The sequence below is a fragment of the Amphiura filiformis genome, chromosome 2 (assembly GCF_039555335.1).
Source record: "Amphiura filiformis chromosome 2, Afil_fr2py, whole genome shotgun sequence".
In the NCBI taxonomy this organism is placed as follows: domain Eukaryota; kingdom Metazoa; phylum Echinodermata; class Ophiuroidea; order Amphilepidida; family Amphiuridae; genus Amphiura; species Amphiura filiformis.
Genome location: NC_092629.1, coordinates 8,427,014 through 8,571,192, shown reverse-complemented (window position 1 = coordinate 8,571,192; position 144,179 = coordinate 8,427,014). Strand labels below are relative to the sequence as shown.

Sequence of the window (144,179 nt, the reverse complement as noted above, 5' to 3'; positions counted from 1 at the left end):
TATGGCATTTGGCCACATTTTTATTGAAAACATTATGGGGCATTTATTAGAGCGGGCATTTATTAAAAGCAGTACAGCATGTACGAAAACTATGTACCTGTACCTAAAGAAAAACAATTAAAACCACTTTTGCAGCCACTCAAGCAAACAAAATTATATAAATGAAGCAACTTGAACATGAAAGTCTATTTCTTTATCATTATTTTCACAGGTTTCAGCTACTTTTGCAGCTAGTTTAATAACCAGTCCTGCACTAGGCATCGCATCAGGCGCCATATACTGGCGATAATTTTGTCATATTTCTAGCCACGGGCGGTTGCCTTATGTGACGTCTTGTTTATATTAGTAGCGGTGCCTGAGTCTCTACCGGAGAAAGTACGGAAGGCGTCATGGGGTGCTTCAATATCATGGGAACAAGCTGATCCTTTTGCAGTGAGTATAGCAGCCAATGGGCTATTCCAGTTGAAATCCATACACCCCCTATGGAAGACATGACCATAAGCTTCCACACAGGGAGTGTGGATATCAAATGGGGTTACCTGAATGGCCGAGTTCATTTAAAATCAACACCAACTGTGTGGGAGATTAAGTTTATGTCTTCCATGGAGGGTGTATGGATGTCAAATGGACAAGTCCAATTCGGGCTGTTTCGTGGGTATATACAGTCCGAGTCGTAATGATCAAATTCATGTTGTTTTGATACTGATACATGCACACAAGCTAGCCCAAGTTGAGTGCCGGGTAATTGCACTATCCAATTAAAGCATTGGCTCAGGGCGCAACAATATTTTTAGTGATCGGGAATTAAGCCCCTAAAAAAAATAAATTGTGCTCTTTTATGATGAAAAAATTCATTTGTCTATTTGTTTTTGTGCCGGGCGGCCAGCGTCATTCCCAGACAGACCGTCCGGTGCCACCCACCATAGCTACAACCCTGTTGCACGATGCACAAAGTGATCAACATTGATGGCAGGATCATATGGGGTATTAAGGTGGTTTTAGATCACTCGCATTGTAAATAAGTAGTATGAACATATCCATCAAAAGAGTGAATACTGAATTGCAATATCGATGCTGCGAACTTAGACAAAAGGGAGGGAGTGAATATACCCTCTGAATGTTATGCCAACCTTTTTGCTAATTTTTAACAACTTACTTAGACATCGGTTGTCCAGATTAACAAATCATTTGCGGGGGAGGGCATACTCAAGTTTGGTTTGGGTAGGGATGTTCTGCTGAGAATTTGAAAGTGGATCCATCAATATATCAATTTTCCAAGAAATTAGGACCCATCACTGTACCAAAAATCAAAATTTTTGGCCACATTTAATGCAAACTTAGGAAAAGGAATCATTGACGCCCTTGGTTGGTGGGTGTCTACAGGTTATCAGGGTGCATATTTAGGTGTGTCCTTGTTTTCCAATTTTTACAACCACACACGCTACTCCAACATGCACATTCTGTTTTGAATATGATATTACCTTTGTTTATATTTTTATTCTTTGCAGGCATTAAGAAAGGTGGGACAAGACTACACAGTATTACTACTATGTATAGCTGTGTTCTTGTCATATTTACCAGAGGCTGGGCAATATTCATGTATGTTCCTTTATTTAAGAATGGTAAGTCAATAAAATTCTGTATAGTGTGAAATTCTCGCTAGGTTTCTATGTTCACGTTTTATGCGGTTAACTTCAGTCTCTTCCAATATTTCAAAATTAATAGCTCAACCAATAAATGTGGGCTCAATTAATCCAAATTCACATAAAACATGGTCGTAGTTGAATTATGGGAACCTTCATATATAGACAAATCCAACGAGCTAAGTGATGTTCAGAATTCAAAAATGCCAATAGCTGCATCTTTTAGCTCAGATTTAAGACCTCATTCGTTGACATTGTAAAAGAAATAAAGACACGACGATCCAAAAACCCAAGGAAGATGCAAATATAAAAGTTGTAGTTTGCCACATTACATGTCCTATTGATTTGTACACAAAGCGTTCGTGAACAAGAGAACTAGCGCCGTGCTTTCATTGATTAGCACGAAAAACTAGCATCATGCTTTCATTGATTAGAACACAAAAGTGCTACTTTTTATTTCGTATCTTCATTAGGTTTTGGCTCACCGTTTCTTTATTTTCTCAACCAATTTCAACATATAAGGTCTTAAATCAGACCTAAAGAGTACAGGCATCGGCTGCATGTTTTAATTTTGACACATTTGTCTTTATTTAGGATATACAGGGGTGAACACAACTGCTACCTTCATTCTTTTGCTTACTGTATACAAAAGGAATATATTCATGCGTTGTTATTTTCGAGGTAGCAGCTTGGAGCATAAAAAAAAGCCCAAAAATAAATGTAGCACAAACATTTCCTCTTTTACAGTATCTTGAGCTGCCCTCGATTATGAGTCAAAACCTTGTTAAGCCCTAATTATCAGTAAAATTAATATTTTTGCTTGTTTATATTTTTTTTTTTTTTCAGGTGGGAGGTTTTAAAGCAAATCAAATACCTGCATATATAGCATTAGTAGGAGTACTATCAGTTTTTGCACAGGTAAGTCTGAAGCTTTGTAAACATGGTAGCATTTTCTGTATGACAAAGCATTAATCATGCAGGGATTGTCACAATGAACCATAAATGTCCAATAATCATAAGTATGGTGATCAGTTGCATGTGTTGCAAAATGATACACATACTTGCAGTGGCATAGTCAGGGGGGCAGTGCCCCCTGCTCATCATGGACGTCAGTACAATTACAAGTTGTGCCCTCAGCTTGCCTACGCCATCTGCGGACTTAGTGATCTAATTTGGCTCTGATAAGAGCCAAATAATAATAACAATAATAACTGCGCACCATCTATTTTGAGGTATTGTGGGAAATTGGAGGGTTTTGTTTTGGGCTGAGGTATTTTTCCAAGGGCGCATATCCGATATTTTGAACAAATCAAAATGGGATTTTATGTTATTTTATACCATAAAACGCTATTAAATATAAACAGTTTTAATTATTATAACCTGCCCTGCTAAAAAAAATCAACCGGTGAACTTGACATTAACGCCGACAACAAGAGCTACAAATCACAGAAGCGCAACGGGATCGTGTGTGCATTGGTGTAACGCTTAGCGTATACATGCACGTGTGTGCAGAAGTCTTTGTAGTGCGTATCTGTGACAAACACCGTGTTCCAGGAGTCATTTTGAGTTATTAATGACCTCACAATAAGTGCACGGTCAGGCAATCAATCTCTTTTGATTGGATAGCATATTAATGAGGTTATGAATATTCATGATAAAAAGGATGTTCTTTTGACTTTGAACAGTTTATAAATGGTTTGCAAATATAACTGGTCAGATACTAAAAAAAATAAGAATATGTGTGCTACTTTCAAAAATTTACTGTAGAATTTTTAAAGTACTTTGGTGGCTGTAATGCAAAAAGTTTGAAAATGGCATTCATATGTTTTTACGTCAGAACACTTCATTCGTAGTTGCGAATAAAAATGTTTTGTTTTGATATTATTTCCTGTGCAGACATTACTACTAGGTACTTTAACAAGAAATATAGGGGCTAAACATACAATCATGGTAGGGTTAACATGCGAGATGCTGGAACTCATGTGGTATGGGTTTGGTTCCGAGCACTGGATGATGTGGGCAGCTGGGGTAATAGCATCGGTGTGTAGTATCAACTATCCTGCTATGAGTGCTCTGGTTTCATCAAGTGCCAATGCTGATAACCAAGGTGAGATATTATAGGCTTTTTAAAGCCCACCTTAAAAGGTGTGGGTTCGAATCTTTGCAGTGGAACTTTATGTGGTATGACACACCAACATCGCCCGGTTAATAATTACACTATACAGCAAGAGACACTGAAATGAATACATGGGATCGATACACGTGGATGTGCTATGCACGATTGATAAATCTTTGGATACTGGGTTTGAAAATGATGAATATCTCCGTAAATGATTTCAGTATAAAGAAACCAGATGTGGTTCCTTGCACTTGAATATATATTTTAACAGATATGATAGTTGTTAGCTTGCGCTTTGAGATACTAGCTTGCATCTTGAGTCAAAAACTGACAATAATTTTGATTTATATGTGCCGAATTATATAGCGCAGTGTATAGGCCAATCGTGAAGGTAGTCTAAAACCATATGACCTATGGTGTACCATGCTTGACTAACACACAGCGAGGACAGTAACCGGGCTAATCGGGCTATTGTCAGTAGCCTTAGTCAGATGTCCTTCGGCTCTTATGCGACACAAAACTATTAAACAGGTCGATATAAAAAATGGCTGTGCGTGGCGGTAGATTCAACCTACCATGGCGATTTCTGCCATGAAGATATCGGGGCGATGACACTGTGTATGGGTTCAGTACCGAGCACAGGATGATATGAGCAGCCGAGGAAACAGTATGCATGTGTTACGGTGTGTAGCATTATCTACTCTGCCATGGGCAGTGTTGGCAATCTTGTATCATCATGATACTGATACATGATGCTGATAACCAAGCAAGAGATTATGGGCTTTTAGGTGTTGGAACCACAGAATTAGAGAGGGAGCACAGGACTCGACCGCCATCTTGATACAAGCATGGAGCAAAATTAGGGGTATTCGGTTTCCCTCGGAATGCTCTCAATGCATTTGTTGTCATGCAAGCGCGACATAGATGATGGGGCACATTTGAGAGACACACTTGATGCGACCTCCATGGGAGTACCAAGACGCTTCAGATAAAATGCAGAATTGTTTTTGTTCGTCTCCGCGCACCATCGGCAAGGACCCGAACACCCTCAATTTTCTCCCCATAGCTGATATTTTTGTACGTGGCGGTATAGGGAGTCTCTGTTCTCCTTCTCTAATTCTGTGGCTGAAACTCTTGTCTGGAAAGGCTAGAATAGATTGGGATGAGGCTAAGAGAAGTTTGGATCGTCTGGTGATCTGGTCTCATGTGCGAGATTGTTTGGGAAAAGTCGGATTGGGTTGGTATTTTTCGGGGAATGCCAGGGTCGGGGTGGAAAAATTCATGCCCCACAGGGCACTATTACCATATTCCATGGTTATCAGTATTCCATGTTATCATTAAGCCCACTGAGTTAATAATGGATTGAATTTATTTTCCTTGGCAGGTGTCGTGCAAGGTATGGTTACCGGTATCCGTGGTTTGTGCAATGGTTTAGGACCAGCTCTCTTTGGTTTCATCTTCTATTTCTTTGATGTCAACCTAGATTTGCCAGACTCGGAAGATGTCGATGAAGGTGGTGCCGCTGAAATGCCTAATCCTATGGGAGCGGTAAGATATAATATTGTGTGATGGCAAGAAAGTTGTATGTGTAAAATCTGCCTTTTGTCGTTTGAAATGTGTAGCAGTGTTAGGGATCAAATAGCAATGTTTCATAGTATTTTTGTGGGACCTTAGAGCACATCAGACACCAAATTGCATTCTGAATATGTGACACGATCTGGTCCATGGGGGCCAAAGGCGGCAAATTTGAAACTGAGATAAAGGTAAAAATGTGGAGTAAAAAACAATAAAATACATAAGAAAATAGACATCAAAAAACTTCATAACTTTAGAACCAAGTATGCTAGACCTTTGTATTGGTGTTTTCAGTAAATGATAGCCTATTGTATGTATAATGTAATAATTACAGTAACTCAATTTTCAAAAATGCCTTCTTAGGCCCCCATGTACCAGATCGTGTCACATACGAGGAATGTCCTTATGATATCAAACAATTTTGATTTTTTGAAATTTGTGATATGATATAAATTATATGGCAAATTATTAAAAATGTATATTTTTTACATTTTTGATATTTAACAGTTCTCAAAGTAAATTTGATAAATCTAATGATATGTGCTTTAAGTGTATAATCAGGTAACCCCATTTGAAATTCACACTCCCTTTGTAGAACATCATATCAGTTACTGTATTTACTCTATTAAAGGAGTATTTCGTGATCCTAGCATCCTCTTTTTATGACATTTTTCAGTACATATCCACGAAAAAAGCCTATTCCCAAAATTTCAGTTGATTCCGATTTTGCGTTTGCGAGTTATGCATGATTATGTGTATTACACTGCTCCATAGACAATGCGTTGTAATTTCGTTCTGGTGCACCAGAACGAAATTCAAATTTCACGATATCTTTGCTAAACGAATTAATCTGCAAGAAATATTTTGTACATAAACATTATGTAACTAGAGGTTTCCAGTGATATAAAAATCTCTACTTTTTTTTGAGAAAAGTGGGGGGATGAGGCTGTGGATCACGAAATGTCCCTTTAAACACTCTCCTTCTATTACATGACCCCATCAATTTTCCAGCAAAAATAGATAAATTTCGGCCATACGATGCCGAAATTTCCATGCTATCTGGTGCAAGTAAGCTAACTATGGTCTATGTACACATGGTTATTGCCATAATATGCCGTTAATGACATCGCATAAAACCTGGACGTGAACCAGATGTCGTTGATCCTAAGTTCATAGTTTGTCATACGGCATCATTTTTAAGCTTGCCTAACATTTTGTTTCGGGAATTATTGTTGTAAAAAAGACCTGTAATAAATGCCCCATTTTCGAAAATGTCACGCCCGGGGCATTTAATATATTAACATGGTATTCAAAGACTTACTCTTGTTTGTTTTGTCATTGCAGAGGATAATAGCGGGACCACCGTTTGTGTTCGGTTCATTCCTAATCATCATCGCCCAGTTAGTCACCTACTTCATTCCAAACTCACACTCGGAAACCAGTAAATCAACGAGCAGTACAACGGTTGCCAAAACGCATCTGTCGCCGCAGATGTCTCCGCGATCGTCAGAAGACTTTACTCCATTATTATTGGATATGGACGATATGAGTAAAGATGTAGTGGTAGTGGATTTACAAAATCCCTGACAACGGTGAAAAAGAGCAAAGTTTTTAAGGGGAGTTTCACGGGTATTGAGACAGATACAATTTGTTTGTTTCTTTTCGAGCTGTGATGACAGCTACTGTGAAAGGAACTTTGATGTTAAGTAATCTGAAAAGAGAAGCATTTTAAAGGTGCAATGTTCTGTTGTTGTTTTAAAATTTAAATTGTGTCTACATTTTTTAGGCGGAATACCCGTCAAGTGGTCGCCTTGTGGAGATGTGTGTCTACATAATTTTCACCCTCCTGCAGTGTTGTCGTATGCGGAAAATGGTGCAAGTTGTGTTTTGCAAGAGAAAGGAACTGCCAAACTGTATATAGCAAAGAAATGTTTGAGCTGTTCTTCTTCTCGTAGCGAGAGATCCCTGTAATGTCACCTTAAAACAACGCTTGGCCATTGTTGTGGTTTTGCTGCAAGCGAAAAGAGCGGTAAAACATGTTATGTTGAAGAAATTTTTTTGTCTGTGGCGACAAATAATATTACAACTCGATGATGTCAGCTTGCAGCAAATGTCATTGTAAGTGAGAGGACCGGCAGTGTTGTGTGCAAAGGGGGCCTGATATGAGGCCATGCCCCCCCAACTTTTGTCAGGGAAAACCACCCAGTTGGGGGGAAAATATGGGGCTACCAATTATGGTGAGAGAAGCGAGCCAAAAAAGTTTTGAATAGTCGAGGGAATTGAGAACGGTGGCACCTCCATCTATGAAAACCGGTGGCCGCCACTGAGGACCGGTAAAATATTTTTGTGGCCATATTAATCCGTAAATGTCCCAAGAGCTTGGATTCATTTGTGGTGGAACATTATCGTCACAGTTTGGAGATGTTATTGTACAACAAAATTGGCCCAAATTGTGGTTTATTGTTTTTGCTTCAAGCAAAAGGGCAAGTACAATATCAAGTCGGGCCAGGGCATTTCTAATTGGAATTAAAACACTGTTCAGACTGGCAAGTAGAATTTTAAAATTCTGCAAGGCCGTCTTAGATCAGAATGTTTATAGTACCAAAGTGAAAAGTAATGTTGATGATATTCTATAGAGGGCTTGATCTATACCCGAATCCGACTTGACACATTCCTACACCTCACTGATGGCCATAGCTGGGGGCCTTCCATCCATTTTACATGATACCAGTATCACAGGCTTGCAGTGTTTACCGTTCCCATGACGCGGCGCAAGTGCTACCGATGCGCTCGCGATAGTGGGCGTCTTGGATGGCAATCAAAACGAACTATGCTAGATTGGCGCGGATAGTCCCCAGCTATGTCTGACTTAAGCCTGACCATGACTTAGCTCGGCGGATTCGTCTATAGAGAACCCATTGAGGTCACAATTTGGAATTCACACTCCCTGTGTGGAAGATTAAGATCATGTCTTCCATAGGGGGTGAGGATTTCAACTGGAATAGCCCAGTACCACTCTAAGGAAACAAATTTGTCTGAAATCAATATTTTGTTTAATTTTTTTCGTGATTATTCCTTTTTGGGTGTGGTACTGTACAATGTGTATATGCAAAGCGATATAAATGACAGTATTTTGATACTTTACATTGTAATCTTAAACAAGGTATTTTGTGATAACAAGGACAGTTTATGAACTTTGACCCTGTTTACACTGTGCAAAGGTCAAATGTGAAAATGTCAATTCTTTTATTTTGAAGATGTAAGTAGAAATATTCATCAGTAATAAAAAGTGTATTAAAAATTGAAATTTTAATGCTGAAGAATTGGTGCAGAATATTTTCAAAAAGTGTGCCTAAACCAAAGAGAATAGACCCTAAAGGTCCGTTCATACTACCACCGCATTGCGATATCGCAATCAAGTTAAATACATTTTAACTTGGAAATGCGACGAGTTGCGTTAAGTTGCGGCAAAAAGTAATCGATATATCGTCATCGCAAAGCAATGCATCGCAAATGCGATGGTAGTATGAACGGACCTTAAGAGTACCGACTCGGCTATGTTTGTGTGTTGCTCATGAAGCGCAAACAAGTGTACCTCAGGATTATTTTGTGGAACATCCTTCAATTTTGAATTTATTTGTGTGGTTGTTTGCATTCTGCATGTAATGCATTGTTCAGATAGCATGAACAAATCGCTGCATACACAATGCTTTGCAATGCTCTCGCAAATTGTTCTTTTTGGCAGATTTGCATAGCGATACATAAGGGTAGTTCTGAGTTGTGTCTCTTTGGGTTCAATATCTTTGGCCTAAACACCCATAGTGCCTAAAGCATTCTCAGATGCATGCACTTGAATAAACAGTTTTCAATTTATACAATATTGACTGTATAGTACCCACATTTTGAACTGAAATATGATTAGAATCAATTCAGAAAATTTGGGCCAAAACATTGGGAGATGGAAATTTGATTGGAACTTTGAAAAGGGTTATACAAGCAAAGCTATGGAACATTGATCTTCAGTCAGGTATTATTTAAATCTGCAGTTTTAATAGAAAAAAGTAGTCAGGATTTATTTGAAATTGACATGTGTGCAGTGTAAACATGGTCTGGAAAAGGGGAAATCTAAAAATATTGATGAAGTCCTAAGACTGTAACTAGCTTAGTTTCATAGCTGATCTACTCCATCTCGGTATGTAACGAAAATGGAAGTGGGTCAAACTGACATCGATATTTTTTTAAGAGCATAAGATAAAGGTAATCGACATTTGTAACCCTCACCCGTCCTGAAATGAAACTAGTTTTATGTATCGACTTCATCAATTGATTGGTTTGGCCCCTAATTGGGCTATTCTAGTTGAAATGCATACACCCCATATTGGAGACATGATCTTGATCTTCCACACAGGGAGTGTGAATGTCAAATTGGGCTACCAGAATGGGTGAAATCAACTCCCACCTATATGGGAGATTAAGGTTATGTCTTCATTGGGGTTGTATGGATTTTAACTGGACTAGCACATTGGTAGCACATAGAGAATCAAATAAATAAGTATTGTAAGAAAGATCAAATTTCAGGGTTCCCAGCATTTCACAAGAACAAAATTCCCTGAGTTTTCCCCTGATATTTCCACAAATTACCAAATTCCACAACATATATTCCCACTTTACCAAGGTTGTATCAGGGTGTGGGATGTTTTAAACAAATACCTAATTACCTAGAGACAGAGAAGGGAAAATTCTTTCCAAAGTATGAAATATGAATTCAGTTTTGGTTGTTGTGAAGTCATATGTTGCATGCAAGACATGTGTATACCAAAAATAATTGTCCTCTAATTGGGTCACTCAAATTCCCAGAGTTTTCCCTGAAAATGGATTTTAATTTTCTGTGATTTCATCCTGAGTGGCTGGGAACCCTGAATTATATTTTAATATGTAGATTTGGATTTTAATTTACATAGGAACTTGGTTAATGATGGGTTCGCCCTTTGCACGGATCCACCATCTTGCTACCAAAACGAGGTTCTCCTTGCAAACGCATACGCAAAAAGTGCATGGCTTTTATCAAGCGGACACAGTAATTGAAGTACGCGTTTGATAGGCATACGTACAGTCGCGCACTTTGCGGGTAGAACCTCATTTTGAGATGACAGTGCAAAGGGTCAATCCCATCTGAAGAAAGCTCTTATTTTTCTCATAACCCATGTTTCCTTTAGATGGTAGCCTCATCTCCATGGTGGTATACCACTCAATACTATTCTATGGGCATTGTGATGGGGCAAATCAACTCAAAAAGTGGAATCAGATTTTTTAGGTTAAAGGCTACATGTTAGGTAGAAAACACAGGCCCGTCGGAACCAGTGCGCCCATGGCCACATCACTTTTCAGCCTAAAAAAAAGTAGAAGAAAAAAGAGGTTAATCATTCGATTTTTAATCATAGTTTTGCAGTTTCGTTCTGTTATAACTTACCGTTAAAATTGTACATTCATATTCAAAAGTGCTCATCAGGCTGCAAGGGGGGGGGGGGTTGAAACCCCTTCAATACCTATGAGGGGCTATCCACAGACCTGACAGGCCTGAAAAACACCACATGTTCCAGTTTCAATTGATTAGCAAGCTATCAATTGATTAGCAAGCTATCAATTTATTAGCAAAATATCAAGTCGGCCTGCTTGTAGGTTGCCTATGTTTTTTGTTAACCAAACGATATCATACACAGTACCTTCCGACTATATGCTAAACATACACAATTTCGTGTGTTGGGAAAATGTTCATTCTGTATTAATTTATTTTTCCTGTTTGACACAGCCGTCATCTGATCAATGTTTGTTTGTGACAGCTATATAGGCGAAACGATCAATACTAATAAATTGCCTCAATTTGTATGATAATTGTGACACAATCTGCTCTATGGGGTCCAAAGAAAGTTTTTTCTTTTAATTTGAGTTCAGGGAAAAAATAACCATGTATTCTTTAGCATGTGATTGCCTTGCCCTAGCAGGCCTTAGCAGAATTGCCTGGCTGCCCTCACAAATGCCAAAATGAACTTTTTCCCCCTGTGAGTTACTATAAATATTACCTTATACAAACATTAGGTTATCATATACGGAAAATACTCAAGGTCTAGAATACTTGGTTCTAAAGTTTTGTGATGTGTATATATATTTTATTGGGTTTTTTTTTACTCCATATATTTTTACCTTTGTCTGAATTTCAAATTTGACCCCTTTGGCCCCTATGGACCAGGTTGTGTCGCAATTGACAAAAACATGAGGTATTTTATAAGGGGTCTGTCACCTACCTCTGCACAGTAGTTTTTGTGGCACCTGAGAGCACAGCAGACACACCAAAATGCGTTCTGAATTCAAAGAATGTCCTTCCGATATCAAATAATTTTGATTTTTGGTGTGTGCAATTTGGGATGTCTGATGTGCTCTCAGGTCCCCCCCCCCCCAAAAAAAAAATGTGAAAACGTCACTATCCGAGCCCTTAATCTAGGGATATGATGTGAAATAGAAAATTTGCAGTATCTATTCGTAATTAATACTTCCTGTACACAACCCATGGGATTATTCAATTCCCTGCACATCCCAAGATGGCTGCCATGGCATGTGCAGCCATCTTGGATGTGCAATAAGGTAAATTTGATGAGAAATGATGACTGCCATGGGCTTGTGACATGCTGTGAGCAAAGTTTGGGATTTTTCTGAGCGCTGTGAAGGAAGTGTTTATACATTTTGTACTATGAAAAAATTAAAAATCTATTTTGACCTGGAATTTAATTTGAGTCACTGGGTGTTAACATGTATAATTGATGTTGTTCTCATGGTAATTTTATTAAAGCCATATTGTAACATTTGATGAGGACACCTCAATATTTTTCAAAATTCTGTGTTCTCTAGGTACTGCAGTTTGGTCAAAATCCGAGATTTTATATAAAATGTAGGAACTGTTGTTTAATTATTACGAAGGAAATTCGAAAGCGTAAGACAGTACGTACATGGCGTGTTGGACTTTTGTACACACATCAAAGGAACGTACCATAGCATGACCGACGGAGTGACACTCATTGGCCACATCGGCGCTGGTAGTTAATTTCAATTTTCTTTGCTTTACCTCAGTTGTTTAGCTCAAAATTAAAAGGGGACATAATCTGATAATAAAAGCTAACATTTTGTGGCAAAGAAATAACTGATCTATGTTGTATGGAAATGTTTAACAATATGGTTTTAATGAATAGGATATCAACATTTGCACAGTATTTATTGTGGGACCTGAAAGCACATCAGACATATCGAATTGCAGTCTGAATACGTGGAATGTCCTGATATGAAATAATTTAGATTTTTTGAAATTCGCGATATAATACAAATTTTATGGCAAATTGTTAAAATTTGATATATATTTTTTTTAAATATATTTAACAGTCCTCGAAGTTAACTTTATAAATCTAATTATATGTACATAAAGTATATGTACCTGGGATGAAATGCTGACCATCAATTGAAAATTTTGACCTTTCATATTGAAGATATACATTTTTCCCAAAAAAAACCTAAATCTTCTCAAAGTTTTTGAGGAAAAAATCTATATCTTCAATACAAAAGGTCAAAATCCATATGATGGACGGCTTTTCATCCCAGCTACATACACTTAAAGTACAAATCATTAGATTTATACAATTTACTTTGCAGACTGTTAAATTTAAATATCAAAATCATTTGCCATAAAATTAATTTGCATTATATTGCAAATTTCAAAAAATCAAAATTATCTGATATCATCAGGACATAAATGCAATTCCATGTGACCAATGTCTGATAGGTCCCACCAAAAACGAAAGATCACTAAATGAAACTATACTGTGTCTTGTCTAAAATTGAGAGTAATGCCATGTTGGATTTCATAGTGGAAGATTCAAATCGCACACGCTAACCTAATCCTGCGTGGGGCGTATACACACGCATAGAAGGGCGATTTGTCTGTATGCTGGCGACACAACCGCGTAAACACGCACTGCTGCTACAACATCCAACATGGCGTTGCTCTCAACTTGAGACAAGACACAGTATATTTCTCGGTGTAAACGTATTCCAAGATACTGCTTTTTAACTGGGGAAGGCAAAAGTGCCAGAATGATGCAGGCCCGTATGCAGGGGGGTGGAGGGGTGCGACCCCCCAAATTTGTAAGTCTAAAAAAAGTCCCAAAATATTACGAATCATATTTTCTACGCTATTTTGGTCAAAAAAGGTCAACATTTTGGGAAGAAAATCCATTTTTCACAAAATTGCCCCCCCCCTGGAAAAAGGGTCCACTTTTTCAAAATCAGCACCCCTCCCTCCAAAAAAATCCTGTGTACGGGCCTGGATGGATGTTTTGTTTGTGTCAATTTTGTCATTTAAAAATGAAATGAATGTCCTAATTATGGTGCCACATAATTGCCTTGTTTGTAATTTGTAACTTGTTCTATGGTTTAATAATTATAAGCAGTTTCATGATGAAAATTCTACTGGTGTTTTGCAAATAAAACAATTGTATTGTTCTTTTGTCTAACAAGGCGGTTCTCGAACCACGAGTCTCGCCTGCTTTTGCAATTACTTTTGGTAGCGGTAAATGAATTTGGCGGTTATCGGCTGGGCACGATTATCTGGCTGATGGTGACTGTACCCACCAAGTGTCAGGCCCATGCAACAGTTTTTACTAATTTGACCTTAGATGACCCCTGGTGACCCTGAAATGACCTTCCAAAAATTTGGCTCTAAATGTTGACTGGACCCACCAAGTTTCATGCCTATCGACAGTTTTTACTAAGTTGACCGCAGATGACCCCTGGTGACCCTGAAATGACCTTCCAAAATTTGGCTTCAAATGTTGACTGTACCCACCAAGTTTCATGCCCAGGCGACAGTTTTACTAATTTGACCTCAGATGACCTCGAAATGACCTTCCAAAATGTGGCTTTAAATGTTGACGGTACCCACCAAGTTTCATGCCCATCCGACAGTTGTTACTAATTTGACCTCAGATGGACCCTGGTGACCTCGAAATGACCTTCCAAAAATTTGGCTTAAAATGTTGACTGTACCCACCAAGTTTCATGCCCATACGACTGTTTTTACTAATTCGACCTCAAATGACCCCTGGTGACCTCGAAATGACCTTCCAAAAATTTGGCTTTAAATGTTGACTGGACCCACCAAGTTTCATGCCCAGCCGACAGTTTTTACTAATTTGACCTCAGATGACCCCTGGTGACCTCGAAATGACCTTCCAAAAATTTGGCTTTAAATGTTGACTGTACCCACCAAGTTTCATGCCCATACGACAGTTTTTACTAATTTGACCTCAGATGACCTCTGGTGACCTTGAAATGACCTTCCAAAAATTTGGCTTTAAATGTTGACTGGACCCACCAAGTTTCATGCCCATACGACAGTTTTTACTAATTTGACCTCAGATGACCTCTGGTGACCTTGAAATGACCTTCCAAAAATTTGGCTTTAAATGTTGACTAGACCCACCAAGTTTCATGGCCATACGACAGTTTTTACTAATTTGACCTCAGATGACCCCTAGATGACCTCAGTGACCTTGACCCACTAACCAATACGAACCGGTTCTGTCTCGGGTCAAGATGCACCCACCCACCAAGTTTGAGGAACGTGCGACTCATAGTCTCCGAGAAAATAGGCGGAAAGCAAACTTTAACCAAAACTTAACCAAATTTGTCACATACACACACACATACCCTCTTACATACGGAAAAGTGATTATATAGTCTCCTGCCTTATCAGGCGAGACAATAAAATGGACCATTTTAACATGTGATTTTCGTTGTTTAAATTGCGGCAAGAACCATAGGCGTAAATCCTGGAGGATAGGTACCCCCAAGATTTTATGTTGGAGGGATAGTCCAGGCAATCACACCTCCATATTATGCAAAAGCATGGTTGACACATACAGTACTTGTTCAGTTTAATGTAATGTTTGACCATGTTAGCTTGAAAATGGCAAATTTGTTCAAAGGAAGATATACCAACCTTCGTAGACGGGGAATTGGCTCCTGGGACAGATCATAAACCTTATATAGGGTCTATGCAGAGATTGAGATACTACATTACAGTAGACCAGATTTGCAAAACAGGGCCCCAGCAATACATTTGAATGCTTTGAACTGCCAATGGGCTGTAGAAGCTCTGGTAAATGTTTTTTAAGGTCTATTTAGGCAATTTTATTCAAATCTTTAATTTCTAACCAAGACACTGTATTAACCTCCATTCCGATGTCATAAATATCACACAATCATAAAGCAATTATCATTTTTCATTATATCATTTTATTTTAAGAAATAAACCACCAATGTTGACACAAACCTTAATATAATAGCACACAAAATGCTTGCACTTAACAAAATATTGCAAAAACACAGAAAAGTAATAAAATATTACAAAACACCAAAAAAAAACCCCTAAGTCAAACATACACATTATGCACCATTGCTGTTGTTCGGACATGCATATAAAAATCTCAAAAAAGGCAAATCATTTTGCTTTCCCACATTTACAACAAATTATGTGAGGCAATCAAAAGGTAACCATACTAACCATGGTAACAAATAAGTACTAAAATTAATTATTTCTATTGAAAGGTATTCTGATTTCTTTCCAAGTCTCCCGACTTTGCAACTTCTTTTGTATTCTTTGAATTAACAAGGGCAACCCATTGATTTTGCTTCCTGCAACCAATTATCATGCAATTAAAGCTGTTTGCAATCATTTGTTTTACCACCTGTGACATCATCAAGTGAAATTGACCCCCTAGCTTATTGAATAAAACAACTGTTTCCATTGCAAACCAGTTGTGAACAGCTTTGTTTAAACAGTTGCTCCATGCAAAGACACGCTTGTTTCCTGATGGGACCAGGCTCAAACAAAATGATCAAGCCAGGCTAAAAAGACTTAGTATGTTAGCCTATGTATGTGTAAAGAAAAGAGAGAGAAATATTTGGAGACAAAAATATTTGAAGATAAAGATCAAAGGAAAGAAGGCCACTCCCAACAATTAAGTAAACAAGTTTTACTCTTTGACATGTCACAGGTGGTATAAGTAAGATTGCCAAGGGTAAAATAAACAGGCTATGGGCGGGCCTTGTTTCAAGCCCATTACATGTACCTGCTTACTGTAGCCTGTTGAGAATAAAAATCATGACACCAGACTTGACTTTTTTGCCCTGAACCGTAGCCTGTCACAATAGTGTCTCTACATACATTTTGTACCCAGAAAATAGTGAACCAAAATGGGGTTCTCTGCAGTTTGAGATCAGAATTTGAGCCATTTAAACTGTGCCATTGGATATTAGACCATTTGGGCTTAAATTCTGACTGTTATTAAAACAAAAGTGAGTTCTGGTTGCAACTAAATTCAGGTGAACCAGGACTTATTTTTTTTTTAACAAACTGAGTCTGGTAGAAATGCTCTTATTTTACCCTTGGAAGTTTACAAAGTACAAGAACTTCATGGAATGGCCCATAATAAGGGGTTGTTCAATTTTTGGCAAACAATGTAAACAAACATACATAATTTAAAATTTTGTATTTTTATAAAATCATCATAAATTAAAACAGTACATCATCATAAATTACTCGGCTTTTAAGCACAGTATATAATTTTTTTTACTCATTAACATGCATTGTAACACAATAAATAAAAGCAAAATAAATAAATAAAGCTATGACACAGATCTAGTACACTTGAACAATAAGTGAAATCATAATAATTAAAAAATAAAATAGCACACATAATGCTACTATTAAAGGGATTGTCACAGTGACAAAATATATTTCATAAATTGTTTTCCTCTGTCACAGACTAATACTATCATCATATTTGACTAAGTCTAATACAACTTCATTTATTATGTGTTTAGGGATTGTGATAATACTTTATGTATTATCCAAATGTCACAACTGGTATTACTTTACTAATTCAAGTACAAGTTTTCACATAGCTTTGGGGAACAACCCAAAAGATTGATGACGTCCACAGAATTAGAGAAGAACGGACTCGACTCCCTATACCGCGCCATCAGACATGGGGAGAAAATGGGGGTATTCAGGTCCTTGCCGACTGGGTGCAGAGAGACAAACGAAAACAATTCTGTGTCTCATCTAAAGCATCTTGATATCACATGCAGGTCGCATCAAGTGCATCTCTCAAATGCGCCCATCATCCATCGATTACCTCGAGCACATTCCGAGGGAAACCGAATACCCCCAATTTTGGCTCCGTCCATGCCTGCATCAAGATGGCGGTCAAGTTCTGGTTCTTATCTAATTCTGTGATGACGTCCTATCTTGGGAGGTAACTAGTTTTGTTTCATAACTGGCTCTCTCCCTCCTCGTCAGTAACAAAACCAGAAGTTGGTAAAAATAACACCAATGAAAAAAATGCGTACACATGCAATCAACATTCGTAACACCCTCCTCCCTAATTAAACAAGTTTTGTTCAGAGGACGTCATCTATCTTTCGGGTTGTTCCCTTTTATAAGGGGATTTTGAACATACATGTAATGTATGTCAAAATATGACATGTATTATTCTAAAATATTGTGGTCTTCCATCTCCACAAACTATATACGAAGGATGCTCCTTCAACTAAAGTCTACAATGTCATGCATGTAGATGTAGAATCCAGTTCACCAATGATGTAGAACCAAAGAGTACTGACTCCGCCATCTTTGCATGTTACTCATGGAGGAAATACATGTATAAACTATCTCTGGATTATTTCACCATGCTCTCAGTAAACTTCTATTGCTTGCATTCTCCGTCTTATGTATTGTGACTACGTATGCAGACCTTTGTAATGCTAAAACACAATTTTATTGTTCCATTTCAGGCTCGTGCTGACAAATGCCAGACATAATATTTGCCCTCCATGTATGACAAATTAAGATGACAGATTCACCTTATAGTGTTTTGCGCTGTGCAATTTTGAGTTGGCACTCTTTTTAATCTCTTGGAGTTCATCCCATTTACAAACGATTGTAAATACATTGCAAACTTCCCCATTAGCTATATTAATATACACAATTAACAAATGTACATTTTACATGCTAAAATAGACAATACAATTAATGTATGTAGATGCCTCTGCACAAAAATAATTCTGGCAAAATACAAAACATTCGATTCTACATGCATCAATCAAGTTAACTTCCAACTAGGATACAAACAATTTCAGACCCTGCCTCTCGATCCCCCTGAAAAAAGCATATGGTGATGCCACTGATGAGTTGTATTGGAATTCCACGATTACCCTAAGGGGTTTTTCATTATGGCTGGGCTTACTCCATACATTTTTTGTGTTGCCCAGGGCCCACCCACACCCATAAATCGCCAAAGATCTGCTTTGTAAAATTTTAAAGCAAAATTGGGTCAAAAATGTCAACAATTTAGATAAATAATCCAAAGCCCAAATCATGAACTTTCAGTAAAAATTTGTCAGAAATTTTTATAGGCTCCAAACTGTAGAGAGGCTAAAGATCTGCTTTTGGCAAGAATGCAAATTTCTATTGAAAATAGGCCATTCCAAGTGCATTATTCCGCAATGCGAAGTTTGCATATAATGGTCATTTTCACGGTAAAGGGTGTAACTTTTGATTTTTAGGGTCAAAATTTCAAACCACTTAAATATGTTTCTGTTTACTGTAATCATGCATAGAAGCAACTTAAATTCAAGTAAAATAATGTTTCAAGGCTTAAACCTTTTGATTTCTAATAAAAAATTTGACATTTGCATAACATTTTGGTTAAAATCTAAGAAAAAATGTATTTTACATAACCTCAGAAAATTTTGACATGAAAGCTGGAATACATGTGAAATTCCATTCCAAAGTAAGTCAACAGATATAAGTTAAATTTTATACCATGGTTTGCTATGTTTGTAATTGCAGTTTTTAAAATTTTTAACATCAAGTGTCATTTACAATGGAAATTTCCAAACCTTAAACATATTTTTTAAGTTTTAATTGGGTTCCTAAAATAATTTGAATGTCTAACTTCATGTACAAATACTACTTGATGAAAGGAACCTCCCAGCCAAGTTTCACAGAAATTAGAGTTACTTTTTAGAATTGGCAATTCAAGCGATTTGTGTTTCGGAGGCTTCAGTTAACAACACAGGTGATCATAAAAGTAAAATATTTAGCTAACTACTACAAGTTGACATAAAAAATAGGTAAAAATATCACAATTACCAATTTTCATGCTTTGCTTCTAAGTATTGAATTTCAGTTGTGACAAAATTAAATTATCACAGCAAGTCATTTTTTTTTTGTTTCGGAGGCTTCATGTTCACAATTGTTAAACATTGCAGAAGTAGTTTTTTTTGAAAACAACAGTGTTGGGATCATCTAAGCTGTTATTTTCTTGTGTGTATTGAATCAATGATTCTATGCGGCAGATATTGTAGATTTATCACACATTAATTTTTTCACCCATTTGTTAAGTATGGTGTTTTTTGCATGTGAAGCCTCCGAAACAGGCTTTTTAAGTTATCAGTATATTTTCAAACATTAACCATAATGTCAATTTTTTTTAAAATTTATGACATTCTGCACATATCAAGTAATAATTACAATGCAGATATCAGTATGAAACACACCAATTTAGATATGCATAGATGATAATTAAGTTTACTGTTGTTTCGGAGGCTTCATTTGTTTTGGAGGCTTCAATTGTTAACGGAAGGTTTGTATTGGGTCCCATTTTCAAACGGTGATATATATCTCCACGATTTAAAACATGTGACTTGAGGATCTACTTTGCTACATTTTGATAAATAGATTGGATGAGCTCTTTTATTTATATTTGCACAAGCTTGCTGAACAGTTTGTTTTGGAGGCTTCAAAAAAGTTAACGGAAAAACGGCTATTTGAAGTCAAGATTTTATAAAAATTTTAAAAGCTTGCAAATCGGCTAATTTTTGTTACCCATTTCAAGTTAAGATAACAACTCGTCGTCCGTATTCCATAGTGGCGTATAGTGGGCGCCTTGAATAAACAACTTTTCGAGAAAATCGGGTTTGAAGAAATGCCAATTTAAAATCGAGTTGTGTAAATCAGACATTCATTATATTTTGTAAATGATGTGAAATTTCTGTAGTAAACTAAATAGATTTTATTGTTATATATTTTCAAAAGAAATAAATACATACTATTGCTGGCAAACTGACAATAAAACTATCGTCACTATGGAAAACGAACAAAACGCAATACCCTAACCTTACGTTAACCGTGACGCCACCTCGGTCGCCGTGTAATCCCTATGGCGTTACTTTTAGTCATTCAGTATTCCATAGTGGCGTATAGGTCCGATCTGCGTCACGCCACTATGACATCGATGTTTTTCATTTTGCCGATATTTCATAATTATAAAATGTGTATAAAAAAGTGGCGTATGGTCGATACGCCACTATGGAATACAAAAAATCTCACTTTGTAACTATACGCCACATTTAATTAATTAGCTAATTATGACTGATGAGACTTAGAAAAAATGAAAGAGAACATCATTAAAAACATATGTGCCAATTTTCAAAAAAAATGACCAAAAATCACTATACGCCACTATGGAATACAGCTGACGAACTGTTATAAATCAAGAAGAAGTGAAGAAATAACCAAGAATTATGAACCAAAGCTACACCCACAAAGTTTGTTAACAATTGTTAACGGAAAATGAAGCCTCGAAGCGACAAATATCGAAGTCCGGTTCTCAAAAATACAGGGCCGTTCACAATTAAATCTAATGTGGCAGTGTTTACTGAACATATGACTGTACTTTCAGGATAAGAAAAATTATCCATGAACTAACTGAAGAAAACACAGGGTTTTACAAAATGTTACTGTTTTTTATAGTTTTTCAAAATGGCAATATTAAGTACATTTAAGCCTGCTAAAACTGAGCAGTAACTCCCAAAGCTGATTATGCTACCCAAGGTAGCTGCTAACTAGATGACTTATGTGGCCAAAAATTATGGAATTCTGTGGCTTTATTAGAACACTACGGATTAAAATGTTAAAAATCCAAAGTTACACCCTTTACCGTGAAAATGACCATATATGTGATGCGATCAAGCAAAATGAATCGGATGTCCGAAATATTGATTTTGAGATATAGCCAATAATAGTATTCAACTTTCTTTATATTTTATTGTTCTGAACAATACACTAAAATGGCCAAACCTCTGGAACCATAAGTCTAACTATGATGGGGTTTTCAGCAAAATAAAGCTCTAGGAATGGCTTATACAGGGTGAGTCAAAAAAAGTGCAATAGAGCAAAGAATCGATATTTATGCAAGAACCAAGTCAAACTTTCCAATTATTGAACATTTTTATAAATACCACACTCAAAAGTCACCTTCTGTGAAAATATGAAGTGAATCGCGACTCTCGTTTAATTCTTATAAGTCCTTTTGCTGCGATACCCAATTTCGTTATCTGTCCACGAGATACCATGTATTTTGAATGAGAGCACACAATGCACGGTAAAGGCATAAGCTCTGAAACTGACATCAACTTAAAAAAGGTTGATTTTTGCGTTATTTTAATTTCTTTTTTCTGTTCAAACAAACTTTCTAACATTACTTTAAGTCCTTCATACCTCACTCGACTCTAACTCCAGTTTTTTAATCCCAATATGTCCAACTTACTGGATGCACTCCACTTCAATTTGCGCGCATTTTATTTTGACATTTGAGAAAATCCGCCTACAAATTTTTAAAGTTTTTGATTGAGAATAAACATCTTTAAAGTAAAGGTAAAATGAAAATAACAACAAATAATGTTTCTTTTACTTAAAAAAGACCAAGGGCAATAACACTCCATTTAATTTCAATGCCATTGAGGTTAAGAAAATGGCAATCTACCTTACACAGAGTGAGCTGACATTCAAATTTTAGATGTCTCTTGGACAAACATTAAAATTGGGTATCGCTATAAAATTCGTAATAAAAACAAAACGGTAAACGCTAATTCCTTTATTTCTTCACACAAGGTTGCTGATGAATATATCATATATATAAAATGTTTTCAAACCTAAAAGGTTCAACATGGTTCTTTAGTAAAAATGGATTCTTTTCTCTATTGCACTTTTTTTGACTCGCCCTGTATAATAAAATTGAAAACTGAATTTTGATTTTGATTGACATCAGACTCATTTTGCTTGATCGCATCACATATGCAAATTAGGTTGGTATGAATGAAAGGTTTTTCTCCTACCTTATCATTCACTTACCAATTATGCTATTTAGCTACATGTTTGGCTGCTGCATAAAAAAGAAATTCATATGCAAACTTCACCTTGCGGAATGATGCGCTGTCACAGGCATTAATTTTGCCTGTCCCAAATGACAGGTGTATGGGTGGTTAGCTAACAACCTGTATACTGAATTGTAATTCCAACAACATAAATGGATATGTATTATAACATTTCAAAATGAATGAATGAATGAAAAATAGCACACATTTTGCAGCAGAAAGTTTCAATAGTTTCAGAAATAAATTAAATACTGTACAATTTTTATAGCAAACAGCTCACCTACATTAAGTCAAAAGCCATTTGAATGCCCACCTCAACCCAAATTACAATAGTATAGCCTACACATCATTGTTTTACATCAGATAATTAAACATAAAAGGCTGTTTTCCTTTTTCCTGATTTGAGTTGCATTGACAAACATGTAAAAGATTTAAATAAAATTTCAAGCACATAAAAAAAAAATTCTGATCCCCATATTCTAAATTTCATGTTCAATCAAATTATTACATGTAGTCTCCATCCACTATTCTCCACCCACTATTACTTTGGGGGTGAAAGAGGTCTTGTTTGGACAGTGGCATATGTGGGTCATCACATAGGGGGCACCGACCATGATTGGGGGGAGAACAAGCCATTTTTGGCAATTTTCAAAGTGTAAAGAGCCCTTAAAATGACTAAAAATGGGACTTTGCCCCCTCATACTAAAATTCTGGTTGCGCCACTGGACCATCCTCCTTCAATTACACCAATATCAGTACAAAGTCCAGCAAAAGCTATCAAAACTGGTAGCCCCGGGCGCTACCAACCCTAGTTACGCCACTGTATCAAAAGAGCTGCATCTGTCATCAGTGCATGGGACCTGGGAAGCAAGCATCTCTCACCTTTTTTATTTGCAAATTTTAAGCTTTTATACCATGGACAAAAACCATAAATGCATCATTTATAAAGGCACAACTACATACAAACAAACAGACTAAAAATATATTTAATTGCATATTAATGACTAAAACAAGAATCTGGCTAAATAGTTGAAATGTGCACACAGGCGCATCACCAACAATATTGCAACATTGCAATTCTAGGGATCCATATGGTAAGTTATTTTGACACATAGACTGTTTTTATGGGTTAGAGTCGGGGTTTTAGGTAAACTTGATTGTTACCTATGCTTTATGGGTGTCATCAATCTTTTGGATTGTTCCAATAACCTCCAATAAACAGTACACTACTGATTTTTAAACGCATGGGCACTACTGCTTTTCTTACGAGCCTCTGATTGGCCAATTTGCAGGATCAGTACAATCATCTGAGTATAACCCAACAAAAACTTTTAAGCATTGAGTTCAGCCCTACTGACTATCCAATGTACTCATCTATATGATTGGCACGATCTATATTATAACCCCTCTTTTGCAACTTATCAAAAAAATTTCTGGAGCGATTGCCGAATAGGGTGCGACTCTACAAGTCTTATTACAAGACTCCCCTACCCCAACCCTTAACCCTAACCCTAAACTCCGTAAACGAGGACTGGACTCAGGTCTAGCAAGTTGCATCCTATTCAGTAGTTGTACCAAATTTCCTAGAGGCTGATAATTGAGCAGGTAGTGCCCATGGGACTAAACATTTAAAGCTACTCTTCTTACAACTTTGGAGGTCATATAGATACTAAATTAACACTTACACAACTTTAAAGTGTACAATACTAGGCCTTAATAAATTACACAATTCCAGTGTACATATTTGCACAAATTGTACTTATATTTATATACTATTTGTTTTTATCATTGATTCATTGCACATTTTATCATGGTATTTTGTATACCAATATGGGAGCACACATGAAAGGGGCTACATGTAACTACGCATCATAGATACAATTGTCGTAATTTTTGGCCCGGAGAGGTGCACTATCATTGTTATATGGTATGGGTACAAATATATGTGCTGTACGTGACAACCCGCTTTTGCAGGCTCCAGCCAATGCCCCCCCCCCTCCTTCAGCTAGCTTTATTTAAAAAATGTGTTTCAGACTCTTTCTACACTAAACTTGGCCAAGTTTTTTGTAAAAACCAATTCTCAAGGTACATTCATGTTCCCAATTGACTACTTCTTGGATGGAAATTAGTTCTGAAGACCCTACTTTTTAAAACCTGTGGTTGCCACATACTGTACCTACCCAAACAATGTGAGTGCCCCCCCCCACACCTCCCCAGATTTCTTAGTCATAATACTGAATGGGTAAAGCTGTAGTTAACAACTGGGGTCAGGAAAGGAGGTTCAGTTGGTCAGGTAACACAAATAACGTGTTGGAAATCCAAGCACATTGTGTTAACTCTGATATGCCACATAAATCTACATTCATGAAGAGCGGGATGAAGAGTCTTCCGAAAGATCATCCTAAAAAGCCCTGAGGATTAACCGCATACAAAACCTACCTTGTAGGATCTAGGACTACCTAATTTGACCCACAAAAAAACACTCTACCTGGTTGGACTACATAGTATAAAACTTTTCAGCTTCGGCGGTAGAGGTAACTTGTGAACTTTATTCGCCTTAACACACTGTAATATCTTAAGGCGACATAGACTCTGTAAGCTCAGGAACACGGGAAGCTTCCATATTCGAACGAGTCCGTCTGTCGATGCCATGGCCATATGAGAGGAATCGTGGGTAAAAGACATTCTGAGAATCGTTGGATACATTCCTGTAGACGGTTGTATATTCATAGCATAGTGTATACATTGCACTGTACAGTCAAGTACTGAAAGGTAATCACCGTTACTGCCCGACAAAAGCGCCACCTTTGCTTCAGATCCAGCGATAGATATCATCGTACCATTCTGGTTGTATTTTAAACATTGCGGATTTCCGAAACCTTCTGGCAATGCCTCTTCCCATAGTAGAGTCCCTGTGTCGAGATTGAATGCTTGTAAAACCCAATCCGACGTGCAAAAGGCGATAACTTCGTGTTTGAAACGTGGATCAAAATCATAACTTCGTGGACTTGCGAGTTCCAAATCTTTGCTGACGATACCGGGTATAACACCACGATATAGCGTGAGCCCTTGTCGCTTCACAACAAAAAGCTGACCCATGGAAGTACTGACTGCTATATATTGGCTATCGGGTGAAAGCGCACTCAAGCGTGTTCGGTTCGCGTAGCTGTTTGATGTCGACGGAAAAGGTGGGAAGACATCCGTGCAACTGACCTCTTTGTACGAATAAAAGTATAAAGTGGAAAAAACGTAGAGGTGAAACACGTTCTTAATTTGCATAATTACGGATATATGTAGCTCATCGGGGGACATCGAACAGAATCGATAGATGCCGTATTTGAAGAACGCTTCCCTGCGATAGTATTCTCGTGTGTCGGTGATGTTGCGCATAATAACACCGCTGGATTCGAGGTAGCACACATATTTTCCATCAGGCAGCATTTGGCAATGGGGTTGTCGCAGACTCGTCTTGCGTTGAATTGCTGTGCAACCTGTCAATAAAATCAAAAAGTTTTATAATACATCCCCGGGAATACATCGTTGTTGGGCAGTTAAAACCTCCTATGTGTTATTAACCCCTGAACATGTTTACAGCAAACCTCCTTTGTAACCTCTTGGCAGTTTTGTTTTAAACATGTTCAAGGGCCACAAGCACAGGAGGTTTTTCCTGCCCAACGACGAATGTACATTCAAACTGTACGAAAGTAAATAGTACTGAAAATGTGTAGCTTCAATGTCGACAAATGAGTGATAAACATTAAAACAACCCTAATCATTTTAGGATTTTTTTAAAAAAAGCTAATTTTTACTTTTAGTTTCTAAAAATGTTATTTGATGGTATTCCACAACTGAGCCCATTGGGGTCCAAATTTTTGATCAACTATTGACTTGTTACCTAATGATTTCATGCTCCCCCCCCCATGGTTCCATGTTGGAGGGTCTCATGAACCCATTGACAACAATTTGGGGAGCAAGGGAGGGTAGGCGATTCACCAAAAGACCCGTCAAAATATGGCAACATTTTTTCCCCATGATTGAAATTTTAAAAGCAATAAATGCAATTTCAAAGTGGACAAATAAAGTTGACATTGTTCTCATTTTTATTGATTCGATCTCCAAATATGGGGTGAGGTGGAATGATGGTGTAGACAGTACCGGCATCATGGGGGGAAGTATGGGGAAAATGCCCCCAGTCAGAGCTCTTGCCCCCCCCATGTTGGCTCAAGTAAAAACCCAAAATTGCCAAAATACCACTTTTTGCAGCAATTTTGCGCAAAATTTGTTGATTTTACCCCCCAATCCCCCCAGAAAACAATTCCTGGCGCTGCGGCCGCCGCCACTTGGGGTAGATGGTCATGGTGGGTACAAACTCAGATGTGTGCTTCAGAAGGATAGAGCTTTCATGGTCTCAGGTATTTTCCCTTTTTTCTTCTCTTAAAATTCAATAAACTCAAAATCTGGAATGGAGCATAATTTCATTGTTATTTTGTTGTCATCATGCCAACAGTTTTTGCCTATTTCAATGTCCATCCATATTTTTTCATCAAATTTTGTATAATTTTAGGGCAAGTTTTCAGAATTGCAGCCACATCCCCAATCTTTGTTCAAACCCAAACCACAACCCCCCTTTAGTTTGATCTAATTTCAGCACTTTTACTATCATTAAAAGGCAAACATATGATTTGCAATTTAGGGGGATCCGGGAGTGGGTGGAAAAGCAAAAATTTAGAAGTCAACTAATTAAAAATGGGCTAATTCTGCAAGGGGAGGGCACTTAACACAAATGACCATAATGGCTATGCCCCCCCTGAAAATACCCGTTTTTGGACCGTGCTGCTCAGAAAGACCCATGAATTATACCAAAACAAGTCAGAGAGCTGAAAGACCCCTAATTTTGATAATTTCAGCTTTAAAAGACTCATAAATTACTCACTCTTCACATACCCGGTATGGTGTTTTCCAAACAATTAGAACTTCAACCAGAAAGCCAAGATAGACCCTTGATTTTGACAGTTCGCAGCTCCGAAAGACCCCCTTTTACCGGTATACTGTTAGCTCACAATGAGCCACCATCTACTAATTCACAATTGATAATGTTCCCCCCGGTGCACACTCCCATTTCACCCAGTCCCGGGTTCATCACTCACTAGGATCCAAAACATGTTCATCTATGAGGGCACAGTTCTTTAACCCCAATCCATTTGTACATGATTGAATGACCTTAGAAAATTTGCGTACAAAAACTCATACTCTGCAACTTGAGGTCAAATTTTGCACTATGATTGTTTAATTGAGGTTATTGAACTATGCCATTGGGATGTTTGTGGTTGTTTACCCACCTCTTTTATGTTTGTCCAGACACCACACATTGATGACTCCATTGGTAGAACAAGCTGGTAAATTGAGAGGAAATCTCTGGCCGTGTCCCATATGCAGTCCTATACACGTCAATAACTTGGAATCGTCAAAGGGAACAAACTGACAATCGGTCCACCATGTTATGGTGGGCGAATGACCCATGCTGGAGCATGCTCTCAAAGTGCTGGTTAAGTCGATGGCTTTCACAACTTGGCCTGCACTGACTGGTGGTACATAGCTACACTGGCTTCTGCAGTCGCGTGGGAATCGTTGCCAGAAGTAGCCAGGGACAGATACGTTTGACTTGTGGTTGGTCTAAATGTGTGTTGGTGTTACCCATTTTAGTAGGGCACCCTCTATCGGGGTGGTGGAGGGAGTTATAGCGATGATGTTGATCGAGTTGCTGGCATTGGAGTTGTTTGTCATTAATGCTGTGCTTACATGATGCTTGGCAGGTATTCTGAAAAAAAAAGTGAAAAAAAGACAAAATCAGAACAAGCAGACCTAAATGCTGTTAATTATCAAAACTTATCAGCAGCATACCAGGCAAAATTTCCAAGTTGTCTCACTGACCAGCTCCCACAATGACTTGACCGGGACAAATGAGAATGAAAAGTTGCAATTTTAATACTAAATGGTGCCAAAAACACTCATTCTCATTGGACATTTTTGTGTCAGTTCCTGCAGAACTGACACCTTTTGTACAGGTTTGACGATCACGTGACAATTTGAATCATCATATCGAAATATCACGTGGGTAAAAATATCAATATCGATATCAATACTATTAGTCAATTCAGCCCCAAACCAATTCGCCCACATGCTAATTCGAACCCTGTATATTGATGTAACTATTTCGTGATTTTCTCCATAACCGTTGTTCTTACACCAAATCTGTTTAGATGCCTTGATGTCTTGCATTCGGTCACAAACCAATTCGTTGTACTTTGTGCACTTAACCCTCTATCCTTTAAACCAAATATCCTAAAGAGTCGTGTGATATGTCGAACTTTTCCTCAGGTCATAAAGAACAAAAAAAGTCAGCGTTCACGTATCTATGCGTGGCGAGTGCGTAGCGCAGATTATTGTGGCCCTCACAACACGGGCTTCCGGTGAGCTGCGGTCCTAGGAAATGGAATATTACTGATAAATATATAAAGATGGCAAAATCAGTAAACCAGTTTAAGTTACAAATAAAGAAAAGTCTAATAAAAAATTACATCTAATATTTAGGCATTATTTAATGACCTCACCCATCCATCCCCACCCATCTCCACCCCAACTATCAATTTCTTCTGTGAACTGTGGAATGTCTAGATATGAAATGTTATAAATATTTATATTGCTTCTTTCTTTGCATGTTCTTCTCCTCTTTCTTTTTGTTAGCTTTGTGTAATTGTATGTTGTAACTTAAGGCAGTGTAAGGGGTGCTCGCTTCAGGCCTTTTGAGCATCTCCTCATTCAAATGTTGTGTCTTTTATATGTATTTTGTATGTCGATTTCGGGGTCGATTTGTATGAAAATAAAATGATGATGTATGATGATGATGATGTACATCATTTCCTACAGAGTCGTGAGATATGTCAAACTTTTCCCTTAGTCATAAGGAAAAAAAAAAAAAGTCAGTGGTCGCATATCTGTAGGATCATTGGTCAATAAGATATATAGTCACTTTTTTAAATTTTTAACCAAATATCTTAGAGAGTCGTGCCATATGTCAAAAAGGAACAGAAAAGTCAGTGGTCGCATATGTAGGATCATCGGTTAATGAGATAAAGTCACTTTTTTGTACGTTGTGCACTTAACCCCCTTGTTTTTTACTTCTGGGTATCGTTTGGAGTCAAATGATTTTTCATTTTAAAGCTTATGATATATTTTCTAAACACGAAATAAAACAAAATTGACCGCCAGCCGACTTTACAGCTGTTTACGTGATGGACGGTCACATATATTCATTAACATATTAAATCGTTTATCCCTTTTGGTCAATATCGAATTGGTTTGTGGCTGACTTAGCTTGGGGCCAATGCATGAATTGGCATATGGCCAAGTTAACTGTGGACGAATTGGTTTGGGCCGAGTCGACCTGATACCAGGAATTATGCCGAAAAATTACGTACTTTTACAAGGCAAAAAGCAACTTTTCTAGGCATTGTTGACATGGTGCCCCCGCTAAAGAAAGTTTCCTACTATAAAGACCTAACTTTTGAGATGGTTTGTGCGGTTTGAAGGTGCAAAATTAACAATAAGCTTAAAATAGGCGCCCGTTACCGGGTCATCATCAACAACTTTGACAGATGGCGTCATCAGGCGCAATCTCTGTCTTGATAATATCGACATGGACTAATATAGAGCACGTAGTGTGATGGACTGGAAACTTCACGCATCGATCTGAGGACAGCTTTCAAACATAAGTCTTGATAGTGTACGCTGTTTTAATTAGCCTATATCTGGTGGCAGCAGCATTTTTCTACAGTCACGTGATAATGGCACCGGCGAATAATAGGCCTACACGGGGGAAGCCGACGGTGTCCACATCTTTTTCAGCTTTTTGTATTTTATCTGTACTTGGAGCTGGTGGGGGAGAGAAAGCATAAAATACATTCAAATACAACTCGAACCAAAGATCAAGGCTCCATTTCAAATTTAACCCTAAAAAATCACTCATTTTTGAAACCGGACGTTGTTCAAATTTGCGCCAAAACTTCACCTCTGAAATAAAATATTGGGATTTTTTCTCAGATTCCTTCATGTAGACACCTGCCAGAAGCAAATGAGCTGAAAAGCAGGTAATTTTGACAATTATCTTAGAAAATAAAGCGCAACAAGCTCAAATAAGCGGTGGACTATTTTAACCGAATTTCACTGGTACATAAATCGTGGAGTGATTTGGTGGTGCGCCCTCTGAAAAGATTTGAAGAATAGAAGGCTGACGTTGCGCCAAAACATGTGGGCCTATTTAATGATATATGAACTACCACTCATGTTCTTGTCAGCGCTACAGTGCAAAACTTCTCTTTAACATTACATTCAATTTCAAATAATAATTACATTGTAAATTGGAACTGACACCAATTTTTTTCAGGAATACTTGTTTGATCACACCCCACCCCACGACCCCTGGTCCAAAACACTCTCAGTCTTCTTCACTGCAATTTCCACTGGCATCTCCGATATGAAGTCAAGAGCCAGGAGCTAAAACAACCAAAGTGCACACAGAAAAAAAAAATTACAATAGCATATAATTACCAAATTCTCATGTGATGACAAAACTTACAAAAGAAATTCTATTTGGTGCTTAAAATTTTGAGCACATTTAAAGGTGTAAAATGATCAGAATTGTGACTGTAACGATTGCCATTCATTTTGTTTATCATGCAATCGATGAACATGGTAGTCTCATTCCTAGCATGATGGCACACACACATGAAAGTAACAACAATGACATACATGCATGATTCGTAATATCCCTAACCACAAAATAACATAAGGATAACCGCTGCGCATGCATGAATCCAGGGTGATATGCAAATGACGCAATCACCTTAAAGTGCTATAATGCTCGGCATGTGCTTGGAATGCGAGGGGTCCAAGGTTCGAATCCCGGGGGTATCAAATGACTTATTTATTCATCTCCTCTCTTTTTTGTTTCTTCTTTATACTTCCTATCGCAAAAAGCAGCGCCCGGTGTTAAGGTATTTTCCTGGATTGAGGCTGATGTTAACCCCAACATCCAAAAATGGCACAAGGATAACCACTGCGCATGCATGAATCCCAGGTGATGCGATGATGCAATCACCATAAGTGCTATAATGCTCAGGGAATCATTTGCGGGCCAGTGGACCCCTGTGGCTTTCTGTAGGTGATCGTGTGCTTGGCATGCGAGTGTAGTACTGTAACAGGGAACTTATATATGTTGTCCTCTGTCCAATACATGTAAGGCCGTTACCATACAGTGAATTGTTTTTAAGGAATATTACACAATTACAGAATAGGACCCATCATCCATGGGTTGGGGATCCCTCGCAGTCACCCAAACATCAAGAAACCAAAAGCATGCACACATATACTTACTTTAGACTGCATGTCCTTTATCATATTACGCACACAAAGTTTGGTTAACTAGCCTAGAAAGGTCAAATTTAGCGAAATTAAATCTCTGTACAATCCTATAAGTCCGACATCACATCGCAATTCTGCGATTTTTATTTTATTTTGAAGTTTGGCTGGTTCCCACAAGTGTCACACACGTGACACAGCTAAAATAATTGACCGGAAATCAGGGATCATTAAAACAGACAACAGATTTCAAAATAAAAAAGACAGTAAACTGAAATGGTGAGCGGTCTGAATTTTGAGTTTACGTGGTGACCTTAAAGCCATATTATAACATTTGCTGAGGAAGGCGCCCTCACTGATTTTTTTAATTCCTTTTTTACACAATTAAATTGTACTTTATTAAATCAATATATCCTGCAAAAATCAAGACTCTAGGTGCTGTAGTTTTGTCAAAATCCGAGATTTTGAATAAAGCGCTGGAATCAGCGCTTTATTATTACGATGGAATTATTAGTCGAACGCATACACGATGTTCATAACACACAGTGCATTACACGGCGTGCGGGGACGGTGATATACACAACAAAGGGTCGTACCACAACATGACCGAAGGAGTGAGTGCGTATTGGCATTTATGTGCGCTGGTAGTAAATTCAATTTTCTTTGCTTTGCCGTAGTTGTTCGGCTCAAAAATAAAGGGATATCATATATATCTGACAGTAAAGCTAACATTTTATGGCAAAAAAATGCTAATCTATTTTGTTTGAAAATGTTATATATAAATATGGCTTTAATGTGAGGGGTCTAAGGATCGAATCCTGGGATACCAAGTGATTTCTTTGTTCATCTTCTCTTCTTTTTTATGTTTCTTCCGATTGATAGCAAAAAGCAGTGTCCGGAGTTAGGGTTCAATACACTCAGCTGCGCGATTGCTGTTTTCTGTAAACAGATAGGCCTACTGCATTTTCACCGAAACGTTTTTAAATCGTACAATAATGTGATAGCCCATGTTTGAGAATATAATCATTATGAAAAGAACAAGCATAGCCCATTCAGCTCAGACCACAGTGCTGTACAGCACTTTAATTTCTCTAGAGCTCTATAGAATATTAAATCACAATACAATGCAGCATAGTGAAACACTATACAACTTTCTTTATCTGCGTCAATAATATTTAGAATACCGGGTATTGATTTAAATGGAATTGAATACATCTTTACATCTGAGTTTGTACTTCATCACTGAGCGATCTAGCGATCAGTTTCTAGCCAATCAGATAGGACTCCTTTTCTTGCGTTTCAGAAAAGCGAGCTACCAATCAGTCCTGCCAGCAAGACTTCAGTCTTTATCATAAACATAATGACATCTACGGACCTGACGAGTTACAGTTACTGGAACTAGCTACCAATCGCCCGTTGCTCACCAACAGAGTGTTAGGATGCGATTCATTGCAGGGAAAAAATACAGACTGACTGACTGCCGGGGTATGAAAATAAAATTAATATTAAAGGCTCAACCCGTCTGAACAATGGCTCAGCCTGAGACGAATTCCCGGATACTATACGGTAGTAAGAATTCCAATTGAATGAACGCAGTTTTCAATCGAGTGATGATTTTTTGTGTACACTGCGCGATGTACGCTAGCGTGTGCGACTGTGCGTGAGTAATGCGGAAGTGAATGCAAACGCACTTGTGATTGGTTAGCATTGTATCCAAGGTCGTGCTTTCGCGTTGTAGTTTGAAATACGCGATATACGATCGCGGTTGTATCGAGTACAGGTGTTGAAAGCTGCGTTCATTCAATTGGAATTCTTACTATAGGTAGCTACCACAACTGAGACGAAAATACCTAGGTATTTTCGTCTCAGTACCACAATTTATACATAAATATCAGTTTATAAACAACAAGGTCAGCTTGCATGCCTGTGTGTGTTAAGCGTTCAGCATGATCAGTCAAAGGCTTTTGGATTTATAATTATTAAATTAAAAGAAAATGCAATTTTAATTTAAGCTTAACAATTTACAATTCACACAAAGAAATAAGCTTACCAAGAAACTCACTTACTTGTTTATTACGGCGACTGCATTTCTCTTACAATTCCGGTTGCATTCGCCGGCTTTATGATTATCAAAAGAGCCTATTTTAATGAACAAAGCCGCAACAGCCTTTATTTAACATCCGGCTCGCGACACTCGCGTGTCATTCGCACGACCCAGCTCATCAACATGATAAATTTCACTCTCTTTAATTTGTTTACGTTTTATGATGATACATCCTCATCTCCAAAGGCGATGCTACTGTTTACGCGTATGATTACGTGACTGATTACGAACTTTGGTGTAAAAGAGTGGCTAAATTGTGGGTTGCCGTTCTATTTATTTTTAAATGGGCTATAGGAAAATGTATAGGGTGTTACAAAAATTATTTCAAAAAGAAAGGGAAAGTATGCACAGGCATCAGCACAACAGGTAAATCTTCGAAACTGAGTATGCCCTTTGGTATTGGGTATAAAATTTCAGTTTAAGATTGAGTTTCACAAAAAACATGTTTGGTGCAAATATAACTTGAAAATACAAACGTTTTTGGAAAGGTCTGCAAGGGAAAATGAACTTGAGAAATAAAAGAAAGGAAGAGCGCATTCAAGAAATTATTTGTTGGGTTACATAAGTTTGAGGTGACCTGTTGCCTTAACTTTTTTGAGTATGGTAACGAATTATATAAAAATTTTTAAGTAATGCTATTAAACTCAAGATCATGGGGTAGTACCCCGGGGTTAAAATGATATCTGACAGATTTTCCCGTGTAATCTACTGCACTTACTGTCCGTTTTCCTATACACAATACACAGTGCTCTTACCATTGACGCGTGACCTCTACAAATAGCGTACGTTAGAAGTATGGGGATTTGCCTAGTTAACGTCGCTGTGTGAAAAATAACCGGCCGATATTAAAAGTACTCTTCTAAAATTCTAGAAAATATAGTTTTGTAACATGTCCTAAATTTTTAGCTAATTTAGATGTTTGGAAATATGCGTACTTTGGTGTTTTAGTGTATGTTATAGGTAATAGGTCATTGCCTAGTTAACGTCGCTGTGTGAAAAATAACCGGCCAATATTAAAAGTACTCTTCTAAAATTCTAGAAAATATAGTTTTGTAACATGTCCTAAATTTTTAGCTAAATTAGATGTTTGGAAATATTCGTACTTTGGTGTTTTAGGAAGGATATGTAAACGACAGATAACACCAAAAATATGAAGAAATTATTTCCAAACCGTGTTAAGTCAACAATCATTATGTTGCTCATTTTCAAGAATGCTGGTTAACAAAAAGCAGGCCATTGTCTCATTTCGTGAACAAAGGTCCACATACCATTGTTTCCTTGCGTTTCCTTTATAATCGGTTACCCAACTGAAGCTATAAATACCAGCTCATTGCGATACCGCACATATAAAACAGACACATGTGCACAACCAGAGAAGATCTGATTTAATCAGTTGAGCTGTTTTCAATGAGTGTTATCTTGGTTTAATAGCTTTTAATGGGGTTTAAGTCCTGCAAAGGTCGCGAAATTCTACTGTAGACATGACTGCATCATGACAAACATAGAGCCTACTAATTTTATTTGAATTGTTGACTAAAATCGCCATAAAACGGCTGATATTACATGATTTTTTAACAAAGTGCGGGGCTTCAGCCCCCCTAACGCCACGGATAGTGCAGTAGCCTTCATTATTTTATGCAGGCCCCTGGTCAATCATCAAGGTTCAGAATTAAAATTCCTGAAACGGGTGGATCATGCATCCATGGATGGCATAAAGTAGTGCATTGCTTTATATCTCATCAAAGCTGCATTGGGCGCCCCAACGAAATTTTTATTGAATACAAAATCAGTCTCAAATTTGAGAAGGTAAACTATTCCGATGGGCATGATCGAACAGGTTTTTATTCCAAATTACTTATTAAAGGAAGGTGACCTGATATTTGGAAAATCAAATTCTTTAAAACTTACGTAGGCCTATATAACATGTATAACATAAAATGTCATCCCTTTCAAGCACTCATGCAAAAAGAAAATGTATTTGTTTTTTTGTAAACTAGTGCACCTGCGGCTGTGAGAGCCCAGATGCTGTGAGAGCACTGGCATGATAGCGATACTGTTTGACCCCAGATGACCTTTGAACTCGGATGACCTTGATGCAATTTTTGTCATGCTCCCCTCAGTCATACAAAGGATTCCACCTATCAAGTTTAAGGCCAATAGGGCAAAGTTGAAATTTAGCCCCTACATGACCTTTGACCTCGGTTTACCTCAATTTTATTTTGCGCATATATTCCCCTCGTATCAATGATTGCACCCACCAAGTTTGAACCCGATAGGACAAAGTTTGAAATCCATGACCTTTGACCTCGGATGACCTCCATATAATGTTTTTCATGCTCCCCTCATACGAAGGTTTCGACCCACCAAGTTTGAGCCCGATCGGACAAAGTTTGAAATTTGACCCCTCCGTAATGACCTTTGACCTCGGTTGACCTCGATTTTATTTCGCGCATTATATTCCCCTCCTATCAAGGATTCCACCCACCAAGTTTGGGCCCGATCGGACAAAGTTTGAAATTTTGACCTTTGACCTTGACCTCCGATGACCTTCAAAACCACATGGCCAACATGCTTTTCCCGATACCTATCTATATGCGAAATTTCAGCGCGATGCGTCGAAGCACGGCGAAACGTATAGCCGGACAGACAGATAGATAGACAGACAGATAGATAGACAGACAGATAGAGACCGCTTATTATTTTATTAGTATAGATGTGACTAATTCCTAATGGATTACCGACATTTATACAGTGTGATATGGTAGTCTACAGTGTTTTTATTAATGATAATCATCATGATCATTATATTGATTTAAAGTGAAAGACCATATTTTTCTCATAAACATATTGAAATTAGAAGTTCCAACTCGGTCATTTCCCAAGATATCATAAAAATACTGCCTAATTAGTCTCAACTATATGGTATACCATATTTGAGACTAATTCGGCATTTTTTTGATGATTTCTTCGGAAATATACCGATTTGGAACGCCAAATTTCAATATGTTTATGAGAAAAATATGAGCTTTCATCTGATACCAATGATCAGCATTTTGATGAGGTAAAATGGGGGATGAGATTTTCAATCAGGTTACCCATGATAAGTTAGGTTATCCAACATTTTTCGAGCATACGTTGTGACCCTTCAACTTGTGGCAACGTAAACCATGTAAACAGGCAACAATTAAGGGAAGAGTCACATCTAAGATTTAAGTGATTTTGAGCCGCAACAATGTTATGTTACGTCTACTGTAGATATGTGTATTGATGAAGTAGTGCATTGCTTTCGTCTACTGTAGATCTGTGTCTTGATGAAGTAGTACATTGCTTTCGTCTACTGTAGATATGTGTATTGATGAAGTAGTGCATTGCTTTCGTCTACTGTAGATCTGTGTCTTGATGAAGTAGTACATTGCTTTCGTCTACTGTAGATATGTGTATTGATGAAGTAGTGCATTGCTTTCGTCTACTGTAGATCTGTGTCTTGATGAAGTAGTACATTGCTTTCGTCTACTGTAGATATGGTCTCTTGATGAAATAGTGCACTGATTTCGTCTACTGATATATATGTGTATTGATGAAGTAGTGCATTGATTTTGTCTACCGTAGATATGTGTGTTGATGAAGTAGTGCATTGCTTTCGTCTACTGTAGATATGTGTATTGATGAAGTAGTACATTGCTCAATTTCGTCTACTGTATAGATGTGTATTGATGAAATAGTGCATTTCTTTCGTCTACTGTAGATATGTGTATTGATGAAATAGTGCACTGATTTCGTCGACTGTAGATATGTGTGTTGATGAAGTAGTGCATTGCTTTCGTCTACTGTAGATATGTGTATTGATGAAGTAGTACATTGCTCAATTTCGTCTACTGTATAGATGTGTATTGATGAAATAGTGCATTTCTTTCGTCTACTGTAGATATGTGTATTGATGAAATAGTGCATTGCGTTTGTCTACTGTATATATGTGTATTGATACAGTAGTGCATTGCTTTCGTCTTCTGTATAAGTATATAGTGCATTGCTTTCGTCTACCGTATAGTGCATTGCTTTCGTCTACTGTAGATATGTGACATGTGTATTGATGAAGTAGTGCATTGCTTTCGTCTACTGTGTATATGTGTATTGATGAAGTAGTACATTGCTTAATTTCGTCTAGATGTGTATTGATGAAATAGTGCATTGCTTTCTTCTACTGTAGATATGTGTATTGATGAAATAGTGCATTGCGTTTGTCTATATATGTGTATTGATAAAGTAGTGCATTGCTTTCGTCTACTGTAGATGTGTGTATTGATGAAGTAGTACATTGCTTAATTTCGTCTACTGTATAGATGTGTATTGATGAAATAGTGCATTGCTTTCGTCTACTGTAGATATGTGTATTGATGAAATAGTGCATTGCGTTTGTCTATAAATGTGTATTGATAAAGTAGTGCATTGCTTTAATTTCCTCTTCTGTATAAGTCATAGTGCATTGCTTTCGTCTACCGTAGATGTGTGTATTGATGAAATAGTGCATTGCTTTTGTCTATACTGTATGTGTGTTGATGAAGTAGTGCATTGCTTTCGTCTACTGTAGATGTGTGTATTGATGAAGTAGGCTAGTACATCTATCGTAGATATGTGTATTGATGAAAAAGAGTACTTTCGTATAAGCTCGTCTACTGCAGATAATGTGTAGGCCTATTGATGAGGTAGGGCATTGCTTTTGTTTATCGTATATGTGTATATGAAGTAGCGCATCTATCGTAGATATTGTGTATTGATGAAGTAGTGAATTGCTTACATTTGCCATATCTGTGTATTGATGAAGTATAGTGCATTGATTTTGTCTACCGTAGATATGTGTATTGATGAAGTATATAGTGCATTGCTCTACCATATGTATTTTGTTCATTGATTAAATCTACCATATGTATTGATGAAGTACCGTATAGTGTATTGCTTACATCTATATACAAGTATATAGTCTACTGTAGATAGGCCTATGTGTATTGATGAAGTAGTGCATTGCTTTCGTCTACTGTGTATATGTGTATTGATGAAGTAGTACATTGCTTTCGTCTACTGTAGATATGTCTATTGATGAAGTAGTGCATTGCATGCTTTCGTCTACTGTAGATAGGCCTATGTGTATTGATGAAGTAGTACATTGCTTTCGTCTACTGTAGCCTAGATATGTGTATTGATGAAATAGTGCATTACTTTCGTCTACTGTGTAGATATGTGTATATTGATGAGGTAGTACATTGCTTTCGTCTACTGTGTATATGTGTATTGATGAAGTAGTACATTGCTTTCGTCTACTGTAGATATGTCTATTGATGAAGTAGTGCATTGCATGCTTTCGTCTACTGTAGATAGGCCTATGTGTATTGATGAAGTAGTACATTGCTTTCGTCTACTGTAGCCTAGATATGTGTATTGATGAAATAGTGCATTGCTTTCGTCTACTGTGTAGATATGTGTATATTGATGAGGTAGTACATTGCTTTCGTCTACTGTATATGTGTATTGATGAGGTAGTAGGCCTACATTGCTTTCGTCTACTGTAGATTTGTGTATACATAATGTGCCTATAGGCCTATTGATGAAGTGAATACATTTATATATTTCATATAATGTGAAGCGATCAAGCAAAATCAGTCGGAACTCGACAATCCTTATTAGTTTTGAGATATGGGCCAAATAATGTGTGCATGTGTGCAGGGGTGGGCAAATCAAAATTGACTTTGTTGCACAAATGAAAGGGAAAAACATTCTAGTCTTTCACATGAAAATATTTTTTGATGAAATTCCGAAGGGAAATGTTTAAAATGTGATCATGCCCCCATCCAACTTCGATAATTATCAAAAATCGTGAAATTGTAAAGAAGCTCAGATTTAGCGTTTTTTATGTTTAGGCCTAGATGTGCTAACATGACATAGAGTAGGCCTACTATTTTTCTCCGTTTTATTCTTTTTAATGTACGATGGGGTTTTCGCTATAAATATAGGCTAATGTGGAGCTTTGAATTCGCTAAAAATGAAAATGTAAGAAATCTAAGGATTTTTTTTCGGGGGGGGGGGAAGTGAATTTCTGGGAGGGGGATCAACAAAATTGCAGCAAAAAGTGGATTTTCGTAATTTTGGGTTCATTTCGATCTGGGTGGGGGCAAGTTTTTATGGGGGGGGGGGGGGGTCCCATATCCCACGTGGCGCCGCCAGTGGGTTTTGTCAACATGCAAGAAAATCTAAGGGAAAATAACTCCAACTCCCGGGAAATAACTGAACAAATAGCAAAACAAAACAACTCAATGGACCAAACCAGCAAAAATTACGATAGAACAAGTAGAACAAGTTACGTTGTCCTGGACAACGCAAACTTGTGCAAATTTCCACAAATTGACCTAAGGTTAAAACCCAACTTTGTCAAATTTTGTACAACTTTATCCGAACTTTCTTCAACACTTGACAAGTTTCGCAAGTTGGCTCAGGGACGCCGTACTAATTTTAGACGGGGTAACGTTTCAAGCACCCTATATACGGAAACCGAGCCTGTGGCGCTCCCCTTTTTAATCTGGCAACTGGTATTGGCATTGTAGATAGGAACGTGAGATTTCTTGAAAAATTTCAAACATTTGACGCCTCTAAAAGGCTCAGAATTGTAGTCCACTATCGATATAAATTAGGGATTAATAAGTCCATTTGTTATCAAAATATTACAACCAATAAAATCGAAGAAACATGATAAAATCAGTCTTGCAATTTGTAAACAAAATAGTAATTTTAGAAAATCCCTAAAAATACCAGGGGTGTTGACCTTGGGAAATCACATGACATTGCCAAGCCTCGTTTTCAAATCATAAACAACATGGCGATTTTCCCATGTAGGAAATGCTAAACGTGCTGATGTTTTGCCATCATTTTCTAGCCAAATGCAGCCTTCTTTCTGTTGCAAACCGCACCTAACCGAGCGGAAATACGATGGTAGATGCGGACATGCTGGAGAGGTGCATGGAATTGGATGACTCCCCCCATATCCCCCCTCATTGGTCTATGTTAGGTGATGATGATGAGGGCGAATCTCCGTTTATCATTCATCGGGTGGACTCTGCTGATATTGTCTATGAGCCCCGCAAAAAGAAGGCGAAAATGGTGGGCAAATATTTGATGGGTGACACTTTGGGTGAAGGTTCATATGGAAAAGTGAAAGAAGTTCTTGATTCAGAGACACTTTGCCGACGTGCAGTGAAAATTCTGAAGAAAAAGAAGCTGCGGAGAATTCCAAATGGAGAGCAAAATGTCCAAATGTGAGTACATTCCATTGATTCCATTTCATGCGATTATTTGCACGTTTCACTCACTAGACTAGCATAGCATGACTAGTGTAGTCAAAGTTCAACTAAATATTTATATTTCAGCTTTACATACATTTAGCTTGGTTAGAAATTTGTTCAGATTAGCTTTAATACAAACAAGTCCTGCAGTGTTTACAACAAGTTATTATAATTAATCAATTGCATGATTCCCCCCCCTGCTGAGGTATACTATGAGTATGATGAGGTGAGTCAAAATAAAAAGTAAAAATTGGCTTGCCTCCCTTATTATGAAACAGAAAACAAGAAAATGGATATAAAAAAAGCGCAGTGATTAATAGTGATATAACAGTATTAGCATGAAGGTATTCTTATACTATTTTTTATATAGTTTTTTTTTTTATAACAAGCAAAAGTGGACATGACTCAAAAAAATAAAATTGCCTCTATGTATTTCTTTTAACTTTCATATTATTCCAAACAGATGTAATGTTCAAGTTCTAAACTTTTTTCTGCATTTTTCTAACATTTTGTTTAAAAAAAAAAATTCTTCGGAGAGTGTATTTTTAGTGGAAAAAAATCCTGTTCAACTTAGATATTTTCTAAGTGGGCCTATTTTATTAAACAGGGCACTTTTCTTTTTAATTTGATACATTTTATATCTATGAAATATGGTCTTCAAGAAATATCCATCACATTTTAAATAACCCCCTGCTAGTTTTTTCCTTTCATTGTGTTTTCATAACACTAAATATGGTGTAGCACGAGTTACCAAGAGATGCATTTTTTAATTTATTTACAAAATGTTGGCAATTTAATTGATGCCACGTATTATTTTCCTTCTACTAGTAGTACCTTGAATAAAAATAAGAAATTGAAATACAAAACACTATGCACCACATAATAATGACCCCTTAAAAACTGTAGCACGAGTTACCAGTAGCACGAGTTACCGATGTAGCACGAGTTACCATAGCCCACTTCCCCCTGTACCAGTAAAGGTAATGCAAAATACCACTTGGCAGCAATAGAGGTATCTCCCAACTGCATGAATATGCATTTATGTAACAATGGTAACAACTTTCTAGCAGTAGTGTAGCCAGTGGAGGGGGGGGGGGAAGTTGGGGCAGACTTCCCCCGGCAAACTAGAATTACGCGGTTCGTAATTAAGGTGGCACTCACTCAAAAGTGTGTAAATAACAATGTTTTGTAAATACAAATGATATGCAATATGCAAATAAGCTCATTAACATTCATAAATATATGCAAATAACATGTGACAAACATCAGGTCACAATATCCAATCACCAAACCAAGTTTAAAGTTGATTGGTTATTTTATGCATTTAAGCTGCAGAGTGGATTAATGAAAATGTAGGCAAAATATGCAAATAAGCTCATTAATATTCATAAATATGCAAATAACATAACACAAAACTATACAGCACATCAAGCCACCATATCCTATCACCATACCTATCTATCTATCTGGCATAGGCCTATACCAAGTATGTAGTTAATCGATTATTGTGTTGAAGCTGCACAGTGGATTAATCAATTTGCTTCCGCCCGAGCAGCCGAACAAAGAAAGAAAGAAAGAAACAACCAGGCAAACACACATGTGTGGGGGCCCAAAATTAAAGATAAAAGTGCCCTTCTGACAGAAAAATGAAAGTAAAAATATGGAAGGCAAAGATAGAGAACAGGTTCAAGGAGCCAGTTCCACCCTGATCATGCGCCAAAATAGTGCAAAAAAACCCAATTTTTTACCAAAATAAAGTCCCTTTTTTTAAGCTCGAAGACTTAAACTTGTACAGTCTCTCTAAAAGAAATGCTCTATATCCCATTACTAATACCTGGTCAAAATGATGCAACCAAAATTTTTAGTTCCCCCCCCCCCCAAATCTAGCCCAAGAAATATAGATAACTGGAAATCCTGAGACTAGCTAACAGCCACAGTAACATTTCAAGTTGATACTGAGATTTGTATGACTGATACAAAATTTGTTCATGTTGTTGAGTATGATGGGTCTCATTTTCCAGGTGAAGTGATTGAAATTGTGCAAACTGTATTCAGTAATGCACCAAGCAGAAAATCACAGGAAATGATCTCAACCAAAAGATGACCAAACATTCTATACCGGTACCTCAGAAAGCAATTTTTAAATTTAAAGAAACTTACAGAGCCGATCATTGTAAAGAACCACGAACATTACAAGTTTTGTGAACTAATTTAGGGTGAAATAACCTATCAATCTATCAATTGTTGACTTCAATTTAACTGTTGAAATTTAAGCCCTACAATGTATGAAATATCCAAACAGGATGGAGCAAGGGATTTTAATCCCTTGCTCCATCCTGTTTTTACTTAAAAGTACAAATGCTGGGATGTAATGTGTGTGGTACATTGTATGCTGATACATGCACTGTATTGGTGTTATTTGTACATAAATTGGGTTATTTTGGGGGTTATCATGGTTATATCAAAGTATACTTTGGTTATATGTACATAGATTGGGTTATTTGATCATATACCAGTCATTGAGGAATTTTTATCAAGAAACTTTGACATTTAAAAGAACATAACCATTTTGTATATGGCGGACAAACTGTAGCACGAGTTACCGTAGTACGAGTTACCATGTTTTTGCCAGTCAATGTAAAACTATGAGGGACAAAACTTTTTAAGTTATACCAAGATAAACCTTAGCATAGCAGTTACTTATCATATAATTAATTAGGCTTTAATGTTTTTTGTTTTAGGACACGATCAAAATAAAAATGAGTGATTTTTTAGCATGTCCTCTGCTCGTAGCACGAGTTACCGTTTTTCGCAGCTGTCCCATACGTACAAAAGTTGGTATATTCATTTAGCAATACTATGAGGATCTAGCCTCGAATGTTGGGTATTAAAATACAAAAATACAGATTCCAATCAAATGAGTTTAAAAGCTGGAGCACAAAGTATGTAAAAGGACGCCATAAAGTGTAGCACGAGTTACCGTGGAATTGCCCCATATATATTTATATATCTTATTTTATAAGTTATAGCTTTGGATTTACATTGCTGTCATCAGTTGCAGTCCCTGTCCCCTGGGGCCGGGGATAGTGGGGACTAAGTCGCGGCAGCGTGGGGCATTTTTTTGTACATCCTCAGCCAAGTCCCTGCCCCCAACAGCCGGGAAGATCACAAAAAATGCATGAATTCTGAGACTCAAAACATATGACATAATATCAAAGACAAAGTCAAAGAACCTGGATTGTAAATGGATCAGTGTTTACCCTAGTGCCGTACTATTACACTGACTTTCGTATTCGGCGAGGAGGACAATTACGACCTCCTTGTTTGTTTACAACCAGAGAGGTAGACAAAAGGCCTGTTAAAACTCAAAACTGTTCCGCAAAATACTGAAGTATCAAAAGGATGGTGCACAATAATAACTAGAGTGATTCACACAACATGAATAGGGGATCGATCAAAAAACTGTGAAGTCAGGTAGGACCATGTGCTTCTTTTGTCCAATTTGCCATCAATATTTCAAATGGAAACAGTTCAGACCCAGAACACGATCATGTCAGGGTTCTGGGTCTGATTATTCGACTAGGCAAAAAAAAAAAATTGTTTGCTTGCCCTCGAATGGATTTTAAAAATTGGGTCGGTCGGTCGGGAAAAGTTTTTTTTTTCCGTTTCCCAGAAACAGACATGGCGAATACCGAATCGGCGAATGCAATTAATGGTTCAAGCATTTCCGTAGCAGCAACATCACGCCATGGTCCAGCATCTGTGCTCGCCACTTGCACCTTAAACAATTGTAGCTCTTCTACATGTACATGTAGGCCTACGTTTAATGAAGTGTACAATTCTCCTACATGTAGTGTTTTCTGCTTTTCAAAACTATCATATGTGACCGTACACCACGAATGAGCCGTAAATGTCCTCAATTGTATTCTGAGTTACAGTGTAAAATGGGCATGAAGGTCGTATTCATATGTACCTCAATTTGGTGCTACGTGTACCTCATTTAATGAGATACACGTAGCACCAAATTGAAATACCTATGAAAATGACCTTCATGCCCATTTTACACTGTAACTCAGAATACAATTGAGGACATTTACGGCTCATTCGTGGTGTACGGTCACATATTATTATTAATCAGCGTGTTAGGTCCCTTGCTTCACCTGTACAGCTAAGCGCTACTTGTGTTGTGTCCGCCATGTTTAAAGTGAAATCATATTTATACCAAGCGATTTGTGCTCTTAATAAAAGTAGCCTCAACAAACATGTTGAAAAAAATAGTGCAATGTTACTTCCTAGTCGATACGAACAAATATCATGAATCTAAATATTTATAAACAAGAAATGAATATCTGGTACAACTGTTTTCAAATTTGATCTACTTTTACCATATTTTAACATCTGCTATATTGTAACCATTCTTGCACGATATGCGCGGTTATATTTTGCCTGTAAATAAACTCATCCCTAGATGCGCAGTCCGAAATGTGCAGGGGGATAGCAAATTGTATTAGAGCTTAGACACTGAGGTGGTATACGAAATTGCGGAACCCGGCAGTCAGGTACAGCCGGACACGTAAACATGCAGGATATGGTATTTTACAACTTTTCTTTTAAATCATCGGATTTTCAGACAAAAATACATGCCATTTTTGGGAAAATCGCAAAAAAAAAAACTTTTTTCAAAAAAAAAAGTTCTACGGTCGGGACTGCCGAGATGGTCGGTCGAGGGCAAGCAAACAACTTTTTTTTTTTGGCCCTATGTTTACCCCACTTACGACCCTTCACAGTTGAGACTTGAGTTGGGAGTACTCTTTTAAATATAAATAACATCCTGGGTAGATCCCCGGCCCTTTCAAGATGAATTACATCCCAGTATTAGTCCCGGCTATGTTCCAGCAGTGCAGGGACCCAATAATGAGTTTAATTAATTTCAGGTAGATTGTTTTTATGGTCGTATTTTGGCATAAAGGCTATTTTCTATGTCATGAGATGTAAAGACCATTTTGTATACAAATACTGACTGAATGTAGTACCGGTACCGTAAAAAGTGTTTAAGTCCTGTCCTTGTTGTAGAAACAGACTTTGTGTCCAGTGTCCAAGTTCTGCAAGGGAGGTATCAAGGCAACTCGTTTGGATGAAAATAGCCAAAAATATAGCCCTATCAAGTACATGTAGGCCTATATACATAAAAAATGGCCTAAAAGCCATCATCCAGGGAGGTGAGGGGGCATGGGCAAGACTTCTCACAAGGGGAACTGCTTACAGCTCAGGGGGTATCTGCCCCCTGGCTATGCCACTGGGTAGAAAAGCACATCACTCAAATGATAAATCACAGTGGTCACACATGATCGTAAGTGCCATGTCTTCCAGGTGGAGACCACAACTACCCATGTTTTTGTCCATATTTAGATTTAATAGTACGGGCTGAGAGGTTAGATCTTGGCTGAAATCATTAGGCCTGTTGGGGGGGTACTCAAGTTTGGTTTGGGTAGGGGTGTGTTGTTGTGAATTTGAAAATGAGCCAAATTTAACACAAATTGTTCATTAGTTCCTTTCCCCCAGAGTCCGGGGTAATTTAAAAATTTTGACTACAATGAGTTAAATTGGGCTATTTTTGTGAAAAATTTAGAACATTTTGAAAAAAGGACCAAAATTGGGCTAGAAAAGAGGTTATAGATACCCGGGCGCATCCCTGTATGGTCATTTGCACTGATGAGTACCCCTTCCTCCCATCACGATTTGCCTCAAAACACTCATTTTACTGGAAGAAGGGTTTTTTTTAGTGATGATCTTTGCTTTTAGGTACTGGTAGTGTTTTTAAATGACCCAATTACCGGCCATTAGCTAATAAGTGGTGACATATTTATCAAGTTATTTGGCACAAAAGAGTGGTTTCGGAGTGATTTGTCAAACCAGATTTAAATTTTTGAATGACACACAGGCAATGTCTCTCTGTCTGGGCAAATTTCAAACCAATTCTTTGCTTCTAAGGGTGTTTTTGTGTATCCTTGTTTTAGGGTAACTTTCAAACCAATTCCTTGCTAGGGTGTTTTTATTTGAGTATGAAATCTTCGCTTAGGGTTAGTTTGACAATTTAACAAAAAGGTATTACTGGTACCATTATTATAAGCAGTACATACTAACATTGAGCAGGGCAGTGGAAAATAATTTCCTTTCTGGGAACTTGAATATTTTCTGCGAGGGCAGAGCCTTTCAGGTGGGGTGCTGGTTCCTGGGGCAAAACCACGGTGGGGGATACTGGGGGAAGCAGGCCTGAAAGCTTCTGGGTTTGATGCAGTATTGCAGTGATGCTTTCTCATTCATGTACTAGACAACAATGAGAATGCAGACTTTGCCCTTATTTGCATTTTTAGCTCCTATATAATTAGTGTATTATGACAGCCATATTGAGAGTGATGATGTCCCAGAAAATTTGCAGAGCCACAGACAAATGGTAAGATTTTTATGCCTCGCGGTGGAGGCATACTGTTTTTGCACTGTCCGTCCTTCCGTGCTTCCGTCCGTCCGGATGCTGTATCTCGAGCATGGATGGGCGGATTGACTTCAGATTTTCAGGATAGGTGGGTCATGGTCAAAAACTCTGGATACTTTTTTTTGGGTGAGGTTCAAGGTCATATACTGAGGTCAAAGGTCATTTGAGGTCAAACAAGGTAAACTTGTAAATTGTGTCTCATATGAACAGTTCAAATCCTATTGCAACCAAACTTGAGTCATAGCTGCACTTTGTGAACCCTCATATATTGGGGGTGATATAAGGTCATATACTGAGGTCAAAGGTCATTTGAGGTCAACATGTAAAATACCATTTATATGTTGAGACTTTTGGTTAAAATTTGGTCTCATATGAACAGTTTAAATCCTAATGCAACCAATCTTGGGTCATAGCTACACTATGGAAACCCTCATTTATTTATCGGGGGACCTTTTTTATACTTTGTTGCATGTAGTCCTACAGGGGGCCATTTTCCTTATTTACCTCTTCTCAGAGACTAGGTGTTGCATGTTTCTCAAACTTGGTGGGTGGGTGCATCTTGACCCCAGGCAGAACAAGTTTGTATTGGATAGTGGGTCAAGGTCACATGAGGTCATCCAGGGGTCATCTGAGGTCAAATTAGCAAAAACTGTCATATGGGCATGAAACTTGGTAGGTACAGTCAACATTTAGAGACAAATTTTTGGAAGGTCATTTTGGGGTCATCTGGGGTCACCCAGGGGTCAACTGAGGTCAAATTAGTAATAACTGTGGTATGGGCATAAAACTTAGTGGGTACAGTCACCATCAGCCAGGTAATCGTGACAGCCGAGTCATCCAGGTGTCATCTGATGTAAATTCAGTCTGCCCTTGAGGCTTGAAACTTGTGGAGGCATCACGGTCGACGCTGTGCTTCGAAAACCGCGACATCCGAGAACCGCGGTCCATCTAGTTTGATTAGTTTTGATTATTTTTTCTGCGACTCTGAATTTTTTGTGGGAATCCGCGAAACCAGGATACTGGGGATTTTGTAGCCCTGACATTGAGTACCGGCAATTTACTAGATCGATTCTCACAATGGGCAGTCATGATGCTCATTTCAATTATCTGGTTTATGAAATGACCTTTTCATTCTTCAGTGATTCCAGGGGACAATGATGTATAGAACATGGGACGATCAAGTGCTCATCTAGGTGTGCTCGTCCACCCGAGAAAACCAGTGGGTCTAAATCGCATTTCTCCCTTACAAGTATGCATGTACATGTACATGTATGCCTCAGTTGTCTATGTTTAAACTTGGACTTATTCCAGATCATGGTTGGCTCTATACCAATTTTGAGTTGACATATTCATACACCATGAAAATGTAAGGCTAGGAGCCAAAAATGATCTCATAGTCAAGGACATCTTTAATAACACCTATTTTAAAAACAACCATAACTCATAATTTGACCTCAAGTTGCAGAGTATGAGTTTTTGTAATATTTTGTACCCACACATTCAAAGGTCATTGAATTGAATTAACAATATGTTGATGTGAGAGAACTGTGGCCTGAGGTATGAGTGTGTTTGCGATCCTGGACAAAAGTGCCATATACCTGGGGAGCTCATACAATGTACCTGGATTCCCAGGGGCCGAGGATGTTTTATTATTTATAACTGGTCTATAAATAGCATGCCCTCGAGTGGACTTTTAACAAAAACATTTAAGTTTCTTTTTATTTTGTTTTGATTTTATTATGATTTTATGTTGGAGGCCTGAGTACAGTATTTGTTTCATTAAGCACCCATGCCCCAATAAGCACCCACGTGACCCACCCAGCAATTTTTCATCTTGTAGAATGTGCCATACACAGGACTGATGCAAAACCTCATGTAAAAAGTGAGCCCCAATTATAAATCCTCATGTGCAAGTTTGCTTAAATTCTATTTTTGTGTGTCAACGTGAAGAAAATGTCCCAACACACCTTCTGGTGTTTCCCTTTTAAACTGATAAATGCGTAAGTGTCTGTAAATAACCAAAAGAGCAACACTATAGGCCTATATGTTAGAACTACGGTATGTAAATCATGTTAATTTTTAATTGTTTTTTGCGCTCACACAAAATGGCAAAATCGTCATGAGGTTTTGTAATTGGGGCCCACTTTTTACTAATGAGGTTTTGCTTTTGACCTTTGGAATTACATGAGGTTTTTCACGCCCAGCGAATCACGCCATGCTCTTCCTTCACTTCAGAATTGTTACAGTAACCATTTTGAGAAGAGTGAGAGTATACAAATGGTATATAGGACAGGTTTAGGATAGTGGTACATGTAGATTGTACACATGCAAATGAACCATTCTGATGTCACAGTGGAAATTGGAATACCTGAGTGGAAGAAGGGCCAAACTCAAATGCGTTAGACCCAGCATTTTATTGCTTTGTGTGTGAAAGATGAAACCAAAAACCACTCTCTAAATAGTCTTCCTCATGGTTTTCATGGAGGAAAGGAATTTTGTTGATCCATAAAATCTGTTTTTCACTACAATAAACTTTCTTGCTAACATAGCACTTCTGCTTGTGCAATTAATGGATAATTGTCAAATTTTTGTAGCTATTTGTTCACATCTGCTTACGGCAGGGCCGGATTAACCATTTTGGGGGCCCTGGGCCAGGCCAAAATTTGGAGGCCCCAAACGCACCGTGAGGAAGACATGTGCACTCAAGTGGCCAAATTTTTAGATTTGACCAGGACAGGACATTTGTGCGCGAAGCCCAAATTGAAGCTGATTTTGCTATATAATAGGCCAGAGCGCCCAAAGCGCGAACAATTTTGCAATTTTCGTACCCAATTTTGGCCCAAAACATGGTGTTTTTTTTCCAAATATTAATTTTTTTCTTAATATCTCAAAAACAGTTTCGATTGAGTTGGGCCCTTCTTCCACTCAGGTATTCAATTCTATACACATACCTCATTACCTCTAAGGGCCCCAAAATGAAAATGAACGAAAGTATTGAAGCAGGAGATGTGTATCAAACTATAGGTGTGTGATCAGATTTCTACCTCACATTGAGGCATGTCAATTATCCCAAATTTTGAGATATATATCAGTTTGGATTCTAAAAGCAAAACTATGCATACAGTGATTCAGTGGCTTATTCCGAAGTTCCAGTCAGGGGTGTTGTACATGTACTCCAAACTACCATGTTTTTATTCATATACTGCCTATTAGGCAGGCAGTGCCTTAGAAACTAACCCTATTTCACTCAAAGCTTTAGCTAGAGACCCTTCATTTAGACGGCCTGTCACGAGATAATAGACGATAGGTCTACAAAATGCTTAAGCCATCCGCAAGGCCATCCAAAAAAAATTGCGATATCATGTTGAATGTTACAAACCACTGTTTGGAGCCTCTAAATCATGTCTACAAAAAGGTTACAAACCACTGTCAGGAGCCTCTAATGTCTATAAAAAGGCACTTTATGATGAGTTTTCGCAAACTTGTATGACCTTCGATGGTCGCCATTTTATTTTTAAAGCTTGTTTACTTCCTGGTTTGGTGAATAGCTGGATCTCGGCCGTTGGTGGCGCTCTTCCAGAATCCCAGGCTGGGTTGGACGCCCTACTTTCAAATCCCGGCTAATGCCCTGACCGTCACCTAATTATGTACCAAATCTGCATTTCATTTTTAATGGGGTTAAGTGGGGTGGGAGGGACTATCAATCAGATTCAGATCACACACCTTTAAAAGGAAAGTGGAAAGAAGAAAAGATGAAGATAATTATGGAAAGCGGATAAAAATGACAGAAGAGCTAGGAATAGGAGCTGCATAGCAAATTACAAAGGAATGGCATCCACACATCAATTTACATGAAACCTCTCCAAAAAGCTGCCAAAACTTGGTTAATTTTTCACCATTGTTGATTATACACTTGGTTGCCATTTAACGGTATCATTAATTAGCCTCTTCTCAGACAACGTAAGTGTTTTTAAAAGATAGACTTTGATCTTTTCTAATCTACCTTGGACATCCGGATGGTTTTGTTTGTTTGAACTTGACATATCCATTCCGCCCACGCTTCATTCTAGGTTCATGTATATGAGGCATATTGACAATTTCAGTATTGATATACACTATGCATGTAGTAACATGTTAAAATACAGTTCCATACTAGTTAAAACAGTTTGTAATGTATCTACATTGTAGGCCTATCCAGGTGCATGTCTGTGACAGGCTTAGCTGCTTTAGCGTCCCAATGACTTTCTATGCAAAATCAGCCTAATTTGAGCTTATTTCAGTTCACAATTCCTGCAGGTGGTCCTACAATGTAGGCTACCAGGTTTGAAGTTTTCTGGGCACACCTCTGATATCAATTTTTATTTGTATCTTCTGCTGTTAAAAGAACTACTGTACTTGAAGTTCTATAAAATTTGATTATCACAAAAATATTTTATGCGACCATTCTCAACTAGTTGTTCTGACAGAGAATGAGGCTCTGGAGAACAACATGACATCAAAGGCTCAGAAAAAGTAGTGAAGTGTTAAGTGTCATGGGGGGAAGGTGGGGTCTCGATTTGAAAAGTTAGAAAATCCCATAAGAAAATTGCCATAAAATGGCCTGTGCCCCGGCCCCCCGATCAGGCCCAGTACCCCCAATCATGGTTGGTTCCCCTCCATTAGGATGAGGCACACTACGTCACTGGGGCCCAGAGCAAGCATGTACGTGATTGGTCCTCCCGAGTCGTGACACAGCAACAAGCCACATCATAGGTTTAGCCAATGAAAATTTCACATGACCTCATTTCAGCTGCAGGGATAATATCATGTTTTATTTAACTGTATTCAGTGGCGTAAGAGGGGGGCAACGTGCCCCGGGCGCTGCCCTTAGGGGCGCCAAATTTACCAATTCAACATCGATTCTGCACCCCTCCGTGCGCAAATTTTTGTTTAAAGAATTGCCCGCGTCTAAGATATTCTCGGGGGGGGGGGAGGTAGGGGGAGGGGCGCCAATTTTGTTTCTTGCCCCGGGCGCTACCAACCCTAGTTACGCAACTGACTGTATTCTCTATTCAATGTTGAACAAAGCTATGTTGTCAACATTGACAGATGGTGGGGAGAGGGGATGGTTCATGGCGGAGTCCGTATGTCATACATGTATGACAGACTTGTGACACCTGCCTAAATACTATATTGGTATGGCATGCATTGGACTTGTTTTGAACAAGTGTGCCAACTTTTTTTTTTTTCGCTGAATAGTTTAATTTATGATAGGATGTGACATGTCACGTGTGTGGAAGATTAATTAGGTAAATGTCTTCCATAGGAGGTACATTTCAACTGGAACCGTCCCGATGTGCCAGAAATAGCTTGATATTGATTATGTTGTTATTTTTGAGTCAGTAGATATTTGTTACCAAAATCACAGGCACACAGAGTTCTTCACCTGATTCCAGATAGTATAGCACTAATTTTGGGCTTGTCGTTTTATATGAAGTCAACCTACATGTATACACAATTACTGGGACTTAGCCAAGTTGTAATTTAAGACTAGTAGTAAAAGTGATGTTTTATAAATTTTTAAGGTGGACCACATCGACTTTGGGCCCCCTGAAAATGTTGAATTTGCAATAAATTTCATCTTCATGAGGGCGCTGTTGTAAAAATTACAATTTTTTTTGTACTTTTTGACAAATTGGGCATGCAGTTAGTGTGTATACAAGGTTTCAGACCTCAAATTGGCAGGTTTTTAATATTTTTACAAGTACAACATATGACTAAAATATAAAGCAAATCTGAGGGGGTCATGTGGGGGCCTTCTTGATATGATATGGAGTACTCCATTAGTCAATTAACCTATGTTTTGTTATGATTTTGTGTTGTTGCAGGGAAATCAAGCTGTTGAAGCGTTTAAGGCACACCAATGTGATCCAACTTGTGGATGTTCTACACAACGAAGAGAAACAAAAAATATATCCTTTTTATTCATCATGTATATGCATTATCACAATATTGTCCCACAGTGTGTAGAAAAATTAATAAAAACCAAAACCCTCATTCCGCATTAGGTTTTCAACATGGTGTGGTAAGGGCTTTTGACAAACACTGGAATAATTCTGGTATACCCTGCGCACAAGTATAAATTTAACGCTAATCCTAACCCTAACCCCAACCCTAACCCTAAAACACAGGGTGCGCAGGGTAAACCAGAATTGTACCCTAACTATTAAATCCAGATAGCCTTAAATTAAAGCCAAGAATTCGCCACGTTGCGGAAATTCCGCGAAAATCACAGAATTCTGAGGTAAAGCGGAAAAGGCATTCCTGAGAAAAAAATAAGCAAAAATGACCTAGAAAAAGAAAAAAAAATACAATTGAAAATAAATAAATAAAATACTAAATGAAATGGGTCTTCAAAATTCATCCAAATAAAGTAAAATCTGTCATAGATTTACCGTACAACGCCTGTCCTACCTCCCATTGCGGGCTTTTTAATCAGTTTATTCTTGATGTTGAAATACAATGGGGACGTTGAAGGGCGACTACAGTAAAGGTATTATTCTTGTGAAATTTTATTATGTCAGAAATGTGCTAAAATTACAAAGCGGAGAAAAGCGGAATTTAGCATTTGTAAAGCAGAAAATTCTTGGCTTTACCTTAAATGTCCAAGATAGCCAGTGTTTTTTCTTTAATTTTCAGCTTAAAATGGACAGCAAGCCTAAGCTTCCTGACAGTTATTACTATAGTATAATGATTTCATCATTTTTGGAACAGAATAACAAAAATTATAGTTGCCGGAAATGGTACATAATATGTGGCTTCATTATTGACTAAGCTGGCGCATCGTATATTATTAGCATGTACATGATCTGATGAACACGTAGGGTTTCATTAACGAAGACATAAAATAGATCTACGTGTATGAAGATCTATGAATATCAAGTTTGCATCCCTCTTCTTGCTATACAAGTATCTTCATAAATACTCCCAAGATATATTGACCTGTGTCCATGTAGACATGATAATACAAATATTATAATTTCAGAATCTAAAAATAAGTGTTTGATATGGCCAACATACATATACCATTTCACTGGTGAACAGTGTTGCCACACATAATAAATAATAAAATAAATTTTGGATTTATATAGCGCCTTGTTCCAGATACCTAGAGGATTCAAAAAGCTGAAATTTCGCTGCCATGGTACATGTAAATCATCACAATCAGGTTGCATTAACTATAGGCCGGTTGCAGCAAACCTATCCACACTTAGATTACATTGGGCGAAGAAGTTTTTTTTTGATAATTAAACAACTAATCACCGATTTTGAAAGCAAGAGGAAACTGGCGATCCTGGAGAAAACCTGCAGGAGTGAGAATGGATTGGGATAAACCAAGTGCATACAGTCTTTGGGTACGGCTGGGCTTGAACGCTGCACCAACTCGCCCTCCCAACACACACCACATTTTCAGATTAATGGAGCAGTGAGCAGCGCATCACGGCAGCAGCGGTCAGCAGCCCAGTTTGCAATTAAAGTGTAAAGGGCTCTAAATTTGGGTGCTGTGTTGATGCAAAAACATGATAAATATGTGACAAAATACAAGGAAATTATTCAAACCACCATAGTATATGGACTTGGCAGAGTGCGGTGACCTTTTCTAAGGTGCAGCAGGCCATTTGAAAAGTAGCCCAATTGTTCATCACTTTCATTATGAGACATGGTCTTAATCTCATGTCCATGTTCACAGTTCATAAACCGCCATTAGCCTAAAAGTTGACCTCAAGTCATAGAGTATCAATTTTTGTGTCCAATACATTCAAAGGTCATTTAGTGAATATTCAAATATTGGGATTAAAGAATTGTGTACTGACAGATGAGCATGTTTATGATAACCCTACTGATGAATAATTACTAGTCAACAACAATATCAATGTTGTCATATGAATGTCACATTGATCAGTGAATAAATCAATCACCCAACCTTAGAGGTAGAAGTGTATGGCCTTTTAAAGAGAAACTGGATGGGAATTTGTTAGCAACGGACTTAAGGTGGCTGTGTACTCTCAGTCATGCATGTAGTATAAGTGCAATAACTTTGTAATTATTCATGCAAGACATATAAAAGTATACATTTTTATAAAGGCAAGACATCTATAAATCTTAATATAAATACGGATTTGGGGTAAAAACAACAATTATGAAGAAAATCACAAAAAGTGAGTTTTTGGCAATATTTGTTAGGTACATCATAACAAAAAACACTCTTTCCAAAATATTTTATTTTGTTTTTAGCTCAATCTTGAGGCTCCATTCCAAAACGTTTTTTTATTTTTTGATATTGGCCTTAGTTTTTGAGATATTGACCATATAAGGCATCAAATTGAACTTTTTAAAATTCACAAACGCCTATTTGCACAAAATGATGCCTAAAATCGGAAATAGACCAAAATATAAAAAAATTAGAAAACCGTTTCTTGAGTCGATCATGCTTTTTACGATGATCATATTTGCTTACCTATAGATGCTGTATTTATTGAGTTATCGTGTACCTAAATCGTCATTTTACCGAGAAAATGAACATTGAAATAATGGCCGTTAAAGTTTAAAGTGGTCACATTTTGCCCTTTCATCGAATCTCACAGGAGAATGTGGCAGTTTTCGTTTTCTACCTTATATTATGTGAACATCGGGTAAATCCGCAGCCCGTTGAGAAGTTTGAGCGAAATCCATTCATAACTTGATATTCAAATCGAGGAAAAGAACTTGAAAAACCCACATTTTATCAGCTAAAAGCGGAGCCATTTGACCACTTGAAATTAGTGTTTCCAAAGGATGCGCCACGCATGCAGATAAGCGTCGGCGTATGCGTAAGCGTATCTGTGCGTTAACAAATTGCGCGATCACATGGTAGCGATGCGTTGTTGCACGCGTGTCACCCGCTGATACAACAAAGGTTTCTCTCTTTTAAAATTGCAAACACGAATGAAATAGTGAAATAAAATCCATAAAATAGCGCAGTTGGAGTTTATAAATCCGGATTTTCTTTCCTTGTATTTATAAAAAACATAACAAAGTAACAAATATCAAAAAAGCTCAATTTTGCGAAAGAAACAACGTCTTGAGTACACAGCCGCGTTAAAATGGGACCAATTGATACATGTATACTATATTATTTTTACTAATTTTTCCACAGAGTGGCCATGTTCACGTTAGCTTAAGGGTGGGCTTATCACTGGAATTATGGAAACTTTTCGGCCTCATAAGTGCTAAATTATTGATCTTTAAAAGTAACAAATTCAAAGTATAGACCTCTGGAAAAGGCAACCGTTACTACTAGTTTCACAGCATACCCTCACTTACGATCATTGGGTATACGGTTGCCTTTTCCAGAGGTCTATACTTTGAATTTGTTTCTACGCTCACCTGTAATGGGTTTGAGCACTTTTAATTCCAAAGTTAGTCACCTGAAAAATAATACTTAGATCTTTAAAAGTATATAATAAAAGTTTTCAATTTGCTAATTTTTGCAGAAAATCCAAAAAAACTCGTTTTGGCCCAAATTTTTTGAATAATTTTTTTTTATGAATTTTTGAAAATTTTGTATGAACTTTTATATCATGACCCAAAATGTTCCCAGTCTCGCTGAATGACCCCTTTTTTGGTCTGATTTTCTCCAGTCTCATGAAAAGACCTCCTATTTTGGGCCCTTCTCACTGAAAGACCTCCCCCCTTTTCAGTGTCTGTCTAGGCTCTCACCAAAAGACCCCTAGCTTCGAACTGCTGTCCGCACATCCCCGTCACTTCCAAAGTCGAGTGCCCCCCCTCCCCCGATGCAACTTTCAAGATTTTAAGGGGCACAATTTGATGAAAATGGTCAAGAAAATGCCTACAGCAGCCAGCATCACACGGCCAGGGCTATTCTGTGAAAGATGTCCTACGTGTTCCAGGTGTGTGGGAAGCATATTGCAGCGCTGCCCTCCTTCCCACGGCTATGCATCATTGTACATGGCTGGTGTGGTAAAAAAAGTCCAGGTAAACTCCTGATGAACAAATCACTTTCAATAAATTCTTCTGTGTTTTTGGAATTTTCCTTAACTGCTACTTACGTATATCGTAATGGAATATTGTGTGACAGGTTTGCAAGAAATGCTTGATAGTGCACCGGAGAAGAAGTTCCCAACATGGCAAGCTCATAGGTATGTATTATGTACAATAATGTTTTTGATTTGGGAGCCCGGCATGGTCATGATAATAAAAGATTGTAATTTTTTTGTGTGTAATTTTTTTTTGTGCTTTGCCAATTTTACGCTTCTTTGCTTGTTTTTAAATTTGTGATTTTGAAGTTTCATAAGTAGACCTATGAATAAAATAAACATATTTGCAAATTTTTATGCATCCCATGTTTCCTGTTTGTCCGTCTGTCATTCCGCCCATCTGTCTGAGGTTGCAAGTGTAATTACTGGTAAGACGACTCGTGGCGATGCGATTTGGTGGAGGGATGGCAATTGGCGGTCTTCAAATTCCAGTAGGTTTTTGTCGCAAAGTATGGTAATTAAGTTGCTAATTTGCATAATCTATGCATATCAAGCAAGATAACCTTGTGCACAGATTATCTGGAGATCCATATGGGTTACTGTGATGAGTTCTTGAATTGATTTGTATTTCAGCGCAAAATATGCTAAATCGCAAGGTTATTATGGTGTCATTTGGGGTCATCTGGGGTCAAATCGCCATAGATTGTTGCAGGTTCATGAAATGTGGTGGGAACGACCAGCCTAGCAAGATGAAAAATGTCAAGGTCATTTTGGCAGGTTCATGAAATTTTGTGGAAATTACCACCGAAATGAGACAAAAATGTTAGGTCGTTTTGGGGTTATTCGGAGTCAAATCGCCAAAGACTGAATTACAAGTTCTTGAAATTTGGTGGAAACGACCACCTTAGTGAGGTAAATAATGTGAAGGTATTTTGGTGTCAAGTGAAATTGCAATGGTTAAAATGATGCGCGTCAAGGTGGAGGCATCGAGAACCACACAAGTCGAGAACCACAAAGTTCTAGTTGAGCATGAAAAGGACACAAATTTTGCAGTATGTGCGTATGTATGTTTCCTATAGGAATATGAGAACAGGTTTGGCAATGCAAACTTTATGGGATCTGAGGGCCATGTGGTGTATCATGTATGTCAAATGTTTTGGCGGGCTTCCTGGGTATATGGCTCTTGAACCGGGAAGAATTTCAGTCGCGCATGCTCTGAATGTTGTCATTGGGTGCAATAACGAGAGAAAAACCGACGGTTTATCTAAACGATTTACGGCCATGTGACAGCCATGTGAATGAACTTTGACTTTTTGGGAAGTTTACATTTCATGATTAACAACTGGCTCAACTAATGTTAAACAATATGCAAAGTTGTACAAAGTTCACTGTCTGTTTTTTTTCTATCTCTTGTTGATCATTTGGTGTCACATAAAGTTGAAGTTCTGAGCATGAGCAATCGAAATTACGAATCAGCTTATTGGGAGTCAATTTCAGGCGTGTGTGTGGTGGCGTACTGACCTCGTGAGGCATGGTGATCAAGTTGCCCCCGGCTCGAAATGCCAGGACAAAATTGACCAAAATGTGTGATGGGCGTCATCATCAACATTCCCATTCAGCCTCACATCTAGCATTAAAACTGCAAATTTTCATTTTCATGCATGCATTTGTTGCTATGAAGGCATACTGGGAATGTTATGGGTTGTACATGTCCCATACACCTCATGGGGATTCTTAGATGTGTTGGGGTGTGGGGGATGTGCTTTGCCACCAAACAGGGACACAGATTTGTGTCGACCACAGTTTCTGTCATTGGCAATGGACTAAAACACAGTAAAATGTCGGTCTGGCAATAAAAAAGAATACACTCTGTCCGCATTTGCATAGCAATGTACAATGTACATGGTCCGTGTTTAAAAACAAACTCTATTTGTGTGTTTACATGTATTTGTTTGTATTGCATGATTGTAGTATCAATAGTAAATACCCCCAAAGCCCTTAGGGTCAATAATTTGTGTCGTTGATCTGTGCGAGGTTCATTGAAAGCATAGAGCACGTTCTATATATAGGAAAAACCAATAATGTATTTGTGGTGCATGATCCCACCAAGCGAAGAAAATCTCTCCTCTGGCAATATTAATTTCTCAGTTTTTCGATATCATAAACAAGCCCATATTGGCATTACTATGCACACAGAAATTCCTCAACAAACTTGGACTTCCAATGTAAATACCAAAATTGTGAAATTTTGTGTATGAACTAACAACAACAGAAATGAAATCTGCATCATTTTGAAATGTAATTTTTTTTCAACATACATCACATTTGGCTGTTCAAGTTAAATTCCATACACCCCCTATGGAAGACATGACCTTAATCGTCCACACAGGGAGTGTGAATTATTTCAAATGTGGTTACCTGAGCCATTTGAAATCTACACCCCCTCTGTGGGAGAAAGATCATGTCTTCCATAGGGGTGCATGGATTTCAACTGGAATATCCCATTTTGTCTGCATCACATCACTTATATGTAGTAGTTTACCTTAGGGTTATCATGGTTATGGTGTAATGCAGATGTTCAATCTTTCATTTCAATGGAGAAACTGTGCAAGAAAGACATTTCTGCAATAGCTGCCCTTTAGACATACAACAATTTCTGCATTCTATATTGTACAGATCTAAAGAATGTGACACCTAGCAGCTATTGCATAAAGTGCCTTCTTGCACTTACCCCTTGATTTCATGCATACAGGCAAGGCTGACATTTCAATTTTATTCAAGGAGATTAGACCCAAAGAGTACCAACTCCACCATGGTTGTGTGTGTCATTCATGGGGGGCAATATAGTGTCCCTCTGGATTATTGCGCCTTGCGTTGGTAAACTTTTAAGCAAAGTGTGTGCTTTCATATGACTATTGCATTGAGCCAGTAATGTATGCTAAGTGTTACATAATATGATTGTAGGGGGAAACAGGGTTGCCAAACCAGTGATTTGGTAGCCCAACTGGGCGACTTTTGAAGAGTGTCCCTGCGACTTTTGAAAATTTCCTGTAACTAAACCTATGGGTAAGAAAAAAATTGGGCAAATTTTCAACATTGGCTCCCGCGACTTCCGGTAGTTTCCTGTCCCATAGAAACAAATGGTAAAGAGAAAAATTGGTGACTTTGCGATTATTTGACCTGCAATTCGGGCTGAAATCGTTTGGCCAAATTATACGGAAACCTCTTGTGTGACACTGGTCTTATTCACTTCAAGTCCAGACTGGCGAAGCTTAATTAAAATTTTGACCAATGACCTGCACTTATTTCTGCAGGCCTTCATCGTGCACTGGTTCTTTTCCTGCTAATAGCCTACATGTAGTAGTGGATTTAGTGTTGGGGCAAGTAGTTACTAGTGATGATTGATGTCTTACCATTAGATCTTCTATACATTGGACCATGCTCAAGATAATTCAACTCACTAGCTAGCATTCTCAGCATGCTATACAGGATGACTGTGCGACACAGTTAATCACTATTTGACACATCGATACTGCATTAGCCAGCGACTTGCAATTAAGTTGTGCTACTGAAGTCTTCGGTCAGTGGGAGCTGGTCGTGGTGATGACTGATGGTGAGAGGTCGGAAGTCGCTGGGAAGTAGCAAAGGATTAAATATCAGTTTGGCATTTTTTAAAATCTGGAATTATGCATGTGATTGCGCCATTACCATAGATAAATGACTAAATCATTCATTCTAAATGTTAAAATCAAAGTGCCACTTGAGAAGTATCAAATTCAATGTCCATTTCTAATACAGACAAAAAATTTACACACAAACTGACCATTGATTTGAAGTGCTTAAATCTGCATTCTACATGTAATGAATGTGCTAATAAGCGGACGCTAAGCGCGGCATGTGCAAAACATCAGATTACAAATTATCTTTGATTTCAGGCTTTTTTGCTAATAAATTGAAATGGTACACTATTTTGGTTTACAATATGACGGATTTACCATGCAGAGCATTACCCACTGGGCAATTGTGAGGCAGGATTTGAGGTCTATTCTCATAGCAGAGTTTCTACATCGATATTGGTCTCAGATTGAGCACAGTTGTAGTGTTTGAGGCAGTTGAACAGAAAGAGAGATAATAACTTGCTGTATTTAGCTCCTGCACTCTTATTTAGATTTTTCATTTACCATCCAGCTCCAGATCAATATGCCCTGATTTCAATATACTGACAACGTATATGGGGAACTGTGTAAGGTGGTTTTCATGTTTTTCTATTGCAATTTGTACAAATGTAGATGTGACCAAGGGGTTGTTTGTGTCACTATAAAGGCTTACACTATTAACCCCATTGGGCACTACTGTCTTTCTTACAGTGCCCCTGATTGGTTAATTACATTTTATAATCATCTCACTAACCAATCAAAATAAAGCTTGTAGAAATCTTAAAGCAATTTTAAGCTTAATCCCCTGCAGCCCTATATTATATCTTGTTGGCAGGCATTTTTTACAAAATTATATTTTCTAAAGCAAAGTACCTTTGGAATATTAGGATTGCAAAAAAGGTGATGAAACCAGTTTCAAGTTTTGTTAAATTTATTTTCTTTACATTATAAAATAGAAATTTATCTTGCCCTGGAGCCTGTGTATACCGCGACATGTAACTATTTACCGCCATTGACTTTAATCTCCTTACATGAACCTGAGGCCACTTTTTTCATTGTACACATCCAGGCTTGGCATAATGGTGTTGGTCTAATGAGTTTGTGAAATCTTTTGTGTTTGGTGATATATCACCGTAGGATGCTATTAGTGCTTTTGTGCCTTGACAGTTTCAGAGCATATTAAAGGGATGGTTTGGTTATTTTGTATTGGTCATAAATGTCAAGGGAAACATGTTGGAGTTAATTCAGTGATGCAAAGAATATATGTGAGTCAAGGGAGAGGGAATGTAGTTGCCGCTTCTTCCCCACCCTCCCTCTAGGTTGAGGAGGGCAGAGTGCAGTTGTCATATCCTGCACACATGAGCAAGTAAGTGATCATGAAGGGGGAGTGTAGCTAACTCTCTTTGCATTTTTACTTCTTCTTTTTAAACCTGGGACACCCAATCAGTTGAAAACACAATTATCTGTTCTTCCTTGAGGCCCAATTGGTGGTTAAGGAGGGGACAGTGGTGGTTGTACACAGGGCGCAGCGCAGTTGTTAAGCATTGAGCAAGTGAGTGTGGGAGAGATGAGCTATCACTCCTCTCTAGTCTCCCACCTTCCTAATAGGTGGTTGAGGAGGGCTGGTTGTTGTGCACAGAGCTTAGTTGTGATATTCAGCATACATGAGCAAGTGTATGAGCAAGTGAATGAGGTAGAGATGAGGGGGGGGGGATGTAGCTAGCACTCCTCTCTTCCCCCACCTTCCCAATAGGTGGTTGAGGAGGGCTGGTTGTTGTGCACAGAGTGCAGTTGTCATATTCAGCACACATAAGCAAGTGTATGAGGTAGAGATGAGGGGGGAGTGTTAGCTATCACAGATGAGGGGGAATGTAGCTCCCGGATGTAGCTATCACTCCTCTCTCTGCCACCTCCTCCCTAAACGGTGGTTAGGGAAGGGAGAGTGACTGTTGTGTACTGCAGAGTGCAGTCATATTCAGCGCACATGAGCAAGGGAGTAATGGGAGTGTGGGGAGATAGGTGAAGGAGAGGAGAAAAAGCTAGAGTGAGGGATGGGGAGAGGGTTTTACATGATTCGCATAGTTTCCAAATTCATGTCATTTTGGTTCGCATTTTGCGACATTTCTGTATGGCATCTAACATTGTTCTTTATAGTAGTATGGGGCAGTTTACAATGTTTTGCCTGCTTTTGATATGGTCATCAATATGTCAAATGCTCAGTGAGGCTACACAATTTGTTAGCACACATTCATATTTAGTCAGCACTCTCATAATCAAACTTTTGAAAAGGTCTAGCATTAAAAAATACCTTTCCATAGAAACCAAAACAAATTTATCTGCTCTCTCCCGTCCCGTCTCTCATCTGGTAATAGCGGGCAGATGACCCATGATGAAAGACATTGTTACAGTTGGTCCGATCAGGGTAATAAGCGTGATTGTTGGCTACACTTGCCTGTCCTGTAAAATACCCGACCAGCTATCTACGGCGACCTCCTTCACCAGGTCACTTGTGCCTGGCCAAAAATTTTGTCAGCATTATCTGCTAGATTTCAGCTGTTAATGCCTAGATATGCTTGACATATCCAGTTCTTTGACAAATTAATTATGTATAGTCGACTTTTCATTTAAATCAAATTTTTGCATGAAAATGCACTTCATGCAAATTATGTAATTTTGTAGTCCATTGATTATGTTCCAATTATTGCCATGTTTACATAGTCCACCATTTTGAACCAGGATGTGATTATATTGTATTTTGTGCTGGGGTTTCCCTTCAAGAGCACCACTCTGCAGCGACCAACACTTTGACGCGTAATATGGCTAATCGGCCAATCGGATTGGTTTGTTGTTACGATTGTCAGACAATTGATTCAGCCAATCAGAACCACACTTCTGTGTTTATGCTGTGCACGCTCTCAAAATATGAACAAGTGCCGTTGTTCTCTGCCAGAGACTGTAATAAAACTTAAGTGTGAGATATTTTTTATAGTACCAAGCTAACTCCCACTCACCTGTTTTTCTTTTGTTTGTCTCTTTGTCTGTCTGCCTACAGGTATTTTTGTCAGTTATTAGATGGTTTGGAATATCTGCATAGCCAGGGTATCATACACAAGGATATTAAGCCTAGTAATCTATTGCTAACCACGGCTGGCATGCTGAAGATATCTGATTTTGGAGTAGCTGAGGTAAGTGGCTAAATAAGGTTACCATGGTTACGGACAATTGTAAAAGCGTTTTTCATATGTATCATTTGTCTTATAGTGATACGCGTTATGAGGGGTTTTTTTAAAGACCAAAGCATACAACACCAGGCCTTATATTAAGTATGCCTGGACCAGGAGCTAAAATGAGCTCCAGGAGCCAAAATTGGGCAACCATGGGGTAAAAAAAAAAGCCTGGGTGCCTGCTTAATATAAGCCTAATATTATTATAATATACAACACATCAAACAGGTTATGTGAAGGTGTTGTACAACTTACAAATAGTTCCTAGAGCTCACTTTGCGATTGGTGCCAACATCAAAAGCGTCTCTTGAGTGTGCAACAGCATTTTAATTTTGCTGTCTTTGGACGCAAGCATATTATTGTGTGATTTCATTGATTTTAAAGTTGTAAATTATAAGTCGAACAAACTTAAGTACAAAAAAAAGTGGTAGCAGGTTATTATACCACCACAAGAGCTTGAACCACTGCTATAGGTATAGGCCTACATAGCTGTTGCTTCAAATATCCAAATGACTTAACCCTAACAGGACCAATTACTACAAAATACTACTTGATATATGCGATGTTAGTGCGTGCATCCCACGTGGTGTGATGACGCAATCGCCCCAAGTGATATATAGGCACGGTTTCGCTGGCCAGCGAAGCCCAAGACCAGTGGCAAGGTGTTGCCGACCCAGTGCTTGGCATGCGAGGATCTCGGGTTCGAATCCCACCCAGAGCAAACAACTTCTTTCTTTGTTTTCTCTCTTTATTCCTTCCTGCTTTCCCTTCCCGTCGCAAAAAAGCCCTGAGGGGGTTAGGGTTAAGGATTAAACTCAAATCTTGAAATGAGAATCTGTAGGTCAGGTCATGTGCTCCCTGTGTACAAAACATCATGTGATCAAAATCAGACCACCCTCCTTTAAAGGAGAATGATCAAATTTCATCACATGCTATTTCTACCTTGGTTGAATAACCTTTGTATGCATTAGAAAGCCCCATACTGCGTGAATAAATATGGTATGACTGGATTAAGGGATCCGATCAGGGTATATAAAGTGTATAAAAACATTTTAATAACATTCGTAAAACATTTTTGAAAATGTGATGCAAAACATTCTAACAGAATGTTATTTAACTATTGACAAATTTTTTGCAAAAATGTTTGCCCAAAATATTTTACATTTATAACATATTAAAAACATATTCATGATCTTTAAATAACTTAACATTAAAAAAAATGGATTGATTTATAGTATGCTATGCACAGACACAACACCTAGACATTCCACAAGCCTCAGCACACTTTACAGGTTGTCACTGACCACTATGGCCCACACATTTCATAAACCATTAAGCAATAACACAGGCACCTGCAGCTAAGAAGCGCTCACCCTAGACATTCCACAATAGACCATTACAGCCAGGATCAGCTTCCGGAGTTTCGTACAGGTTACAACAAGACAATTAGCAGTAAATTCCTTGTCCAGGGGAATTTCAAGCCAACTCATTTTTTCTACACAAGATCATACTAACCACCACTGAGGTTCGAATCCGCAACCTCTCACAAATTGAAAAATGTTTTGAATAAATGTTTTAAGAACATTTTTGTGTTTGCTGGGTATCTATCAATCTGCCTGCGTAAGCTTGTATCCAATGTGGTCCCAAACCGTCCCATACAACTAAGTGAATGGTTGTGAAAGAAGGGGAAAAGGATTTATCTGCGAATTGTCTTTGACAGATGGTTTAAAAACTTGACTGCGGGGATGAGGTGTTTAATGGGGCCATCCTCCTTTAACTTGTTTATGTGTTTGTTTGTTTTTCAGCTACTAAGTCAATTTGCCAAAGAGGATTTATGCAGGACAAGCCAGGGGTCGCCGGCATTTCAACCACCAGAGATAGCTAACGGCTTAGAAATTTTCTCAGGGTTCAAAGTGGATGTTTGGTCATCAGGTATTACACTGTGAGTATGAATAATATGAGCTGGTATGAATACTCAAAATCAATAGAAGCCTTGCATGCTTTTCATGATTGACTTCAAACAAAGGATTATGACAGTAATGCAGTCTAGTCAATAAACTGTTGAGATCAACTTAAGTTGCACATTTTATATTTATCCCAGGGGCCACTTGTATTTCAAGTTGTATATCACCTGCGTACAAAAAAGCAATTAAAAAGGGTCTTTTTCATCGCTTAGGGTATCAAAAACAGCAAAAAAATGGGGATAGGGTACCTTCATTGCACAGATGTTGCTCCAAAAGGGTAGCTAAACTCGGCAAAGATGCCGACACAAATCAGGTGAAATGAAAGAAAAATTGTTGGAGAATACAGGTGGTTTTACTTGCATGTATTCATCATGACTCATAACACTAAAATACTTGCTTAGGGTAGGAAAACAACTGTGTTGTTCTTGCTTTGGGTTCATTCTACATTAATAAAAATACTTGGTTTGGGTACTTTTTGCAGATGATATACAACTTAATTAACAGAATTAACAGAATGTTCTTCTTGTCAAAACCAATTAATTTTACTGACCTGACAGTTTCGGCCTTCTTGGTCGAAGGCCATCATCGGAGTGATGGTACTTGATCCTTCCTTCTGGTTGATTGGTCACCAACTTGGTCACCAACTTCTTTCTGGTTGATTGGTCACCAACCTTCTGGTTGATTGGTCATACAACTTGAAATACAAGTGGCCCCCATGGATATTTATTTATTTTTTGTTAATTTCAGGCATATTTAATGAGGGTAGATAGCCTTGATCAGTGAACCACCACTGTTTCCAAAGGGCTCCCTCTGGAATTTTCTGTGGAATAAGCTGACTTGTATGGTAGAAATACCGGTATGTTCTTTAGAACAAAGTTTAACATTTCGGCCATGATTGCGTCTAACTATGGCACAGCCAAATTTGTTCATTCCATCTCAAATTCATACTCCCCCTGTTGAAGAATTTGCAGAATCTTGCACAAGGGTGGTGTGGATTTTGAATAGAATAGCCCATTAAATAGTGTTTTAGAATACCATAGCATTACACGAGGAGCAAATTCTGAGTTGGGTCTCGCTGGGTCTAACCCAGGCCTTCTCAACTAGTTTATTTGAAGTGCCAACTGGAAAATTTTAGTGATCATGAAGTGCCAACATGTCAAGGGAGGACTCTGCAGAGGTAGCGCAGTATGCATAGCGGTTAAGGTGCAGTGGTGCTTTATTGGGTGTCCAGGGGGCAGCGACCCCGGAAGCTCATGGATTTTAAGGTTTTTTAAAGGCCCAGATGGGTATTTTCACCTCTTTTTTGTTCAAGATTTATGTGAAAAAATGATTAAAATTACTGTGTGCCAATTTATGCGGCACGCCGACTGACTCAAGCGCCATAAGTGGTGCGCTGGCCGCCAGTTGAGAAGACCTGGTCTAACCTGTTTGATTTTGGTCTAAACGTGACTATAACATCTGGTAGCAAGTTTTTAGCTGGTTCACCGTCGGACAAGTTTAGAACTGTGAAGCTTTCCTGAAGAGTAGCTCTGACTTCTTCAGGATAAAGTACCTAAGTATGAGACAAATAGGCTGTTCCGTTCTGATGGCTCTGAAAAGAGCCGTTCACTCGAGACTGCCAACTTCAGAGCCACCACTTATTTACTTTCTCTGTTGACAGGGGGGCGTGTCTTCGGTGAATGACTCTTTTCAGAGCCACCAAACACTTTACATAGCAGATAGGCAAGGTCTGCTTATTCACTGTTTACAAGGTGCCAATCTTCAGTGAACAGCTCTTTTTATAGCCATCAGTAGGCAAGGGGTGGCCTACATGTCTCTTGCTTAAGTACTTTGTCCTGAAGAAGTGAGAGTTAACTCCTGGCGAAAACTTGACAGTTTTAAACTTGTCTGATGGCGAACCTGCTAAAAACATATTGATTGTTATGAACTCCTGTCGTAAAAGCATATCCCACAATTTGGTAATATTTTACAAGTGAATACTTTGCTGATGGTTCATCAGGACTTCATTCAAGTATCTTCTCATCTTGTTCCAGATTCAACATTACTACTGGCACATTTCCATTTGAAGGTGATAATATATACAGATTGTTTGAGAATATTGGCAAGGGACATTTCAACATGCCCTCTGATGTACCAGCACCGCTGGCAGATCTACTAAGTGGTAAGCAGCCGACTTTGTATTCCACTAAACCTTATAGTAGATTTCGAGACATAAAGCTGAACTTATACTCAAAAGCGATTCACACACATGCTCAGTGTTTACCTCTGTTTTCAGGGCATCGAGCCGATCAATTGATACATCTGAGGCAAAAACGATGTCGCTTTGAGAGTTGAAGAAATCTCAACTCCCAAGCAATGTTGCTTGACACGTAAATGCATCAACCAATCATTTCCTGGATCTATTATTTTGCTAATTAATTGACATTTCTTGATCATAAACTTCTGGAGATGAGTTACATAAAAACAATTATTATTGACAGCAATGGATCAATGTTCCAAAAATGCATTTTGAGGCCTTTAGAATATTTTAATTGTCGTCTGCAATCTTGATCACTATGATAAGTATATGCAAAAGTGACGAGCGAGTCATCAAAAAATTCAGCGATTGCCTATTGCTTTCCAAAGCTGTGCATCGCAATCACTCAGCGATCGAGTATAAATTCAGCTTAAGGTTACCTGCTCTTCAAGTCAGTCCTAATTTAATTACCAGCAGTTGCAGCTAAGAAGGAAGTATAATTAAGGGATTCAATCATGTTTCACCATTGTTCATCACCGTTTAACAATGATGCGTCCGCTCCGCCTGCGTGGTTTACTTCGCGAGGGCAGCTTTAGCCTGAGCTTTAGCTGCCCGAGCGAAGTAAACCATGCAGATGCACCGGACGCGAGTTGTTAAACGGTGATGAACAACTGTGAAACATGATTGAATCCCTTTCAACAAAGAAAACAAGCTAAAGATTGTCTAATTCACATGATTATACTAATCATTGCTACTCAACCTTACAAGAATATCATTGATTTCTCTGTTGATATCAACAATAATACTACAAAATAACACAGCAATGTTTAGCCACTTTCTCCAAGTGAATTCAATATGTAAACCAATTCCAGGCATGACGAATTTTACGCACTTAAAGCATACCGCGTTTGCGTGCTTCCGTTGTGGATTCATCTTGGATTAACGTTTGGCTCCTGTACAAAGGTATAGGAAGAGTTGTTGAAAACACATTCAAACATACTATAACACTAGCATGACACCTGTTACCAACTGTCAACATTTAACAACCGATTGCAGGCGAAGTTCACTTTCTTTAAAGCTGGAGAAAAATGGCTGAAAATTGTATGTGGGAGACCTGTAGCACAATGGAAAAAGTGGTTTGTACTGTGGTTTATCATCCCATATACATATATAAGGCTATTCTTGTTGAAATTCACATACTTTATATGGAAGACATGAACTTAATCTCCCATCTCTCTTTAGGCTATTGTGATCTGAATCAATGTAAACTAATATAGCAATGTGTTGGGAATCCACACACAGTGCAATTTCCATGCTATAACAGCATGATTATATATAAATGACAGAAGCGTGAAAATGTACTTCACACAACTGCGTCTCAAGCATTACATTAAGACATAAATGGGCTATTCCACTTGAAATCCATACTCCCTATGGAAGATGACCTTAATTTCCCACACAGGGGGTGTAGAGTTCAAATGGAGTCATCCATTCAGGAAACCCCATTTGAAATTACTGTGTGGAAGATTAAGGTCATGTCTTACATGGGGAGTATGGATTTCAAAAATAGCCCAGTTGCACTGTTAGACCCTCTGACCTGATGACACATCCTCAAGTTGTTTTTCTTTTTTTTGTTCTTTTCATCAACAAGGTATGCTGAAGACAGATCCAGATGAAAGGTCAGCTATCAAACACATCAGGAATCATGCGTAAGTAGGACATTTCGACTGCACAGTGCCAGAAGTGGTTAAGCGCATTTAGCTGCCCTGTGAACATTTGACAATTGACGCAGATATTGTACTCATCTAACACATGGCAGCTACACATGGCAGCTATTGCACATACCCACTTCTGGCACTGAGCAGTCGATTTATCAAGATTCCCTTTCTGCAAGGGTGAACTAATTGCTCCAAATCCATTTATTTATGCTACTTTTTTCTTGTGGTTATAATGAGTCAACAGACATACTGTGGCTTTGTGCACTGTATGACGTCAGACATGTGATGCGCATTCAATGGGTTTATGGTAATCCGATATATTAAAGGTGGGTAGTCCTATTTGATCATATGTGACCATCCATGATGTACCATGTGTAAAGTTGTAATTTTCAATTTTTTGATTTTGAAATGTTTATTTATTTATTTATAACATTCGCCCAAAGCCAGGCAAAGCACAATAGTGCTCAGAGCATACTAAATTAAAGGGATGCCACGGAATATGATGGGATATGGATAATTAAGGGAAGAGGTCCGATTTTAGAAGCAGGAGGAAAAACAGAGCACCGGAGAAAAAGCTGCGAGGCTACCAAGCGCACATGTGGCAAGCAGCTGGGAAATCTTCAGAAGTCGCCCAGTTGGGTTACCAAATCGCAGGTTTAGCAACCTTGGGTGGTGCATGATGCCTAACCACAAATTCCTATAAGCAGCTTCCTCGAGGCACTTGCCAATAAACAGTCTTCTTGACATACAAAGCAACAGTTAATTGAACATTAATTTAATCACATGTGTCTGAGATTACTAAAGCAAGGTGCAGAACTATCAGTTAGTGAGCTATCTGTGGTTTCTGTTAAGATAGCCCAGCCAGACTATAGTGCACATCATATCATCTATTAAAATGCAACATATCTCTGGTATTAAATGGTTGGTCATCCACCTGTCTTGCTGTCTGGGAGTAAGCAAAAGTATCAATCCACTCTATAGCTTACACACAATACGCGATGAACTTCTAGCTTGGTAGGGTTATCAAGTGTGACGACTCTTGTGCTGTATATTTTGTGTCATGTTATTTGCATATTCATGAATATTAATGAACACATTTGCATGTTTTGCTTGAATTTTCATGAATATTTAAAATGAGCATATTTGCTTATTTTGCCTGAAATTTCATTAATCCACTTTCCAGCTTACACATAATAACCGATGAACTTCTAATTTGGTAGAATGATAGCATTTTGCATATTTATGAGGGACATGCTACCCCTGCTCTACAATTTGAGATCAACTTTTGAGCTGCAATTATTGAATGGAGGTCCTTGAATGTATGCATTTTGATATGAAAGTAATTTGACTTGTTTTCTTCCAATCAGATGGGTTCGTCAGAAACATCCTATAATAGGAGAACCAGTCCATCTACCGCCCCTTCCTGATAGCAACGATGAGCTACGTTGCATGACTGTGGTCCCCTATCTGGATGATCTCTACAATCCCACTGAGTCGGATGATGATGGCAGCTTTGTGGACAGGAGTTATGAGGACAGAGGGAGCTTTGGTGATGGATTTGCGGACCAAGTTGTTGACCAACAATCACAAGGTATGATTTACATAATAATGGGTATGTAGGGTGTAACATGTTTGTCTTCTTAGCAAGGTCTTAGATTAGGAGTAGTAAGATTTAACTAGTGCCTACCTCTGCTTCTTCTAGAATAGCTATTGCTATAGCCTTGATTTACTTGTCTGGTCTTGTTAATTATTCAAGTATTATTTTAAGAATTTAGCATTATCACAAGCATTAATTTTTGCCTGTCTCAGAAGTAAACTGCATGTCCAAAATGATGGGTGGACGGGTGGCTAGCTGACACCCTGATTTATAGGGCTAGTAAATATCATCAAATTCAAACAGTTCTGTGGACTGGAGCTATGTGGACAGAGGAGGCTTTTCCTATTGTTTTTTTTTCTCCTTTGTTTTTGCCTTGATTTCAAATTCATATTTTCCAACACTTGTCCCAGTTAATCAGATTGTATTACATTTTATTTATTTCTTTTCCCTTTAATATTTTATGCTCCTTTCTTTTTGCCTTGATTTCAAATTTAAATTTTCCATCAATTTATTTCTTCCATTGCTCTTATTTTTGCAGAAAGTTTACCTCGGCCGCAGGACGGAGAAGTAGCAGATGGCAACGAAGACGACCCAGTTAGCGAGATAGGGGAGAGGAAGCAGAAGAAACCACCAAAGTCACGCAAACTAAGTGCCACATGCAAACAGCAGTAGTTGAGGATTATTATAGGGCTAATTATTAATATTGTTATTATTATTTTATTGTTGAAATATTTTATGGGAAGTGTGAGATAGATTTCAAATGGTTAAGATGCCTATAGGCCATGCAGTATCAAAGAGGTAAGATTCAAAGAGAAACAACTCTGCCATCTGTGAGGGCAAAATAGTGTACCTCTGGGATATTTTGCCGTGCACTCAAACTTTGATTTTAAGTGCGTGCGTTGTGCTTATAAGATGCACTAAGTACTACTCGCACAAACCTTTGTAACGCTAAAGCTTGAAGACACAGAATATCAATCGATATCTAGTTTTTTTTTGCAGATAAATGCCGTTATGTGCACGATATCAGTCTCCATGCCTGGCACACCAGTATGGCGTATTTACCATAGCTTAAATATGCGCCGTGCAATTCTGAGTTGGTATTCTTTTGAGCTTAATTTCTTTTATCTGTATATAGCTCAACATGTGGTGTAAATTTTGCCACTGGCATGTGTAAAATACATAAGTACTGCATTCTACTGGACTGTACTATGTAGAATGAAGAACGTAGGGTGCATCCATGCATTATGCACGTACCAGTGGCAAAACACACACACAACGTTGAACTATATTGGCTTAATATGTGGGTAGTATTTGACATTTGGCGTGCATTTTGGTGATGGTGCATGTAAAATGTGTACTGCATTGTACTGGGTTGTACAATGTAGAATGTAGGATGCAATCATGCATTGTACACTGTAGAACAGCCTCATCCCATCATCAAACTTGTCATTAAGTGTTATGTTATTACATTTTTGTGCCATTCATAAGGCCACAGTTGTCAATAAAGAACTGCCATGCTAGTATGATTCTCATATCGGGGATCAATTTTGTCGCACAAAGTTGGAATAAATTCCTGTAAACTCATTTGCCAAGACTAGGGTGACTCGACTGTCGCAACTTACTGCGAACAAAACGGGCTTAATTTAAGGAGAATCTTATTCGATCGTTGTGCGAATGAGGTATCTTATTCTGGCTAAATTTGGAATTTGAATCCCTGTATTAACAAGTTGTGGGTATTCTTGTATGGTTTCCACATGACATGTTTCACTGGGGTAGGCTTTTTTGACAATTCGTCGTCTGTATCACATACACTTGTATCTCAAAAGGCTGCCTTGTGTGATTTTTTTTATTAATTATTGTCATCTATTTTATGATGTGATATATAAAATTTATTATATTAATTTTGAGGTATTATCGCAATATTATTAGTCTCATGTTCATTCACAACAGAAAGATCCACACCGAAATATAAAATTACAAAATACAAAAATAATAATTAAATTCACTCAAGGCAGCCATTTGAGGTACGGCAGATGACAAACTATTATAATAGGCAACTTTTATCATGAACTTCTTCTTACACTTCCCATACATTATGCTCTAGTTTGCTTCCATTGTTCCCATTGTACTTTTTTTGTATATTATATTATAGAGTTTCTAGTGTTTGGGATATTTTATTGCTCACCAAACGCAGTTTATATATAAATATATTTTTCCCTTGTTTGTTTTATTTAAGAATCAGTATTATCTGCTGAAGATGTTAAGTGTGAATCCAAGACGTTTTTTTCTTGACGTCACTAATATAGTTTACAGTACATAGTGCACAGTGATGTTGTATACAGAAATTCTAATGCACAATGCTGTGGTTTCACTTCATAGAAATAGATACAGGAGAATGTGGATTGTATATCGTCTTTTGTTAGGCATAGTGGAAAATTTGGGGTATTCTTGATAGCTATTTACCTCCTGCTTGAATCTCTGTAAATTATGGCTGGCTTGAAGTACCGTAACTATTTGTTCCATTAACCGCCCATGCCCCTATTAGCGCCACCCAGTGACTGTACTACACATGATCCTCTATCATTATGTGCAGGATCCATGCATCATGTGCATCCATGTGTATCAAACACAGAACCATCTACATGTAAAATCCATATTCTGGGCCATTTTTTACAGGCAATTATGTAAACTAAGCGCCCTGGGTGGATAATGGAATGAATATGGTATTATTATGGCTGGCTTGAAGTATGTGTGCTGAGTATTGAAGAAATGAGGACTGGAATTGCAGGGACTGTCTTTTGGAATTTGCAGGAGAGCATAAAATAGCTCTTCTGGAACCTTCAAATAGAGCTGTTTAGAGCATTTACATTAGAATGTAGGGAGCTAAAAATCACTCTCCTATATCAGATTTAAGGAGAACAGTAATAGCTCTTGCTTTGCTCAAAAGGCAGTCCCCGGAATTTTCGCCGCAAGGTCATGCGCCACACTTGCACAATAGGTGCGATTTTCAAATACTTGGTGTAACGCAATACATCCTGGGTTTCTTTACCGGAAATCAACTTGCACCGAAACTTCACAAACGAGCTGGGATTGACCTCCGAACTGTATCTATATATTGTTATGCAATATGCCTATTGTGAGAAGGAATTTCGGTACAATCTGACTTTCAGTGGAGAAACCAAGGGCCCACATATGGGACTACATTGAAGGAGCATCACAGGCATATATTGGTCATAAGATTTGACACAAAATTGTTTATTTTATTTGGTTTCTGCATACTGTCGGCAAGGAATACCTTTAAAAAATTTCTTCATGGATGACATTGTCATTACATAGAATGGCATAAAGACTCTGTATTCTCCTCTATTTATTTCTGTGTTTACCTTGGAACTTGAATCTGACAAAAAGAATTGAAGCAGTGATTAATTGGGCTATTCCACTTAAAATCCATACACCTACTGTAGAAGATTTTATTGCCATCTCGGTTCCATGCAGTTATGTTCAATCTAGCTGGAAATATTTGCTACTTTTTTGTTCCATTTCAGTTTAAAAAGTTTTTCAAAAATATATAAAATCTACTTGAATTGTGCACAATTTGACTAGAAATGAAGAAATTTTGTTTGGATTTCCAAATATCAAAATTTTCCACATACTTTATATGGATGAAAACTTTTTAATTGATGAAAATGGTTTGATCTGGAATGATTTAAATTATTTGGAATTCCAAAATCTTCTTTAGTGGGGTGTAGTTTTCAGATGGAATAGTCCAATGTCCAATGATGGTTGATGCAAGGAGGGGAAACTGTATTATGTCATCGTTGTGCAGGAAAAACCTATGTGATTGTGGCCCCGAATATGTTTAAAACGAAACTGCCAAAAGTTCACATAGGAGGTTTTGCTTTAAACATGTTCAGGGGCCGATGATATATAGGTATTTACTGCCCAGCGATATGGTGATGAATTTTTTTAAAGCTTTGATGGATAATGGTATTGGTATGATAAAAAAAAGTGCACTTGTATGAGAGTTTGAAAATCATGCTTTTCAGGAAAATGCTTTTTGATGACCGTATAGCAATGTATAGAGTTTACATAGGAGGTTTAGCTTTAAACATGTTCAAGGTCCAAAGACACATACTAGGTTTTTTCCTGGCCAACAAGTTAATGTTTATAAATAACCCACCCAATCAATGCCCATGCAGTGTGCATATTATTTATAAAAAGAAATTATCAAAAACATACAATTGTATCAAATTAGTATAAATAGTATGCATTTGATTACCCATGAAATTTGTTACCTTGTACTATATATATATAAATATATATATAAAATGTAAAAAAAAATATTTTTGTGCTATAAATATGATTTGATATATATTCATTTGAACTGCCAGCTCCAAAGATATATAGAAAGAAGTATATGCTAACTGTGTTCTTATGTAGACTGACACTCTCAGTCAAAAAAATTACTGAGAAAATGAGGCGTTAATTTTGTGTCTGATATTAATGTTCCCCAGAATCTGGGAACAAATTCTGCGTAATTGCTAATTTTTTGACTGTGTCTGAAATTTTGATACAATTTTTTTTAACATTCAGCCTGCAATCCTGTCACAAGGGTGCGCATAGATGTGAGCGAATTGCAAATCACACTACGGACGTATCGTGACCAAAGTCGCATGCAAATAGTTTCTCAAGTCGGGCACGTTTTGAAAGTTATGGTATCATTCATCACTAACAAGCATAATGCACAGTTAGTAGGCGATCTACCCAGTAAACACTAACATGTTTTATTGTCAGGTTATGGTGTAAAACGCTGTAATAATGTTCCAAAACATTTTGAGAACTTCTGCAAAACATTCTACCATAAAGAGTTGACAAAATATTTTGTAAAAATGTTTGACTAAAATTATTTTGCAGTAACAGTTTGTCAACATTTGAAAAATGTAGTGCTTTTGCATAATAAAACATTTTAAAAACGTTTTCATGACCTTTATTTGTTATTAAATTGAACAATTTTAAAAACATGTTTTGAAAAAAACAACATTTTTGTGTTTGCTGGGTAGTTCATGTAACGATATTGTTATTTGTGTCTCGACGGCCAAAGGCAATGTGTACTTAAATTCAAGGAGATGACCGATAAGTTTCAACTTGGTAAAAGTGTACGTATATTACAATGCGAGACAAAATAATTATGTGAGAGGATATAAAGTAAAGGATGCAGCGTGGTGCAAGTATATATGCAGCTTTCTCTGTGCAATTCCGAGTTGGTAATCTTTGGGCCCAATTTCTTTGACATAGACGAGAACTATTGTTGACTTTGAGAACAGCAAAGATGAAAGCTACATGCAGCAACTTTTTAACAATCATTTCCTTCTACTGGTTCTGGTTGATCAGTATTGTCAGAAAAACTGTGTTTCATCAACTTTTGTCAACATTTTGTGTAACAAAACAAAAACAATGATTTATTAGCAAAAACAAAACTGTATATATATGTACTATAAATGTGTAGCTATATTGTTTGATGTTGTAATTTGGAACTTTGATATAATTGTGTATCTATTCTATGTTTACATGGCCATCACTAACTGTGATGTAAAAAAAAACCTGTATAGCGTGAACTTTTTGGGAGGTTTTTAGTTTTGCACAATTTGTTATTGTCGTGAAATCACAAGGTGTTACTGTTCACAATTTTTGGTGGTTAATACTCTGTTTCACACATTTTGCAGTTCATACCCTTACATTTTTTTTTTTTTTTTTTTTTTTCACAAATGTTTCGCCAATTTGAAAACACAAAATGTTAAAGGCCACAAATTGAACTATTCCAGTTGAAACCCAGTTGAAGCTGGTCGAAGTAGTGGATATAAAACAAATTGCGAAACTCAAAAATAAAATAAAATAAAACCACTAAATTCACGCTATACGGTAATCATTATACTGCCAAACAAGTGGGTCAAAGGTCACTTAGTATCTGGCTCAGCAGAATCCTATTGTAAATGTCTCTGAAATCTTGGCCAAAAAAATTCTTATAAAAAACATAGAACCATAACAAGGTGTAAACTGCGAGTCTGGAAACCTTTTATTTATAGATTCTGTGTAGATCTCATCAAGCAATGAGATGACTACCAGATATATGACCCACATGACCTGACAGTCTAAATATATGATGCTCCTATACAGAGAAAATATCATGAAGAGTTTAGAGGGAAAATATGAAATCATACAACCAAAGGCTGCCATATGTTAACCCCCTGAGCACTACCTGCTGATCTAACATTACCTCTGATTGGTCAATTATGTGATATCTTCACTTTAATCACCAATCAGAATGGAGCTTTGCAAATAATTCACCCCATTTTTTTTTCTGTGGTGAAATTATTCTAACAGTGTTGCTGATTGGTCCAATCGATAATGAAATCTTCTTTTTGGCCAATCGGCAGGCAGTTCTCATGGGGTTAAAAGCATTTTAACAATATTGTTCACTGGTGAAATACCTTGTAATGAGCCACCAATTAGGACATGCACCAATAAAATAGAATATAGTATTAATAACTCTTCAGCCCAATCGCGGGTCAAATAATCAAAAAGGCACACAATTTTTCTCATTACCGTTGGTTTCTATGGGGCAAGAAACTATTGGAAGTCGAGGGAGCCAATGTTGAGAAGTCGCTCAATTTTTTTCTTAACCATTATAGTTTCTATATGGAACAGGAAATTGTCAAAAGTCATGTGGGAAAATCTTCCAAAGTCGCCCCAATTTATTGGCTACCAAATTGCGGGTTTGGCAACCTTGCATACAAACAACTGAGGATCATGGCTTCCCTCATTCCAGTATTTCTAGTGCTTCCAGTATTTCAAAATTTTAATTTTGAGCAAATTAAGACACAAGCTTTAACCGAGGTTTGCAATAAAAATTGGCCGCACATGGTGAACATCACATTTGGCTGTCCCAGTTGAATTCCATACACCCCCTATGCAAGACATGACCTTAATCTCCCACACAGGTGTTGAATTTCAAATAGTCACCCATTCAGGTAGCCCCATTTGAATCTCGCACTCCCTGTGTGGGAGATGAAGGTCATGTCTTCCATAGGGGGTGTATGGATCAACTGGAAGAGCCGCTTTTTCAAATGAACTCTTCATACCTTGATATAATAGTACTCACTGTAGGTTTTATTTAATGGAAATATCTAGAAACGTGTCTGACACAAGGAAGTTTTTGTATATACATGTAAATGTAGATTTTTCAAATTGTAGTTTTCTGTACAGTTCAAGTGAAAGGTGGAATATACAACATGATGACTTTGATTTATTTACAACCAAGAACTTTTGTGGTGTAATATCATTATGTGTAATGTGTTCTAAGGCCAAAAAAAAAGAGGTTTGTCTCAAAGCTTGCACGCACATTTATAAAATCACGCGATTTGAAAAGAAATGCAGAAATTTTTTTATTTAAAAAAAAAAAAAATTAAATTTTTTTTGGAAAAATTTGGCAAAAATCTGATTTTTTTTCTTTCAAAATACCATAAAAATACCAAGTCGGAAAAAAAAATTGCATTTCGCATTTGGTTTCAAACCACTTGTGAGCTTTGAGACGAACCTTTTTTTTTTTTTTTAATGTGAGCAAGAAATATAATTTAAGAATGAAAATACTCTAAGGTGTTGATTTGGGTGTTTATAAGTGAGTTCAGTGGATTGTAATAATATCACTTGCAGGCCAAATTAAAACATTGAGATCAGAGTATGTGTAATAGCCTATTTTGCATCTAGCATGATATTGAAGTACTAATATTTGGGTTTTTTTGTATTTTTAAACATGCACCTGAAGTTAACCCCATGGTATCTACTGACTAAAGCAGTGTCTAAGAACTAATTTGATTGGTTACAAATAGGGCTATATATCATGTATTGAGCCAATCAGTATGGTAAGAATGGGTCAAAGGGTTTCAGTTTAAAATTACTGAGAGATCTAAAAGCTCAATTTTGATTGGTTACTCATATGTAATTAACCAATCAGGGGCACTGTAAGGAAAGCAGTAGTTGTGCACATGGGGTTAAACATTAATGGCAGCTTGATGTAGAAAAAATGTTTTTGTTTTCCTTTGCAGCCATTTATCTTGAAACAATATTACAGCAAATATGTAAATTATGTGTATGTGTTCTGTGTGTGCATTATAATTGTCCACTGGTACATTTTGGTGACAGTTATAAAGAAAATTGTACAAAAGCATTTATAAACTTAATTATTAGGAGGGCCATTCGTTTGGGATGTGGTAAATGTTACCAACCCCTCAACACAGGGCTAGTAGAATTTCAGCGAGAATCGGCAGATCGAGTCTTGCCGATATTCTCAAAAACAACTTGTGTGAATCACAACTCGATCCTCGTCAACTTTCTTTATGGTTACACAGCAAAGAGCGGCCAATTCTCACAAACTGCAAGAATGATTTGAGCAAGATGTGACAAAATTCTTGCACTGCAATTGAACCTTGATATGAATATTAAACTGATTTAGTAGTAGTGGCACCACAGAGGGGCATTTACCTTCCCACTAAAACTTTTGCTACGATGCCCCGGACTGCCTCCTGACAACAACAAATTATAACAGGCAAAAAATATTGCATGTATGTTAGACAAATCAAATTTTTGGCCCCGTTTCATTTCCCCCTCCCCCCGGTGCTGCCACTGCTGATAAGATCATCATATTTAGTTTGTATGGCTTATAATTGGTGAAAAAATGACACTCATAACAAAAAAAAAAGCAACCAAACATTATTTTTTTGCCTAATATTGAAAAGTTCTTTTCATCAATATCGATTGACTCAAGGTGTCCTTATGATGATGTTTTGTTATTGAAGTGTTTTTGTTTTCATGTGTAAATTTTGTTTCCTTCATGTGAATGTGATTAATTACATAATTAATGTAAATATTGCATATTTTTTTGCCATGTTGCAATTGTCTTACGGCATGGGAGGTATAATTTTTACATGGTGTATCTCAAAAAATGTTGATTTTAATTATTTATTTTTATGTAGAAGAAAACGGATATCACCAATTTGGCCGGATGTCTAACATAATGTTGTCCAAGACTGGATTTTTTGTGTGATTTATAGAGCTTGCGTTTTTTTTTTTAATGATGGTCAATTTACTGGACCTTGATAAAATTTGCTTAGGCCTATTCCCTCATGTAATTTTACACAAAATTAGGACCAACTAGGGTTTTCTTTACTTTATGTAAATCACCATTTCTTTGCATGTAGATGCTTAAAGGAAGTCTCCGTTAATCACAACATTATGTTATGCCTTTGTTAGAAAAATAAATATGAAGCATAAATTTGAAAATATGGTTTCATTTTAAACAAACTCATATTAACCATAAAAATGAATAAAAACAACTGGCTCTCAACACGCGATATTCAAAATTCCTGTGCTGAAATTCTCTAGGCCAATGATGTCATGGTTATTTATGCTTCATTGCATTATTGCCATATTGGCGTCATTACCCCAGACAGTTTTGGTGCCAGGTAATTTTGAATATCGCGTGTTTAGAGATGGCTGTTTTTATTCATTTTATGGTCAACATGAGTTTGTTTCAATAAAACCATGTGATTTGTGTGTGATAATTATTTTTCTAACATGTAAGGCATCGTGTAGTGATTGCCGGAGACTTTGGGGCAGGGTAAAAGCCATTGTGTTGAGTAGAGCAAACAAAAGAAAGACCTAATATTTTGAATATTTTCCCTTTGAATTGTAAAAGAAATTTTTTGAGATACATGCATGTATTACAAATATTCAATGAAAGACATGGCCTCCCACACAGGTGGAAGACTTCAAAAGGAGTCGCCCATTCCGTAAACCCATTTGAAATTCACACTCCCTGTGTGGGAGATTAAGGTCATGTCTTCCACAGGGTATATGGATTTCAACTGGAATAGCCCATTATTCAACTGTTTACTGGGTCACCCTTGGATTGTCTGGAACCCCTTGGGTCATTTGTACCCCCGGATAATGGGATTACTGTCAGTACATGATTGATGGCTTAACATCAAACTCCTCCCTGTATGTTATGAATCATACTTAGCCATGCCTTAATACAATTGAATACCTGAGTGGAAGAAGGGCCCAACTCCATCAAAACTGTTTTTGAGATATTAAGAAAAAACTGAATATTTGGAAAAGTTTTATAGACAGAATGTTTTCATCTTCAGGGGACCTTTAATACATGAACATACAGTATTACATACATTCAAAATCATATATGGTGTTTCCATGGCAACAGTACGGGTCTTAATACGAGCTGGAGTTGGGCCCTTCTTCCACTAATATACTGCAAGTGCCAGTTCCGTAAGCAGATGTGTTATAAAAAGCTACAGAAATTTGGAAATTATCCATTAATTGCACAAGTAGAAGCATGTAATATGTTAGTAAGAAAATTTATTGTAGTGAAAAGCAAAATTTCATGGATGAACAAAATTCCTCTTTAACCCAATATTTGTGGAAGAAGGGCCCAACTCCATGGAGTTGGGCCTTTCTTGCATGAAAATCAGGATTAAGTGTACGTGGAAGACTATTTGGAAAGTGGATTTTGGCTCATCTTTCACACACTAGGAAGAACAGTCTGCTGGCAATAAAATGCTGGGTCTAACTCATTTTTGTAAAAAATTGGAGTTGGGCCCTTCTTCCACTCAGGTATTCAATTGTGTTTTGTTTGTGATCTACATTATAAATAGTAGGTGTACAGAACAAATTGTTGTTGCAGTGTTCCAACCAAGTTTATTTTATTTTTTGTAGGTTTTGTATTTGAATCTGCTTGGGTAATACTACTTGAATTGAAGTTCAAATTTTTACAGTGATTACTTTGTTCACATTTGTAATCAAGTCGGAAGCACTATGCCCACACATTGCCAATGGTTGAATTGGGCTACTCCATACACCCCCTTTGGAAGACATGACCTTAATCTTCCACACAGTGAGTGTGAATTTCGACTTGAGTACATTGTAATTCACACTCACTGTGTGGGAGGTTGAGGTCATGTCTTCCAGGGGGTGTATGGATTTCAGCTGGATTAGCCCACAGGCTTTCCCAAAGTGGTCTATTATGCTTGTTGAGCATTGTGAACATGTTGCAATTTGGGTCAATATGGCCCAGCATCTTCAACTTTTTTTCATGAAGCCTTTTTAAGCTCATTTAATACTTATGAGCTTGAAATGTACATCAAATTTCAAGTATGCTTATCACCCACCTCATTCAATCCGAAAGAGAATTGCATGAGGAATTCAAGTTTATCATTAAAAAAAGATCGTAGGGCAGTGCGCAAGTTTTTTCCGAGCCATTTAACCTACCCCTACCTATAATTTCTTATTGTACATGAACTCCACATGAAATTTCTCTTTAGAAAATGCATACTTGTATATGGGTAGTATGGCATATACTGAACAGGCAATGTTGTGCCATCCATAGGGTTTGCACAGGCCTCCACCCGCGCTTCCTCCACCCGCAAAATACCAAAAAAGATGTTTATCAAATATTGCAACTTCATATCATGATTTTCCCGTTGCACTTACGGAAGGAGTTTAAGCTTTAAAATTATACCAAAGGTGTAGCTTATGTGATTGTAAAGTTACAGTAGAGAAGAATATAGAAACTGTAACACCATAATTGGGTGACAAGTTAAAGACACATGACCATGTCTAGTTCATAATTTGAGCCCCATTTCATTGTAATTTTAACGATCATCCACTCAGCAACAAAAAATAGAATTCTGTTGGCCAAGTTGTGAAGTCAACTGTGGTCAAGCTATACTTATGTCTTCTTGGCAAGTCAGTGTGTGTTTCATTTGGAATGGCTTCAAATCAATAGCATTCACTGACTCAAAGTGCTGGCATACACATGCACATTTAAAGACACCAAATAGATGAGCCTGTGACACAGCTGCTTCAACATGTTGATGTCACTGCCTCGACAAGAGGAAAAGTAATATTCACCATTGGGCGGGTTGATGTTAAGTACATGCATGAGTCTTTGTGTAATATCAGATTACTGTCTTCAAACAGTACTTCTACTTTGTGGAATGTAATTGTCATATATTTTGCAGACATCAGAGATGCATTATTGCATTAAGATTAAGGTTTCTGTTCCATACAAAGCCCAGTGGCGTAGCGAGGGGGGCCGGTGGGGGAGCACATGCCCTGGGTGCGGCATGGGGGGCGGGCACCAAAATGGCGATGGTTAAAAAAATGGGGTCAAGGAGAAATAGAACTCTGCATTAGATTCTTGAGCAGGCAACAAAATTTGGGTCAACAATTAATCATTTCCATTTGGGGCATCTCCATTTTGTATCTTGCCCTGGGTGCCACAACCCAGGGTCTTAGCTAGCCACCGCCTGGCCGTTATTTTAGACGGGAGTTTGCTCCTGGGACGGGCAAAATTAATGCCTTTGACAGGTGCTTATTATAAATTGTATGTTTTGAGAAGCTAATTGACCTTTTTAGTAGATCCAATTTGTAGAACAAGGCCATATCAGCACATATTTGAACTCTTTGAACCCCCAATGGGCTATTGAGGTCTGGTAAATATTTTAAAGGTCAAATTAGGACAGGCAATTTTATTCAAATGAAGGGCAACCCTCAATTTCTAGCTAAGACCCTGTCACAACCCCAAGCTACATCACTGACAAACCCTGGATACCAAGTTTCAATATTTGAAAATAATATTAGATAATGGTCACATACAACATCTTTATATTCCACAAAAAATATAAATGTGCACCATATGTTGATCCCAATTTTGTATCGAATACATCGAATAAGTGGCCCTTAAGGCAGGTTCACACCCTGCACTCGCTGGCATTGGATAGTGGCACTTCAGGTTCATTTCATTTCAGAATTTCAGTGGCACTTCAGAATATCGAGTTGAGAATGCCTGCTGTAAGGGGTCTCAATTTCATGAACAATGTGTTTCATTCAAATAAAGATCTTCAAGAGATACCATGTAAGGGATGAAATCAAAACTTGACCGGCGGTTCCGTCCGGTTGGAGCTGGTTTCTGTTGTTCTAAATAATGGAACACGGTTCAACTGCCAGTCTAGTTTTGATTTCATCCCTATAACTCGGTGAATAATATAATTTTTTCTACATCAAAAACAAAAAGAGCAAAAACAATACATACTTAAGCATGATACCTGTATGTACATATATAATTTATAGCGTTTTTTTGGTCAACATAGTGCTTTCTCCCCGTTACTTTTGAATGCAGTTGGTGTGTACAGTTAATGTATATGTCATATTCAGATATTTTGTTTTCTCTGGTTGTGTACATTTTGTATATATTGCAGAAATAAAATAAGAGTTATACCAAGTGCGTATGCGATGTTTAATAATTTGCGTCTTGGGAATATTGTTGGACTACTCTCTATTATTATGGGAAAGTGGGAAATATACCCAGGGTAGGAAATATACCCAGGGTTGGAAATAAGCTGGATCCTCTTGTCCAAATCCCATCGAAATCACTGCAGGCTGTCGATAAACTATACTGCTGGCACACAGTTGGAAAGTCATCCAAGATAGTACCCATTCAACCATCAGACAGTTCAAAGGGACACATTGTAGTGAAGAGAATGATGCTATTTTGACCAGGAAATGCAAGAGATAGCATCAGCGAGTGTTTGTGATCTTCATAAGGCCTTAGGGCCTCGGCAATAGAAGTACCATGCAGTGTGGTTTTTTGATAAGTTTAGGTGGGCAAAAATAAGACTTGTCTTACTAGGAGCCAGTAAAGTCAGGTGAATACAGGTGAATTAATCTATCTGTATATAATTGATTCACTGAGTCTTAAGGAATTACAATGTGTGACAAATGTGGGCTTATGTTAAATATTTAAATTGACAATTTGAGTGCGCCTTGTACATCAGGAGTTACATCACAAAAAGCTCCTCATCTGAGTGCAATAGGACTTTATAATCAAGCAGCTGGGAAGCGAGTATTTTCAGATGAAATTGAGATGCAAAGTTTGGCCCTCTTTGGTATTTCATTCCCTTCCACCAAGACATGTTTCTCATTGCCATGGTTTCCTGCCTCGATGACCATGCTGGTTTCACACCCAAAGGACTATATTCTGAGACAGAATTTAAGACAATTTTGTGTCTGATGTCACCGTCAATCAAACTCCCCACGACCCTTGATTGGTTAATGGTTAGTAGTGCGTAAAAGGAACGTAGATTCATCTGGTGCCTACATCTGAGATAAGGAATCAAAGAAAATGCAAATGGTACTTTGCCATGGTGCTTTCAAAAAAAGTTTCCATTACTAATACCTAACTCCGGGACCTAACTTTTTTGATGGTTTGTATGTTTGAAGGTGCAAAATTAGCCATAAGGCACGCCATGTTCAGAAACTCTTAAACAAATCATTTCTTAGTTTGATTGACAGGTATAATCGGATGCAAATTAGTCTTAATTCCGTCTGTCAGTCAAACTCCCTGTGACCTTGATTGGTTAGTAGTGCGTAAAAAGAAGGCAGATTCATCTCCGGTGCCTTCATCTGAGAAAAAGATTCACAGAAAATGGTAAACAGTATTTTTACAAGGCAAAAAGCAAAGTTTCAAGGCTTTTGTTGCCATGGTGCTTTCACAAAAAGTTTCCATTACTAATACCTAACTTTTAAGACTTTGTGTGTTTGAAGATGCAAAATTAACCATAATAATAAATTGTTTGATTGACAGGTGACATCAGATGCAAACTAGTCTTTTTAATTTCTTCGATTATATTAACTCGACACATTTATTAACAAACAACAAAACACAGTCTAGTATTAAAGTCAATAATTTTTAAGTTCACAAATTGACTTATTTATTTCCTGAAGCAAGCTCGACAATTTCATAGTGAACATTTACATTGTAATGTTTTACTCCACAAGGGAGGCTTAAATAGAATTGATTTATTGTACCTCAATACAGACTGAAAATCTTGACCAAATGGGTTAAGACTCATCTCATCATCAGTGCTGCAAATTAATTCTTCAGGATTGTCCATAAAATTAGTATATTTGAAAGATTTTTTATACAAATCTTGAAATCTTACTCTGATGTTACCTACTTCAATGACAGCCCCATCAAGGCCAGTTACGACAAGCAGTCGTCAACATGAGGAAATTGGTCATTCAATTTTGATGTTGGGCAGGAAAAACCTCCCACATACTTCTGGCCCTTGAACATGTTTAAAACAATACTGCCAATAGGTTACGTAGGATGTTTTGCTTTAATGTTCAGGGGCCAATGACACATAAGAGGTTTTTCCCTGCCCAATGGTGATTTGAAAAGTGCCACATGTTAGCACAAAACTGTCATGAAGTACATCACATCAAATTTGGATTTCTATAAAAGCACTTCAATTTGATTACATGCATCTCCCTCACTGGTTATTGCATTTTGCTGAAGCTCAAATGTGTGGTCCAATAATTAACCATCCATGTAAAACATCTAGGTAGTTAAACAGCAATTGTTCCAGTGACACACACGCAAACATCCATAGGACTCAAATTCCTGTTCGCTAAGTTTTTTTACGGGTCAACACTGAAAATGTTGGTGCACATATGTCCCATGCAGTCATCATTTTGGGAGCAGGTCTGCTTAAAGATTATGCCCTTGGGAAGTGTACCCAAAATAACACTACTTTGCATCTGGACCCTGCCCCTTAAAGCAAGCCTGATATCTTACTCACTTTGGTCTTATATTTCAAATTGAATTGGCAGCGGTACTCTGCTTCCAGGAGATATGTCCTCCCAGCAAAGTGCTCACAATATGATAAATATAATTATGTGCAAAAAACAGTCTATTCTTATTATTATTTTCAAAAATATTACTTTTAAGTAAATTACACTGTGAATTCTTATGATATTCCAAATTTATATGTAAAATATGTTCACAGATTAATATTAAAACACACAATAATTAATGAACATGATTTCTTTGATTACCCTTTGATATTTTCCAAATGATCTATTTACATGCTGTATCAAAATGACTGGTACCTATCAGTTTTTATGGTTATTGAAAAGCATATTTCTTACAAATATGCAACATTGAATCATCTTGAAATGACCACAATTAATAGTACCGGTAATATCATTGTTGATGACAATAATCAACAAATTATACAGATCCTAAGTTGTAATTTGATGTCGCAGTCTTGTCCTTAATCACTGGAAACTGGTGGGTACCAATCATTTTGATACAGCCTGATTTTTGTGGCCTGCTCTCACAAAGTTGACAAAATAACTTACTTTAGCTTTAAAACATACCAAACATCAAGGGTTCAATGCAAGATGCCTTATGGGATGAAATCAAAACTCTATCGGTGACCTACCGCTGGTTCTGTCCGATTGAAGCCAGTTTCTATTGTTCTAAACAATGGAACACAGTTCAACCGCCGGTACCTGCCGGTCGAGTTTTGATTTCATCCCCATCTGCATAAGCTCCCTCGATAATACTGTGTATAAATGTGCTTATGATTTGAATAACATTACCGAAAGGAGCCAATTAAAGGAAATATGGCAGTGTTGTACAGAGCCTCTGCTGCTTCTTGATTTGGTCTCCAAAAATCAAAAGAGGTTTTATGTTTAATGGAACCTCTTTTATTTAACACAAAATTGGTGTCAACTGAAATTTGCATTATTAGGTCATTACAATTAATGCATAAATATATGTTGCTTCAGTTTTCACTGCAGTAATAACAAATTTAAAGCACTTCATTATAAACTATTCTGTCAACCAAAAGCGCCTCATCACTCATTTTGGACAGCCCATTTGTATAGTTTCAATTTCAAGAAAAATACCCTGTTCCTTGTCCATGCGTTACTAAAGCTGCACTTACACTTAGCGACAATAGAACTTGACAAGTGATGAACAATCACTGTTTAAAAAGTAATGCAACATGCATCGCTTTTTCATTTATATACTTGGCCAAAATGAGATACTGTTGGTTTTATCATTACTCTACAAGTGCCTTAATGAATATGTCCCATTTCACTACCATTTTCAGCCAAATGGGCTATTCCATTTAAATTTCACACCCCTGTGGAAGATTAGAATTGTCTTCCACAGAGGGAGTAGGAATTTTAAATGGAATATCAATAAACACACTGACAGCCCTATTTAAAACTCAGGTAGAATCTTTCTCAGTGGGTGTATGAAATTTAAATGAAGCTGCCTATGTGTTCATTCCATTTGAAATTCATACTCCCCCTTGCCCTTGTGGAAGATATTTCCAGAATCTTCCGCAGAGATGGTGTGGATTTTAAATGGAATAAAACCAATCTATGGTATACTGTGATTCGCCTCAAGTTCGGTAGTGACGTAGGTGCATATGTCAATGTGAATCGCGCACGTAAAGTTAAACGAGCGTACACTCAAACGTACAAGTGCAGTGTGTCAGTACGCTTGCAGCGCAACCACGAAAAAGCATTGACGTCACTACCAAACTTGAGGTGAACCACAGTAGGGCCTATAGTAACTTATTTGTGATCTGCTCTCACAAAATGAGCATAAATTTGACACAATAACTTATTAGGCTTGTTCCCTTGGCCTTTTTAGAACTCAATATTCCATCCAGAATTTCCTTTAGTTTATTTTCTGTTGAATTTTGTCATGTTTAAAATGTACTTCAGCTTAAAGCCTCATCCCCCCCCCCCCACTCCAAAAACATTGAGATTTTTATAGTGCATTAAATGTAACTTCACTAGGTGCAACTTGTACTACCCGATTGATCACAGCTTGACTTCCTCATGAGGTGATCAGATCAACAAGCTGCCATTGTAACTAGAGCCAGTACGATACAGATGGGTCAATGAGTTACATAAAATGACTTTGTGTGGTGTTTATTTCCCAGGAAGTGAGTTTTGCCTGAGGCAATTTGTGGTTAAATGTTGACAGCTTGTTACAAGAGTTATTAGAGCTTAAGCATCGATTTGGTTGAAAAAGGAGGTGAGACATGATCAATTCTGTTAAGGCAGTGCAACCTTAAAAGTTAATGCTCATCTTGTGGGTGTCATTTAATCAAATGTTGCATATCACACCCTATGTTCAATAACCACATAGCCTCCGGTGAAGTTCACTTCACTAATGACTTACATAATTGACCAATCTGGGTCATGTACTATCTCTGGCTACATATTGTTGTTGGGCAGGAAAAACCTTAGATGTTCTTGTAGCCCTTGAACATGTTTAAAATAAACCTGCCAAGAGGTTACATAGGAGGTTTTGCTTTAAAGTTCAGGGGCCAATGACTCAAGTTGCGAGGTGAAAATGCAAACTTGTAGAAGGCAGAGGTAATGTAATGTTCTAATAACAAGATACGTCATTCTGGTGGTAATCTAGGTAAAACTGGTAATATCAGGTTCCCAAATGAAGAGTCTTGTGTTGTGAAATATGCAAATGAGTTGGTATGGGCATGCTGAAAATGAAAAAGAAAAAGCAGCACAAAATTAAAACAATTTCAAAGTGTAGTCTTTATATTCTTACATGTATGTGTGATTTCCTTGAAAAAATGTTTCAAACTGTGGTGACTTGCATTATTAAGACAAAGATTTTTTTTAAATATTGGCATAACACCTGCATGGCTTACTCTAACATAAATCAGGGACTGCCTTTTGAGGAGAGCGAGAGCAATCACTCTCTTGTGCTCTCCTTAAATCTGATATAGGAGAGTGATTTTTAGCTCTACTTAGTTGACCATTCTCTCCTTACATTCTATTATAAGTGCTCTAAACAGCTCTCCTTGAAGGCTCCAGAGGAGCTATTTAATGACATATTTAGGGTCAGGAGAAAAGCACCCAAATGTTCTACTTTTGGTGTTTGAAAATTATTATGAAAATTATTATTGCAAAGTGCACTTCAACATCAATCCATGGCATATTGTGCCAAGTTTGATAAAGTGTCACAAATATGGACCAGCTTAACATCAAAATGTTACATATGAATTGTATCCACTGAAAATTGCACTGGGATGAGGGATCAGGAGGGCACATAGATTTCAAACCCAACTATATATAGCCCTTGAACTTTGAAGATTTGGGCTTATTTTGAGCACTCCTCCCAATCCACCTAACCCTTGTTCCGCAAGCTTGTTAGCACTTTTACAGGCCTAATCCTGGTAACATTTCCTTGGCAAATATTGGTTTGTTGAAGACCCTCTCTGACAAAAAGATACTGTACCTCTAATGCTTGCTTCTGTTGTGCTTGTAGATGTCTGACTTCTGATGACTGAAACAAACAAAAATCAACAATTTTAATCTTATTGAAATTGAAAGTAAAAACGCTAGATTAGATATCAAGCAAAGCTGCAAAAGATGATCGTAGCAAAGCTTTGATGTCTTTGATCTGAGACAGCAGATAAAAATCCTGAAAATGTAAAATGGTTCATTTCATGCTTCCAGTCAAAGAAGCTTCTATTTCAGAAAAATACTCACAAATGTTTTTGGATTTTGGATTCAAAATATATTATCCTGTATATATGCTAAACAAACATAGCTAAATCTTAATAATCCTTTAGTTAGTTCTATCTGCAGGGGTCCGGGTGTGAGAGGCCACAGACCAAAAACGAGGAAAATCACTAAAAAGGGTAAAAACGCCAAATATGGGCTGAAAATAAAATAAAAACACGTAAATTTTGGCAACAAAAATTAAGAGGAAATCAGCTGAAAAGAGGAACTCTCACATAACTGACAATGAAAGAAATAATTGTAATATTTGGCCAATATTTGGAAATAAGGGCCAAAAACACAATGTTTCAGGGTTTATTTTTGTATGCGACAATCAAGCCCAAACCCAAGCACAAAGACTAATTTCAAGTTATGTATTCTAATTTTTGGAAAACAAATTTTCTAACCTTTTTCATTAACCAATAAAAACTGCACTGGAGCCCACCACCCAGAGGCCAAAATTGCACCATTTGGTTGAATTAGTCAAAATTTGGTCCATTTTGGCAAACAATTACCAAATATGCAAAATTTTCATCAAATGCCACCCAGCACTAAAAATATCCTAGCTACAACCCTGCTTCCCCCTATACCCCCGAAAAATTCCTGGCGTCACTAGATAACTTACATCTTTAGTAGCTCTGACTTGTCCACCGATGGCACTGTTTGGTTGGGAATGCATCATTCGCAATCTCTTCTTCTGTTGCTGCAAATCCTCTAAAATCTTGCGATTTTGTTGTTCTGTATAAAAAGTTAGATAATCACAATTAATTACAATCTAGTACAAGTAGTACTACGGTAGTACATGTATGCTCAAAAATTATCAACTCAAGCTCAAGGTTCATGTTTAAATAGTATTCAACTTAAATTTTCCCCTGAATATGGACCTAGAAGAAATAAACAAACAAACTTCTTTTTCATTTTAGGCCCTTCGCACTTGATTATTAGTTTCCTGTTTACCGCCCGCGTCCAAAATTGAAAATCTCAAAATAATTAATTACTTTATTTTTATTTCCAATTTTCTCGTTTAAAATAACTTTCAACTACTTCTACTTGCCATTTTCTGACTTTAATAATATCAACAATAATGATGAATGAACAAAAGAGTACATACAACTCCACCTTCACTTATTTATAAAATCAAATATTGTTGTGAAATAATTAAATGCCCGCCCTAGTCAAAACGAGTCGATAGTTGCTTGTAATAGTTCAAACCAAATAAAGAAAATAAAAGATAATTAATAATTAAAAGTCACCTCGTCCCTTTTTCAAAATCTTAAACAGGAAACTAATAATCTAGTGCGAAGGGCCTTATAGAGCAACACTTAAAATTAAATCACCATACTTCCATTGCTTTTAGTGTCATGCACCGCTGATTTCTACTAGATTTCGATAGCAGATTTTGAGAGCAAATTTGAAGCTGCTATAATATTTAATGGACTTCTGGAGCTTGTAGGGCTCAAATTTGATTGCATTAGCCTCCAAGGCTAAAGTAAAAAATAATTAGTTTCTCGTCCCTCGCACGGCGCCCGCATTGTTTTTTGTGTTTGTACAAAAAAACAATAAGACGATAAAACTTTCGCTGTTAGTACCTTTTCTATACTCGTTTGCAGCTATCCCTACCTATATATATTTGCGAAAAAGACACTGAAATCTATCGTCTTTGGGGAAAAAACTGTTGATTTGGAAAAGACAAAAAAAAATGCCCTCATCCTCCTTTTTGAAGTTAGGATGACTGGACGAGAAACTATCATTTTTTAGTGATTTTAAAAATTACCTTGTCCACTCCCTGGTCCCGACATGATTTCTTTCTTGGTTTATGACGCGGTGCAAATGCAACGTAGACGGTGTTATTCGTAATACACTGACAGTAGCGGTACTCGGTACAGCAATTCAAATCCAGTTATCAACAGCAAATATCTTTTGTATTTATTATACAGCTACATGTACCAAACTGCAGATTCTAATTCAATATTCAAATTCAATAAATTAATTTTCTGCAATTTTAAATTCTTATCATGTCAGCTTGTCATTTTTAATTTAATTTTAAGCTTCCATATAAAAATTCATTTAAAAACCATTTTCTGATTGGTCATAAGTGCTCTTTTTGATACACTGCTCACTTTTCGCGAAATATGACAGAGCCTAGTCCTAGAGACTTCGATTTTCAATCAAAGATACTTCTTCTCTTTGGGACTGGGAGAGAAAATGAGAAAAATTTCTCCCTTTCCTTGCTCAGCAGCTGACCAGTTTTGTTGTTGTTGTTCATATGAGATTTAGCTGTCACTCAATGTTTTTCTTTATCATCAGATTCTAAGGGTAAAGAAATAAGCTTATTAGAGTTCGGGAACCTGGAGTAAAGTGTCCTAATCCGTACCAGGCTGACATTAATTTGTGTAGTACGTTTGTTTCAGTACAAAGTAATGTTAGCCTTAAGAATATACTATTTGGCAAGTGATAAAATCAGAAAATGGCCGAGGTGACAGATGATTTACCGAATAATAAAGCGGGTTCTACCCTCGAAAATGGGACTGAACCCGACTCATCAGGCATAGATCCACTTTCTTCAGGTACAGATGGCGAAGAAGAACTAATCGCGGTAAGAAATAATAGTAGAATCAAGTGATTAATCCGTGTAGCACTTCTGCCATGTCTGCAGAATTTGACACACTTTTTAATTTTCATGTTTTATAATTATTTTTGTATTACCATGATTACAGAGGCTCTAGGCTCTAGCTTCGAATTTGCACACGATAGTCTATACGCATTCGATGCTAGAGTACTTTGCTATGGTTTTTCGGTCAGACAGTGCAGCGGTGCAATTCATTGCACCGGAAGTTATTTATTCTGTTGTTAATCGTGCGCATATTTTGTGGGGGCTTTGCGGGAATTTTGCCAGGGGCGCGAGTCCCCTCGGGGTAAAAGCAGGGGGCGGCCAAAATGAAGGGGCTGTGGAAGAAGAAGGGGCGGCAGAAGAAAAAAGGGCGGAAAAATTTGAAAAAGTATAAAAATGTTTGAAAAAATGGTACTATTATACTTGAACTTGTCAAAATGTGTTGCTTTTAGGCGCTAGCACCTATTCCTTTTTTTTTTTTTGCTCTTGGCCAATTCCACGCCAAAAGTGCCTTTTGTAACGTCCGTAACAAAATTTTGGAACATTATTTCTCAAAATAGGAGCATTTATTTCAAATTTGCTAACCATGCTTCCATAGATAAATGTCAGACCTACATGTACATGTACTTCAAGATAGTAAAGAAAAAAATCTGAGGAAGTACCTTGACAGTTTTTTTTCATTGTGAAAAATGTTACGGACGTTACATTTGAGATAAAATGTAACGTCCGTAACACTAAATCAACAGTGTAGGACGATACAGGAGTATTAATTTCAAACTTGCTTTTCATGTTTACATAGAATGGAGTCAGGGCTTGCTCAATATAGTTAACAGAAAAAAATAAAACATGGAACTGAATGGAGATTTTTAACTTTTAAGGATATGTACCATCTGTCAAAATGGCAGGCACTTTTGCGTAACGTCCGTAACGCTCGTTTCTAATTTCTGTAGCTAATTAACTAAGAAAGCCAAAACAAAATTGCTTCATTATATTGAACATTAGAGTGTGTACTAGTAGCATACTTAGAGAATAAACGATAGGAATTTTTATTTTGCCTATCGTCTACCGTGTGAAGGCTGACAGGCAGGTCCAATATTTTGAGTAGTGGATGCCGGCGCAGCAGTATCCACTACGTCTATCGAAGGGATCACCAAAAGAGCCAGACAACGACATGCAAGAGCATGCAGGAGGATACGAACATGGAACGAGATCAGCCATGATCGTGCATTACCCTCACCGGTGCCCATACACATTGCTCTCGGATTCAATCGGCGCTCCGCCGGGTCCAAAATCCGGAGTAAATGATGTTTCCTTAAAAACAATCATCTTTATAACACTTTATAACATTATTATTAATATGTGGGAGAGTTATCTGAATTTTCCAAAATATCTCCAACAAGCAATTTGGCATATCCAAAACATACATGTATTATCATCAACTTTAAAATTACTTGTTGTCATGCTTTGTGATAGTAAATGTTTAAACAAAGCAGTTCTAAAATAACTTCACAGCATGTATAATTATATGCTGGTAACCTTTATGACATTTTAGTTAGAAATCCGGAGTCGCCTTAAAAAACTGTATCATAGCTCCGGTACAAAGCATTATCGCTGGTTATTACTCATCAAAAAAAATATTTGTTACTTCCACGATTACCTGTGTGCAGTGTGATAAGTCTTTATTTCTACATCATTTACATCAAATGATGTGGTTGATATTTCACATCACAAGCAAATAATATGAGTGACCATTTACTCCTTCTCGGAGCCATCGCATCAAAGAAAGAGCCAGCCATCGATGAGCAAGAACACAGGAGAAACCTACATAGATCGAACATCTATGACAGGCAACCGATCCTCGCTAGTGAACATACCCCTCACCGGTAGACTCCCTATCCGACCCGACGAATCCGCATCCGGACCAACAATGTCTCCTATTATCATTTAAAAGCAATCATATCATGCAAAATCATCCTGATTAATTGTTTAATACAAAATGCATGGTCAAGCTCCCATAAATAATTTTACATGAATATTTGCACATTGCAACATCTGCATAACTGACTGACTCCGAAATTCCGGAGCTCATAAACAAAGCCTAGGTGGGAATGTGCAGTGATCTCATCAAATCATGCACTGTAAACTACCGACAAGCAACATAAGTACATGTAGATCAATCATCCCCGTTTCCAGAATCACTAGAAGGGCACATACTGTGACAGCAGAAGGGCACATACTGTGACAGGACGAAATAATCCTTAACACCAGGGATCTATCCCCACGTGTCCCTCATCGACTGATTCGCTAATCAATCCGACTGATAACTAAAATTCCGGAATGACTGATCCACCAATGTGAATTATTATGCAACACAGGCCTGGAAATAAGTCGGTCTGAACCAGGAGCCAAACATTTGAAAAGCGGCTCCTGGTCCTGTAATTTTCTAGTGAACCAGGAGCCATTTTTGAAGAGCCAGGAGTCATTTTTCTTAAAGTATCAAAATGCTTATTTTTGTTATTTCTACAGCTTTCGATGCTCACCTGAGACTTTTAGATCCATGTTATTTGTTATTTAACTTATTATATTATTAATTATTGTCACAAGTTAACAAACAAGTTATACAATGAATGTTATTATATATCTGAACAGACCAGTTGAGTCTTATTTTATTATTTTTTAATTTTTTAAATTATGTATTTTATTTTATTTTATTTTATTTTATTTTATTTTTTATTCATTTTTTAATTTTTTTTTTTATTTTTTTATTTTTTTAAATTTTTTTATTTTTTTAATTCAGTTTATTATTAAATAATAATATTTTTTATTTATTTATTTATTTATTTATTTATTTTTTTTTAATTTAATTTATTTTATTTTATTATTTTATTTTATTTTATTTTATTTTATTTTATTTTATTCATTTTATTCATTTTTTTTAAATTCATTTTTTGATTTTATTCAATTTGGCCTTTTATTTCGTGATTTTAGGAAAATTTTAAATATCTAGAAACAATGTCGCCAAAATTCAAGATGGCCGCCTTCATGTTTAGCGATCGTGGTGATTGTGGTATACAGGGTGCGTAAGAAAATATAAAGGTGATATCATGAAAAAAATTAATTTTACTTGTGAATTCATAATTTATTGCATTTGCTACTGATATGGAATATCTCAAATGTAATCTAACTTTGTGGCAGGCAACACTATGAGCTTAAATAAAATGTATACTTTTGCCATGTTATGATTGACCAAAGTGGTGATCATACAGGGTGTGAAAATATACGTAACTTCATGCACAAAATGTTGATTACATTTTTGAAGATATTTTCTTTAGAGTGTATCCTACATTTATTTTAACTGCATATTTGGATTCCTGGGGTAAAAAGCTTTCCAAAAATGTATAATTTTCCTATCTTAGGGTGTATAATTCTCAAGATACAACAATTGAAAGCCAAAACGCATGTCGTGACTGAAAATCTTGGCATTTGTGTGTAAGTGATAGGAAAAAATTGAGGTTCTTGTGACTTGCGGTTCTCAATTAATACTTGTTAACACGATTAGATAAAATTAATAGCTGAATATGAATAATGAATGATCAAGCTTTCATTTGAGGTATGATTTGCAAGTATAGCACACAATTTGGCAATTATATAATTTAAAATTCAAAAGGATGCCATGTCTCCCATAGAGAATGCACATACTCCACTACCGCTTATCCACTACCGCTTATCCACCAGGTTTATCTTCGTTAACATTTTGGTATTTTTCACTAATTAAACAAATTGGCATTCCAAATTGAGAAACATATTTGAAAATTAGAATAATCAGGCTGTATAATGAGCCCAAACTTCATGCAATTGAACCAAGAATAGCCCTGTGACAACAAGTTAAATCTGAAAGAGGAGAGAAAAATGTAACATCACCAGGTATTTTATGGTCCCACCATAAGACACATGACCATAAGTTAAATAACAAATAACATGGATCTAAAAGTCTCAGGTGAGCATCGAAAGCTGTAGAAATAACAAAAATAAGCATTTTGATACTTTAAGAAAAATGACTCCTGGCTCTTCAAAAATGGCTCCTGGTTCACTAGAAAATTACAGGACCAGGAGCCGCTTTTCCAAATGTTTGGCTCCTGGTTCAGACCGACTTATTTCCAGGCCTGATGGAATGAGATGAAAAATGTAATGGATAAATGAAAATAGACAATCATATGAAATTTAGAACATTTTACAACTGGAATCACATAATTATTTTGACCATGCATGCAAATTACCAATCACACATTAGTTCACAGTAATTCCCAATATTCTGATACATTTGAGTAAATAATATAAACTCGACACAATCTACACAATGTAGAGAATTTTATTTGCTAAAATCAGTAAACGGCAGCTATTATAAAAGCACCCAAAAACACCAAATTTTTCAAAATTGCTCCCCTTGGTCGTAGGAAGTGTTAAGGTACATATTTCGAGGAGCATAACAAAAACATCAAATTGGTGTCGTATGACCTTTGACATGCATGCATTCTTTTATCGAGAGTGACATGGTCTTTCATGCTTTCTATTTGTGCCAAGTGTCCTTGGCAGACTTGACTACAATGTATGCTTCAGCGGTCATGAAAGGATGCTAGAGTATGTTGCTATCATTTTTTGGCATGTTTGGTCGATCAGCATTGACATTTTTTGCAACAGATCTTATAATTTATAAATTATTTATTCTGTTGTGTTGAAATTTGAGTCGACTGTAAAGATTGCTTATTCTGAACAGTCCAAAATTTTGTTGAAGTACAATTTTAGCAACATTTTGGATAACATCACCCGTTGTGATCAGCTGTGTTTACATCTGAACTTCCATTGCTTTACGGTGTCATGCTTCAGTGACAGTGAATCCGACAAAATTTTGAATGTAATGGTCTCAAGCCTCGAATGTTAAGCTCATCGGTGAGCACATTCATGGCTAGATTTGTCAAGCAACAGAGGATGTTCTGTATCATAAGAATCTTCAAATGATAGTCATTGAACTGATAAAAAGGATGGGAGAAAAATACAAGTGAACAGGCTATTTGAATTAAGATTAATTAAGAACAATTTGTGTACTGTATCTACCAAAAAAAGCGTTGACAACGTAAAGAAAGCAGCAAGTTTAAAAAGCCCCACCTCGCTCACTTTTTGAAACTTGGTCCCATTTGTAAAAGATACTGATTTAATCTTTGTCATAATTATCAGCTTTTAAAAAACATTTCCAGAAGTGTTATGTATCTTTAATGTGCCGATGCGATATTAAGTTGTTAGCATTCTGGAACGATCAGAAAGGTTATTATGTTGTTCTTGGCCAATATCCTATATATGTTTTGTTTTATAATAATTATTAAGTTCATGACAAATGATTGAATTAAAGGAATAACAAGTAGGCATGTTAATGGCAATGATGCTATTGTTTTTAAACGTTAAAAACACCGATTTGCTGTTGATATTCAAAATGGGACCAAGTTTCAAAAAGTGAGCCGAGGTGGGGGCTTTTTAAACTTGCTGCTTTCTTTACGTTGTCAACGCTTTTTTTGGTAGATTTTCTTTCTTTTTATGAATGTAGCCAAGCAGCTCTAAGCTTGGAAAGTCATCGGGTTACGAAGTACCGGTACTCCATAAAACGAATAAAACGAAAAATAGATGTTTGAAATTATGTTATCCTTGATTTATGACAGTAAATTATTTTTAAATAAAACTTTATCAGCCGTTTATTTTGAAAACTTGCTGGTCACTGCTACCGCGTGACTGTAATGTTAATAGGGATACATATATATTTTAATATACTTTAATTATTCAAGGCAACTAAGAAAATGTAAATATGAACAACGCATACCCAATGTTGACGATGCCAGCGAGACACAGAGTCAGTCCGAGTTACTTCAAATTGAAACTATGTAGCAAGGCTGATACTACGGAAGCGTCTAAGTGCCACGACTTAGCAAGATAATTATGTTTTAATGATTGTGGTTTTTGTAGCCTCTGGGCAATCTAGTTGGATATCCAAATTTCGCGGTTGATAGTTCTTTGTAGCCCTGCGGGGCAATCTAGTTGAATTTTGCTATTAAGCGGCGGTTGTTGGCGGTCTTTCGCGGTTTGTAGTTTTAATTTCCCTCATTCTTCATGCCCTACCCTCTATCGGGGGTTAATTTATAGTTGAAGCTCGTTGGATAACTATACTTCGCGGTGTGGGTCTTTGTAGCCCTGTGGGGCAATCTAGTTGGATATCCAAATTTCGCAGTTGATAGTTATTTAGATTTATAGATCTAGTTGGATTTCCCTATTAAGCGGCGGTTGTTGGAGGTCTTTCGCGGTTTGTGGTTTTGATTTCCCTCATTCTTTATGCCCTTCCATCTATCGGGGTTAATTTATAGTTTAAGCTTGTTGGATAACTATACTTCACAGTGTGTGGTTTTTGAAGCCCTGCGGGGCAATATAACTGGATGTCTCTATTGAGCGGCGGTTGTTGGTTGTCTTTCGCAGTTTGGGGTTTTAATTTGTTGGATATCCAATTCGCGATTTGTGGTTCTTTGTAGCCCTGCGGGCCAATCTAGTTGGATATCCCTAGTGAGCGGCGGTTTTTGGCGTTCTTTCGCGGTTTGTGGTTTTAATTGCTCTACTTGTTCAGGCCCTGGCCTCTATCGGTGGCTAATTTGTCTTTTAAACTGGTTGGATATCCATATTTCGCGGTTTGTGGTTCTTTGTAGCCCTACTGGGCAATATAGTTTGACATCCCTATTGAGCGGCGGTTGTTGGCGGTCTTTCGCGATTTGTGGCTTTAATTTCCCTCATTCTTCAAGCCCTGCAGTCTCGGGGGGGGGGGGGTAATTTATAGCTTAAGCTTGTTGGATAAGGTCATTTTCACAGTAAAGGGTGTAACTTTTGATTTTTTTTTTTAAAATTTCAAACCACTTAAATATGTTTCTGTTTACTGCAATCATGCATGGCCATGTGTCTTGAACTCGCCCCATTTTGCGTTGCGCAGCCTTTTTGAGCTTATTTACGTCTTCCGAGGTTGAAATTGCCATAAAATTTTAAATATGCACTCCACCCCATACAAACTATACATTTCCTGAAAGGAAATCGCATGGGCAATCCAAATATGCCATTAAAAAAAATTGTAGGGGGTATTGTTAAGTTGTCCAGACTGAAATTGTCAGCTAAAATTTAACTTTTTCAATTTTATATTTCAAGACATATTTTTTAACCTCTGCCCCTATCTTTAATTGCTTACCATATTTGAACTCCCCATGAAATTTCCCTTCAGAAAATGTATACTTGTATAGGGGTTGGGCATATATACCTATTTTTTTACTCTTTCGGAAAATGACCTTCAATGACCTTCGACCTGTGACCTTGGACCCTGCCTTTGGCCTAAAACCTAGTTTATCTAATACCTCTTTACTTATGGACACTTGGGTCCAAGTTACATGGAGAGGGGCCTTATAATTTGCAAATGGGAGCAATTTAAAAATCTAACTGCAATGCTCATGATGCTGTGCCTTCCATAGGGATTGTACAGCCCGCTTCCTCAGCCACCGCTTCCTCAGCCACCGCCACCCTAAATAGTCCAAAAACTTATGGACATATCTCCAACACCCTAAAACATACATTAATGAATTTCGCACAGCATATAGTATGGAGTTTCAGCTTTAAATTGACACCAAACTTATGTCTATAACTCATGTGGTTGTCAAGTTATAAACATTTTTGGCGAAAGGATCTGGAAAAATGCAACGTCGCCACCTTTTTTGCGTGGCAAGTTCAAAACACATGGCCGCATAGAAGCAACTTAAATTCCAGTAAAATAGTGTTTCAAGGCTTAAACCTTTTGATTTCTGATAAAAAATTTGACATTTCCATAACATTTTGGTTAAAATCTAAGAAAAATGTATTTTACATAAGCTCAGAAAATTATGACATGAAAGCTGGAATACATGTGAAATCCCATTCCAAAGTAAGTCAACAGATATAAGTTAAATTTTATACCATGTTTTGCTATGTTTGTAATTGCAATTTTGAAAATTTTTAACATCAAGGGTCATTTGCAATGGAAATTTCCCAACCTTAAACATATTTTTTAAGTTTTAATTGGGTTCCTAAAATAATTTAAATGTCTAACTTCATGTACAAATACTACTTGATGAAAGGAACCTCCCAGCCAAGTTTCACAGAAATTGGAGTTATTTTTTAGAATTGGCAATTCAAGCGATTTGTGTTTCGGAGGCTTCAGTTAACAACACAGGTGATCATAAAAGTAAAATATTTGGCTAACTATACTAGAAGTTGACATGAAAAAATAGGTAAAAATATCACAATTACCAATTTTCATGCTTTGCTTCTAAGTATTGAATTTCAGTTGTGACAAAAATTAAATTATCACAGCAAGTCATTTTTTTGTTTCGAGGCTTCATGTTAACAATGGTTAAACATTGCAGAAGTGGTTTTTTGAAAACAACACTGTTGGGATCATCTAAGCTGTTATTTTCTTGTGTGTATTGAATCAATGATTCTATGCGGCAGATATTGTAGATTTATAACATGGTAATTTTTTCACCCATTTCGTTAAGTATGGTGTTATTTGCATGTGAAGCCTCCGAAGCGGGCTTTCTTGGATATCAGTATATTTTTCAAGCATTAACCATAATATCAATTTTAAAAAATTTATGACATTCTGCACATATCATGCAACAATTACAATGCAGATATCAATATGGAACATATCAATTTAGATATGCATAGATGATAATTAAGCTTACTGTTGTTTCGGAGGCTTCATTTGTTTCGGAGGCTTCAATTGTTAACGGAAAGTTTGTATTGGGTCCCATTTTCAAACGGTGATATATATCTCCATGATTTAAAAACAAGTGACTTGAGGATCTACTTTGCTACATTTTGATAAATAGATTGGATGAGCTCTCTTATTTATATTTGCCCAAGCTTGCTGAACAGTTTGTTTCGGAGGCTTCAAAAAGTTAACGGAAAATCGGCTCTTTGAAGTCAAGATTTTATAAAAATTTTAAAAGCTTGCAAATCAACTAATTTTTGTTACCCATTTCAAGTTAAGATATCAACTGTTATGAATCAAGAAGAAGTGAAGAAATAACCAAGAATTATGAACCAAAGCTATACCCATTAAGTTTGTTAACAATTGTTAACGGAAAATGAAGCCTCAAAGCGACAAATATCGAAGTCCGGTTCTCAAAAATACAGGGCTGTTCACAATTAAATCTAATGTGGCAGTGTTTACTGAACATATGACCGTACTTTCAGGATAAGAAAAATTATCCATGAACTAACTGAAGAAAACACAGGGATTTACAAAAATGTTACTATTTTTTACAGTTTTTCAAAATGGCAATATTAGGTACATTTAAGCCTGCTAAAACTGAACGCAGTAACTCCCGAAGATGATTATGCTACCCAAGGTAGCTGCTAACTAGATGACTTATGTGGCCAAAAATCATGGAATTCTGTGGCTTTATTAGAAAACTACGGATCAAAATGTTAAAAATCCAAAGTTACACCCTTTACCGTGAAAATGACCATAAGCATACTTCTTTGTAGCCCCGCGGGGCAATTTAGGTGGATATCCAAAATTCGCGGTTTGTGGTTCTTTGTAACCATGTGGGGCAATCTAGTTTGACATCCCTATTGAGCGGCGGTTCTTGGCGGTCTTGTGATTTTAATTTCCCTCATTCGTCAAGCCCTGCTCTCTATCGAGGGTTAATTAAATAGCTTAAGCTTGTTGGCTATCAAAATTTCGCGGCTTGTGGTTCTTTGCAGCCCTGTGGAAAATCTTGTTGCACATTCCTATAGGCTGTGCCAAGTTGTTCTGTGTGTCTGTGGTGGGGACAGTCCCTCCTTTCAATAGGCCTTTGTGTATTTTTGCCGCTTTGCTAATTTGTCTTTACGTGTGACTTTAATGGCCTTCCATATTTGGTTGTCTCTTTTTGGATACGTTTTTGTCCCTGCTGGCCTTCCATATTAGTGGAACAATTTTTAACACCTATAGAGTGTATGCAACAAACCAACCGGAACGGTATAACAATTGAAATGACAGTCATGTAGGAATACAGTTCTACGATAGCAGAAGATGACAGAGGGACAGGTGTCTGGATCGATTCAACAACCATTCATACATATTACATGTTTTATTGTCCTATTATCATGCGAATCGCCCCGTGGTAGGACAGAACTTTATTTAAATGAGAAAATATAGGTAACCTGATCTAGTTTTTTGTGTTATTCAGATTGTTGTGTTGTTCAGATTTAAATAAAGAAAGAAAGTAATAAAGAGATTTCTTTTATTATTTGTTCTGCTAGCGGCTGCACTATAGGTTTTGTTTTTAAATAGGCCCTTAATATAATAAGTAATAAACCTGAGAATCAAACATCTTGCATTGATAAAAAAAATAATATCACAATAGCACTGGATGATTAAAATTGTGTTATCCTTGATTAATGACAATAAAATTATTGTTTAATACAATATTGAAAAAAAAAAGTTGGTCATCGGGTTTGAACTCGGATCCCGGATCCGAGTCGAACGCTTGAAGCCATTGAGCTACGGGACTCTGATATACATTGCTGTGTCGAAGTACATTATTCAATCTTACATCACTTTTAATCATTAAAAAGGAAAACAAAAATATGAATGGGTGCATCCTCCGGAAAGAACAAAAGAATTGTGAAAACTTGATTTTTTTTGGCGAATGGGGCTCAGAATTTGTATGTAGGGTATCTCAGAAAATGCTAGGGTATTTGGAAGTAAATCTGAAAAAGTAGTGTGTAGGTGATTGCCCGCTAGTGCTGTAGCCTTGTCCAAAAATTCTGGATCAGCATTATTTTCCACTAATTTTCGCTATGAAATACCGGGTGAAATGAAGCAAAAGTAGGATTGGTGTCCCTTTTTGAATTAATGAGTTGTCAAGATATATTACATTTGGGACTCTAAATAACATTAAACATGGTTTTAGATACACTTTGTACCCAGCGAAAAATATCATAGAACAATAGAAGTCAAGTGTTTTAATGTGAGGTGTAAATATAGTCTCGCGGGAGCATCTTATTAGTAGGGATAACCATCAAAATTTCATGTTGACCCTATTGCTACAAAAGATTGTTTTCTGAGTAGAACTAATCAACAGAAGTATTTTGGTGGTTAAATGGTCAAAATCGGTCAAAAACTTTTCGAATTATGAATTATCAAAGTTTCCCATTCTGACCGGTCATTGGAACGAAATAAAATGACAAGGTCTAAAAATAGCAGTTGGGAGCAAAATTGGCATAAGCATATATTTACCTTTAATTTCTTTATTTTAACATATTTGCAAACATGAAACAAGCATATTGTGAAAGTATCAAAGGGTTTCTTATGAAATGGCACTTAACTAGTCACTGGCATAACTTATTTTTTCAAACCAAGGCATTGAAATCATGCATTTAGAGGACATTTGCCAAAAATCATCCAAGATAGCCGATATGGCACAAAATCAAAATTGCACTAAGTATAGGTGAACTTTTTTTTCACAACCAAGAATTTCAATGTTATTGGGTTTAATATGACCAATTAGTAGGTGTATGTAAACAAAATCTTAAGTTTTGAAGGTCATTGACTCATTCACAACAATAGAGATTATCCTCATCATGCTCATGTGTATTCCTGTAGTATTCCTCATTCAAACCAAAGTAGCACTCAATACATTATGAGTATCTTTGTTCAAACCAATTCAATGCTTGACCTCGGAGTTACCTGCATGACTATCGCGGGCTATTTTGAAACAGTTATGGTTGCACATTCAGGTACTTCTTTTGAAAGTCCTAAACAAGGTATAGCCAGCAGCAAGTTGTAGATGTTATAGGCCAAAATATAAGAAAACGTTTAGGGTTAAGATCAGGTGAACAATACATCGAATGAGCACGAAACTTCACATTTATGTTCAGAAAGGTGTCTTCTTAACATGATTTGAAAGGAATATAAAAATTCCAAAGGGAAGCTGGTGATTTAATTTGTAACTCGAGATCTACTTGTTCAATTTTTTAACCTTTTTTACAGAGGGTATGATAGAGGTATTACTGGCAACTCTGCCAAATTACAGCTCAGTAGGCCACGTTTTTCACCTGATCTTACTGATTTGAATATTTTGTGCCATTCTTGAGCAGTGCTAAACTCAGCCACTGGCAATTAAGCGCACTGTGGCGATGGACCAATTTTGACTCGCACTTACAGAAAAACAAAATAAGTTATGTTGCTGTAATTTGCAAGATAGTTACAAAATATAATTGGCAGTAACTTCCCCAAATTTTACAGATAAATATTGAAAAATAAAAGAATGAGATCAATTTAGAAATGTATGTGCAAGCAGTGCACAGTTGAGCTCCCTGCATGTCTATGGGAGTGTTCTAATCAAGTTGATGGTTCATTGGTCATCCCTATTATTAGTCTTCTTTAACAGTCTTTTTTTTAAAAACTTGCTGGTCACGGCTACCGCGTGACTCTAATGATATGTAATTTATCAGATTGCTTGATTTTTAATACAGTACCAAAAATGCAAGAATCAGAATTTTAATGAATTTTAGAGTGTTCTGGTTCAGCAAATCACTTATTGGACAAGTGTTTAAACAGTTTAAAGAATACAACTGAATATTGCAGAACTACCGGGCAATCATCTGCGCAATGTGACGTCACCCAACATGGGGCTTTACAGTGTAACAACAATAGATTGGAAAATAAGTACGGTACGGTACCATGAATTTGATGGCCAATTTAAACATTCATGTTTAAAGCAGGGACTGTCTTTTGGAATTTGCAGGAGAGCATTAAATAGCTCTTCTTTAGCATTCAAGGAAAGCTACATGTATTTAGAGCATTAATTTACAATAGATTGTAAGGAGAGAATGGTCGACTAAGAAGAGCTCTAAAATCACTCTCCTATATTATACCGGTATCAGATTTAAGGAGAGTCAGTAGAGAGTTCGCTCTCCTCAAAAGGCAGTCCCTGTTTAAAGCACCATGCACCATATTTTAAGATAAGGGCTACTAGGAATACCGGTACATAAAATGTGCATTATTTGCCTTGCGCCTGTGGCACAATTTGCGTACACACAAAAGTATGTATTTTGGATCCAAATTTGGGTGTGTTTTTAACATAAATTGGGAAAAAATGTGCATTTTTTTGTTGTTGTGATTTTGAATTTTTTTAGCGGATTTTGAGAGTCTGACTATGTAAATGCAGTGAGCCTTGCAAACGTACACTTCCCAAAATGCATTTCTCCAGTTTTAATTTCCTGCTAACTGGTACTGATGTTATCTCTTTATTTTTTCTTCTTTGCCAGACCATTTTGGCATCCTCCCCAGGGGGTGCTAGAGCAAGCAGTACAGGATCAACCACAGCACTCATGGGCTCCTTAAAACTAGAAGATGATACAGACACCAAGGACCTTTTCATCACTGTAGACGACCCGCAGAAACACACATTCAAAGTGGACGCGTATGTAACATATAGGGTTTTTACTAGGGTAAGTTAAGGTTTTTAGTCCGAATATGAGCAAAATGTGATACACTTTGAGTTTGAGGGTACATGTAGTCCAGGCCTCCAGAAAATTTTCTGCTGTCTGGGAACTTAATGACAAGTGCTGAAAATTTTCTGTGAAATAACTGAAATAGGCCTATGTGTGCGTAGCGGACATCACGAGCGCGAAGCGCGAAATCCTAACGGCCGGGGTCCAGCTCTCAGGGTTTAGATGCTCTCTCATGCAATCTGAGCCTTATTTTGGAACAGTTTTCTATAAAAATTTACATCCTTTTTCACAAAAAAACACAACTTAAAATTTCAAAGTATTACTGTCAAAACTCAAAACAATTTTTTATTTATTTTTTAACATTTTTTATGCCTCCACCGGAGGTATTATGTTTCCTGGTTGTCCGTCCGTCCGTCCATCTGTCCGTCCGTCCATCTGTCCGTCCGTCCGTCCGTCCGAGCTTGCGGGTGCAATATCTCGGAACTGATAAGATGTACAGTGATGCAATTTGGTGGAGGGATGGTCATTGGCGGTCTTCAAATTCCAGTAGGTTTGGTTAGTGGGTCAAGGTCACCCAAGGTCATCTAGGGGTCATCTGAGGTCAAATTGGCAAAAAACGTCGTATGGGCATGAAACTTGGTGGGTACTGTAAACATTTAGAACCAAATTTTTGAGGGTCATTTGGGGTCATCCGGGGTCACCCAGGGGTCATCTGAGGTCAAATAACTTAAAACTGTCGTATGGGCATGAACCTTGGTGGGTACTGTAAACATTTAGAACCAAATTTTTTGCGGGTCATTTTGGGGTCATCCGGGGTCACCCAGGGGTCATCTGAGGTCAAATAACTTAAAACTGTCATATGGGCATGAAACTTGGTGGGTACAGTCAACATTTAGAGTCAAATTTTTGGACGGTCTTTTGGGGGTCATCCGGGGTCACCCAGGGGTCATCGGAGGTCAAATAACTTAAAACTGTCATATGGGCATGAAACTTGGTGGGTACAATCAACATTTAGAGTCAAATTTTGGACAGTCTTTTCGGGGTCATCAGGGGTCACCCAGGGGTCATCTGAGGTCAAATAACTTAAAACTGTCATATGGGCATGAGACAAAATGGGTCAAGGATCTTTCATTTGTTACACTTTTTCTAAAAACCTACACTGTCATCTAGAGATGGCCAGTTCCTAGTGAAATTGCACCAGTTAAAATGATACGCGTCAAGGTGGAGGCATTGCGGCCGACGCTTTGCGTCTAGAACCGCGCAAGTCGAGAACCGCTCTAGTTTAGAAGTATTTTGCAACTTTGAAGAACCACTGGACCTATTCTGAAGGGTTAGGATTATTCACAGATAATTTGAAAAAAAAATGGAAAAAATAGCGAAAAAAATTACAGTTTGTTATCTTAATATGCAAACCATTAACTAATGTTAATCTCTTCATCTATCACATATGATAAATGCATGGAAAACCAATGCATATATAATATGTGATAGATGAAGAAATAAACATAGTTAATGGTTTGCATAAACAGGATAACAAACTGTAATTTTTCGTAATTTTTTCTGATTTTTTTTCTTATTTTTTGAAAAATTAACTGTGAATGATCCTGAAGTTTCATAATAGGTCCAGTGGTTCTCAAATCGCCGAAAACTTTCTTTTTTTTTTTTTTTTTGCATTTTTTTTTCTGTGACCTCTGTGACCTTTCTGGGAACGCCGTTCCCGCGTTCCCGCGGTTTTTGGAGGCCTGATGTAGTCGGTATGTTATGAAACAAATTGAAAGCTCATCGTTACCAGAGGATCCTTTTCACTCAACTTTCACCCATCATACGCAAGTAACCGTTCGCAAGTTACAAATGTACCATTTTGCTTAAACTTTTTTATTAAGAGTCCCCAGGGCCTAGATTTCGACGAGAATCACAGAATAGATTTGTGTAAGATTCGGTTGCGAGAATCAACTTCTCTCATTGTATCATACAGTAAGTGCAGTGACTATGATGGATTTTGATTCTCGCAAACCAAGATGAAATCTAGGCCGTGGTCCCAGTAATAAATCCCTATTTCATTTAGTAAGTTTTTTAGCGGGGTTTCCATTAGACAAATTTGGAACTGTCAACCTTTCATCAGGAAAAGCTGTCGTCTTCAGGACCAAGTACCAAGAGTGACGCATGTAGGCCGCCCCTTGTCTAAAAAAAGAGTCGTTCTCTAAAGACTACCCCTTGTCAACAGAAAAAAGCAGCCCTTGCTTTAATATCTGCTATGTAAAAGTTACGATGGCTCTGAAAAGAGCCGTTTACTGTGTGAATGGTTGAAAATATATATTTGGCAGGCGCTGTACCAGTCGCAGCTTACTAGGACTGCAACTGCAACAGTAGATCTAGCTAGGCCTTGTCTTCAGCACACCTGAGACAGAATATATGACTGCAAACTGTAACGCCCAACCAGCAGGCGTACGTTCGACGATTTATGGTAGTACCATCACCCATGTCACATACTTCAAGTACTTGGGTCCCAAGATGGGCTCTAGTGCTGGAGACCTAAAAAGAAGAAAAACACTAGCCTGGGCAGCTTTCTGGAAACTGGAATTCCTCTGGAGAAGCCCATCCCTGTCAATCGAAACAAAAATCAAGCTATTTGAGACAATTTGTGTTACTGTCTTTCTGTATGTGTGTGAGTCATGGAAAACAAGATCAACGCCATTGCAACATCTTGCTACAGAGTCATGTTAAACATCAAGCATGTGGATCGGATTCCAAATGAAACCATAGACAATCTGACCAACACCACTCCACTGGTTGCCAGAGTCAAGATTCATCAACTCAAATTTCTCCGCCATATAGTGCATCTTGAAGATGACGAGCCTGTGAAAGAATATGCCCTTTATATTCCACCACACGGGAAGAGGAAACCGGGACGGCTGCGCACACTGTACTTACAGTATGTCCTGCACCTCCTGGGAGATACTGAAGGATGCTGCAGCCAAACAAAATTGTTTCGCTTGCCCAAGATCGCAATAGTTGGAGAAAGCTTGTAGTCGTCTGCCCTGCAGCCGACTGATGATGATGATGATGTACCAGTGGATCTTTATACATGTAGCTGTGCACAATATAATTCACTATCGTACAAAACTTCATCAGGCCCATAGAAATATTTTGAATAATGTATGCCATTGTAAATTAAAAAGTCCTGCTTTCTTTCTTATGCATTTGTTTGCAGACTACTAGGGGCAACTATGACAACTCAGAGTACAGTGTTAGGAGGCGTTATCAAGATTTCTTATGGCTTAGACAAAAGTTAGCTGAATCACAACCAACTCATTTAGTGCCGGTAAGTTCAAAATTGATTTAAAGTCAGGATTAGTTGGTAAGTACCAGGGCAGGAGATGTTGGGAGGCAAATACAGCATATGGTATAGTACTTTATACCTTAACATCCAGACTTCTTTTATATGAATGTGGCCGTCAACTTGCGGAATGATCTTTAAAGGAACATGTGCTTTGATCCTATGACACCTTTTATGCTTTGAAATATTGTGAGGGAGCCTCATTCAGGGCTCAGAAACATAAATACCATGTATTAAAACCAGATAACCAGGACTCGATCGCCATCTTGATACACGCATGGAGCAAAACTTGAGGGTATTCAGTTTTGGTCGTAATGTGCTCGAGGCAGCCGTTGTCATATGAGCGTGATGATCCAAATACCCTAAATTTTCCCCTCATAGCTGATGGCGCATTGTATAGGGAGTCGGGGTTCTCAGGGGCAGGAGAGTTCAGATTAAAATTAGAATTCAGATTTTTTTTATCTTGATTTTGATCTCTTTCTCTGCACTTCCTCTGTACAAAAGTGTAGGAGCTTTAATTTCCAAATTTCAGACTTTCCAGACTTTTTTTTATCTGTGGTCACTCTCACCCCTGGGTTCTCTAGTTTTATTTCTGTGATAAATACACACATACACACAGAAAAAGTGCATTACATGCATTCCTGTACTGACTTTTCTTTTCTCCATTTACAGCCTTTGCCGGAAAAACACAGCATGAGAATGGACCGTTTCAGCTCAGAGTTCTTACAAGCGCGACAGAAAGCACTCAACCAGTTCTTGGAGCGCATCGAGAACACCGGTTCTGTCGTTCAACGAATCCTTCAAAGTCTTTCTGACTGCTAAGGCATGGGTAATTTTATGGTGTTTTTTTACTGAGAACAATTCGCAGTGTTGGCTTATTGCATGTGTGTTTTGGTTTGGTTTATGCTGTGTTTCATAGCTTACCATCAGAGAAGATATGTTATACACTTCCCACAATGGATTTCTTCCCTGTACTGATTTGCTATTCAGTGCAACATGGGTCTGATGAGCTCTGTTAACTAGAGGTATTTTTTGTCACTACACTATCAACCCATGTTGCAATGAATGGCAAATCAGTACAGGAAAGAAATGTATTGTAGAAGTACATGTATAAGATATCTTAAAAAGTAATCAACCAAGTAAAGCATGAAATGTGCTTTTAAAATTGTGAATTTTGCTGCTGATAAGGTGTATTTATGTACATAAAATTGTCATACATACAAATATTGATGTGCAAATGCTGTTTAATATTTTCTTGTTATGAATTTACAGATACATGTATTTCATGCTTTATTTCAATTTTTCATTCCCAAAATGTAAGAAAATTATGCTGTACAGTATGTATATATGTTGGTGATGAACCTTTAGTGATAGCACTATGGTCCAATTAGTAATGTACTAAAAGGCCAATATATTAGCTTATAAGCTATCATCTAGTTACTTGCATATGTGTTGTAGTAAAGTTCATGTCATTTCATTGGTATGTTGTAAAAGCTGCTGCTTTAACATAGCATGGTATTATAGCATATTTTACTCATTCTCTGGATTTTAGTTATTCAATTTTGTCATATATTAGGAGAATCAGGTGAGAAAAAAAATAATGGTTCTCCATTTGCTGCTTTTCATAGCAAATAGACAATATTGTCTGTAAGGCCCTTCACACTTGATTATTAGTTTCCTGTTAAAGATTTTTAAAAAGGGTTGAGGTGACTTTTAATTATTAATTATCTTTTATTTTCTTTTATTTAGTTTGAACTATTACAAGCAACTATTGACACGTTTTGACAAGAGCGGGCATTTAATTATTTCACAACAATATTTGATTTTATAAATAAGTGAAGGTGGAGTTGTACTCTTTGTTCATTCATCATTATTGTTGATATTATTAAAGTCAGAAAATGGCAAGTAGAAGTAGTTGAAAGTTATTTTAAAGGAGAAAATCAGAAATAAAAATAAAATAATTATTTTGAGATTTTCAATTTTGGATGCGGGCGGTAAACAGGAAACTAATAATTGAATGCGAAGGACCTAATAGACGCTCCCCCTCTAATAAATGCCCCTCATAAGTTTTTTAATAAAAAGTGGGGTTTACACTCTAATATTGAGACAAGTAAAGTTGACACTCAAGATTACAAGTATCGGTTCTATCAAGAAGATCTGGAGGATTGATTTAAGGGGTGTCATTTCCGCTGGGAAGGGAAAAGACTTTGCTCTTGATATATTAGTGACCTTAACACAAGAGCTATGGAAATATAAATGCTGTTATTGGCTTCCTCAACTCATTTATACTATGATCAGCTCGGAATAGGCGAGAATTATTCAGTTTTTGTTACTGAACAAGTCCAAACTTGGGCTCTCATTAATTCACAAAAGCGCGCATCAGCCATACATTACACAAAGCACAGTTCACGTAGGTGCTGCTCCCAGCTATGTGTACGCCACTATATCAATGCACGTTGTAATGAGTCCGAACTATTACGAGCTGATCAGAGTATAAGTCAATGTAATAAAGTACTAAGCAGTGTTTTAGTTAAGCAGGGTTAACGTTGTAGCTAGGATATTTTTAGTGCTGGCTGGCATTTGATGAAAATTTTGCATATTTGGCACTTTTTGACAAACGGACCAAATAACAATTCAATCATATGATGCAATTTTGGCCTCTGAGTGGTGGGCTCCAGTGCTAAAATTGCAGCTGAGTGGTTGGCTCCAAAACTAAGTGGTGGGCTCTGCTGTCTATCACTGCCCACGTGCACTGTAGCTACAACCCTGGATAAGGCTAAAACTGGAACATTATGGCTGCTATGGGTGTTGCCATCCCACTTGCCTTGAGTTATCAATAAGCAATCTTTACACAGTTATTATTAATTTGTTTACATCCTGATTTCTATACCGCAGGAATTAACCGCTCATAGAAAACAAGGATCCGGTATAATCAGTCGAGTCGGCTCCTCTCTGAAGACGACATCGTCGACATACCTGCTAAAGAATAGGGACCCAGAGTTTACAATTATGCATGAATATATACAAACATTCGGTGATAAATTAGGATCTGTTGAGAGAATTTCTGGAAGAGTACTTCAGGAAGAGACAGGTGAGGTTAAAGGTCATCATTAACAGACACTAGAAACCCTCAAAGGCGAGAAAGTACCCATTTTTGGCAAGAAATGGCGAGGCTAGGCGAGAAAAGGCGAGGTAGCCTATTACATTTTGTATAAAAGCGAGGAATGGCGAGGTTGAGATAATTAAATTAGGTCCTGCTCAGATCCTGGGCAAGTTTGACGAGGAAAGGGGAGAAATGGCGAGGAAAGGCGAGGTACACCCAGCACATCCAGTCCTGCCATAAGTTGTGTTCACATTGTCGGACGTACGCCTGGCGGAACTTGGTCGGCGCAAGTTGCTAGGAGTAGCGGTAGGCGCTGCCAGGAGTAGTGGCAGTGTGAACGATGGTCAGCGTAAGTTCCACCAGGCGTACTTCCGACGATTTACTCCTGACAAAAGTCAGGAGTAGCGAGCTGGGTGTAATCTCTGCCAGGCGTAAGTTGCAATGTGAGCGTTGCTACTCCTGGCACCGGTGTAAGTTTGACCTTTTGTTGGTCGGATCTAAGACATTACATTAAAGGTCACAGAAACACCGGAAGTTGTAGCTGATGTTTACGCTGACCAAAAGTGAATGCTTGGTGGAACTGGTCGGCGTAGTACTAGGAGTAGGCTAGGTGTGGACACGCGGTAGGAGTAGCGCAAATATTTGTGGAATTTTTATCAATGTTAACATAAGTTACGCCGGGTGTAACTCAAAATGTGAACACGACTATAGATATTTTGTTTGAAATATAAGTAGCACCCAATTAACACCCATTGTTAACATGTTGACTAATTGGCCATAACCAATTTTATTACACTCAGCCAGAGAACCCAGTAAGGTTATGACCAATTGAGTCAACATGATAACAATGGGTGTCTGGATGTGCCGGATGTACTTGCTTTTCCTCGCCCTTTCTCGCCTTTCCTTGCCATTCTTCTCCTTTCCTCGCCAAACTTGCCCAGGATCTGAGCAAGAGCCCAGGATCTGAGCAAGATTTATTTTAGTAATCTCAACCTCTTCTTTTATAATAGGCTACCTCATCTTTCCTCGCCCTTTCTCGCCAAAAATGGGTACTTTCTTGTCTTTGATGGTTCGTAGTGAGAGGTCATGTGAGGTCATCATTTATAAAAATAGATCAGGAACTGGTGTTAGTAGACAATTCCTGATCTAATTCATATGTCAGAAAGCTTGAGAAACTTATTTTTCTAAATATAACAGTAACAATTGCTTTAAATAAAAAATTGGCAGTTTGTTTAATATTCTATTACGTATATACCTTCATACAGAGTGATTTATAGAGCACCTATGCGGAATTAAATGTAGATACAGATAGGCATGTTCATCGACACTTTTTCAATATCATATATTGTGATAATCGAAGCTTAAAAACATTTTATTTGACCAAGTTTATATTGTTAGTATGTATCCGGTGGCGCTATTGCTAGTGGTATTGTCATTGGAGCCATTGTGGGTGGCGCTATTGCTAGTGGTATTGTCATTGGAGCCATTGTGGGTGGCGCTATTGCTAGTGGTATTGTCATTGGAGCCATTGTGGGTGGCGCTATTGCTAGTGGTATTGTCACTGGAGCCATTGTGGGTGGCGCTATTGCTAGTGGTATTGTCATTGGAGCCATTGTGGGTGGCGCTATTGCTAGTGGTATTGTCATTGGAGCCATTGTGGGTGGCGCTATTGCTAGTGGTATTGTCACTGGAGCCATTGTGGGTGGCGCTATTGCTAGTGGTATTGTCATTGGAGCCATTGTGGGTGGCGCTATTGCTAGTGGTATTGTCATTGGAGCCATTGTGGGTGGCGCTATTGCTAGTGGTATTGTCACTGGAGCCATTGTGGGTGGCCCTATTGCTAGTGGTATTGTCACTGGAGCCATTGTGGGTGGCGCTATTGCTAGTGGTATTGTCATTGGAGCCATTGTGGGTGGCGCTATTGCTAGTGGTATTGTCACTGGAGCCATTGTGGGTGGCGCTATTGCTAGTGGTATTGTCACTGGAGCCATTGTGGGTGGCGCTATTGCTAGTGGTATTGTCACTGGAGCCATTGTTGCATGGATGATGCTATTGCTAGAGGTATTGTCATTGGTGCCATTGTCGGGTTGGTCACTCTCGGTATATTCTGTGTCATCTGCCTGCTTTTCGGTTTTAAATTGGAAGACACGTTTTTACCATCAAAATATTGTGGCCTGTCAAGCTATGAGTCACCTTGATAAACATTTTAGCTTCTAAAATCCAAACTTGGTGTATCCTTGGCATAGGATATTCATGAGTTAGATTAGTGTAAAGACTCCATTGTGGAATTAAGCAGCTTATGGAATAAAGCTGTATAATCCTTCAATAGAAGATTTGTGCTAGGCTAATTAAATGCAGTCTTACACGAAGGATAAACTTTGAATAAGAAATTATTTTTAAGTGATGGCAACTCATGTAGAGTAATGATCACCTCTGCAGCTAAATTTCACATTAATTCTGGATATTGTTGAGTCTTCATTACTGTTTTACGTTTCCAGATTATGCAGCAGACCTAGATACCTATGGACCAGTTTTCAGGCTATGGGCCAACTCAGAGGTGGAACTATCTGACGATCTTATCAATATTGCTGATGCAGTCGAAGGCTGTGCTAAAGCTACCAAAAATTCTGTAAGTTTATTAGTGCTGTTGTCAACATAGCCTTTGTCGCGCAATCGGTAATCTGATTGGCTGATTACCCATCAAGATGCGCTCATGAAGGGAACTACAAAGCACCATGTATGTCGCTCAAAACACATTTTGGAGCAACCAAACTTTTTGAGATTGACCCCTTGTGCATTTGGAATGTGTAGAATGAGTGTAAAGTGTAAAAGTAAAATGTGAAGAAAGATACTCAGGAGCAATGTGTGTGAGACATTTGAAAGTTAAAATAAGTAATTGATGCTCCCATCTACAGCTAGGTTTAACCTTATATCATTTTGTCTGCATAGAGTAAAACATAAGCCAGCAGAATTTGGTCCCTAGTACTTGGTTAGAAACTAACATTTAATGGGTTTTTAGCAGGTTCGTCGTCGGACAAGTTTAGAACTGTCAAGCTTTGGTCAGGAGTAGCTCTGAGACAAGAATGAGACATGTAGGCTGCCCCTTGCCTACTGATGGCTCTGAAAAGAGCTGTTCACTGAAGACTGACCCTTGTCAACAGAAACTAACATACTTGCATTATTGGTTTACATTGAAGGTGGAGACACAAGATTCTACATGCATTCCTACACTTAAAGAATACATTCTCTATGCTGAAGCTGTTAAGGTTAGTGTCAACATGTTACTGCAAGTATGCCCTATCTGCAATAGCTGCTAGGTGTCATATTCTTTAGATTGTGTACAATATAGAATGCATAAATTGTCTAATGTCTATAGAGCAGCTTTTGTGGATAGGTTGTTCTTGCCCTCAATTTGCCTTATATTGATAATGTTGATAATAATATGTTACATAACATAACATTACATTAATTTCATTTATAAAGCGCATAAGACTGAAGTTTTTGATGCGCTGTACATCAAATAAAAAGCACAGGAAGATATACAATGTGCTAGCATAAAGTTTTAAAAAATACATCGAGATAAAACACATAAGACTGAAGTTTCGATGCGCTGTACATCAAATAAAAAGCACAGGAAGATATACAATGTGCTAGCATAAAGTTTAAAAAAATACATCGAGATAAAAAAACAAAAACAAAAAACAATAACATTATAGAAACATTATAAAATACAATATTATAACATAATTGAGATAAAAAAAGTGTACAATAACATTATAGATACATTATAAAATACAATATTATATCATAGCACAGAATAAGTGGAAAAAACATGGACATTGTCCTCCAACAAGCAAAGAAGAGATGCATGGTGCTATAAATTCAGATTAAATAGATGAGTTTTGAGTTTGTTTTTGAACTCCGGTACGGTAGTGGCATTGCGAATAGAGTCTGGTAATTTATTCCATTGATACGGAGCAGCGACAGAGAAGGCTCTGTCACCATAAGTCGCGGTGTTTATACGCGGACCGGGTTTGAGAAGAGTCTGTTTTGAAGATCTGAGAGAGATTGTTGTGGTAGGAGCATAGTCTGAAATGAGTTCAATGATGTATTTTGGAGCGAGACCGTGTTTAGCATTTTGGAGCGAGACCGTGTTACCCTAATTTTGAAGTTTGAAAAAGGTCATTATGTAAATGGGCTATTCCAATTTAAGTCCACACTGCCCCTGTGGAAGATTTTGGAAATATTTTCCACAGGGGGAGTATGAATTTCAAATGGAATGAACACATTAGGCAGCTCCATTTGAACCCTTTAAGAAAGATTCAACCTGAATTTCCACAAAGGAAAAAAAATGAGTAAAATTGGTTTGACTCCTGGTTCCATTGGAGTTGGTGTCATGCATAAAAGTGAACTGTGACTGTGAGGAAAGGAAAGTCATTCCTTTCAGGCATTTAAATGACCATACGGGTATACTCCCCCCGGAAAGGCCCCCCTTTTCGGATTTCGCAGCTCCAAAAGACCCCCTATATTTGACCACAATAGAGCTCCGAAAGACCCTTGATTTTGATAATTTCAGCTCTAAAAGACCCCAAAATTGCTCAATCCTCTCATTTCTGGTTTTTTTTCCCATTCTATTTTCAACCAAAAAGCGAAGAAAGACCCTTGATTTTGCCTGTTCGCAGCTCCAAAAGCCCCCATTTTACTTGTTCACAGCCCGGTTCGCAGCTCCAAAAGACCCCCTTTTACCGGTACGCCATCACCTCCTAAAGACCCACCACCTCAAAATTCCAGGGGGACAAACCCGCTAAATGTTTTGGTGTGCTCCCCCCCCCCCCTAGTTTAAAAGTGTGTGTTGCCATATAGTTGAACTACATGTCATGTAACTGATTCCAATGAAGAGTACTCATGCCATCAATCGATGTTCTGATATCAGCAGAAAGAACAATATGAGCTAACCTTTTATGAGGAGTTTGGAGGAGTTGGTGAGCTTAACAGAACAGTTAGGCAAAACAGTATTACAATATTGGCAAAATTAGGCATCACTATATTGCATTAGCAAGCATGATAAGGGTATGCATTTGGAATATGAGGTTTGAGTTGAGGTTTTCGGAGATATGGTCGGTGGAAACTGCCTTGAGTTGAAAGTTATACCTATAAACGTGTATTCAAAGGGCAGAATCTAGTGATGATTTTCTTGCAGTTACAGCAATGTACTTTATTTTTATCATCAGGATGTTTTAAAACGGCGAGATTACTTTCAACTAGAACACGAGCTTGCTGCAGATGAATTATCCAGGAAGAAAAATGAAAGGGAACAAGTGAGTATGCACAATATATTATTAGGTTTTATCCTTTTATATAATATATTTGATGACTGAACCCTACATTGCATATTTCAATGGGCAGATATTCAGGGTATTTTTCCCCAATCCCTCGCATTCTCAAAAAGATTGTGCCCCAAGCCAGCGCTCTAATTGGATAGTCAAATTAGTAGGCATTCAACTTGGGCTAGCTATAACCCTGAACCAGCGTGTTCACAAATTGTGATAAGCTATCAAACATGTTATCAATGCTGTACACTTGCATTTGCAAAACACAATGCCCCTATCATACCTGCAAACACACCACTATAAAAAAATTGCTGGTGATCAGTGGCCTGCAGTATAGTTATAAAATGGCCACCAGCGTTCAGTTGTAGAATAGCGATGTGGTGTGAAAGTTTTTTTCAGCATTCAACTTCTGATTGATAATTGATGGATTAAGGAGCATCACAGTTGCTTTGTATGATATGGGCATTTTTGTATTTGCAACACATACATAGTGTACTTTTTCCGGTAAAGTGCTGCTTCATCTGAATGAAGATAATACTTAGGGTCATTTAACTTTACATCAATCAATTAACACACTGTTGTCAATCTCATTGAATAGTTGCATCCAGAATTCCTAACTAATAACTTCCAACTTTGCTTATAAAAATCATGCTAGATACATAGAGCATCGTCATAATTGTGACATGATCAAGGGGAATGAGTCAGATGTCGCTAATATTGTTTTTGAGATATTGGCAAAAGCAGTGTTCAAAATCTTTATATTGTTTTCAGCCATTGATAAATTGCTCATAACTCAGTAACCAGATGTCCAATTTTGATGGGGTTTGCAACTAAATATAGCATTCGTAAACTGCCAGAAAATGATGTAAAAAATTTCTCATTCCCCTTGATCATGGCACGTATAATGACATCACAGAATGGGATATTCCAGTTGAAATCCATCCACCCCCTGTGGAAGACGTACCCTTAAATCTCCTACACCATGTACACAGGGAGTGAGGATTTCAAATAGGGTTACACCTGAAAAGGTGACTTCATTTGAAATTCACACCCCCTTTGTGCGAGATTAAGTCATGTCTTCCATAGGTGTATGGATTTCAACTGGAACAGCCCAGTGTGTCAACCCTGAATCAAACTGGCTTTGTCCAAGGGCATGCAAAGGATTGCTGAAACCTAATCAATTTTTTGTTAGAAAGTTATCAAGTTGCTTCTCAATCTTTTCTCAATCTCAACTTGCAGTCCAAGAAAAGAAAAGTAAGTTAAATGACAAATGTTTTGGATAATGAAGGGCTTACCACAACAAAACAAGTACATGTTTTAAGATGTTTATAGTGGTCATCATTGTGTCTGTATTTAATAGGTCGTTATATCAGTATTATACATGTATGTGTATATATGTGACTTGCTGCCATGAAATGAGCGTAAAGTCGCAAGTTGCAGTAGTTTCGGAACGCCCTGGCTACTGCGTTGGTGTGCTTTGTTTCACACGCACCTGTTCACCCCTTCACACGCACCTGTTCAATGTAGAGAAGTGTGTATGTGGGCCCATTATGTCCCCATTCACAAAGGATAAGGAGCATGGCAAACAAAGAACATCAACTCAGTCAGCCAGGATGTCTTGAAACTACCAACTTACGACTTTATACTCATTTCGTTGTAGCAGGTGACATTATATACACAATCAGTGGTCACTGGAAGTTTGTCTTATGTTTTTTGTGTATAGTTGAGTGGTATTATTTGTAAAAAAATTATTTAAAAAGAATACATAATATATTATAATTATAAATCAGTCATTTCTTTTTCTAATTTTCTAATAACAAATTAAACTACTGATCTCATATTATGTTTAGCTTTACAATGCTCACCATGCATCACAACTTGTTTCTCTCTCATATTCTAAATCATAAACCTATACTATTATCTATTAACTCTATATACACCCACCAGTTACGCTTGATTGAGAGGTGTGTTATGTCCAAAATACATTTCTTATGCTTTTAGCTGTTGCAGACCACCCCAAAGCACCTTGCAACAAAATTGCTTACAGGATTAAATTAATACCCTGGGCTACAATGCAAAATAACAAATAAATGGAGACATGCTCACACCTTGCAAGCATGGTGAAATTCTGCAGGGACCTACATGTACTTTGATATGATTATGAAAATCATTAATCATTTGCTATATTTTGAGTATATCTCCAAACCTATGTCCCTGCTCATGGATTTGCAAAGCCTTACATTGCTTTGTGTATCAATGTGCACATAACCCACACACTAATTAATACTAATAGGCCTCGTGTAATTTAGCTTTTAGTATTCAGCTCCAAGACATTGTGTGTGTTAATGCCTCCACACCGCTCTCACTCAAGTGTAATTGTTGAATCAAGTCTAGATAATAGGTACTGACTGCAACTATCCTATCATCTGGCAGCAGATGAAAAAATCAATCAGATTGATTAGAAATATTACTTGACACCAAAGTATAGTTGTTCAAGTGGAATTCACCTCCAAATAGAAATTTGTTAGAAATGGGTTAATACATGTAATTGGTCCTTCTGTGTGTTCTAAAGGCCCAGCCAAAAAAAGCCGGGACGGGCAATCATCACATCCTCCGTTTTCCATGGGCCTGTTTAATCACAATGTATTCTTATCATATGAAACACATTCATGCACACACACAATTTCATAGCACCAATTCCAACCACTTTTTTTCTGTTTTTGCCTATCACTAGGAATAGTCCGGAAAATTACATTATTGTCCATAATTATTGTCAGGCCCCATGGCACTCGATAGAAAATGCATAATGATGATTTGGAGTCACAAACTTTCCAGTTGAAATCCATACACCCCCTGGAAGACATACCCTTCACCTTCCACACAGGGAGTATGAATTTCAAATGAAGTTACCTGAATGGGTGACTCAATTTGAAATCTACACCCCTGTGTGAGAGATTAGGACATATCTTCCAGAGGGGGGTGTATTGATTGCAAATGGAATACCCCAGTAGTCTCACATCTCGTTTGTGATTCCTTTGTCATCGATCAGGTAGGTCTATATAAACTCCTCAACAAAAGTTTGGAAAGTTTTTTCAAGCATATGTAGTGGGGTCTCAAAATGAATTTGCCAAATTGACCATTATTCTGTGCAGCAAGCTGCAATCCCATAGCTTCACAATCTGGGACCTAATGCAATCCTCTAAGATGACACCGCTCGCCCCACATAGCCACGGTAGTCAACGACTACCTACAGAATATGGGAGTAGAGTCAAAATTGCCTGCCATCAGGCCAGACCCGGGGGCCAGACCTCAACCCGATTGAACACTTGTGGGACCAGCTTGATCGTGCTGTGTGTGCCAAAGAAGCCCATAGGCAACCACATTGAATGACCTGCAACGAATCCTTGTGGAAGAATGGAATTCCATCCCACAGTAACGTGTAACCAGGTCGGTGAGCAGCATGAGGAGAAGGTGCCTGACTATTGTGGCTGCCTGTGGTTTTTCCACCTGCTATTGAGGTTAGTGGCTAGCTTTGTTTGAGCACAGAATAATGGTCAATTTGGCAAATTCATTTTGAGACCCCACTACATTCACAAGGACGTGTACTCAGCCGTGAAAAATGTTGTTGTTTCAAATGGGGTGCCATTGTACGGGGAGTATTGTAGCTATCCAGTGATATGCAACACGATATGAATATGGCACAAATAATTGGAGATACAGATGCTTGAAAAAACTTTCCAAACTTTTGTTGAGGAGTTTATATAACAAACAGTGAACTGTGCCAAAAAGGATGCAAAAAAAATATATAGGGTACCTTCTGGGACATTTATGGATAACGATGCACAAATAATGGTAGTTTTCTGGACCACTCCTATTCCAGAAAAATACAGAACTAATTTTGGGAATAAAAAATATTATCCTGTTTGGCCAAATGAAACATAGCTATATCCTAATCCTTTAGTTAGTCCTAACTAGCAATAAAAGTTCAATTTTAATATTTGGCCAGTTTTTGGAAATAAGTGCCCAAAACATGCAATTTAAGGGTGTTTTGTGTATGCTGTGACAATCAAGCCCAAAGACTAATTTCAGTTTATGCATTCTAATATTTGAAAAAGACATGTTTCATTCTTATAAACAACCATTTAATTAAAGTAACACAAAACAGTGAAAATTGGAGCAATATAACGGCATACTTAAGATTTTGAATGCTTGTTCCAAGTCTTTGATTTTTGTGACTCGATTGTTAGAAAACATGCCGAAAATGATGTTTTTGACTCTTTTTTCATGAAATTAGTAAAATAGTGAACTTTTTCTTTTATCTCCAGTTAGGACTAAATGAATGATTAGGATTGAGCTGTGTTTCATTTGGCAGAACTTGATAATATTTTTTTAATCCCAAAAAATTAGAGCTGTATTTTTCTGGAATATAGTTAGCCTCTCCCTATAGTGGCAATATGCACATACATACACACATACCTCTTGTCTGAACTAGTCTTGTATTTTCTGGTTTTGTGTGTTTTGTATCTGGTTGGTGTCCTGTAGATCAAGATCTCGGACCAGGCCTACTCCTTTGGGGCCTTCATTGGCAAAGACCCTGTGGATGTGAAGGAAGAAAAAAGCACCCGGGTTGAGAGCCAGATTGAAAAGGTACTGGAATGCTATGACTGGAGGGCTCAGCGGTAAAAAGACGCATGTCCATTTGTGGATGGGTGTAATGATTTCCTGTGTGATTAATGCATGGGCATGCATCGTACAGTGGGAGAAATCATGCATATCGCAGGCAATGATTCGCACATAGCAGCTAACGGACATACATCTTTTTTCCGCTGAGCTGTCCAAATGATCAAAATGGTACTTTTAAGGCATTTTTAAAAATCATCTTGAATTGTATGTCCCCTTTCCCTGATATTTTGTAGCTGTTTAGCTGTAAAAATATATGAACATTTTTGAGCAGTTATTTTGATTCCAGCATGCTAATAAACCTGCAGCTCAAATTGTCCATGCAACGCCTGTTAGTGATTTTAAACAAGCATGGTTGGCTTTTCATATATATCTTAGCATAAACTGGCCTCAAAAAGAAACCTATAATTTTTCACAAGGTCATATTTTAAAATCCTGTCCATAAATATGAACCAAAATTACACACAGGATTACTTTAATACTCTACTCTAAACACATGTTAGTAACCAAGCAGTTGTCCAACTGACGCAACAGCAAAATGCACTGACACAGAACAGCTTCCTAGACCACATTCACAGGCAAATAATTGGCACCCAGCAAAAGAAATCTGTGAGAATGCGTACTAGATCCTTACAGAGGTGATAATTTCCAATGAGTAAGTGGAATAGCATGGAACAGGCTGCTTTTGCCTTTCACACACTTTCTTTAAGAAACAGGTCTTGTTCCACAATATTCCATTTACTCACAGATTTCTTATGTTGGGTGCCAATTATTGGGCTGCCGGCTGGGAATGTGGTCCAGGAAGCTGTTCCATGTCAGTGCACTTTGTTGTTGTGTCAGTTGGACAACTGTTTGGTTACTGACCAGTGCTTAGAGTAGAGTATTGAAGTAAACCTGTGTGCAATTTTGATTCATTTTATGGACAGGATTTTAAGATATGACCTTGTGAAAAAATTACAAATTTCTTTTTGAGCCTAGTTTATTTGCAAAAGTTTGACAACTTTAATTGGTACTGCTATAAAATCCATACAATTTGACATGTATTGCACCAATGCTCCCTTCCTTAAATGTTTCAAAGATTAGTAGTAAGATTTGATATAATATAATGGAAAATGTAATGTGTAGTTGGCTATAGGATTCCATCTTGCATCTTTCTCTTTTTCATTTCATTCATACTTTGTGGTTTTTAGCTTGTGGTTTTTTTACTCTACTTAGTTGAAATATAGTTAATTGTGGGGTAATTATACAATGGTACATGTACACTGGGATGGCTCGGAACACAAAAATGTCAACTGCATGGGCTGCTTGATGCACAAAAGGGTTGACTGATAAGGTTAAACAAAGGCAGTTAAACCTTTTGTACTCAAGGCAGCTAAATGCTAATTAGAACACACAAAGGCATAACTGCAGTAGCTAATTGGTGCACAAACAGCTTAACTGCCAAGGATAAACACAGGCGGTCAACCCTATATAATTAGCCTTTTTGTGCTCCAAGAAGTCAGTTGCACCATTCAAGAACATAATAGAATCACAGTAAATTCATTTTCAAACATCAAATTTATGGCTACCTTAAACCAAAAATGCATGGCTGCCTCAAACTGTTCAACTTACATGTACTTTTGCAGTGAAAAGTGTTCAGAAGTGCTAATAACTTTGTTTTCCCTATATTTGCCTTGTTTATTTATAACAATAATATCAAAGCTATTTGAATGACCCATCTGCATGCATACCTTCATGTCCCTGTAGCCACCCAGCATGTCCAATTCTAGCAAACAAGTAAAACAATTTCAGTGTTTTTTCTATCCTTCATTGTAAATTTTTTTGCTTAACATTAAATTTGTTAATTATGTTTTAAAATCCAAAATTCTACTCGCTGTTTGACAGTTTCGTCACCCAGGTCGGGTGACTTCCTCAGTAGTGCTATGATCCGCTGGTTTTTGTGTGAGATTTCTCATCCCTAGGGTGTGCAATTCTCAACAGCGGATCATATGTGATTTAGAGATGAAGAAGGTATATAATTTGTACATATTCTCTAAATTACCGGTGTACATACATGTATAACATTGCCAAGCAAAGGGTTTCTTTCTTTATTGTTGTGTTACACTTGCTCTGTTTGCTATCCATGCATGGTTTGTAAAGTGAAATTTTTAAATATTAGAAAACAGTTTTTATTGTGTTGATTCGTGTTGCGATATTTGTTTAGTATTTTTCTTAACATGTTCAATTTTGATGTTTCAGCTTGTTCCTAACGTTTGAGCATCATCTACATCACATACTGTCGTATTTCAAAAGGCTGCCTGTTTTATTATCATTGTTGTATTTCATATTGTCATTTTATATTTCAGCATGATTCTTTCGTTTATGAATGGACATGAAATTATAATATTGTGATAGTACCTCAAAATTAGTTTATAAAGTTCATTTTACATCACAAGTTCATAATAATAATACAATTTTGAGATACAATGTTTATGTGATGCAGACAACAAAATATGGTGTGTAAAAGTGGTAATTTGTGTGTGTGTGTATTTTTTGATGTTTGCCTTTTTTGAACTACATCGCTTTATTAGGTAAAAGATACGATTTGGCGCTAAATTTTGTTGAAAATCCATTGGAAATGCCCAACATTATGAGTGAAGTGAAGTGAAGATGCACATGCTTGCTTTTTCACAGATACCGTGTAGTATTTTCCAGTTAATTTCCGTATGGTAGGGATGCTGTGTGACGGGCTACACTTTGGGACAAAAATCATCGCCTGGTTCACAAAAATTGTTGCCGAGTTCAATCATTTTTATCCTCAACTGGCCACATTCTGGGACTCACAGGCTTGGAACGATGCCCTTCACCCGCCAGATTGTCATGTCATGTCCTCATCTTAAAAAGTTACCTTGTCAGAGTCTGTATTGAGCAGCGACGTAGCTTGCAACACCATCACAGTGTCTTGATATAGCATAGTGTTGCACATATCAAGACCCAAAGACACACACTCAACAGGGATGCCGGATATGACCTGCCCACCATCTATGACGATCTGATTCACAAGTAGTCAGGTGACAGGAGGAGTGTAAACACTACGACGAATGAAGACACAGTGATGGCATCGCAACATACATCGGCGTACATCGCTGCTCAATACAGACTCAGAAAAGGTAACTTTTTAAGCTTATGACCATACTTAATTGAGTAACCACGGTAACCATCTCCTGTTTGTTTCAGCTGCAAAGACAAGTTGAATATCTGAGCGACAAGACGGAGTGTGCAAATGCCGACTTGAAAGCGGACATGGACAGGTGGCATAAACATAAAAGGAAAGATGTCAAACAAGTACTCGTAGATATCGCTGAACAACAGACCAAGAAATATGAGCAAGTAAGTAGATACGTTGCACAAAATGGAATCATTGTATGAGTGTTAAGGAAGTCATTATACAATGGCTGCCTTGTGTTATACCGAGAATGCCAGATGCAGGGTTCCCGCAGTCCTTGAAAGGATTTGAAAATTGGGAGTTTTACCTAAAGTATATTTTTGACAAAATTTGGGGAATGGAGAGGAGATATCACTTTCGTTAATACACGCCGCATGGAGAGCCGCATCATGATTGTTGTGTTGTGGTAAGTCCTTGAAAATCATGCTTTTGGACCTTGAAAGTCCTTGAATTTTAAAGGCTTCAAGGTGCAGAAACCCTGGTGTATGGAATCCTACCACCAAGAGGAATATCACCTATGTTGAGTCTAAAAAGCCATTTCACTATGTTCAATTTCCCCAGTACTAATTGTGGGATAGGCTTTTACGACGGGAATTCATAACAATTAGTGGGTTTTTAGCGGGTTCGCCGTCGGACAAGTTTAGAACTGTCAAGCTTTCGTCAGGAGTAGCTCTGACTTCTTCAGGACAAAGTGCCTAAGATTGAGACATGTAGACCGCCCCTTGTCTACTGATGACTCTGAAAAGAGTCGTTCACTGAAGACTGCCCCTTGTCAACAGAGAACAAGCAGATCTCGCCTATCTGCTAATATAAAGGTTTTGGTGGCTCTGAAAAGAGCCGTTTGCTGAAGACTGCCCCTTGTCAACAGAAACAAGCAGATCTCGCCTATCTGCTAATATAAAGGTTTTGGTGGCTCTGAAAAGAGCCGTTTGCTGAAGACTGCCCCTTGTCAACAGAAACAAGCAGATCTTGCCTATCTGCTGAATTTTTGTAAGTTTTGGTGGCTCTGAAAAGAGCCGTTTGCTGAAGACTGCCCCTTGTCAACAGAAAACAAGCGGACCTCGCCTATCTGCTAAATTAAAGGTTTGTTGGCTCTGAGAAAGAGCTGTTCAATGAAGACTGCCCCTTGTCAACAGAGAACTAGTAGACTGCATATACTGTAGTAGAAGTATACGGCTTACAGAAGATGGAAAAATATATATAGAAGTATACGGATTACAGAAGATGGAAAAATATATCTTACTAAATTTTTTTTTTGGCTGTTTAAATTTCAGTCGTTAGCAGCATGGGAAAGTGTCATCACAAGTTTACGTAACGGCCGTGGTGACGACTCTACTCTAGAACTCAGCAACTTAGTGCCTGGCGTCTTTAGCCAACCAGAGTCAGATGTCGTTTTTGAAACAAACTCTGCATCAAAGTCAACATCTGCTGAGGCTGATGATGCATTGGACATGGGAAGTGACGATCTTGATATTGAGGCAGAGTTGGAGAGAGAGCTGGAACAGATTGAATAGGTATGTTTGCAATACAAGTTAACCACATGGGCAGTGGGCACTACCAGCTAAATTATCAGCCTCTAAGAACTATTTTGATTGGTTAAAATGTGGGCTATATTATGTATTGAGCCAATCAGAGATATGATAAGAATAACAAGTAGGGCTGAAGGGGATTGAGCTTGCAAAGAGATCTATAAGTAGGGATGACCATCATAATTTCATGTTGCCCCTTTTGCTACAAAAGATTGTTTTCTGGAAAGAACTCATCAACAGAAGTATTTTGGTGGTTAAATGGTCAAAATCGTTTCGCCGTGCTTCGACGCATCGCGCTGAAATTTCGCATATAGATAGGTATCGGGAAAAGCATGTTGGCCATGTGGTTTTGAAGGTCATCGGAGGTCAAGGTCAAAGGTCAAAATTTCAAACTTTGTCCGATCGGGCCCAAACTTGGTAGGTGGAATCCTTGATAGGAGGGGAATATAATGCGCGAAATAAAATCGAGGTCAACCGAGGTCAAAGGTCATTATGGAGGGGTCAAATTTAAAACTTTGTCCGATCGGGCTCAAACTTGGTGGGTCGAAACCTTCGTATGAGGGGAGCATGAAAAACATTATATGGAGGTCATCCGAGGTCAAAGGTCAAAGGTCATGGATTTCAAACTTTGTCCTATCGGGTTCAAACTTGGTGGGTGCAATCCTTGATACGAGGGAATATATGCATAAAACAAAATTGAGGTCAACCGAGGTCAAAGGTCATGTAGGGGCTAAATTTAAACTTTGCCCTATTGGGCTTAAACTGATAGGTGGAATCCTTCGGATGACTGAAGGGAGCATGAAAAAAATTGCACCAACAGTATCGCTATCATGCCAGTGCTCTCACAGCATCTGGGCTCTCATAGCCGCAGGTGCACTAGTTTTAATATATATGGAAACATGAAACAAGCATATTGTGAAAGTATCAAAGGGGTTTCTTATGAAATGGCACTTTACTAGTCAATAGCATTAAGTATTTCTTCAAACCGAGGCACTGAAATCATGCTTTTAGAAAACATTTGCCAAAAATCATCCATAATGGCCAAAGTGGCACAAAATCAAAAGTCCAGGTGAACTTTTTTTCCACAACAATATACACTACACATAAGAAAAATACTAATGTACTACAAGGGATTTTCAACATAGGAATCCAAACAATCAAGTACCAACATGCACAGCTTTGTCCTGATATCACTTCTGGGGTTTTAACAAAATGTTTAACCTCTATTGTGATTGGCAGCAGCATAAGGTATCTCTTTGATAGCTGATAATGCCCAGCCATTCAGCAAGTGGCTAATAACAGACCTTGATAGGCTTGAATGAATACTGTCATGTGCTACAAAACCATCACACTCCAGGGCCTGGTCACTCCATATGCTACTGGGGCACAGTACTTTAACAATGGAGTGAAAGACTCATTATTGATTAAGGCGTATTTTAAAAGTACAGCTCCTGCGTGTATAGCAGCAAGTCAGTGCAGATGGTATAAATATAAGAAAATGTTTAGGGTTGAGATCAGGTGAATAATACAACAAATGAGCATGAAACTTCACATTTATGTTCAGAAAGGTGTCTATTTAACATGATTCGAAAGGTGTTTGGAAATTCCAAAGGGAAGCTGGTGATTTAATTTTTAACTCGAGATCTACTTGTCCGTTTTTTTTCCCTTTTTACAGAGGGTATGATAGAGGTAATAACAACAACTCTGCCAAATTACAGCTTAGTAGGTCAAGGTGTTCACCTGATCTTTTTCATCTGAATATTTTGTGCCATTCTGAGCAGTGCTGCACTGGGCCATTGGCAATTAAGCGCACTGTGGCGATGGACCAATTTTGACTCACACTTACAGAAAAACCAAATAAGTTATGATGCTGTAATTTGCAGGATAGTTACAAAACATAATTGGCATTAACATCTCCAATTTTTACAGAAAAATTATGAAAAACAAAAGAATGAGCTCAATTTAGAAATGTCTGTGCAAGCAGTGCACAGTTGAGCTCCCTGCATGTCTATGGGAGTGTTCTAATCAAGTTGATGGTTCATTGGTCATCCCTACTATAAGCTCTATTTTGATTGATTGCTCAGATGAATATATCATGTAATGAACCAATCAGGGGCACTGTAAGAAAGCCGGTAATCTGTGGGGTTAAACACCACCTTTGTTTCATTTGTGACTAAAATTATATTATTTATTAGCCACAACTTTTAACATTGATAAAACATTGAAAATAGGTACAAACAATACAGCTAAATTTACACTAAAATGTTGTTTGAAATATGAATCTTTGTGAAATTGATAGATGTTTGTGCTTAGACCAAAGAGAAGAATGTTCTTCAAAACAGAAAATTCTTCGGAATTAGATGATATTTTGTAAGAAAGCAATTGGTATTTCATCATAAAACGCTGAAAGCATTGCAATGCACAAGTACTCTGTCATCTGTCTAAGAACCAGGTCGATTGTCAGGTAATAAATTTGTTACCCACTTACATCCCTTAGTTAATATCTTCTGTTTTGTTTTGTTTGCTTTTTTTCTGCCAGATTTCCTCACCTTGGTAACCAGTGTGTAATGAAGACTATCAGACTATAATCAGGTCAGAGGTCAGGAGTGGATTCCCAGCTGATAGTCCAGTGATGTGTTTCCATTACAAACCAAAATGGGCTATTCCACTTGAAACCCATACACCCCCTATGGATGACATGACCTTAATCATCCACACAAGGAGTGTGAAGTGAATTTCAAATGGGGTTACCTGAATGGGGACTCCATTTGAAATCTACACCCCTATGTGGAAGGTCGTGTTCTCCATAGGGGGTGTATGGATTTCAACTGGAATAGCCCAATGGTATCATCTTCAATGGCACAGTTCATTTAACTCTATTCAACAATCATATTTCAAGTTTGACCTCAAGTTGTGGAGTTCCTAAACCATGCCAGGGACTTTATGTGAAAGGTACAAGTGCATCGGGATTGAAGAGGTGTGTCTTGATGAAGGAGCATGTGTGAGAACTTGAGGCTTCCTTCAAGAAGTCTATTTGTTGTTGACATCATTGTTATGGCAACCATCACAATAAAAGCTGAAGAAGGATTACTGGCTGCAGAATTTACTTCAAAATTATTATTGTTGATTCAAACAGGAAGATGATGAGCAGGCCCATAGCTTTAAATTTATTTGTGTGGGGGTGGGGTGCAAAATTTCCAAAAGTGGATCTTTTCTCTAAAAAGGTGAACTTACCTCCCCCACACCAAAAAAACGCTTTTTCTGGCTGATTTAACAAAGAATTAACAAGAATTAAGACTTTTTGGCTATATTTATCTGTAACTTGTCCTTGTGTAACTAGGGGTTAAACATCCAGACTCTGTTCTCCCTTGTACTGCCTTTTCATGTTGAACATGAAAAGGTGGTCCCTATATGTTCAATCTATCAAATTTATTTATTTTCCATCAAAAATGAACATCAAAAGATACATAATTATACAAAGGCAGTACAAGGGAGAACAGAGTCTGGATGTTTAACCCTAGTTACACAAGGACAAGTTACAGATAAATATAGCCAAAAAGTCTTAATTCTTGTTAATTCTTTGTTAATTTGTCTTTATACCGTAACCACCCGGGTGTAACCCCACCTTCGGTTATAAGTCCACCCCCATTTTTGAAGTGAAATTGCCCATCTGGGGGGGGGGGCTTATACCAGAGTGGTTCGGTAATTGGGAACTTCTTGGGTACATTTTTTCCTGGAAAAGTGGACCTGTTTGTCCATTTTTTTTGGCTTTGGGCCTGATGATGATGATGATGATGATGATGGTGGTGATGATGATGATGATGATGATGATGATGATGATGATGATGATGATGATGATGATGATGATGATGATGATGATGATGATGATGATGATTTTGAGATAAGGATCAAAACCTTAAATTGCAATACAAAAATTCATACTTGTACATAGTATAACACAATTTGATATATGTTAATTATATATAGTAATTTTAATGATTGAAGGAATTGATGGATATATAAATGATTCAAGGTAGAGGTTTATATGTGAGCCATCACATCAAAAGGGACCTTTTGGAGGGGAAAATAAAAATTGAGTTATTCATACAAGATGAAAGCTGGTTATCTTACCTTTAAAATGACATCATTTTTATGGGTATCGGATGTGCCATTCTCAAAATATTATCAAAAATTCAAATAGAAACATGCCCAAACTTGAAAATCATGTTTTTGAGAAAAACCAGTTTTAAGATAAAGGTTTACATAAGAAATGAATTGATGTGGTTAATTTATTCTTACATTTGTGCAAATTTTATTAATAATCTGGGTATTTCATATTGATTTTCTTAAAATATCCACTTCAAAGTTTATGTTTATGTAGAAATTGAAAAATCGACATTGGACATGATTTTGAGTATATGTGAACTTCAACAGCCTGTATCTCAAAATGCCCAGTGCCGCGAAGAGGTCCCTTTTGATGTGATGGCTCACATATGTAGTGGTATAAAACTGAATTTAAGAAGGTTTTGGCTTTGCTTACTTTCCAATTTTCTATGTACACAGACTTTGTTCAATAAAAATAAGGCAGGGCAGAGGAGAGTATAACATAGCGGCATTTGTCACAAATAAAGCTGACATACAAGAGGAATGGGTTCTATAAAGGAGATGCCTTTAGTCAAGGCTTGATTATAAGGGCTGTTGTTTCAGCCCTATGCACATGATTGTTCTCAGGAAGGGGAAAACACCCAAAACTTACTTCAAATATAATTGACTTTAAGTCGAGAACTGCAAGACCTATCTCAAGCCTATACAGTCCTTGAAAAGTTAACACTCGAGCTCTGTATGCTGAACTTTTTGTGGAACGATAGACGACAGGCAGGTGCAATAAACCACAACCACTGACAAAGAACCTATTATGGAGGTTAAAGCCAATCCGAAGGTAACTGAAGCCAAAACTCATCTTAAAATTTAGTATAAATACTTGACTCTATATTGATTCAAAGGCAAATTCACCTTGGGGAAATTCCCTTGATCCTGTGGGCAGAACTGGCCGAATTATCGGCCTCTAAGAACTATTTTGATTGGTTATAACGGGGGCTATATATATGCATTCAGCCAATCAAAGATGTGGTAAGAAGAGTCAGTAGGGCTGAAGGAGACTGGGCCAAGCTTAAATTCTTTAGATCTAAAAGCTCTATTTTGATTGGTTACTGAGATGATTATGTCATGTAATGAACCAATCAGGGGCACTGCTTTATTAAGCTTAAGTTGCTCAGAGTTTATTATATTAATAAAGAGACGTGGTCCGATTTTTCATGTTCTGTAACTGTTTTCTATCTTAGATTGATGCAGGCTATTAAAACATTTGTTTCCAAATTTTGAATTGCATTGCTGCAACAGTTTTGATATGAGAAACAGAAACATGCATTATAATGCCCCAAAGATATTACACACACTTCCGGTGTGGTATTAACCACAAATCACTACGTTTTTGTTCACACCATTTAAACGAAAAATATCTTGAGCATTAAATTTCACTGGGGTAATGAGAAAAATATGAGATTTCTTTTGATACTAAAATCTCGGTTTTGATGAATAAAAATGGGGGATGAGGCTGTCGATCGGGTCACAGACCTTTAAGCAATCAGGGGCATTGCTTTTTAAAATTTCAGCAGACACTTTGTTTTAGTGTGTAAGTGGATAATTTCTCCAGGTTTTTATTTTTGCAAATGTTGTAATTGAAATTAACAAACTGCAAGATTTTCCTTTTGCTTCAAATCCTGAAAAGCATTGGGCTATTCCAGTTGAAATCCATACACCCCCTATAGAAGACCTAAATCTTTCACTATGGAAGTGCAATTTCAAATGGGGTTACCTGAATAGGTGACTCCCATTTGAAGTGTCTGCCACATAAGGTGTATGGATTTGAACTGGAATAACCCATGGTCAATAGACCAGTTGCAAACATTTGCCATGTCATCTGTAGGAGAATTTTTGTCTTCTAGATTCTAGTTACAAATCCAATTCTTTGTGGGGTGAAAATAAGTGTATTTCAATTGTGATATTATTTAATATGTACTTTCAATAAGCCCAATCGCCATTCTAACTTCCGGTTTTTGAGAGCAGTGTTGGGACACTTTGACCTCTGACATATCAGGAAATTTACGTAATTATTATTAATTTTCTTATTATTGTCATAATTTTGATCATTAAAAATACTAAATAATTAATTTATAAAATACCAATATTTTTTTATATTTGTTCTAATTATTGTTAAACATTTTAGATTATATTTTGTACGTACAAAAACCCAATATTTCTGAATTTTCTGAAAGGTCAAAGGACAAAGTGTCCCAAAACTGCAAAAACTGTCCTACAATGCATTGCAAAGTGGTTATGTAACTCCTTGGTAACTGGATCACATACCTTTTGGAATAATGGTACAGGCGGTAGACTTAGTGTGGCGATCGTTCTGATTCTGGTTCAGGACTCAGAAGTGTGATCCAGTTGACATAGGAATATGAGGACTATACGTAATACTTTGCTGGTGAATATTTTTTATAATCATAACCAGTCGGCCCGATCCACGATGGAAATATGTTAGTGACGGGTAGACATTAATATTTATTTATAGAGGCCACTAGGTAAAAATCAAAATATCAAAAACATGATTTACTGTATTCCAAAATATCAATTTGCTCAAATTTATTGCGATTTCCTTGTGAACTCTTCAAGTCTCCCTAGATTATCCAATGGGCTATTCCATTTAAAATCAACACTACCCCTGTGGAAGATTTTGGAAATATCTTTCACAGGGGGAGTATGTTCCATTTGAAACTTACCCTCCCTCTGTGGAAGATTCAGGTTGAATATTTCTCAGAGGGTCTATGAAATTCAAATGGAGCTGCCTAATGTGCTAATTCCATTTGAAATTGATACTCCCCCTGTGGAAGATATTTTGATTGGATTGTGTGGATTTTAAATAGAATAGCCAAATGCTCTCATGTTTGGTACCATATTTTACATTTGGTCCCTCGATGATACCAAAATAAGTACCAATGATGTTTTATATACTGTCATACATGAATCTTGTGTATGCCTCACCAAATTGAAAAATAAAGTCAAATGTATACACCATGTCACAAATAGCGTTGTGTATCTGCAATTTTAATTCGTCATTCATGTACAAGTTGCATTACTGGGACATGACATAGCAAAGTGTGAAGGTAACTACACTGTTATTTTTTGCGAGGGTTTTCAGGGGCGTAGCAAGATCCTCGGGCCCATGGACAAGGAGCAGTGCCGGGTCCTTTTCAAGGAGTATTTTGTGATCCTAGCATCCTATTTTTTATAACATCTTTCAGTAGATATCCATGAAAAAAGCTTATTCCAAAAATTACAGTTGATTCCGATTTTGCAGTTAAAAGTTATTCATGATTATGTGTATTACATTTGCTGAATGAATTAATCTGCAAGAATTATTTGAATATAAACAATATGTCAAGTAGCCAGAGGTTTTCAGTGGTATAAAAACTGTTCGAGAAAAGTGGGGATGATGCTGTGGATCACGAAATGCCCTTTTAACATCTCCTTTATCAACTCTTTTCCCCCATATTTTGTTTTCACTTTTGCTCGGGGCTCTTGAACCCTGGGGCCCATGGACTTCTTCCACCATGTCCTCCAACTTGCTATGCTCCTGAGTAATTTGAATTTCATGAGTGGACATGTAGGGTGCAAAAACTACAACACCCTAAAATACAGTTTATAATGTAAAGTGATTTTACGCTTGCATACTAATGCGAAACTTTCCACACAATTTACCAAAATTGCAAAAAATGCTGTATGTGAAAATAACAGCATACCGTAAAAACTCAATAGTCAGCATATGTGCTTATTATCGAGCGCTTTAAAAAAATGTAAACATGAAGAGCCCCATCCACAAAAGTGTAAAGGGTTTAGAGCAAATCATTGATACATGTAGTTATATACGAACAAGTAAACCTTTAAATGTGTGTCTCAACCCCATTAGCTCAGTTGGTAAAGCGCTGGAGTTTGGTACAATTTCAAAAGCGCTCGATAGTAAGCACATATGCTAATTAGCAAGTTTTGACGGTATACAAGCTGTATCAAAATGTTTGGTACCCATCCGTTTTCATCGATAATGAATGAGTCTGGCACATCAAAATTCAACGTAGGATCAAATAATTCGTAGATTTATTGAGCAACAAGTTATAAACAATACATTCTGGACAGTATCTAATGTTGCATTTTGAAGAGGCTGGCCTTTCAATAAATATCAAAATTAAGTAAATAAGTTTATTAAAGAACATGGATCAAGGACTTGAGGGGGTTTGACCCTCTGAATTTTACACTGGGAAAGAAAAAGAGCTTGAACAGTTTCCTCAAGCAAAAGACCAAAAGCTACTAACAGAGTTGAGTTTATATTGAAAATACTCTCCTCTTATCATTATGGAAATCAAACGAACAAGAACAAAAAACTGATTTCATGTGGCATTATACCATGAAGGTACCGATGACCATATTTGCTGAAACACCCTAACCTTAACTGTTCTGGCAAGTACAGCCACCTCTCTATTGCTATATTACTGTGGTGAAGCTATAAATTTGGGTAGTAATTCTCACCCGCGCTTTTATTTATTTTCAGCCTGTTTTGGGGCTTTTTGGCCTGCATTTACGCGCTTTTCAGGTTTTTGAGTGAAACTGACTGGCATCTCTGAATACCACATCATAAGGTCCGTTCATACTACGCCGCAATTGCGCGTTGTACAGCTCAACTTACCGTACTTTTCCTAACCAGAGAGTCCATGCCAAAATTGTTACTACACCTTTACATTTCATCGAATCTCTTTTTGATGTCTGTCATTTTGAACATCACACTTGAAAGATGTATGCTATGTAGAAACTTTATTTTGCAATTTCATAATTTGCATATTATTAGCATATTTGCAAGAAAAAACATGAAAATCAATAAATACCTATATTTTTCACAATTTCAGTATTTTATTAGAAATTAAGCATGTAGGCCGTTTGTTATGACTTGATGAATAAAACTGTTAAAACAGATTTTGATATTTTTGCTTATTTTTCCTTTTTGCCCCAAAATGTGTAAAAATCAACATTTTTGGATGACCTATATTTTCTTTGAATATTTATCAAATTTCTTAATTTAGGGATAATACAGTGCAGAAAAAAATGTCAAAAAAATCGCTTAAAACAGATTTCCAATAAATTGTTCCATTTTCCATTTTGGGTTAAATACTCAATTTTCATGCGGATATTTGAAACATAAAATGAAAACATGTCCATTGCACTTTTTCCTCGAGATGTACTATAATATCAAGGTTACGGATATATTATAATCCCTTCTTATCTTCACTGATCCATCAGATACCTATTGTTATGAATGATCAATGAAAAGGTTCAGAACTGGGCTACTAATGGCCTGTCAAGTATCTATAGTTAGTTTCATGACTGTCAACTCAAAAATCATGCAAGGTCGAATGTAGGAAAAGTATGATCAGTTGAGCTGTAGTCTGGTGCAGTTGTTGTTTCTATATCGTCAAGACCTACTGATTCAGAAACTGACTGATGCCACCTCAGCACCCTTGGGCATTTTGAGGTATCCAAGATGGCCGCCAATATGGCTATCATCACATATAAATAGCCATATATCAGCTATATTAGCAGGTATGGTGATGATTTTGGCGTCTTTGAATATGTTTTAGGGGTCACAGAATTCATATCTGTCCTTATATAAACCACTGAAATCTTCCTATACATTGAAATCCAATATGGCCGCCACCACATTATAAATAGCTACGTATCAGCTATCTAAACAGGTATAGAAATGATGTTAGTTTATTTAAATAAGTTTTAGGGATCAATGAATTCATATGTGTCCTTATATAAACCACTGAATTCTTCATTTACATTGAAATCCAATATGGGCGCCAAAATGGCCGTCACCACTACATATAAATAAGCTATTTAAGCAGGTATGGTGCTGATGTTAATGCCTTCATAGGTATCAATAAGTTCATATTTGGCACATATTTGTCATTATTTAAAACATTGAGGTCTTTATTATTGATTCCAATTATTGGAATCCATAAAGGCCGCCATCTTACATGAATGGCTACATCTGAGTGTGAGATATAACAATATCAGGTAATGTCACTTGTTTGGTTCATCCTCCAGCCAACCCAACTGACATGGATCAGGTGGATCCTGGTTTAACACTGGCTCCAGATGCTAATTTGCAAATACGCTCGTTTTACATTTTCAGCAAATACTACGGTTGTTGGTGGCGGTGGCGGTTACGGTTCGCTATCTCGTAAGGTTCACTATCTCTAAAGTTCGCTATCTCTAAGGTTCGTTATCACTAATTACGAAAAAGGTTCGCTATACCTAAGGTTCGATATCACTAATTTTGAAAAAGGTTCGGTATTTCTAAGGTTCGATATTACTAATTTTAAATAAGGTTCGCTATCGCTAATTTTAAATAAGGTCCACTATCACTAATTTATTGAAGGTTCGCTATCTCTAAGGTTCGCTATCACTAATTTGAAATAAGGTCCGCTATCTCTAATTTTAACAATCCCGGTATCCCTAAGGTTCGCTATCTCTAATTTTAAATAAGGTCCGCTATCTATAAGGTTCGCTATCTCTAAGGGTCGCTATCTCTAAGGTTCGCTATCACTAATTTCAAATAAGGTTCGCTATCTCTAATTTTAAATAAGGTTTGCTATCTCTAATTTTAAATAAGGTTAGCTATCTCTAATTTCAAATAAGGTTAAGCTATAGCGGTCCTTATCTAAAATTAGAGATAGTGGACCTTATTTGAAATTAGAGATAGCGGACCTTATTTAAAATTAGAGATAGTGGACCTTATTTAAGATTAGTGATAACGAACCTTAGGTATAGCGAACCTTAATCGAAATTAATGATAACGAACCTTAGAGAGATCGAACCTTAATTAATTAGGTATAGCGAACCTGAAACAAAATTAGTGATAGCGAACCTTAGGTATAGCGGACCTTTATTGGAATTAGTGATAACGAACCTTAGAGATAGCGAACCTTCAATAAATTAGTGATAGCGGACCTTATTCAAAATTAGTGATAGCGAATCTTATTTTAAATTAGTGATAGCGAAGCTTATTTATAATTAGTGATATCGAACCTTAGAACTAGCGAACCTTATTCTAAATTAGTGATATCGAACCTTAGAAGTAGCGGACCTTTTTTTAGGTATAGCGAACCCTTTTCTCTATTAGAGATAGCGGGATTCTGATCTCCATAGACTTTACACGTTAGTGATAGCGAACCTTAGAGATAGCGAACCTTAGAGATAGCGGACCTTAGAGATCTTGGGAGTGGTTGTCACTTTCCGTTATGTAATTTTCACAACCAAGTGCTGTAGTACCAAATCGCTCACATTGTCCCAGTTGACTGCTCGCATCGCATGCTGCATCAAAGGTGGTAGCCTCTGCAATTATGTCATCCACGGCTTGCACCATATCCCCAAACTTCTAACTTACGGCCCTTTAGAAGCACTTTAATAACAGTTGCCTTTCCAATTTCCCAACGATATGCCACAATGTCACAACCAAGGAGGATATGAGCAACCAGATGTTGTGGTACAATATCTACATGCTTCTTTGCGATCGATGCATGACTTTTATGTTTGCACGCTTGGAACTAGTATTTTCCATAGAAATGTAACAGGTAGTAATATGCCTTCCATCATAGAAAGGTCACAGGTAGTAATATGTGGGCAACATGTGTCATCACACATGACTTTGATATTCTCAATCCCTTGGTTGGCAATAAAGACAACCTGCTTGTCATGGTAACATCAGCTTCGCGTGGTTTATTTTCATATCAGTCCGCTGGATCACAATACCCAGATTTACTTCTTGTGGAACAGTCACAGCACATCAATGAGCTGCAGCGTTTGTTTGCTGAAGATCTTTCACAGGATCCCAGAACTGTTGACAAATGATGTCAATGATCTGAACATTGATTGTTCTTAATGCCATTAAGTGTGATTTGCTTCTGTAGCAGGGAGTTGATGTTGAATACTGGGTTGTTTTTCAGAGCTTTTTCTGAATGCTCAAAACATGCTTGCCACTGCAATGCAGTATTGTAGGCATCAACATATATCAGCTTGTGTACACTGATTTGTCAAAATTCTTTCTCGTAAATATCATCTTAATCCACACCAGGTTTTGTTGTATAGTGTGAAAAAACAAACACAGTAACACCTCAACACATCGACTTGTTGTGCAAGATCTTATTCTGTCCCACAAGAAGTCAATTTGTGACACGATCTGGTCCATGGGGGCCAAAGGAGGCATTTTTTGAGAAATGAGTTACTGTAATTATTACATTATACTTACAATAGGCTATCATTTACTGAAAACACCAAAGATCCAGCATACTTGGTTATAAAGTTATGAAGGTTTTTGATGTCTATTTTCTCATGCATTTTATTGTTTTTTTACTCCATATTTTAACCTTTATCTCAGTTTCAAATTTGCCGCCTTTGGCCCCCATGGACCAGATCGTGTCACATTTGGCTATTGTGATCCAGCGGACTGATATGAAAAAAAACATGCGAAGCTGATATTATTATGTGCCAGCAAAGTTGCCTTCATTTCCAACCAAGGGATTAAGAAGACCTATATGACACGAATGCGTTCCCGTTGCTCACATATAGCTACCTGTAACCTTTCTATGGGTTTGAAGGGGATGAAGGTATTTCCAAGCATACAATAGAGAGCTTGCGAAATGACGTTACGTTAACTTTAACTTTAACTTCTAGAGGATTATAGAGGATTATGTATTCAAACCCATCTTGGTTTTGAATACATAATCCTCTATAATCCTCTAGAAGTTAAAGTTAACGTAACGTCATTTCGCAAGCTCTCTAATGATAAATATTTCAGCAACCGCAAGGAAGCATGTATGTATCGTACCACAACTTTTGGCTGCTCATGCCCTCTCTGGTTGTGACACTAGCCTATGGCTTATCTTTGAAGCAATTGGTAAGTGCTTCTTAAAAGCTAGACAAGTTGGGTGATATAGAGCAAGCAGTGGATGACACAATTGCAGAGGCTACTACATTTGTCGCAGCCAACTGGGACAATGTCAGAGGTTCGGTACAGCACTTGGTTGTCAAAAGTTGCAAACGGAAAGTGACTGACAACCACACCAAAGTTGAATAACTTGCCACTAACAACTGAGGCATTTGCTGAAAATGTAAAACGAGCTCATTTGCAAGTTATTACATGGAAGCGAGCATTTTCTCTCCCCCCCCCCCCCGATCATCCACCTGATCTGGATCCATATTTGTGGGGTGGCTGAAAAGATGAAAACAAGCCTCTGACACCTATGACATTACCTGAAGAATAAGTGACCACATAAGCCCCATCAAAGCTGCTTATATCACTGTTATTACTCTTTAAGGCACTCAGATGTAACAATTCATGTGATGGCAGTCATTTTGGCGGCCATCTTGGATATCTCGAAATGCCCAAGGGTGCTGAGGTGGCATCAGTCAGTTTCTGAATCAGTAGCTTTTGGTGATATAGAAACAAGAAAAAAACATTGTGCGGACGCTACTTTTGGGTTTTCGGCTTGGGCACCAAACTATTGCGGTGTGTTGACTGTATTGTTTGGTGTGTACCAAAATTCAGCCCAATGATGGGCCAAAATAGTGTAAAATACAAAATTTATCCGCGCTACACGCGCACATTGTGAAGATAAAACCATTTCCGTCCTGATAATGGGCAAAAATAGTGTAAAATACTAAATTTTTGCGCACATCGTCCCAATAAAGCCTTTTTGAAGCTAGAAGACATACCGATACAGTCTCTATGTATTGTATGATGCAACTGTAATTTTTTTCATCTGTGCCCCCAAAATTTTATTTTGCCCCCCCCCCCAAAAACGCTGGCTACGCGCGCCCCTGGCTGTTTCCCTCAGTATCATACCATTGGTTCATTCGGGGGGGGGGGGGCACTCAACTTCAGAAGTGACGGGTATGTGCCTATACCGACATTGCAAAGTAAGGGCCTATCGGGTACAAAATGTTGTTTTAAAAAAAAGGTGGGTCATTGGGTACAAACAAAATGAAAAAGGGGTTATTGGGTATAATATTTTGAAGAAGGGGGTCATTGGGTGTAAAAAAATATTTTTTGTTCCAAATTTCCCACATTTACAATACAAATTTGCTGAAATAAGAGAATTTGAACGTTGCCGCGTTATTTTGTGGCATTTAGATGATGCCATTGTAGGAAAAAAGGAGGTCATTGGGTAGCTGCAACCAAAAAAAGGGGCTCATTGGGTAGCCGCACCTAAAAAAAGGGGTGGGGGTCATTGGATGTAAAAGTGGGTCATCAGGTATAGTCGACTTCAAAAGAGGGGGGCCTATTGACAGGCACACACTGTAACTTCTAAAGATGAGTGCTCCCCCCCCCCCCCACATTTAGCTTGGCTTGTGGTCCAAGAAGATATCGTACGCTTCCCACAATGCATTTCTTCCATTTTAATTTTCTGTACTGATTTGCTATCTAGCGCAACGTGGGCAACGATACTGACGAACTATGAATAGAGCACGTCCAGATCTTGCAAAATATGTTTATTTTTTGACTTTACCCATGTTCAGGCAATCTCTTCTCAAAATGAAAACAAAAGAAACCTGTACAAAGTTATGAGGGTGTCATGTGAAGAAATGAGGTGATGGATCATCATGCAAAGGATTCTGGGAAGTGTAAGATATCTTCTCTGGGTTGTGGCGATACAATAAACTTTTGATTGAGTTTGGCATGAAAAGACTTTATGATGGATTTCTTGTAATTATTGAAAATTCTTGAAATAAAATTCCCTGTCCCATGTAAGATCAAAGTTGTTTTCGAAGTTCAT

At 37.5% G+C, this 144,179-nt stretch overlaps 5 protein-coding genes across 6 annotated transcripts in view; 3 read left to right on the top strand and 2 right to left on the bottom strand.

The window, feature by feature from the left end:
• Positions 1-12,745, top strand: part of LOC140138061 (hippocampus abundant transcript 1 protein-like) — a 17,095-nt gene extending 4,350 nt beyond the window's left edge. The window contains 8 exon segments of the mRNA XM_072159909.1: positions 212-280; positions 282-311; positions 313-432; positions 1,509-1,622; positions 2,490-2,561; positions 3,540-3,750; positions 5,147-5,310; positions 6,682-12,745. Coding sequence (XP_072016010.1) covers positions 212-280; positions 282-311; positions 313-432; positions 1,509-1,622; positions 2,490-2,561; positions 3,540-3,750; positions 5,147-5,310; positions 6,682-6,924 — 1,023 coding nt within the window. The 3' untranslated portion in view covers positions 6,925-12,745.
• A 10,712-nt stretch (positions 12,746-23,457) lies between these two features.
• LOC140145846 (uncharacterized) lies at positions 23,458-34,309 on the bottom strand. Of its 2 annotated transcripts, none has more exons than XM_072167531.1 (3): positions 34,142-34,309; positions 28,002-28,480; positions 23,458-26,153 (listed from the first exon to the last, which is right to left on the bottom strand). In XM_072167531.1, the coding sequence occupies exons 2-3, from the start codon at positions 28,180-28,182 to the stop codon at positions 25,147-25,149; spliced, it is 1,188 nt and encodes a 395-aa protein (XP_072023632.1). In that variant the 5' UTR covers positions 28,183-28,480; positions 34,142-34,309; the 3' UTR covers positions 23,458-25,146. The 2 variants fall into 2 exon arrangements, with proteins under 2 accessions (XP_072023632.1, XP_072023631.1); XM_072167530.1 differs by having other exon boundaries at positions 34,146-34,309.
• A 6,744-nt stretch (positions 34,310-41,053) lies between these two features.
• On the top strand, positions 41,054-75,182 carry LOC140145845 (serine/threonine-protein kinase STK11-like). Its single transcript, XM_072167529.1, has 9 exons — positions 41,054-41,484; positions 53,872-53,955; positions 58,093-58,182; positions 64,729-64,861; positions 66,706-66,842; positions 68,898-69,025; positions 70,752-70,809; positions 72,186-72,409; positions 72,954-75,182. The coding sequence occupies exons 1-9, from the start codon at positions 41,159-41,161 to the stop codon at positions 73,085-73,087; spliced, it is 1,314 nt and encodes a 437-aa protein (XP_072023630.1). The 5' UTR covers positions 41,054-41,158; the 3' UTR covers positions 73,088-75,182.
• A 12,030-nt stretch (positions 75,183-87,212) lies between these two features.
• Positions 87,213-94,154, bottom strand: LOC140145843 (SOSS complex subunit C-like). The gene is made up of 4 exons (XM_072167528.1): positions 93,657-94,154; positions 92,508-92,620; positions 91,617-91,664; positions 87,213-90,855 (listed from the first exon to the last, which is right to left on the bottom strand). The coding sequence occupies exons 1-4, from the start codon at positions 93,679-93,681 to the stop codon at positions 90,760-90,762; spliced, it is 282 nt and encodes a 93-aa protein (XP_072023629.1). The 5' UTR covers positions 93,682-94,154; the 3' UTR covers positions 87,213-90,759.
• A 162-nt stretch (positions 94,155-94,316) lies between these two features.
• On the top strand, positions 94,317-136,377 carry LOC140145842 (sorting nexin-7-like). The gene is given in 13 exon segments (XM_072167527.1): positions 94,317-94,478; positions 107,862-108,044; positions 111,259-111,369; positions 112,057-112,157; positions 112,159-112,213; positions 114,280-114,475; positions 116,986-117,116; positions 117,685-117,753; positions 119,719-119,805; positions 124,360-124,464; positions 127,714-127,866; positions 128,977-129,216; positions 131,771-136,377. Coding segments are annotated over 12 exon segments (1,560 nt in total). The 5' UTR covers positions 94,317-94,349; the 3' UTR covers positions 131,771-136,377.
• The last annotated feature ends 7,802 nt before the right edge of the window (positions 136,378-144,179 follow it).

What these genes read in the sequence shown, in the direction of transcription:
- LOC140145843 (XM_072167528.1), bottom strand. Translation starts at nt 93,681, where the DNA reads ATGTCGGGACCAGGGAGTGGACAAG. An exon ending in AAGTCAGAGCTACTAAAGAT is followed by an intron (nt 91,665 to 92,507) that starts GTAAGTTATCTA and finishes TGTTTGTTTCAG; the next exon opens with TCATCAGAAGTCAGACATCT. An exon ending in AACAGAAGCAAGCATTAGAG is followed by an intron (nt 90,856 to 91,616) that starts GTACAGTATCTT and finishes TTTCATTTTCAG; the next exon opens with CATGCCCATACCAACTCATT.
- LOC140145845 (XM_072167529.1), top strand. Translation starts at nt 41,159, where the DNA reads ATGGTAGATGCGGACATGCTGGAGAGGTGCATGGAATTGGATGACTCC. An exon ending in GCTGGCAGATCTACTAAGTG is followed by an intron (nt 69,026 to 70,751) that starts GTAAGCAGCCGA and finishes TTCATCAACAAG; the next exon opens with GTATGCTGAAGACAGATCCA. An exon ending in TGTTGACCAACAATCACAAG is followed by an intron (nt 72,410 to 72,953) that starts GTATGATTTACA and finishes TTATTTTTGCAG; the next exon opens with AAAGTTTACCTCGGCCGCAG.
- LOC140145846 (XM_072167531.1), bottom strand. Translation starts at nt 28,182, where the DNA reads ATGGGTCATTCGCCCACCATAACATGGTGGACCGATTGTCAGTTTGTT. An exon ending in TCTGGACAAACATAAAAGAG is followed by an intron (nt 26,154 to 28,001) that starts GTGGGTAAACAA and finishes TTTTATTGACAG; the next exon opens with GTTGCACAGCAATTCAACGC.